The following is a 123047-nucleotide window of genomic DNA, read 5'->3' on the forward strand; positions in this document are numbered from 1 at the left end:
GTGATGTTATCATTGCCAACTCAGTAACATATGAAGTAAATGGGATATTTTTGTACAAATGGTGAGAAAGTGTATAGGTACAAGATCATGAATACTACCCTGCGCAGTGCCACTGATTTCTGAGAATTTCACATCAGAATATATAATGGCTATTAAAAAGGAGCAAATGCATTGCAAATGTGTGAACACTCGATGGGCAATCAATCCAATGAATAGATAACGCCAACAATTGGTCATTGTTATTTAAAAGTGCATATTACGTAAAATGATAGCAAGATCTAGCTTTATGGTGTATGGGAAAAAGTAACTGTTCACGAGTTTGTCCACAATAAGGAACAGAGGTTTGCAATAATTATATGTTCCCCTGACAGTGCTAGTCATAAGTTTGAGCACAGACAAACATAGACAGTCTATGTTTGTATGTGGTTTGAGGTACGTCAACGTTAAACTTTGACATTTGACTTTGGAATCGGATGTCACGTAATACATAATACTTTTCAAAAGACATTTACTATACAGAGTCGTATTTAGCAAGGCAGGTTACCCAAGCTGTCTTCTGATATAGCACACTCTTGTTTGATCACTATGTATTCCATGTTAACATTAGTCTTTTATGCAGCCCGCCTGGAAATACACAGTCCTTATCGGATAGTTTAATTCATAATTATGCAAATCACATTCATGCAAGTAACACCAGTCTCATAAAATGCGTACAGTTGTTGGTCTTTCCTGAAAATCGTGACATGTACTTAATCGGATATTCCTGTTGAATCGTCTGATTATCGGCGACATGAAGTATCTTTATTGATGACGACCTATACATGTATTTTCGACTTTCCGTACGGTACAGAAAGGCGCCATTAACTTGCGCTGCACGTGGCTTTGAAAGTTAGATGTAGAATATATCGCCCTCTATTGATCAAATTTTTCTAGCCATAGGGCTGTTGCAGTCATCGAAAGGGGTTGGTCACTGCTATACAGTGAAGGGTGTAAACGTATTGTTGCAGTTTTCTACCCTTTTTTCGTCTGATGTAGACTTTTAACCAAGAAAATGTTGGTGGAATGTAGACATTTGACCCCTGGTTTTGCTAAAAGCACAATTTACTCCAAATCAGCACTTTTGACCTATCATTTGGTTGACAATTTAGTTTAGTGTTTTTTTCAAAAATGAAGATTGTACCCCGAGCCATGTAAAAAATATTGAAGTGTTTGTACTCTGTAGTTTGAATTGCCCAGGGCGCAACTGTATACTTAGTTTAGGGATGAGTGCGCCCCAGTCATCACGACTAAAACTTTTGTCTTTCTAGGGGTTGCAACTCTTAAAATAAACACATACCCCTCCCCCCCCCCCACACAGCACACATAATATAAATATAAATATATATATATATATATATATATATATATATATAATATATATATATATATATATATATATATATATATATATATATATATATATATATATATATATATATATATATATATATATATATATATATATATATATAATTTTACGTAAGGAAGTCCAGTAAGGAAGGACGTCGTTGCTCGCTAATACGGGAGAAAAAGGGCGCCAACAAGTGATAGGCTCCAGCAAAAGCACATCACGAAAATCTACAAATCGTGACACATCGCCGCTGAAGATAGACTGAGAGGTATCTAACTAGGTTTAATAGATATCGTTGCACAACTACAACTGTGGAAGCGATCAAACGGGTGCCAAATCGCTGGCTGTAGGATTGATCCGTAGTAAATTGAGTGGTTTCTTTCTGTTGCATGTCGTTGTCGACATTGATGAAGCCTAAGGGTTTGTGGGATAGAGAAATTGAAAGCCACACCATGGTGATTGACCTTGGTGAACTGAACACCGAAGCGTTTTTTTATTCAGTAAGCTGAAAGAGGTACTATTGTTGAGTTCTGAAGTTGAAACAAGCCAGAAAATCAATACCTAATTGATCAACTAAGATATGATGTTCAAAAAACTTCCTCTCATGACAAGTCACAGTGTTCACCAAACTTGCCACTTCCTAAAAGCAGGTTGATGCGATTACTGATCCTCAGAATACTTAAATATCGAGTGGTCCCTTCTCGCGTATTAAAACTCAATTCTAGAGAATATCATGGTTTTCTGCGTAGGGTTAACTCTTGCCACACAAATCCCGGCTTTGTACTTGCCCACTGAGTTTCGTAACTATTGTTGGTATAATATAATCATTCTCAAGCTGTATATTTGTACAGGATACAGAAGCTGTCTCATCACAATCGTTGCTTACGACTAAAGCATAATCAGTAGTTGTCAATCTGAGGCCAAGCTTTGTGACATTTCTGAAAGGGATAACTAATTAACATTTTCATAATTCTTGTTCTAGAAAACGATACATTTCGCCGTCTGCTCCCTACAGCACAGGTGCTTGCAGCGTTAATTGCTTAAATAGTCGATCGAAGGCCCCGGATAGAAGTGTGAGGCCGAAGGCCGAACGTCGGTATTATTAAATGTAAAGAAATTCTTTAAACTAGGGGCCTACTACCGAGATATTCTTTACACTACTACCGAGATTCAGCCTTCGGCCTCACATTTTCGATCCCTGGCCTTCGATCAACTATCCATGCAACGCTGCAAGCACCTGTGCTCTACAATACATTGAAATACAATGGCTAAAGCCTTATTAACGTGATGCGATGAGTACAATGTGTAGTTTTAGTATTGACGAATGGAGTACGGTCAGGAATTAACTCACACGTCAACAATAACATTGGACATTATGGACACAGACTTTCGCCGTCAAGTTCAACACCAGGTATTTTGAAATGATTCAGAAGTAGAGCAAGGAAGTGAATGATACAAACACTGTAAACTGGAACAGCGTCAAAAGTTACATGAAGTTGCCCATTCCCCACTGTCTTTCTTATTTTCCTGATAACATAAAATACGTGTTCGTTCGTTGATTTGTCCTTTGAACACGATTGAACTAATTTGGGATAATTGGATGGTGAAGTAATGTCTTTAAAACCTGCAATGTAGGCTTATCTGCCTTTCTTTTTACGGTACACACTTGTTTTTATGAGTAATAAATTATTTGTAATATAATGAGACATTCAGCTGTAGGGCACCTAACATATTTGAGAAATTTGAAAATTATGAAGATGCAATTATCCCAAATTAGTTCCAATCGTGCTAATTATGTTAACGATGTTTTAGCCGAGTAAGAATATGTGAGCAAATTTAAAGATAAGCAGGAAAATCAACGGCGCAGGTGCCACACACGTGCTTGAGCTGACGGTTGGACTCACAGGTCCCCTTGTAGCGACAGGATCAGTAGCACTGGTTGGGGCAGGTTTCTTTGTTGTACCACCCGGACCAGTAGCGACGGGATCAGTCGTACTGGTTGAGACGTCGGAAGAAATTACGATCGTCGCTTTTCCCCTGCTGAACTCACAATCGTCGGTGACACCCAGTTTGTGTCGCTCACCGTTCGACTTGACCGTCACGAACATGCTTTCTCCTTCGTTGTCAATTTTGATCACGGTGATCTCCACGTTTTCGGCCGTTACTCTCATGTCGAAAACACATCCACGGTAATTCAAACCGTGAAAGGTGATGGCTTCGGACCCCTTCGGTACGTAGGGATCAATATCGAGTTTCGTTGCATGCAAACGCAGACCGCCGTAACCGAAGACAACTGACTGTAATAGTCCACCAGCACCAGTTATGAAATTCACACAGCGGACGCCGTCTTGGCCTTCCTCTGGTTTCTCGCTAAATATCTGCGTTTGAAATAGACACACGGAAGCAATCTGTCAATACTGCCCAAAAACCTTATTCTTAAAGGTGTAAACACACATTTTGAATTTATTACCACAGAGCATATTTTAACTTGCAAAAATCGTTCATGTTATGCATTGTTGCAATTATAACATTTTCAACGTATATGTAGATAGAATTTAGCTTCGTCAAAGTGCCCAGTGCTTTTATTCAATTGCACCCGGCGAAAACAAATTCTAAATTCTAAAATTTGATTCGCATTTTGTGAATTTATATCTATACAGGCAGACAGACAGACACCGACACAGACAAGTTTGAAAGTATTGTCAAAGAGAATCATGAAGACAATTATGGCGTTCTTACTTTGAATGGACCGTTCAAATTTCTGAACATCTTCTTAAACATGTCATCGGCTTTATCTTCCTCTCCAAATTCCAGCCATCCTACCGTGTGCATACTCCAAGTACCCGTATCAGGGCCATACTCGTCCGTCAACTGAGAGAGAGAGAGAGAGAGAGAGAGAGAGAGAGAGAGAGAGAGAGAGAGAGAGAGAGAGAGAGAGAGAGAGAGAGAGAGAGAGAGATGTCGGAATTAACATTTCGTCATTTTCTTTTAAATCCATCTTTATCCTCTTTGGGCCTGTGCAAGGATGGTCCAGTATGTCACCAGAGAGAGTTTAAGACCAGTAAAAGATAAGGTCGGTAGACCACTTTTCACTCTTATATTAGACCCATGGCATTCGATTTTCAGAATTTTGAGATTGTGAACACTCGGAGTCTTCGCTGCTGGGTTGGATATGACTCGGGACCCGGGGGTGTACTCCCGTAGAAAAGGTGTAAGGGTATGTGGTGTGGATCGATAACAACGCAAATGTCACATGCTTTAGGAAACCTTCGCATGCAACAGAACAAAGGTAAAATTCCCCAAATTTGTCAAGCAAAGCCCTTAAACAATGGGTCATAATTTTGGAATGTGCATGGGTAGATCTTTTCAACTTTGGCGTCACACCCTGTATGAAAAAGGGTAACCCTCCCCCGGATCAGGACGAGATCCCAGTGGCATACAGTACTGCGGAGACTGACGGGCAAGAATTTCATTTTCTTACTGAAAATCTGTCTCCATGGTAAAATGTGACCAAAAAAAACCACTCAAAGGCTCAATAGTGGAGAACATGGTTTCATAATGAGTCCCTTAAACACTGAGGTGCAGGAATTAATTATCTCCCGGTTATCACAAGAGGGCGTCGCAAATAAAAACTTGCATCAGTCCGGTTTTGGCGCCCTTCGCTCCACTCAAATGAAGAAAACGTCACTCAGCTTTGAACGTACAATGTGATTCTCTCACATTAGAGAAGTAGGTAGTGCGATAGACGTATTATTTGGTGTGAAGTGATGGACCATCAAATCATGGGAGGGTGGTCCCCAATTCAGCAGAAATCGTTCAAAACGTTCTCTGCAAACACTGTTCACATTGCTGGAAACAGAGAAAAATGGAGGAACGCTTGAAAAAAGATAAAGCGCATCTCACCTGTCTGCGAGTCAGAACAAAAACAAATACATGACTTTATTTCGAAAAAAACTACTCTTACCAGATAGTGCTGCATTACTGAAAACAGTTTATTTTCCTGCTGTGGTGGCTGTTCAAATCAATGCAGTTTATTTTGTGTTACACTTACATTTTCATAAATCGTGAGATCATTCCTTCGAACTTCCGGCGTCATGTTCATCATCAACGGGTAGCCTAGCAACACCACGTCTGATTGTTTGATTATTACGTCTGTTAGTCAAGAAACAACGTGAAAAAAATTCATCAGATTTTCCTGCTTTAACAAGGATAATGTAACAAACAATTCGGGCAGATGTAAGAACAATGTAACCTAAACAGATAGAGAAGCACTAGAGTTTTTTGAAGAAACAAATATTCACTACACTTTCTTTAAAGGGACAAAGTCGACCAATTTTTCATGAAGTTTGTTTGATATGAGATACTACTTACATTGTTACTTACATGTTGAAAGATACTGATTGAATAGGTGACCATGCATATATTCGACCCCGATTTTAGACAAATTTAATGAAACCAGGGTGAAAATGAATTAACGGTCATGACCATTAATTCATTTTCGCGATGGTTTCATGTATTGTGTCTAAAGGTGAGGTCGAATATATGCATGGTCACCCTTTCAATCTTTCAACATGTCAAACAATATAAGTTGTATCTCGTGTCAAACAAAAATCATGAAAAAATGGGCGACTTTGTCCCTTTAATCAATGCACATGTAATACTGGCGTAGCATATACACTATCAAATTTGCCTGTCAGTAAAAAGCCGTATCGAGCCAAAACCTCCACATATTTTCACCTACTTGGCACGATTTGTTATGTCGGCGTAAGTCTATAAAAATAAATTTTTACAGTATCTTTTTTCGGGGGTCTTCATATTCTTCTCAAGTCTGTTAAGTGGAATGTATGGGACATGCTATACTTCACTGGTTTTAACTACCTTGACTATTAGTGACAAATGAAATTTGCAGGATAAGGGTTAAAGAATAAACTAAATAATTCAGTGTCTGTTTTCCGATAATGCACTGTCATTGAGATAGACTAAGTTAACCAAAATTAAAGTATTGTCACTCCTATTGCAATTCCACACGTCAATGTCAGTAAACGAGACAAAGTATGAGGAAAACAGAAACAACATATTCATTCCAAATTACAAATTAGAAAGCAGAAACTTAATTCCGTAACTCGATTAGGACTTCTATATTGATGTGATGGATACAGACCCAGCTTTAAGGACATGATCATGTTTAATGGTCTTACTTTCTCCCTCTGGATCGAATCCCTCGAACTGAGGATGGTACTGTCTATCGTCGTCAAAAAGAATAAACATATTATCGCTTATCCCCTTCCATCTAGCGGCGTCTTCTTCCGTGATAAATCTGAAAACGTCGGGAAAAATTAATCCAGCTTTATTTTTGTGACAGAAACCCTTTACTCGGCTTTGTTCCAACGGTACGCTTTGTTGGCATGACAAAACAAATCAAAATATACTCACTGCGGGTCGTCTAAAATAGATAAGATATATTCAGGCAACTGAAGGCTAAGCTTGGCCTGGGCGTTGGTAAACACAGAGTTATTGACATTCTCATGGTACTCGTCTGGTCCCATCACGCCTTGGTGCGGAGAAGAACAAGGGAAACATTGGGTGCGGTTATTACCCAATATGTTAAAAATAATTGACCAAACATGTTGTAAAATGGAGCTAAAGGTGATATATATATATATATATATATATATATATATATATATATATATATATATATATATATATATATATATATATATACATACACATATATTACATACATACATACATACATATATACACATATACACACATACATATATATATACACAGATATATATATATATATATATATATATATATATATATATATATATATATATATATATTATATATATATATATATATATATATATATATATATATATATATATATATATATATATATATATATATATATATATATATATATATATATATATATATAATGCGTAATTGCTACCAAATATGTTATAATCGACCAAATACGTGAAAACACTTCAACAATAGTACGGGCCAAGTATGTTATGACACTTAACCTTGTAAGTTTCTGAAGGTTATATTATGAAGATGTCATGATAATTATGAGAATTTGAATTTTGAACTTATAACAATTTTTAAAAGTTCTCCCAAAGGGAATTCTTTTAGAATGCTGAACCGCTAGCGCCGCATGAGTGACAGTGAGCCCTAAAATTTGAAACCGGGCGGTATCCACACTGCAGTTCGCACACACTGAGCGGTAAAACAAAATAAATCGACGACAAAAGAAAAGTAAACTCCCTGAATGAAGAAAACGGAATTCTTATCAGCGGTATCAGTGTGATTAGCGGTGCATGCCGGTTAGGGTCTCAGACATTTCGAAACTTACGGTATATCTCGTAACCCTTGTCCTCGTCAATCAAATCTGATCTGGATTCCCAGAACCTGGCAATCTTCATGGCGAGTTCTTCTCCTCGCGAGTTCACCAATAAATCCTTATCCATGGTTGCATACATGTATTGCCTAATGGAATAGGACACATCTGCCGTGATGTGGATTTGATATTGTGTCGCCGGTGGCCACGGACAAGTCTCAACTCCTTGACAGAGCAAAGAAAACGAGAAGTCCAGCGGAAAGTTTTATACACTAACGACGATAATTGTCATCAGCAGAATTAAACAATCTTATAAGACAGCGCTCATTGCACATTTCATTAACCATATCAATCGCAACAACCACATAACATAATATGTGTCTTTCCCGTAACCCATCCTACCCTAGAAAACCGGGCGACCCTGGACATGTTTACGTATTTTAAAAACATTTCGAGTTAACTCTCTAAATGTTATTACCACATCAACAAAATTAACAGTAACAATTCTTCGATCTATCTATCCTAAGTTTAAGCAGCGTGCTACAGGAGGCCCTAGGGCCTCTCGAGATGAATACTTTGAAGCTAACATTTATGACCTTGCGGGATGTAATAATAGTTCACATTTTTATTATCAATATCAAGAAACTGAGTCCATAGCTAAAAACGTAGGCTATTTAAATGTTGTCTAAACCCCTATAATGGGACTCATTCGCAGAACGTCCGGTCCATGTCATGTCATCTATGTATTTCGTCTTTGTTAGTAGTTTGACGAATCGAACAGTGAAGTAACTTTTTTTGCGATGCAAAGGTATAGCTTAAAGTAGAACGCGCCTCGGGGACAGATATTCGGACTCTCAAACTTTTACCATTCTTTTCTTCTATACGACTTGTGGGGGTTCATTTTAAAGCTCTTGGTGTAAGAAAACTTTCTATCGGCTTAAACTTTCGAATTTCGATTTTTTTTTCTCCACAGGGTTAACACAGGGATGGCGGCCATTTTGAATTTTAAATATCGGTAAATCTTGGATTATTTGTTTCTCAAGTACCAAAATTTACACGGTGACCCCCGGATTTTTATTCTTGATTTTGAAAGAGAGTGGTTGAAAGATTCCTCAAGGAAAGTTTGAGCAAAAGCTTAAGTCTTTCACTTTCGAGGCGCATATATAAGAAACTACCTTCCCTCATCCTGGTATCAACTTTTGTAAAATGAAACAACGTAAGCTCATCATTTTGCAAATGATTGCGTCAGACTTACATCTGGCATATGCTCAGATGGTAAAGTACGCCCTCTATCAGCTATACCTGTATAACACTGTTCCCAAGGAAACCTGACGCCTTCATATCCTGTTTCATTAGCGTATTCCTCTACCACATCTAGAACACGTACACGAGACTCGATCATTCTAGTGGCCATCTTTGGAAAGAACATCATGATTGGTGGCATTATCCATGTGTCCATGTCCCAGAACACGTGACCTGCGTAATCATTGTACGGCCCTCCTTTGCTGTCCAGTTTCACTTTGCCGCCCCTAGGTAACCCTCCTAGAAAACAAATAAAATAAACAGAACACAAAATGATTTTGAACGTTTACGTGGATACTCGAGAGAAATTTCATTTTACAGTAAATAAAAAACGAAATAACGAATAAAATACAACACTTGCCCTTTTCCGCCGTGTTCGGTAATTTTTCTCATACCTTTACCCCAAGTATTCCACCGAAATTAACGAAAAGTGGGCGTACGATTGGAATACCCATATTCTTCCAAATGACTCACTCGACTCTTGTAGCATTCCTTTTTGGATATCTTTACGTTTGGGAACGGTCTGTTTTAAGCAACTGGTGGTGTGGTGTTTCTTTATCGTGTGGTTATCATGGGAAAGCGCGGTGACCAATTCTTGAAGCTACTATGAAGGATGAGGGACACTGAAAAATGGTAACGTTATCTTATCTTCGGTCATTAGCTTTAATTTGTAATTTTTTCTCTATTTTTGTTTTGAAAGTCAACTACAAGTTCTTTGTTTTATTCCCTAACGCATGTTGAGATACATAGTATTCTGTTTGTCGACTCAGCCTGTACACGTGTATACTATTTGTAACAAGAGAATTCTGGTCCGGACTATCATTCAAATGTCAACTTGGCCGTGCATTTTACAAGTATAGACGCTGTGTTGAGAGGCTAAATAGTTTGTGTTTCAACATGCTTTTTGGAGTACAACAAGAACTTGCTTGATATAGAAAACTAAACAGTAAGAAAATCATCAACGTTACAGCTACTGTCCTTTGAAGGTAACCTTACTCAATGTTTTAGCCCGCTACAAATTTGAACAGGTATGTGTAGCTCTTTTTCAGTTCTGCAATGTTTTGATCAAATACAGAGTTAAGGAAATGCCAGAGGAGAAGGAAGAATCAATTAACAAGCACTAAGAGTCCTTTAATTATTGGCATAATTTCTATGAACACCAGGTACAGTCATGAAGAGATATTTAGAGATATGTAGAATTATTTAGAAAGACTTACAGAAACACAAAATGTTGCCTGATACACAATTTTTTGAAAATTTGACATTAATTAGCGTGATTTGTTGATTAACGTGAATATTTTGCATGAACCCTCCCTTTTGTTTGTCATAGTTTGCTCAGCTCTCCTTCGTGTACATCAGTTTTGAATGATTCCCATTCTTCCGAATCCCCTGGCTGTAAATAATGACGCCCTCTAGACATACCTGGGCTCAATCCTATGAAGGGGTTAATTTCATCTTTTTCTGAAGGAGTAGATGATATAATGTAGTACATGGCGGCGTACAAGGTCTCTCCTAGGTCTCTGTTGCCGGCGATTTCGATTCTTCCGTCGCGCCACAGATCTTCCCAGGCTTCAGTATGGGAATTCAACAGTTGGTCCTCCTGTTGTGCTAAGTCAAGGCCCTCCTTGTAGGCTTCCAAGGCGTCTGTTCTGTCAGTGCTTATCGAAGAAATAAATGTCCATGTCTTCGAATCTTGGCCATTCTCGAGCGTGAGTGAGTCGGGGACCTCGGTCCAGTAGATGTGTATCCGGCGAATTTCACTGCTGTTTGTCTCAGGTTCTTTAGTAGAACCTGTCGTATACCTGACAGGAGAGGATGTTTTGTAAAAATTATTGCGGAGAAATAATGCATATGCCACTAATAAGATTAGTAAACTTACACTGCAGACGCTGATATAAAGACGATTGAATACAACCCACAGTTCTTGTGCACACACTGATCATGTTCCGCGTTGCTTGAGACCATTTGTAAATACGTACAAGTCTTAGAGGTAGACTTTTCCTTGCTTTATGATACTGTCAAAGTGTTAGCATTGTCAGGCAAAGTAGAAACCAGTGTGCGATCTCAGCAATAGTGAGTGTTTTGCATTACACAAAAACTATGATGTAGTATTGGCCGGTGACAGTGGTCAGGCTCCTTATCTAGCTGTCAAGTCATTACTTTTGATCATAAATGCGGGTTGCAACAGTGAGGATGGCATTGAAGAACAGAAATTGTAGAGTAAAAACATTATGATTTTTGCAACGCTCCAAAACTAGAAAGTAGATCCAGTAAGGTTCAACTTAAAAGCTCTACCGAGACTGCATGTAAAATCTCTTCGATATAAAAGCCCTGTGGCTATTTTATTGAATCCTGAAGCCATTTGAATGTTGTATCTTTCAGATATATGGATGTTTCAGCAGTCAAATTTTGTTGTCAACGTTGGAGCGAGCTTAGCCACGTATGGACCCCCGTGATACAACTAATTTGGGACTATTAGATAGTGAAGTAATCATGTTAACCTGCAAATGTAAGCTCATCTGCTTTTCTTTTTTAAGTTACACACTTGGTTTTATGATTAATTTGTTATATTGCAACATTCAGCTATATGTCACCTTACACTTTTGAGAAATTTAAAAAAATATGAAGATATAATTATCCCAAATTAGTTCCAATCGTGTTAACTGTATATTAAACTCAGACACCCTGGGCTTTTACTCCTTTCTTATTTAAAGCCATTTGAATTATGTGATAAAAATTATATATATATATATATATATATATATATATATATATATATATATATATATATATATATATATATATAATATGAGATATATATATATATATATATATATGAGAACAGATATCATTACTTTGTACTTGAAGTAATTTTGTGTGATTATATATAACGTTGTGCTTTAGCATCGAGCACAGAAACACAATTAAAGTGAGTTATAGCTGTACGAAAAATATGGCAAGTATAATCAAATCGCATAATAAGAGGTTAATCACCGGAGATCAGCGTAAGGACCGACCAGCTGATTGTAATTGCAGAGTTAAGTCGGCATGCCCCTTGGAGGGTAACTGTCAAGTCAAAAACGTGGTTTACAAGGCCAAAGTATCTACGGAGGACAATGCAAGGAGAGTACAGGTATACATCGGCCTCACTGATAACACCTTCAAGACGCGCTACACTAACTATATGAAATTGTTCCGGATCGAGAGATACAAAAACGATACCAAGTTGTCAAAATTTGTATGGAATTTAAGAAATAAGGGCCAAGTCTTTGACATTTCGTGGTCAATCTTGATAAAGCATTGAGCTACTCAAACAAGAACAAGCGATGTAATCTTTGTATATCAGAAAAGCTGCACAATCAATGCTGACAAATCTACACTCTTAAACAAACGCTCTGAGTTGGTTTCAAAATGTCGCCACCAAAAAAAATATTATTTATCGAATTTTAACACCACCTACAAAATGAATGGTTCGTCCCAATCATATATGTAAGAGTGTCGACCTTGTAATCCTTTCACTTCTATCTGAGGATTGCAGGATGCATGAAACTTAAGTAATAGATTTCATTACTTTGTACTTGAAGTAATCTGTATATATATATATATATATATATATATTATATATATATATATATATATATATATAAAAGTATATCTTATATATATCTATGTATCTTATATCTTTGCTCCAAGATATATATATATATCATATATCAAAACTTAATGAAACCCCTGATATATATATATATATATATTATATATATATATATATATATATATATATATATATATATATATATATATATATATATATATATATATATATATAATATCTTGGGTCCAGTAACAAACGTGCCGACATTGTAAATTAGTTACGTCAGAGAGGTGCGACGAAAGTATTTGCATTTAAGATTTTCTCTTCCATATATATGAATAATACGGTGTTATGTTTTACCAAGTATCTTCATCATGCTTTCATGTACATCCTGTTCCATGTCAAAATCAGGGCTTTCCTCGCCTTGGTTCAGCTCAACATCGATGGTTAAATTACCTTCTTTTCCATCATTGCGCGTCATTTCGATCTCTGCGACAAGCAGTCGAGTCTTGGAGCGATGAGCGTAGAACCTCTGTTCTACATCGAAGTCTTCATGGCTTATGAATTGCCTGAATACACCTTTCAAAGAAGATAGCACACACAAAATGACGTGCAAAATAAAATACACCATGCATGGTTACACTGAAAAGCAGTATTACTCGACTTTCCTAGCTCTCGGTATGCTAATTCATCCGAAGAGTATAGACCTGAACGTAGAATAATGGAAGACCCACATACATATACACCTGGTCCATTAATGTAAATTTTACTTGACCATTTACGGCACATTATGATCAATGCAAAGTGCTAATCTATCCCATACCTACGCAAAGGGCCCCTTCAACCCCGGAATCCTCCGCAGCAATCTTTGAAAACCAAATTTTACAGAAGTAAACATTACTGTCTGTTGAGACAATTTTTACCCTTTCATTTCAAAATCCCTCAAACAATCATGAGCCACTTCGCACCTTCGTACATGTTCAATTCGAAACTTCTTTCCTCAGTTCCATCGACTGTGACGTTGAGGGCGTTAGTCGACTGTATGCGAGCTCTATGGCTATCATCCAGGTATCCATTCATCACACCATTAACAAACACCGTATCCGTCAGAACAGAGGTTCCAATGTGGCCATTTCCTATATTCGGCTTGAATCGGTCATCATCGGGCAAACTACAAGATCAGCATCAAAACAAAACTGCCCTTCACTGTTCAAGTTATGTCGGCAATTTAAAGAATTATATAAAAACCAGTTATTCATTTCAGCCATGTGCGGACAGCCTCGGAAATGCCAGTCACAATTTTGCACGTCATTTACAAATCAAAAGTCGAGATCCGAGATAAAAGTACCGGTGTTAACAGAGAGAGATATGTCAAAGAACGAAAGAATGTTTTCAAAATAAGTCTGACAAAGTGTTTTAATAGTTTTCCGTAATCGTAAAAGAAAATCACGTGCATACAAACACATTATCCCGATGAGCTTGTTCACATCGGTCTTATGTGATCGGTAACACCAACAATGACGCAATGTGACCAGCTGGAGATCAACTTATGCACGAAAGATTTAAAAACAACGACGGCAATGAGTGAACGCACAAGCGAACAGACTAAGAAACAGATAAATGAATACATGAATAAATAAATTCATCGATTGATTGACTGATTGATTGCTTGATTGATTGATTTTGAAAAAAAAAACTTTTTCTGTCAGAAAACGAGTAAAAGACTATGCGCTGTAACTCGTAATTTGTTGAACCCAAAATTTATGAATTTTTACCGATACATTTTTTAAATTCTTATCATTATTTTATTTTTTGTCCAAATGATATTCCTTTGTGACCGATTTGGCAGGTTAAATTAACAATCATAATAATGTCAAATTTGAAAATATTTGTGGCATTCGTTCCAATGTACGAGTACATGGTACTTCTGTGAATATTCCACTTCAAATATGAAAATAGAATTTTCGATTTTTGAAAAACTAAGACGTGTGAAAAGTTTTCTTACACCAAGAACTTTAAAATGAACCCCAACAAGTGGTAGATCAGAAAAGAATTGTAAAAGTTTGAGAGTCCAAATATCTGTCTCCAAGGCGAGTTCTACCTTTAAATACATTGGCTTGAACTAATTTTGGTTTGAACACAAATAATGAAAATAATGCGGACAGATGCAGTGTATGGACCTTGCATACGAGTAAATGACTCACGTGTTACTTTTGATGACGTTTGTTGGATCTTCAGCTGCAGTATAAGCATTGATGGTAAAAATTATCAAAACGAGAAAAACATGGCTCCCCTTCATCGCTCCTTCTATCTGTGTGAAAAGAAGCAGAAAGACAATATTTATACTTCACAGTATACTTTATAAGTCAGATGAGCCGTCTATGTCCGGTAAGGGTACAGTTGTACCATTGACAGATGCAGTTCGAACCAGAAAATATAACATTTTCCGTCACGGTAAAATCGGCGGTCAAAATCTTCATTTCGGCCTAAATAGCAGCATCAAAATTCTACATTTCCCGCAAAATGATGGATCAAAATCGTGCTGGAGGCAAAACAAGGGATCAAAAGTCTATATCTTATCAATTCTCTCGGTCAAAAGTCTATATGATGCTAAGAAGAAGAAGTGGGGGGGGGGGGGTTCAAAACTACGGTAACACAACTCCCTTGGTAGTGTCCCCGGATCTAAGATTGTTCACTTCGCCACTTTCATGCTGTTCTTTTAAGTTACATCTCGCCTTGGAGACACTTGGACTCTAAAATTGTACAATACTCTTCTGTTCTACATCTTGTTTGAGCTCCTCTTAAATGTACATTTAAGGGTTTCTTGAAAATCGAACAAAAATAATCTAAAGCAATTTTTCTGTAATTCAAAAGTGTTTATGGTAACACTTAATTTTTATTTTTGAATCGGTATGAGGGCGATTGAAAATTTCATCGAAGAAAGTTTGAGCAAACGTTTGCGGCTGTCTATGTCACCCCTTTCCTCTGTATTGACCTGGAGAGATAACAATCTAAAGGACCCGAATCAGAAAATATGCCTTTTGTAGAAGTGTAAAACTAAAATAATCAAGGAATTTTTCGACATGGTTACACAGGAAAAAGTCTTCTGTCCGGTTATATTGCAAATAGCATTTATTTTGTGGAAATTAATGATTGTCTAAGTTTTCGATTGTAATTTATCATCAGCGAAGATAGAAAACCAGTATCCCGGCTTTATTTTCAACCTATACTGTAGATGGGTCATAGAATTTATGTAGAATTAGTGTCGCATGCGGCGTGAAGGGCAACATATTGGAGATTGAAAAGTACACATGAGAATAGAAAAGAGTATGAATCGGAATTATACCTCGATGTATGTGAACAATTCAACGAGTCTAATTTGCGCAGCTGGCGTTGCTCGTAATGGGAGACACGGTTTACTGTCAAAGGTAGTGAGAATTTATAGACACGATATCGAAAACACACCAACTCAAACTCATAAACACCTGTTGCGTACTCATTTGGTGAAGTCAAAATGAGCGTCGTTACAGCTAGCTGCTGTACACATAGTTAGACATACGACCACTATTATCATGATTGGAACTAATTTGGCATAATTAGATAGCGAAGTAATCATTTTAACCTGCAAATGTAAGGTCATCTGCTTTCCTTTTAAGTTACACACTTGGTTTTATGAATAATTTGTTATATTGCAACATTCAGCTATATGGCACCTTACACTGTTGAGAAATTTGAAAAATATGAAGATCCAATTATCCCAAATTAGTTCCAATCGTGTTTGTTGCTTCCTTCAACACTAATAGCATGAACAACAACACAAATGTACTGGGATGTAAATCAAATGTCCCCTAACCAAACCAACGTCTGTTCGACTATGTATGGCTAACTATAAAGACAGTGCTCTTCGGAGAATTATCTTGAAAGGTGTTCACCGACAAAATAACATTTGATAACTTTAAGGGGATGATGACAGCACTTTTATAACGAATAACAAAACAGTTGATGACTAGAACGCGGTTCTTCTACCTCAGACCAATAAATGAAATCGAGGGACCGTGTGGAGTGGTGGAAAATGACATATTTATTGAAGGTTGTCAATGAGCCATGTTTTGATGCATGAAGATATTTGCTATTTTTGTGTTTACGATAGACGACCATTAAGGGGTACTGCAGTGTCAGCCAATCACATTGAGTTATGTGGAAGTGAAAGAATACAAAATGAGTACTCTATAAGCGGAACCAGTTTTGGAGCAAAATGCGTTTGAAATGCGATATCTCCACGATAACGTTATTAAACGGAGGATAATGCTTTGACCAACTAACATGTTGCTGTGTTCTATGAAATAAACGATAGAAATGGTGAGGGCGTAGCTGATATGGCACATATATAGTTGTAAAGATGTTTACTAAACGATAATTTATCATATAGCAGTTTGGCCCTAGCTGGACCGTGTGACCTAGCACACTCGGAACGAAGTTGATAAAGTGATACATAAATTGTCGCCGACTAAGGACGATATAAGACAAGGTCGATATTGCAGCTCTTCAGGCGTAGTACACGATATCCCTTGGATACTTCTGCAAATTATGGTTTTAGTAAACAGCGTTCCTTTGACTATAGACTAAATATCAGTAGATTTCACAGATCATCCTGTCTATAATTATTAAGCGCCACGTAATATTTTAACTTTTCTTTTTTGCAGATGAACGATTCACCCCATCCCACCTCACACCCAGGAAAGACATGAGAGTTAAAGGCCTAAATGAGGTAAAAAGTACTGCATAGCAAAATTTGGCTCAAAAATGCGATACTGGATATTTTCGCCAGCGTTCGGTGTCGCTTATTGACATCACACGGAAAGAAATCAGAGGGAAAAAGTGTCACTCTTTCCGAAAGTTTTCAATTTCGTTTAACAACTTTACAAAATCAAGGCCATGATCAAACATATCCTACTTGGCCATGCATATGACTATGATTATCAAATAACCCTGACAGCTAAGCAGTAGTAGTTGCGATTTTGATACTTTTACCCCGGTGTCTTAACGTCTTTTATTACATATTATGAAAATATAATTGGCATGATGCGGCTCCAACTTGGAAAACCTCGCGAAACTGACACTTAAAACTTTTGCTCAAACTTTACTTACAACCATTCTTTTTTCAAAATCAAGAACAAAAATCAGGGGTCATCGTCCAAAATTTGGTACTAGAGAAACAAAATTAGCCAATATTTGCTGACTTTAAGTTCAAATATGGCCGTTATCCCTTTGCAGTTATTTCTATGGAGAAAGTTAAATTTTCAATTTTCAATAAGACGGCGAAAAGTTCGTTTGCTCCACTGGCTTGAAAATGAGCCTCAAAGAGCAAAATTCAACCAGAAGGATGTTGTAAAAAATTCAGGATCCAAATATCTGGCCTCGATGCAGAATCTAAAAGGCGCCTGGAGGTTAACCGGCAGACGTGCAAAATTCAAGGGATTGTTAATTAAGTTTTTTAGTGCTGCGTTTGCGCTGCTCGCCGTGGTTTGAGATTTATGGCAACTGTTGGTTTATCAGCATTTATGGTAGATATTATCTCAGTGTTTTCATCTTTTTTCTGCTGTGACTCTATAGGTGCAAGGTTCTTTTTTTCGGACGAGTCGTTAAGCACGTCTCAACGCTCAGGTCCGTCACGCTAGCTACTCAAATGATAAAAATAACCCCCCAAAAAGCAACTTGCAAACGGAATGTTTGTACCTTTCTCTGGCTGGAAAGAGACCAATGACTTTAAAACATTGAACTTTCTATGTGGTTCTGTTCTCCCGATTATGAGTCGGTTTTTCTTGTCGTCTGGGTGATGCTAAAAGAAGAGTCCCCACACCCAACAAAAATGGCAGATTTGGATGGATAAAGCGAAATACAAGTAAACGCAGTTCATGCAAGGGAATGCTGCGTATGTTTTGCGCGATTACATAAACTTGTCTTGGCTGAATTTTCTTACCTTTGAAGAGCGTGGGTCTTGTGAAGTCTTTCAATGTGCTTCCTCGCGAGAATGGAGGGAAACCCACGCGTCGAGGTTTGCTGGGTAAAAAGATAGGAGGCCCAGATATTTTGGCGCAACGCTTGGTATGAACAATTTATGCTGTCATGAGTGGCTTGAAATATGGCACGATATATAAAACAAAACAAACAGAAAACCGATAACTCAAAAAATACACATGAAAGTCGTATTTGTTTTGGAAAAATAATATATGACATATTATCTAATTTCGTATCTCACAACTCGCTACACGCTCAAGTCTCCCGGAGGAAACTTATAAAAATGTGTTCCAAAGTTCACAAGTGTACGACTTTATTTTTGTCCGTAGTTGCGAGTACATACCCATATGTACAGACTTTTATCTGGACTTCGAAACTCTCCGCCACCCGAAAATCATTGTCCTACAAATTCGGAAATAAAATTCAGCATGTTGATTGACATCATTGCAAAGTCTGCTGTACGTCAGACATTGAGGATATGTGTCGGATTTTTATGTGATTATCCTGTCCTGTGATTAGTTGGACAACACACTGAGCAGAACACATCAGTATTCTGACCATTTCACAACGTGCGGGATTCTCCACAGCATGTCCCGGCCATGTCAAGAGTTTCACGACACTGCATAAACAAATGACGCTAAACACATTTTGGGATTATGCCGGCGCTGCTCATGGTGTATATTCGTGACCACTAATTACCAACCGACTAAAGTAACTGTGGCATAGCGTATGTTTGGTAATTTATTCAAACATATCGCTGTCATTTGTACGGTCTACTTCACAATTTTTATTTGAGTATAGGGCTGTTTATCGCGATAAACATGACAAACAAGCGTGAGTTCCATGCTTGACACTTCACGAGATCCTAAGGTAAAGAATGGCTCAATAAGTTATATTTGCGGTACCTAGATATCCTCCCAAACGAGGCTCAATAAGTTACCAACCCAGTTTTATTCAAATACGGCCATCAACACATCTATGTTTACATAGTCTTGCAGAAACGATCGTGTACGCAAAAGAGCCAAACATTTTATAAGGTGTGACTTTATAAACTTTAATTTTCCATCATTTTTTCTTATTTTTAAATGTATTTTTGCCATTACTCCAAAATCGCGACGAAATGCTCAGTTTTCAAGTTGTCAAAAGAGCCAATACGTATGTACAAATCTTTGCACAGATTAGATGTCCTTGTAATGTCTTTAGCTGTCTTCCTTTTCATTCCGGAGAAAAGCCGAAACGCGAAAATATCAGTGCGATATTGCCGATATGGATGGAGACTCTGTCCGAATGACAAAACTGTGGTATAGGCTATTTTAACGCTGAATATGCCGGTCGTTATATTGGGGTAAGCTACTTTAACTATATCTGGTAAACTTAATCAATAAAATGTTTTTCGATTCATTTACTGAAGTTAAAAAATAAAATGAACAACAATGATTGCAGTAGTGAAAATGGCGCGAACAACATTTTGGTCAACGGTCATGTCGTCTGCAACTGCCGGTCACTCGTGTGAGGTCATCTGATGTCGGCAGAAACACCTGTGATTGAAATATTCACATACAAGGGTCATGCAAACTTTGTTTGAACTATCAGTCAAAGGTGGTAAGATTTGTCACGCCAAAATTTCAATAAATAGTATAGCATTAAACTCAACCCATCCCAGGGGTGGCTATTCGGTTACGAAGGCAACCCATTCTTGCACAAAGGTAGCGGGATCGCTATGCGGGTCAAAGGTCACCTTTGACCAGCATAGCGATCCCCGCTATCCCGCCAACAGATAGCTGCGTTTCCACAGCTACGACCGAGACTAACATCCATACACCCAAAGACATAGAAGAAGTTGTGTCTTGGTTGATGGCGTCTGGAAGCTTCTCTTGAGCATTGACATAAAGTGCGTAGTTGCAGTGGGCCTAATGTCTTTGTAACTAGATGTCCTTGTGAATTTTTATTGAGTAAGATCCCAGAGGTAGGCTTACCTCCTCTAAATCCGAGCTGACTATCCCAAGAATAGAAGGAACGAGACGAAATGACCCCCCCCCCCCAGCAAAACGAAACAAAAATCAATCATATACACGCACACAGACCAATATCCCTCGGTTGTCACTATTTCACAACAGTTTTTCTACGCATACGACGTGCTGTGACTCTGACCAAATGTCGCATTATACCATATATCCCGGGGTCCATGCTAGGGTTTATGATTATAGCATTGGAGTGGTTTATTAGTTAATAATCATTATTTAGGTTATCTTTTCTATCCGTTGGTGGGGTTGAAGTATGTTTTCATGCCGCGCCACTTAACCTGTTTAGAAGGCCTGAAAAATCAAAAAAATTTAGATGACATCATGTCGACAAAAACACGAGAGAAAAATAAATAACATCATGTCAAATGAAAAGATAAATGCTCAAATCTTGGTCTTTCAGGTCGGACCTGTTTAAACATAAATCAAATCTAGTAGAATGACTTGCGTTGCATGTTTTTATTTTTTTTCTGATTCTAATGGAAAGAAAATGCATCGATCAATGCAGTTTATTTATTTATTTATTTTTGTTTATTATTTCGTATATGTTTTAGTAAGTTAGTCAGCTAATTGGTTGTTATGTATAGTTCACTTCTTTCACTGAGAGCCTAAAAGATTTCAGATGATGTTCAATCTTCGCATGCTGAAAAGAGTTTTCAAATGATGTTCAATCTTCGCTGCTGAAAGGAAATTAAAGCCTTGAACTTTCCACATACATCTTACCTTTTCTTAAGTTTCTGTAACACAGTGACCTTTGATTTCAGATATCTGACCTTTTACCGGCATTTCATTACTTCTTTCACGTTGACAGCACATGAGGAACATCACATGAAACGAACGTATCTCACGTGAAACGATGAGCGTGTTATAATTTCAGCTCAGAAATGTGTAAAAGACAAAGATTTAGATACTTAGTTAATTAAGATCAGAGAAGTGGACCGAGGCGAAACTTTCTCCATTATCCTGTGCAACCCTTTATTGTAACCTTAGAGCCGCTCTTCATACAACTGTCTTGGTGTGCGCTCCAGTTATTGAAAGCATTACGATTCCCTAGTAAGATGATGCATCTCAGCTATCTAGACCTTGAACCCAAAGCGTGACATAATTACATAGCAGACCTGTATATGAATAACAAAATGATTGCCTCGTGAAGCTTTTCCAATGAACTTTTGACTCGCTCATTGGCATTGCTTAACAATCCAATTAATCACGGGAAAACTTTTCCCGGTAAAGCTCCGACCTGGCAGTACGTTGATAACAAAGCAGACACTGAGCATTGTAGCGTAAGTAGGGTTGGCTTATTACAATCTATAATGATTCACAAACGTTTCATGATAGCGCTGGAAAATGGTTACTCATACGTCACAAAATGATGATATGTATTTGCTTTTCTCAGATCCTCTTTTAAAAGTCTTTCGGTAGGATAGAGTTCGTCATCGAATTCACGTGCGACCAAGCGCCCTTTCTCCGAAACAAAGGTGAACAGATTAGATAAATGCTTCAGATAAGTATTATTGGCATCCTGTGTTCTGAGTTTGGCAGTATTCCTCTTCACTGTCCTCGTTAGAACTACCAGTATAGTTATTCCCCTCCGTTACAAAACCAGACATCTCGATAAGGTACCAGGCGTAGATGGGTCAACAGAGGTGCGCGTGTATACACTTACTTTTGCAACTGACAACGCTCAAATGTTCGGTTGCCATTGTCCAGAGTGATTCTGAGACGAAATTGTCAGTTAGTTTCGTAGTGGTCCTAGTCACGTCCGAATTCATAAACAAATCGATGATGACTATTCCAGGGGAACTATGCAACACATTGAATGTGCATTCAGAAAGTCATTAAGCAATACCATCGTCTAGATTAAAGGGACAATATACTGTGACAAACTTTCTAAATCTTTAACAACGCCAATTCTCCTGTTTTATATGTTTTTGCACCAATAAACACTGAAAGATGTAAACGCTACAAGTGTACAAAAGGGAGCAAATTGGGAACGACTTTCGATTGTATCTGTCGACGTCCCAAGACCTCTTTGGCTGAAAAGGCCAGTTAGGTTACAGATGACTGCAAAAGTTCGAACGCTGTACTCAGTCAGTGATTGACAACGAGATCTTGGCATGTACAGTTGAGCGTTTCACCTCCACTGTCGATGATCTTGGCAAGGGGTTGTCAGCGTGCCCAGATTCATGTTTTCACGTTTCAAGATTTGATAATTATGCATAGCAGGCATAGTTTTCCTTCCAACATTCCACAAGTTTTCTTCTGCGGACGGCCATGAGGATATTTTACTTCCAAAAGCAGCACGGCCAATCGTAACAAATTTCCCCTCATGCATGTATTTGACCACCCCTCAGAAGTCTTTTTACATTTAGGTCGATTCCCTACGGTTCACAGTAGCAGCCGTAAGAGACAATCATATGAGTAGTGTACATCCTTCTAATGGTATTGATGCTCTATGCCGCTCAAAGTATTGCTGAACATTTTTCTTCATCGCTTTTCGGTTTCTTATTTTTTTCCTGTGAAAACGCAGGTAAGAGAGCTATATGATGCAAATATATAGCTGTCATAGACACTAATTTTGTGCGCAGTGAATGGTTTAGTCAAGTGGTCATGCAAAGATAAATACATTACCTAGATTGAATATGCTTTCATTGCCGTAGCATTTTGAACAACAATACAAGAAAATGCTTCGTCCGAAATTGTTACCAATGAATGAATGGTTTGTTTATTCCGCTCGATCATCTGTAAAGTGATGGACAGCTGGAAAGCAGGCCCATAACATGTGATCTTCTTCATTGTCAGTCTATTATGCAGTTTTAAAAACTTGTTAAAAACTTGTCTGAGCAAGTGGACTACGCATAGCAATTTCTACAAAAATAGCCTGTTCAGAAACATTTCAAAACTCTTCTTGCCGAAACGAAATACAGCAGTGAAGAGATTCGGAAGTGTTGATGCTTTATAGATTTTACGGCCAGTAAGAACATCTTCCCATGATGTCATTATTTTCATCGCTGCATTATGTTGCTGATTGGAAGTTTTCACTGCCAAAGAGTTTTTGAAAATATAGTAAATGTCAATGCACATTCCCCCCCCCCCTCCCCCCAGTGATTGGTCGTATTTTCGTTTCAAGGAATGAGATATATACCCTCCAACGAATTTCTGGAGGACAATGTCGACATTACTGGGCATTATTATCATACATTACGTATGATACCATACAGCTGGCTGGTATAATACTTTATTCGATTGGCAAATGGGCACCCAACGAGTTTTCATCTTTACATTTAGACCTAAATAGAGTTCAGATTATGGATATGATCAATGGATGGTATGTTTTTTTCAATACTGAGCAAAAGACACAAATTGAACTTTAGAATATAATTTTTTCTTGAGGCCAGAGAGGTTGAACATTTGTGCTATGTGTCGGGTGAAGTTTCACCTGTAAAACCTCAGCTGAAAATGTTAAATTTTTGGAAAGGCATTTATCATATGCAAGGGGAAGTCTGAGTAATGAGGGGGTGAGGTGGGGGTGTTGGCAGGTACCGGTAATCCAGAAACAGTTGTGAATTTTAAACTTGAGAATCTGCAACAGACTGTCATGAATCAGTCTGTTCTGGCCAAGATGCACATTTCCTCATGAAAAGTTAGTTTGTTCTTCTTGCTTTGGATTCCCAGAGTAAAATGAACTTTGAATGACATACCATCACATGCAACTTGACACATTGACTTTGAGTTCATTTTAATCACGATCCCTCTATGTGATAGAGGGACGGTGTTTTAATACCTTCTGTTACATTCAATAACTCTACCCTGAGTGGCATAACTACTTCCCTGCCACTTTTGGCCATATTGACATCTGGCATTTAACATCTCATGATGATTTATTTCCTTAAGAAGAGAATGTCTCAGTGAAAAATGCAGCAATAGAAGGCAAGATATTTCAACATTTCAAGGTGAACATTTGAGTATGGCATAAATCCCATGAAATAAACTCTGTTTTAATGAATCCTCTACATATCTAAGCTTTACATTCGGGGCTGTGAGAAACAAGTGCACCAGTTACAACTTATATTTTAACAACATACGGGACAATGAAATCATTTCATGATCGAGCCTCAGTCAGAGGTACTGTCATGAAGGAATTACACTCAAATATATGATATTAAAGCAGTTCATTGACTTTCTGAAAAGCACTTTTTTCCACCCTGTAGTCTTCCATAACATGTAATACACTGAGAAACATGACACTTTTGAAGAATCCGACTATGAGAGCACTGATGAAATATAAGACTGACCATGAGGGCGCTGTTCAAAATGAGATCATTCACTATCTTATACTCTTTCTTACACCTCGTCAACAAGAATTGGACGTATATCACTTTTGTTCCTTCTTCTGGTGTAAGTATGAGTCTAACAGCATGGTTATGAAATCTGTTCGGGTAAAGCATCCTTTTGATGGCAAAAAGATGTTTTCTTCCACTGGGCTACTGCATCCTCTGTTGTACATCCATACATCACCAGACTTTGTGCGTCAGAACAAGATCACTTATCACTTGCATGTACTTCGGTGAAAAGTCTTTCAAAGCCAGCGATAACAGCAGTGGTTTACTCGTCGGTTCTGTGCAGATTTTGCTCGCGAGATTCTTTGCATAGATGTGGACTGCTGGCTGTGAAATAAACATAGCAAATGATGACACTGACTGTAACAGACTCATTGAATCAGAACAATCATATTAACAAGTCCTGTAAGAAGCAAAATAAATATTTTGGATGACTTCTGTTTAATTTCAAACACTGACATATCCATAAAAGAAATATTAACCCTTTCACTGCAATAGTTTAGTCCAAACCCATTATTATCAATGGTAATCGTGGACCTGTTCACTGGGAATTGGGGGTGAACAGGTTTAACAACTTAAAAGGGAAAACAACAGATTGTTGCACCATGAAGAATGCATGGTCTTCTCCGAGGAAATGTCTGTATGCTTCAACTAAATTTTGAAGTGAAAAGAGCCTATGGAGAATTGATTTCTTGATTTAAGCAAACACATCTTGCAAGTTTGCTGCTTACACTGTGGTGCATATTAACAGAACACCGCATATTGAAACAAGCCACATCACAATTGCTGGCTAGTAGTGCGTCCTGTAACTCACAACCACTTTAAGGCAATCTAGTAATTCTGGAAATTTCTGTGTCAGCCCTTTACCAGGCAGTGTAATAATCCCCTAATATGTGAATTTTCTTGCAATACAGAATTTTCTTGAGTTACTGGCATGTAAATTTAGCTTTTGAGCACAAACTGATGCCTACTGATTCCTTTTATTTTGCTGAAGACGATTGAATGGAGGAAGGACATGAGTATTTCACAAGCTGTCAGGTAGAGATGCACTTGCCATGATGATTGCTGTGTAACCACATACATGTACCTATATACAATACATGTACATCCCTGACGTTGCAATTCAAATTGGAAACAAGTGGTAGTCTCTTTGTAAAATAGAAGCTGATTTATAATTTAACTGCTGTCAAAAGATAGATCCTCACAATCTTCTTCTGTCACCATCCTATCAAATGACAGGGACACTGTCAGTGAATAAATGTTATACATTTTTTTATTCAGGAAACCTTTTCTGTAAAAATGAATTTCAAAACCAATGATACTTGCCTCATCTTTGCCAAGCAGGACCTTTGTTGTAAATGATGGCGATGACAAATCTACAAATCCTACCAGGTCCTTTGTCACATGAACCTGGTTAGATGAATGAAAATGTACATTTGATTCTCATGCATTCCCTATGTCTCCATTATAGTACAAGCAAGGATGCAAAACATGAAAGAAATCCTTTAAAAATACTTCTTACAGAAAGTATTTTTTCAAAGGATTTCTGTCATGTTCTAAATCCTCTCTTCCACCAATATTAGAGACGCGATGTGAAACGTGAAATAAATCCTTCAATAGAATACTTTCTGTAAGACATGCTGATTTCAATTGTATCTGTGTTGCTAAAAAGGGCGTCATGTGAACTACACATCCTAAAACTGACAGAAATTTTGTGGTCTTTCCTCAGCTTGTAGTGAGGCTCCTCAGTGAATTATTTCAGGTAAGGTTTGCACTGTAAAATTGATAGCTGCAAGGAACAATGTATGTCCCTTGGCCTTTGACGAATAATTGGGCCTTTGATGAATAATATTCTTGAGTCTAGAAACAACATTTCGGACAGACATTCATTTTCACATATCAATGAGAGAGCTGTGAAATCAACACTGCATCTCACGAAGGAGAGACTGTGGATGTACTACACAAACATGGGGATAACAGGAGCCCCATAATTCATGTCGTACATTGACTGCTTATGTCATCATACGCCATTAACAGACATCTACACCTGTTTCCCCTGAAACATTATACACTGACGACAAACTTCCTGAAAAATCTAACATCCGATAGATGTAACTACATTGTCATACAGAATTCAGCACAAGCAGATGTACAGGTTCCCTGGGCACTCCACTCTATACCACTATGAACCATTTCAAGAACATTCATACCTGGTATTTTCATGACAATGTGATGAACTTTAGCCTTTTTTAATCCTCAACTAGATTTTTATATCAATCCTCTACATGTTTTTCTGTTGAACGCCATCAAAGAGATATTTAGTGTCTGTAGGTAAATGTTTACATGAATCTTTGCAATGTCTTTGGTTCTCCTTTCAGGGGAATTTCTCGTCAATGAATGAAGTTGTACATGTAGAGAAAATACACCTTTCAATTCATGAGATGTACAACAGATGTACAAGGTGGGTGTTTAACCCTTAGAGCGCCAAAGTCATTTTTGTCACCTTTATATTAAAATGTACTACAGTAATTTTTTTCTGATTTTTACCAAAATTTTGATAAATATCTGTACATGTAGCCGATGAAATGTGATATCATTTGGTCCAAAATTATGAAAAAAATTGCAGAAAAGTTCAAAAATATTGGTAAAATATTGCATTAAAATTTTGGTGGGAAAAATTACAGAAGTCAAAGGGTTAATAATTGGTACAAAATAGTGCACTGAGCTTGGAAATATCTGACCGGCTTATAATTTGATGAAAGGCACTTGAAAACAGTTGAGTAAAAGTGTTGTTTTGCTGGAGAAGATAACTTACCAAGGTTCCTAATTTTTGAAATTGTGTCACTACGATGAACAATCTATCTGAAAAGGCAGTACAGATAACATCGGTGTGCACGCCGTCTATTGTAACAGCACCCTACAGAAGACGAGATGGAAAATGATTTTGTAAATACACTGCCTGTACATGCAAATGGACATGCAAAAGATAAATTGCAGTCACACTCTAATGATTTAATTTCCACTTACAATTACCACAAACTGTTACAAACAACCTTATAAAGTGGCATGTTCTTCTTGTGACGATTTTCGTATTTTTTGTTTCAATGCCAACAGCCAGCCAATATTGACCCAGTCAGGTCCCTGACGACGTGGGCAGATCGGGTGAAATTATGGAAACTGGATGCTTTCAGGGTATCCCATTTAGAATCTGACATTTAACGACTATTTCCAAATTTTTAGTGGCAGTGCACTGACAGGCCTGTTATCTTTCTAAGTAGTTCTATTCCAGGAAGTCAACACAAGCACTGTGTGCACCACAAGACTACTAACTTGGTTCAGAATGCATCAATACTCCCTAGCTCAGACTACAAGACCAGCTATGAATATTCAGTCTTTCTGAAGTTCAAATTCAGTAGGTCATCGAAATACAAGCTTCTCAAAATGTCATAAGTTTTCTTGCATTTGATGAGATCTGGATGTGAATGCACGGTCATATAATGACTATTGGTACTACATGTAAGAAACAAGTTTATAGAAGAATTTTATAACAGAAAATATTGTTTGTTAACATGTTTCCATGATACTGATACACATATGGCATTCAGTCATTTGGGAAATTCATGATTCTTATACTAGTAGGACTGATTGTCACAGCTGCCAGTGAGACGAAAACAGTAACTAGAGAAGACAGGGAATACTGCACAGAAGCCCCAGTGATAACGAAAGGAAATGACAAGTCCTCGACAGCTACTCATAAAAGCCCCTGTAGCTGTAACTCTTGAAATTTGCTTTCTATTTTCACTGGTTTTCTTTAAATTTTACAAGTTTAAAGAATATAATCTTCTACTCCTGAAAAATTGGACAAGTAAATTTAAATTTTAACTGTTATTTTGATTTCCTACCATTTTTAAAAACTGGTAATATTATGAAGAAAACTAAGCATATGATGTCCAAGTGGAAAACATTCAGCACTATGCATTATATTGGACTACTCTGTTTTTGTTTCTGTGAAAATTCCAATGCATATACTGGTATGCACGACGTACATTGTTTTTGCTTTATTTGCATGAGGCCGACATTTTACGTTTGGGCAAACATTTATTATTTATCTTGCTCAAAATAGCACATGCAGTCCCAGTGGACAGTTTATTATACTTGTCATCCCTCAATGAGTACATTCCCCCAAACTTGTTTTAGTTTGGAAGTAAAATCACAAAAATAATGCTAAAAGATACAGCTATTTGGCCTTTAATTACCAGTCCAATCACGATGTAGATTTGGTGACGAGACATGCAAATGTGATGAAAGCTGACCAATAGCATTCTTGGAAACATGACCAGCCCATTTGTTCTCTTTTGTTTTTCTCGTTCATTTAGTGAAAGATCGCTATTTTGGCTGCTAAATTTAGGCACTTGTGTAACAGCCCGCCGAGTAACTATGGAGTTCAGGAGTGCAATCTTTGCCAAAATGACACCTCACATTTTCTTTGAGATATAATGACTGCTGAGAGGAAGATACATTCTTTTTTTGAGTCATTTCACGGTTCAAATGATGATGTTGAATATTCAAAGTGCAGGCTTGAGAATATGATGCAATACAATGTGTTCTGTTTTCATTGACCTGTTTTACAGTCTTTTCATAAAATTTACAACATGGGCAGTGAGGTATAAAATGGAGAAAGTGTGGGACTGCAGTATTTCCAGCCTTGATTGGGCCAAGAAAAATAAAAGTTTGTTTCTCATCCTAGACATATTTCAAAAATGATGCGGGGACACGGGTTTTTTCCCTCTCAATTTTTTTATTCTTTACCAACCAACAAGAACGCGCAAAAAAAATGAAAACAACATAGGAATGCATGCAGAGATTAATGCACAGCAGTATTGCTTTAGCAGTATTTTTGTATACACTGTAGCAACATTTCTGCAGTTTGAATTTTAGTGCAGCGATGCACAGTTTTGAGAACTTAATATAACAATGACATATGTGTACAGTTCTGAATGGAATGTTATTGTCAATTATTTTGTTAACAGATCTGTTTTACACAGCACTGTGTTATCCATTATCGTCGCACATTTTTGCATTTATTTTTTCATTTTATTTCCTCATGAGCAGAAAAAAAAGGTTGACATGGCGGGCCTGAATTGACATGTGCGAGGATGAGAAACAAACCTTTTATTTTTCTTGGCCTCAATATAGATATTTTAATGTAATTTTGTGAAAGAACCACCGCAGTGAAACAAAACTCACAACTTGACAAGCATTTTGTGAAAATGGATGATGGAAAGATTTCCTGAAGCCCCCTCCCCACCGTCTCCTTTTTAGTTAGGACATTATGTTTTGAATTTGATGAACCGTAACTCTAAACCCCTTCAATGTGGGTTTGATTCATTTTCTCTGAAGAAAGAACCCCAAAACAAAATGATTTCAGGGGGGGGGGGGGAGGTAAAGGAAGTTCTACCTGGAAGAGTTTTAAAATATGGCCTCTGAAATTTGAGTAAAAATAGACACACCTCAAACAGAATCTATTGGAGTTCAATTTTAATCGGGTAACGCTCCACGTACATCTTGACTATCAACTGACAGAGATAGGAACTCTACAGATGCCGAAACCATGGAGCTAAAATCCTTTTTTGGCTCCATGCCGAAACTAAAAATAGAAAGACCCGACAAACTGGACACCCTATTTTTCAGTAAGAACTCCAACACACAGCGGAAATATTCAAATTCGTGCGACAACGCTCGGATATTTGTGTATATTAAACGGCCTAAATAAACGCCTTGCGGGAAGTGCATTTCAATGTACGAGTATATACTGCTGAGTGCCGCGCGGTTCAAAGCGAATGACCTGACTGGGTACACTGCACCTCATGACTACCCGCTGTTTGAATCGTGCGGGTCATTGACACTGCAGTGAGATGCGGAGTCTGTCACGGCAACGTGAGCCCGGGGAATGAACTTCACTGCAACAGGAATGGGTGCCCACGGACGGAGCGCACGTCACATGTAACGATGGTACAACATTCTGCTACATGATGTACCTTTGATGGCTTTCAAGTGTGTGTATAACGTCCTAGCTACCGTTGAGCTTCTTTCCTACCTGTTTCGTCTGTAAGACTTCGCCGGCCGCCATCTTTGGGAAATCCCTTTTACCCTCTAACTTACTGAGAATTTCAAGACACTTTGGAAGAGATAAAATGCCAATCTTTTCACAGATGCAACCCGTCTGCTTCAGAGAATTGGCAGTTCAATTGCCCTCAATGACAGCTTTATTTCTACTGTATGGCAGTAAGCGATAAGCTGTGTCATTTCGCGGGCTCTGAGAAGCAAAGTTTTCGAACGAAAACGAGGCCAGAGAATTCCCATGGAAGCTGGGTGGTCCACTTTGAAATGAATTACACACATCAAGGTAGCACGTCTATTATTATTAATACCCACCCAGATTAGGACACGACACGTAAACAGCAGCTCAGGCTGAACATGGCAGCTGCTACAAAAGCGCTTACTTTTGTGCTTATCCTGGCATGTTTTATCGAAGTTTCACAACTTCATGAAGAGCAGAGTCCCGCGGACAAGTACAAGGACCCCGACGGTGGTGACCAAGAAACATGTAGCAAAGATGGTCAAGTGGGCGGGGAATGCCAATTTGTAGAAGCCAAACTCACCAGACTAGATGGTGTCAAGGTAAGTCAAAATTCAAGACTATCTCAGTGTATTTATAGTCATATACCTGTAATCAACAATCAGCAAACTGAAAAAGTAAGGAAGAATTAGGCGAAGTTTTTGCTCTAAGTTTACCACGTAACACCGGATACCCACCCACCCGACATGGGACATGGACCAGCCAACCAGGTGACGCAATTACTGACTTGTAAAAATTGTATATTTTTTCATTATATGAGCACAGACACACATGGAATACCATGTTATATTATTTACCAAAATGGCTATAGTTTTGCAGAATTTTATCTTTCGTCACAATCATACAAATTATCTGACACTTGTTGATTTTTGTGCTATTTTAGAATAATTAAATTTTTCAGGGGGAAATTATTTCAATATGTAACATATTGAACGATGTAACCAAAGCTGTCTGCGAAACATACTTTAAATGAAAATAGATTTTTTCCCACTTCAGGATATGGCAAGAAAAAGGAATAAAATGCATATAGATTATATTGATTTTATGTGTATAATTCAAGTTGATTTTCTTGGAAAAATTTTCACAGTCGATCCTGGTTAGCGTGACAAATCTTTGGCTTTGATATAAAGCAACGTTTTCGCGATGGCTATTTCATTGGTGTGTCTGTTCAATGTCTCTTCTACTTGTTGAGTGATAAAGTGGTAACAGAGGCGAAAGAATTCGACCAGTTGGCTAGCATTACAGGATGTCTATCGACCTTTGACCCCATAACCAACTTGCCAGCCGCATCTATTAAGTTTTTACGACAAAGGTCTTATGTTACCAGAAACATTATATTTACAATTTAGAACAAACTGAATTGGCCTGCTTCAAGTTCATAAAAAAATATAAATAGGCTTTGTTGCTCAGATTTCACTCATGAAATTTCCACTTCCTATAATGAGGGAAAGTAAACCTTGTGTGAATGTTACTAGGACTATTTGGAGAGACTGTTTATTTCAATTGCAAAGTGTACAGCCAAAATGTGAACTTTTTTGAGGTAGAGTTTACAGTTCGCTCTAAATATCAAAACTTCACAACTTGAGGTACTGTGCAAATGTGTGAAGTTCCAGAAATCACTTGTATTCAATGACGAAACCCTGCGCAAGCCCGTGAAATAAAATATCTAGTGTTGGCTTTCATTTAGTGCAGTTCTGCTTATGAAGAATTTCCTTATTTTTGACGAAAGGTTGGTCCTCATCTCAGAATCTGAATCACTTGGTTTCATATATATTGAAAAAGCAGACATTACTCTTTGTTTTCCAGTGTTTGTATGGCCTCGTTTTTTTAATGTATTATTTAAATTAATATCTATAGTCAAAGGCATTAAATATGAATATGACTTTTCAATCACGTAATTTCTTTAAATATCTTTTTTCCAAAATGCACATTTGAAAGATTTAAATAAACAGGATGGATAGTTCATTCTGTGGTTGACTACGGAAGTACCGATATGTAATACTGTAACAGCGTTTGATTTGTCCTCAGATAAACAACATGAAAAGTCTTATTCTTGGTAGCAGCTGTGGTTAGATTTTCCAGATTTTTAATCACTGCAGATATTATTTTTTTATAAATTAAGCAGGCAAATAATCCTTTTTCTTTCATATATTCTAGATAAAGTTAATTAACCGTTTGAATGTTACAGTCAATTTTTGTTGCCTTTATTAAAAATATATTGCAGAAAATTTTTCAGTTGCTGATGATATTATTTTTCAGATTTTCCACCAAATTTTGATCAAGAAATCATGCCAATGAAAATTTACATCCATTTGATCCGAAATTATCAAAACAGTTGTTGAAAAATTCATTAAATTGGTAAAATGTTGCAAAAAATTTTGGTTGGAAAAATTACAGCACTCAAAGAGTTAAGATCTTAATAGATGGTGTTAGGGAAGATGAAAGAATTGCTTGTCAGAAAAAAAAAACATTTTGTAAAATTTAACATGTGCATATGGTGGGTGTTTCACTTGTTATGCATGGCACATCGAGACAAGTAGATTACCAACATAAGCTAAATTGCTGAAGCATTTGTCAGAAATATCAAATAAAGAAATCAATGTGTTGTAAATATACTATTTTGACAATTTTATTTCATTTTGCAAATATCGGCAGGTGGGTCACGAACAGACGGTGGAGCTGGTACCGGGTAAGACGCATTACCTGAAAACATTGAATATGAAGCCGCTGATATTTGGTAAGTGAACTTTTTGTCACCCCATACTGTACATTGCATGCATGTCCTTCAAAAGTGACTCTTCAATAATCTTGAAGGAGTTTTAAGGTTGCTTTAAGCAGCTCAAAAGACTACGACTCCAAACAAAATTGAATAAGTAATTTCTTTTTGATTGAGAGAAAAAATAACAGGTGATTAAAAGGGAAAGCTAATGATTATATGTAAATCATCATCTGGCAAAACAGAAAATACGTGAATTATGTGAATTAGTCAAGTGTTGAAGTCATGTATATTTGTGTACTTGGTAGTACATCTAAGAACATAGACAGGAACCACAAATGCTAATCTTGCCGCAAAAAAATTATCTTCTCATCTTATACCTGCCTTTTTTTTTAAAGCACATTTGTTTTTAACTGTAGCTCTGCAATACATCACAAAAAAATTCACAAAATTTCTCTCTAATAGTATATTAATAGAAGGGTCTAGATCATCTGATTGAGCTTAATGTGTCAGCAGCATCATCTTTATACGTTCATTTGGATAAAAAGATGGGTTTAGGTGTTCTACAAAGAAATTTTCATGACTGTAAATATAATTGTTATGTAAATGAGTTTCTTTTGTCTTCCCTCTATGCTTTGATGTCTCTGGGGAGAACACTTTTGTTTGCCCAGGTTGCGTGTGTAACATGACACAATTTGACAAAACAAACAATGAAATATTGAACGGGTAATTAGAGCCAAGACGGCATTGAAATATTGTATAATTAGAATCATCACATTGTCGCAATTATTTCTTCCACTAATGAGGTCATAACAATGATAATGGTGATTATGTAAAGAGTTGAAAGCTCTAACAAGACCGCCATCTTTGGGCAGTTGCACTTTAGTTTACTTACAATAACTACATATATTTATATTTTTTGAACTCCCATATAACAAAAATATCACTACGGTATATGTTCATTGAATCTTTTTCAATTTTCAACACTCTTGATACCAGGTAGTGCATGCCTATCTCTATTTGTCTACTAATGCTGACATGTTCTATCAGATCAATACAAATACAAACCCTGCCATATGTTAAAGTGTACAGTCCATATGGTAGTACGAGTATTCACAATTACAATACCAGTGATGAATGTGATTTTGCCAGTGCGGTGACAAGGCAACGTATTGCCGCAAATGCCAGTAGAAACATTAATTTGCTTTTCTCTAAAAACTCAAAATCTCCAGTGAGGATTTCCCTCAGTACCTCAGCCATTGCGAATTGCCTTAATACCAGTAAGTTTTATGCCAGCTGACCTGTGTCTTATTAAAGCCATTCACCCACACACTCAGTATTGCCAATTTAGTATCATATCTATGTCTGTTGTGACTGAACACAACCATATGTTTCTCTAATGAGTTTTTCTTTTCATCGGAGCACAGAAAATTGCCAAAGCTTAGATGAAAATGTCTATTTTGTAAATTAATATTTCTCTTATAGTCGAGTAATGGAACTGTATGTCAATCAATTACATAGTATTGGACCAGGGGTTTTGGACCTGCTGTTAAGGTCCAAAACCCGAGCTGCTTTCTAGGCCATACTAGTACTGAATTTGTTTGGAGTTTCTCTCCGGGTTATCAACACAAAGTTTTTTTATATATATTTGTTGCTGCCATGTTATCCATAAAAATTTAAACAAGAAGAAAAAAAAAAAAAATAGATAATAAAAAAAAACACCAAAAAACCATAAAACCATATATATATATATATATATATATATATATATATATATATATATATATATATATATATATATATATATATATATATATATAATATATAATATATATATATATATTATATATATATATATATATATATTATATATATAGTATATATATACATATATATATATATATATATATATATATATATATATGGTATGCCGGTATATATACAGTAAGTATATATATATATATATATATATATATATATATATATATATATATATATATATATATATATATATATATATATATATATGTATATATACACACACACACACATACATGTACATACATGCACACACACACACACACACACACACACACACATTCATACGGTATGTACATACACATACTTTTGCCCCATAAAAATGCAGATACATTACGCGTTTTACATGGGAGGACTTGTAAAAATTTATTTTTCTGTCTATATCCACCAAAGAAAAGGTGATCAATCGATGGTTGGTAGAAATTACAACACTGGGTTGAGAAAAGTCATTTGCAAAATAAATGCCATTGATTCTTTAGCAACTCCCATTGAAATTGAAGTTTTATACACAAATCAAGTTATGAGCGTAGGACATGTTTTAGTTTCGCCTAGTATTTGCACAATGACACTGTCTTCTCTACCAGCTTTACAGAAGGTTCCAAGTTTCATATGCTGTGCAAGTCTAAAGATAATTTTTTGTCAAATCTGTAAAAATCCTAATATCATGTTTGAAATGCTGAACTTTGATCCATACTGTAGCTTTGAAATCTATTCAAGTATAAGTGTTTGGCTATAAATATTGCGTCAAGCCCTGTAAAGCTAGGAGAATAAGATTTTCATTGCATAGTTTGCTGGTATGGGATTACAGTTTTTATTCAATATAATTTGATCTGGAATCTTCAAGGTTGCCTTGGAAAGAATATCAAATTGCAGTCTTTTCCCATTCAGCAGACTCTAGAGAGATATGTTTCCAAATCAACTACCCAGCGGGAGCCACTTGGCGATAATTGAACCCTGTAACATGATGAAGGGGTGTGACCTGGGGTCATGACCCTATGTGTGATGCAAATTAAGGGGGCAATAGCTGTAACCTTTGATAAACTTCTAATTTTTTTCTCTAGAAAATGTTTTTTTTTATTCTTCTTCTCATGTCAGTATATTAAGGTAGTATGCACCTTGAAAATGAAAGATTTAAACTTGTAACAAAACTTTTCCTCAATGAAACTTTCAATCATTCTCTTACCATATCAAAAGTTATATCAGGGGTACTAGTGAAACAAATTACCAAACATTTTCTGAATTATGAAATTCACAATGGCCAACATCCCTGTGTTAATGCTATGGTGGAAAATAAAATTTTCACTTTTCTTAAAAACTAAGACACAGAAAATTTTTCTTTCTCCAAGAGCTTTTAAATGACACGGCCCGTCGGCCCATAAGTGGTATACTAGAAAAGAACTTTGAAAAAAATTGAGAGTCTGAATGTTGGTTCCTGGGGCTAACTCTGCCTTAACTTTAAAGTATCCTATCCACAACACATATTGTACTGTATGCAATTTTACGGTTGACAAATAAAATTAAGTTTTCGTTGTCAACAATATTAACACTGGACATAATCCACGTGGAGGCTATCTTGTGTAGTTGAAAATTGTGACACGATTTTGAGAGTAGCAAAACACTATAATTTTGTTCAAACTTTCTTCAAGGAAACTTTAAACCATTCTTTCACAGTCAAGAATAAAAATCAGGGTCTCTGTGCAAAGATTGGGTTGGAGAAACAAATTCCCTAACATTTATTGGTATTTGAAATTCCATATGCCTCCTTACCCACTATTCAAATTATTGGCATATATTTTATTCCATTAGGCTTAAAAATGAATCTACACAGGCAGTATAAGTTTGGATATCCTATGTACTGTTCCCAAGACGCATTGTATTTTAATAAATCTACTATAATGCCTGCAGTTGATCGACAAACTTTATGTGCTGCCGACAGCATATGGACCATACGGTGGCTATAATCTGCAAGTAATCCGATAATCAGCTACCTCTATTGCATGCTGGGAAGTTCGGTAGGCAGGTTTTTAGAAAGACATCAGTGCAAACACTGTGAAGGAAATAAGTTCATGTTAATCTTCCATCTGTTGTTCAGAAATTGATGGTTTCCTAAGTGATGAGGAATGTGACCACATCATTGCGTTGGCGGAGAAACAGGGACTGAGAAGTAGTCTGACTAAGCCACAGGGCATCCAACATCACATCAAAATTTATGACTTTGACGGTGACAAACATCTGACCTACAATGAGGTGGGTATGATATTGGTTTAGGCAAAAAAAAATTGTGCTGTTCCGATAACATGGTTTTCAAAAATAGGATAGGTAGGTCGGCAGGGATTTTTTTTTCCCAAAATATTTTTATATTCAAGTATGCATTTTTCAGGGGTTCAGAGCAATCGAACACTGGCCACAACATTTCCAGAAAATGTATCATACATGTAAAATGAATAAAAATATAAAAGACATCCTCATTCAAGCAAAACTCAAATGCCAGGTAACGAATGTGTGATTTTCGGGTTTTTTCTTTCTTTTGTTTTCTTCTGTGTTTACGTAGCTTTAAAAAGTTTAGGGTTGTCAGGTAAAAAATAGGGTGGGTCGGGTTATCGGAACAGCACAATTTCTTTTTCTCGACCTTAGTTGAAGTGGCAAGTGATTATGTTTCATAAAACCATGATCATCTTTCTTTTCAGTGTCATTAACACCCACTTATCGAAAGTGGGAGAACTGTAAAGGTCACATTCCGGTACATGTATGCCAAGATCTTGATGCTATACGGTATATCCCTATAGTTCCTTGTCTTAGAGCACTGCCTTCCATTTCATTCCAGTATTAAACAATGCCACAGATGGACAAACACCAAGCAAAGTATTCAAACACAGCATAAAACAGGCAACTTTAAACCATTTTCATTTCTTTAGCACTATGATAAACAAACTTTTAGCAAAAAATTTCTTATGAAAAACACCAGACTCTACTGTATGATGTGATTGCAGACACATTTCAAGGCTGTTTGAAACCTAATTCCTCAACAGCAATATGTAAATGCTGTAGTTTGATATATGCTTGGCAAATATGGTCTTGAAAGAAGTCAATGTCCAAAGACTCTTTCAGACTGCTTGGTAGGAATATTTCAATGTTCTTTACTTTCATTCAAGTTTCCCAAGGGAGAAATCAGAAATGTGAATTGTTAATGTTTTTATAACATGCCTTTCTGACATAGTTTTCACTCCAAATATTTGGCTTCATTTGCAAATGACAACCATAAATATGCTTTATTTCCATGTTACTTTTAGATGGAAATTTATTTAAAAAAGAGAATGAATTTCATCATTGAATGGCACATTGATATACATGGTATGTAATTCACTGTTATGCGATGTAGCGATTTTTCATGCGTAAGCCTCTAAAAACTTGATTTTCTGTGTAAAAATTTAATTCACACATTTTTGAAATCCCAAAGTTGTTAAGTTGAAAATAATTTGATTCATTTTCAGTAAAATTGTGACTATGGGCCATGCAACCTCGTGATCATCAACAAGTTACCTATTGAACCTAGAGCACAACATACATGTACCTGGTACATGTACGATATACAAAGCATGTAATTTCAACAAAGATTTGACTCTAATTCTGTTACTTCATACATCACTCCCAAAGCATTCCAGTCACGCATGTCCATATTGTTAAATATTGATGTACCAATAAGTAGTGTTCGGAAACATTTTTCTATTCATAAGTGCGTAGGCTGTCTTACATTTGAGTAACAGCCTATTCATACATGTATTTTAATTGTCAAAGGGTAGCTATCTATTCAAGTTTTGGGAAATATGCTACATACATGTAAGTACCGCATGTGTATGCACAGACATTTGTAGTCATGACAACAGATGTGTAGAATTACATGTGCAATCATACAAAAATCTACCAGCCATGGTCGGTCATACTTGTAGAAGTTAAGGTAAACCAGTTCAGAATTACCAAAATAGATTTCAATCATGCATTTTTTGTCACATTCAAAATCAGTATGCGTGTTACCTTCACACACTGACAACTGTCTTCAGGTCATATTATTCAAACATGTGTAATTCAGTGTAAACTACCTATAGAATAGATCACCTTTCCCTTTTATGCCTGTATACAGCAACAGCTCTATGCTCCCTCCAATGTTTTAGGAGGAAGCATAGCGTACACCCTAACCAAAGAGAGGTCCTCAACTACTCAATATTATTTTTAAGATGCCCATTTTCAAAATTTCATTATCATGTAATAATATGACTTTTCAATTTATTGTGCTGTCACTTTCATATTCTTGCACACTAAAACTTCAAGTATATCATCCTCATTTGTACACATGGAACAAAGCAGAATCAGCCGGTGTCATATTTTTTCCAACCTAACAAGCTTATTCTAGGATTTAGTAATACTGTGTTTGCTAGCAGGTGTCCTGCATTCGGTGGAGTATTGAATCCACACAGTAACTAAATATGATACTTAAGATTTTTTAACACTCAGATTGTTATTTCACATCTTTGAATCAAAATTTTCTTCCTTTTTCTGCAGATGAGGATTACGATAGAATCAGCGTTTGACATTTACATGGTGGAGGATGAACTAAAGGAAGTGTAAGTTTCAGGATTATTGTCGTCATTGTTTTTGATGACCATATCGTTTCATTCATTTAAGGTAGTGTGCGCCTCGAAAGTGAAAGACTTAAACATTTGCTCAAACTTTCCTCAATGAATCTTTCAACCGTTGTCTTTCAAAATCAAGATTTACCTATATTTGACATTCAAAATGGCCGCCATCCCAGTGTAAATTTTTGAAAAACTAAGCCGGTTACAAGTTTTCTTACACCAAGAGCTTTACAGTAAAATGAACCTCCACAAGTGGTAGATCGGAAAAGAATTGAAAAAGTTTGAGAGTCTAAATATCTGTGCCCGAGGCGCGTTCTACCTAAAAGACAGTGAAGTAACTTGAACATTTCTTATTTCAATAATATGCACAAAGGTTATTCATTAAGAACCCAGATGTGCTGATGATACCATCAGGGTCTGTATGTCAATTTATGTGTACATGTGTTTATGTGTAGAATGCAGGAGAAGTCTCCTTCAGACTGTCTGCAGATTTACCTTATTTGTCTATGTACATGTACTATTTCTGTAAGGATTAATTCATATTATGCTCATAAATCACTTTGGTGATTTTTACAAAAATTCTACTGAAGATAATTAGAATAGATTTTCTCCCCACGTTTTGTCACATTTAGAACTTGCATTGAATAATATCCTGTTAATAATGATCAGAAACTAATTCTTCGAGTTACTCTTAAAATTTCTCTGGCATTTATTTGCATCTGTCCATATACCGGTATGGTAAAAAAGACATGGCAGCCATATTTAATCTAATTTCCACCACTATGGTTTGCCCAAACCCATTGATATTGATAGTGAACAGGTGAAACTAGAGGAACAACTGACAGTTTCCAGTACTGGCACACTTCTCTGTGTATTGGCACCTGAATTAAAATCACAACTATCCACTATAAATGAAGTTGACTGAATTTTGTAAATGTGTACAAGTTAAGATTTAAAGGACAGTATCTGTATCTTGTGATGAATTTTCACAATTTTTGTCATTAATGTCAACAAAAGTTTCTTGCTCTACTCTCAAAGGCATGGTTAGTTATAAAGTATTTGGTTTGTCAACTCAGCCTGTACATGTGCGATCTGTACTGTTTGGCAAGTGAATTCCGGTGTGGACTAGAATAAAAATGTAAACCATGAATTCCAGTTTGGATCAGTATTCACATGTCAATGATAATGGTGCATTTTACACATACATGTATATAGAAGCTGTGTTGACGAGTTAAATATAACATACTTCATATTGCAAAGGGAGTAGAACAAGAACTGGCAATGGAGATACAAAACAAATATATGGTAGTGAGAAAATCATCAAAATTTACAGCCACTGGCCCTTTAAAATGTAAATTTCCCTTTTGTCATCAGCATGACAAGTCCAATCTAGAAGGCATAAACCCTAGAACTTTATCAATACCGGTAATTAACACTTGTCTTGTCTACACTCAATTAACACCTGCATGTTGTTAACTTTTGCTCTCTTTCTAATGACAGTTACGCTGAGCTCAAACTTGATAAAAATGAAGATGGTAAGGATTTTCATGGTTTTTTCCCAATTGATGGCTCTCATCTTATATGTTTGTATCATTTGTGACACATCATTAAAATGCAACTTCTGTGTAATTTTTCAGTATATAAATGGTTGGTGAATCTGTGGGACAGTTAGCAATGGGTTTTGAATATTTAGTAATATTGCAAATTAACTTCATAATTCATTACATCTCATTAAAGCTGTTTATCATCTTCATATTTTCACAAATGTAACCTGTGTACATTTGCCTCTATCATGCTGTGTTCACAATATTGAACACCTGCAAGTCTTTCGCTCTCCACGGGTGAAAAAAATTAAAGTTAAGGAAGAGCGAAAAAAAGAAGAAGAAAAAATCAAAAATCAAATTGAGAAAAGTTGTCCATGGAAATGCTTACCGATACCACTGATCAAAACAGCTTTAAAATGATTAATGAATGATAAACAAAGATGCCATATGGTGCTTTTCTCAGAAAAATTTTTTTTTATAACATGGCATAGAGAATTTTTTCTCTGTAATGCGTTGTGCAGTTAAGGTGGCTTGCTGGTAAGAAAAAATGAAATCAGGATTTTTCTGAAACTTTGTACAGATGTCAAGCTGGGGTAGATATGTTAAATAGTAAAATAAGAAAATATGGTCCCCATGCAAATTTTGGAGATATGGCGCCCTCTATGTTGTCCCGCAAAAACATTTAGCTGAAATTGGTTAAAATGTTGTATTATTCGATTAACTAGTGTTATTGAATAATAACACTGAAATAAAGTAAAAACAATTTGACAGATTTTATACAACACAAGTCCCTGTATTGTAATATATTAGTTTTGTGATCTACTTTTGAAAATATCAGAAAATATAGCGACGTTTCCATGAAAAGTGGTTTTATAAAAAGAGCAAAGTTTGGCCAAATTTTGACATTTTCATCACAAATGTCATGATCTGAAATCTACATTTTCTTTAAACTCTCATACATTAAGCCCAGCAATATACAGATTTCGAATCAAACGAAAAAAATGGGGGTCACCGCCCAATTTTTTAAGATATGGGCATTTTTAATACAAAAATGCTACACTGAAGCGCCCTCTAGCGACAGATCCCTGTTTTGTTTGATATATTCGAAACTTTTTCTATTAGGTATTAAATAAAGTTTAGTTCAGTTAAATACTGCAAATAATCCCACATTTGTCACACTTAAAACGGGCCTGTTACACAAACTTTGCTATCTTGATGTCAACTGTTTTGACAAACCAGATTTGAAAGTCGCACCTCAAAGTAATTGTATGCTATATTGCGACAAAAAGACCACTTCCAGAAAGAACGCTCGCAGAAAGAACGTTCTTACGCGTTTGCAGATACGATGCGCAGTACGAAAATTTGCATTACCCGCAACCTACGTTAAATGGCTTGCACCAACCATATGCTACAAAAGAAGAACTTATAAAGAATGTGCTTATTTAGTGGCCTTGTTATGAGTGAAGCTGTGTCTCAGTCATACAGTATTCGTCTGATTATAAGACCCCGGGGTAAGCAACATGAAATGGATGTAATTGTCGGGGTAGGGGGGATCTTATAATCTATCAGAGCCTAGTCGACTGTAAGCCTTATAAAATTATTTGAAAAAATTGTAAAATATTAAATAACAATAAGCCTGGCCTGGTTGTAAGCCTGTGAAAGAGTAAGCTGTGTGTTATCTTTTATAGTAGACCATATTATAATGCATGCCCATTTATCAACTATCTTTTTTTGTAGCTGACTTATAATTTTAGTTTAGTGGACACTTTACTACGGCATTCTAAATATATACTGGTTTATTAAGATGCCATGATTTCCGCTGTCAATGTGGTGCAAATCACAAAAGACCCTCATAATTATAGACGTACATGTTTCTCCAAGCGGTAAAGCTAGCTCAAGTACTAAAGTACAGCCCTTCCTTTGCTTTATACAGTTGGTACAGACTTGCAATCTATTGTTGATAATGTTTCTGTGTGGTCATAAGAAAGTGTCAAGTTTATTCAGAAACCACTGCATAACATGGAGTTCAGTCACAACTTTTATACATGAAATCATGTTTCTAATGTACACATGGTAAAAATGTATGTATCTTTTATCATCAAATGCCTGAAAACTTTAAAAGAGATGCACATTTTAATGTGTTAATGAAAATATGGAGAACAGTTGATCTTATTGGTTGAAATTCAGTGCTTCATGCATTGTACAGTCAGATGGGTCTTTGTTATTTATATACACAAACAGCGGCAAGAAAAATAAGTAACTTTGCTTGTTTGTTATTAATGGATTATTTATTTTGGAATTGATTTTTCTTTCCAGGTTTAATCAGTCAAGAAGAGCTGAGCGGAATCAGCTCTCAAAAGTTTGCAGAATTTTTGATAAACTGGGTTAATGAGAATCCAGAGCTGAGGTCCAGATACAGTGAGCAGGCATGGATTTATCCAAATGATGTCAAGGATGATATTGTTGATGAGTTTCAGAAAAGGTGATGTCATTAAACCAGTGTCACAAATTGATTGTCACAGTGCCTTACTGAAATTCAGAAATAATACAAATTTTCACATTTTGCCACCATACACCATACTGACCAGTTTTTAGCAAACAGTGGAGCAGAGATTCACTTCTGCAGAGAAATGAAAGTTAGTCAAACTTTACCTGCCCCAATACCATGTAGTGTGTAGAGTTGCTTTGGCAGGAAATTTTCAGGTTGTTGATGGTATGAGTACAAATTTTTAGAGTTCCCTGTTTAGTCAGCTACTTTGTTGAGTGCAATGGTACCCAAATTTTGCAGCATTAATAGAGAGTAAACAAAATATGTTTACCCATTCCGTTTCTCGGTGTATGGAGTTTTGAAGTCCTTGTGACATCCTTACTAATGTGTAGTTTCAAGTCACCAGTTACTCAAAAAATTACGAAGGCAGTACTATACAATATCTTTAGTTTAACAGTAGATCATGTATTGCCCTAAACTGTCATGATTTGTAAAAAGTACACTCAGTTAGATTGTTAGGAGTTGCTAGCAGTTAACCAGTACCTACAATAGAAGTACCTTTAAGGTAGAATGCGCCTCGGGGACAGATATTCGGACTCTCAAACTTTTACTGATCAGGTTTTATATGATCTAGGGTCACTAAATTTTGATGCTAGCACGACATGTTGTGAAAATACTTTCTGATATTTTTATTTCAAAATGGCCACTGTCCCTGTGTTTAATACTGGTTTGGGGGGAAATCAAATTTCAGATTTTCACAAAATAAGACATGAAAAAATTCTTTTTCTCAACAACCTTCAAAATGAGTTCAAACTAGTAAAAGATCAACAAGTTTTGTATGCATTTGAGAATCTAAATATCATTTGTTTACCTTTTTTCTTTGTTTTTTTAATTCTCACAGGATATACCACCTGCTGGAGTTGCCAAGACCATTGATTGACAAGTTCAATACCTTTCAAGTGGTGAAGTATGGCATAAAAGGTCACTACAATGCACACATAGACTCTGGTGACAACTTGGAACTACCATGCTGTCATCTCACAGATTCTGAGCGTTGTCGGAGTTGCAGGTGAGGCATATAGACCTGAGCAATAAAGCCCTATCTGTACATAACTGCAAATTTGCATACCCAGTATATCCATATATGGTAAAAGAGGTGTGTCAGCCATGTTTACTCTTGGCTTGTCAATAGGACTACATGTGTGCAGTTTTAGCAGTACTTTCTTTTAGCTTGGCCTACTGTGATAATTGGTGAATAGCTTCTATAAATGCAGGTGGTAGGGATCAAAATTATGAGAGCACCAGAAAGTGCAGATTAATTAAATTAAACAGATTGGATTGATGTTCTGATTATTGATATTGATCAGATTCAAATGATTTTGTACAGTACAATGTGTACTCAGTAATTACAGGTATGACACTTAAAACATAGATACTGTATCACTTGTCAGTTTGCATCCATGATAGGTGTTTGGTAGATAATGTTGTCAATATCTGAAAGATGTAAGTTTTTTGGAAGCATTGTAGAAAGATATGCACAGAATCGTTCAAAATCAAAAACTAAAATGATAAATAAGGAATTGTGTGTTGCTTACAAAATATAATTTACGAGTTAATTATGAACCACTGCTGCAGGCTGGTTATATGACTTTGCAGAGGGTGTCTCTTATGTTGGCATTGCCTGTACTACAGTTACACAGTTGTAAGCATCGATAAACTGATGTATAAAACTGCATCTAACTTTGGTGAAAATGTCTTTAAAAGGTACATACTGTAAAAGCATTAATTATTTGTTTGGATTTTCACTATTTTCACTGGAAAAGAAAATCAACTAAATTAAATCCCAGTGAAAATGTTAAATTACAATAGAATTTATTGTTCTGCTGGTAACAATAGTGAACTTAAATCCCAGTGAAATTATGTTTCAAGCATCAAAAAATTAAAAAATTAAAGATTTTACAGTACAGTGTATTGACAACCTGTAACAGGGACTGTTAAGAGATTTGACTGTCTGCAGCAGCTTGAGTGTTCTCAACTCAGTGAGTGTAAACAGGTCATACTGTCTATGGTGAAGTCCATGTATGAATGACAGTATGGCAAACAGTGCATTATTGCTCGACTGTTTCAAGTGTTTTAAAATCTGTTGATGAATGGAAATCATTTCACTATATTGTGCTCCATCTTTGTTGTGTTATACAGGTACGTGACTGTGATGGTTTATCTGAATGATGTTGAGGAGGGAGGGGAGACTGCCTTCCCTGTCGCTAACAATGAAACTGTAAGCGCTGATGTAAGTGTTCTGTAATGATTTCTTTTCAGTACATGAAAATCTCTTGAGACAGGAACCTTAATTTGCAATTTGTAATGAATCAGATCAGAATTCGAATTCACTCATTAGAATCACGGTCCCTCCATCACGTGTTAGAATCTTTCTTGGTTTAGTATGTGTTGTCTCCAAGAAAGCTTAGGAGAACTTCAAGATTACATTTGCAATTAAAGTGCACAACTCTATTTCTGTAGTTTACTTGGTGGCCAACTTTGTTATGTCATTGGCTAAACAAATCTTGGCAAATGTACTTGAGTTGTGTTTTAACATAAATCAACAGTGCTACCTCTACATTCTGCCCGAACAGAAGCCTGTTTGGAGCCATATTAGATATCACTGTTTGCTTCAAGATTATGTTCCATTCTCATATCAGCTTCATGTTCTGGTGGTCTGAAGATGAGATAATTGAGATATTGATTGAAACTTTCTCTGAATGAGAATGATCACCCACACTTGATATTTCAGGGCCATGGGATTAAAGTAAATGAAAGAGTGGAATTTACTATTATAGTTCATGAGCAACACATTTCTGGAGACTGAATGAGTCAACTTACAGCATGCAATATTGCTAAATCATGAGCAATATGCCAAGAAAATGATGCAAAAGACACAAATGCAATTTAACATGAGAAAAAAAGAGAAAATAATGCAAAAAATGATACAAATACAATATTATCATCAGAGCAATGAAAATAATAATAAAACTAGAAAGCATTTGCAAGCAAAGCGAAGTTCCAGAGACCAGAGCAGCGGAAGAAACAAGAGAATGTGTGACAAAGATAGGTGCAGAATGAAAGAGTGCTTTGGATTTTAATATTCAGGGCCGATAGCAGTAAACACCATAATACAACTAAAAGCAAGGCAGTCCGGGGAATTACAGTACACAGATTACAAATGCCTACATGTACGGTAAAAACGCAACAGATACATACGGGGGCGACGACGCACGGAAATGTTTATCAGACGACATTCTCGCGAGCCAGAGCAATAATTTTCGCTCCGCCGACCTACGCAAAAATCAATCGCTTGACAGGTAGCGCTGAGTTGTTGCCGTAAAGAGGGGTGTCATTTACGACGATGATCAGACGAGAGGAAACATCGGACCTAGGCCGTTGAAATTGAGCCACATGCATTTTCATTTGATTAAAAGCACAGACTAAAACAATTTTCATTGCTATGTCGCTGTTTTCACAAGATACTGACCATTTGATCTTGGAAAGTTGAGTTGCTTTTACGTGCAGCCAACGCATGCCGGTGCATGACAGACAGTACGTTCACTATGAATGCCTAGCTCTGCATGGCAGGGCTGTGTGTTACCGGCATTGATCATCGTTTTCGAGCACACCCACCTCGCCTAGGTACACGATGTGCCCAGCCGCGCTTGTAAACTTATGGAAAGGCTTCTTTTCCGTCTCTGTGCGAGCGAGGCGATCGATACGCGGCCATGTTGTTTCATGAGCATTCGGGCGAAACAGTATAGCGCCACGTACGGCGAGTATTTAGAGAAAAATAAAATCAAAAAGCAACAAAAAACAAAGCGAAATAAAGCTAGAATTATTAATAACTGAACGCAATATGATAGTTGAGCAATGCCAAATAAAAAATAAATAAATAAACAACAAGAAATGCCCGTAAAACCCGTCCGAGCTGAGCGATGAGGTCATAAGCGTGTCGCAATGCATTCTGGGTAATTAAGGTAAAATTTGTGTGTAGCATGTTCTATGATAGTAATACCGGAAATAGAGAAAGAAAGAAAGAAAGAAAGAAGGAAAGTGAGCAAAAACTAACAGTTCCAGTTGGTCTCTGGAACTAAAAATCACACACACACACAATCTGGTGAGGACCATGAAGGTAGTGACAAGAACTGATCCAGTCCTTGGCCCGGACAACAAATTTGCATCACAAATAGAGTGAAACGGTTGCATGAATGATGCTTTATTAAAACACTGCTATTTTGTTTAATTTCAGGCGCTGCATAAAGGTCCATTACTCAACTTGAATCGACATTGTAAAGACGCAAATTTATTGGTGAAACCTGAGAAGGGAAAAGCAGTGGTATGGTATAGCCACTTCATCGATGAAGAGACCGGCTGGCTTGGACCCATTGATGAGTTCACCTGGCACGGAGGTTGCCCTGTCACCAAGGGAACCAAATGGATCGCAAACCGATGGATTAATGTCAGTAAAAATAAGGAGGTTGATCTGAAATCCAGTCAGGTGTGACACAAAGGGCCAATAACAATTTTTGGAGCTTCATATCTGTCTATATAGCACACATTGTGAATACAACAGCTATGTGCCTGCCTGTCTGTGTGTCTGCCTGTCTCTTCAGTCAGACTGTCTGTGTCTATCTGTGTGTTTTACTGTCAGCTTTGTAGTTTCCATTGCATCGCAATATTCGTCTGCTTGAGTATTGAGAGAGCTAGTTAGTCATTGAATCTTTAAAGAGAACCATTTGTCCAATGTAAAGGGACATGTAGTTGTGCTTTCTGTAGGTTGTACATGCATAGCCATGCACATACAGTGATCTGATATACCTTAATTGAGCTAGCGTTGACAATAAATTGTCCATCCAATGGAATGTTGAATGCTAAATGCACTTGCATGGAAAAGAATACAGTAGTTCATTAGCAGACTATATTGCAAGCCCATTGGATTAATGTCGGTTTTGGTAAACGGCCAAGTAGCTGCCAAATGGTGAGCAATTTTTGCTCACCTTCGTGTGCCTATACAGTAATTAAAAGCTATTCTGTGTGGGACCTCCAGTGCATACATGTACTAATAGCAGAGGAAAGTTATAGGTTGCTCAAATATCTCAAAACAGTTCCAATCACACTATTTTTAATGAATATACATTTTCAGTTTATAAAGCCTTGAAACTTTTGATGTACTTTGCCAGATGTAGCAATTGTTGTACAGTTGGCCTTTCGATGTGTAATATTGTATCCTTTTATGCGTGTTTAAAAACTCAACATAACAAAAAGCAATACGAAAATGTAAAACGTCTTTCAGGTCCTTATAGGACACAGACATCATATTTCGCTATTCCTAATGCAGGTTTTCTCTTGAAGTGCTATTACTTGTGACTATTGATGTATATAGCTCTTTTACTTGATCAATGATGCAATGCGCGCTAGGGTATACAAAGTGTGCGTTACTCAGAACCTTTTAGCCGATGCAGGCTGTGTTACTCGTAGAACATTATGGCAGGTTACACCCTGACCTATATTTTCATCGGCGATGGATGAAAAATGCAGGAGACATTTTTTGCATCGCAAATTTGTGCCATTCTTGTATATATAACAAACCATTGTACAACACCAAAGCAGTATGCTTTTGTTGTTTTGAGTGTGTACACGATGTTTGATACTGCAGCCACAGCGATGAATTTAGGGATAACCGGCAAAAGGTCTATTTTTCAGTACTTTGCCTGTGTCTGTTCAAAAAGTTTCTTGTTCTACTCCCAGAACCACGTTGGAATACCTTGTCTTCACCTTGTCAACAGCGCCCCAATACGTGCAGTGTTCGATGTTATCTTTGACATAACTGAATATTGATCCAGAGTAGAATTCATTTTCCAACGTCAACGACAACATTGAATTGTGAACAAAATGCAACATATCGGCTAATCTACTGCAAGTATTTTACATTTCAATATACATGTACATGTACTCTTGAGTGGAGAAAAACTGTATTCCAAAACCAAAAACAGTGTACTACTACACTTCGTTAACATACCAGAACAAAGTATTCATTTTCAAATGCATATTTAAAATGATATCAAATCATGAGACAATCTTATATCAAATAAATCATATCTGTGTATATTTTGCAAACAAAAAGCATATATTTAGGACAAATGGGTCATTGGTTTTATCAATTCTTAATAAGTATGAAATTATTGTTAAATGTTATGTGCAATATGAGAGTTATTGAAACTTGTATTGAAAGTGAGTATATAAATTTAGAAATCGAGAAATAATGACATTCACCTTGAATTTATCTTTTTTTCATGATTCATCGTACCTTACAAACTTATCTGTTCAATGTATCTTGCTACAGCTTTGTGGAAAACTTCGTGATTTCAACAATTACATGTGTATGTCCAAGTATGCATTTTAATTTGTTCCACCAGAACAACTGGTGCAAATTATATGAATAAAACAAGTCAAACTTAGATTGGCCTGAATGAGTATTCATTAAAATCAAACAAGGAAACAGATAAACAATACATGTATGTAAGTGTCTTTTGTGCCAGAATTTCTGTTATGTACGTTTCTTTACGCGTAGATGCAAACCATCCACAGTTTGGAGGACTAAGCCCAAAAACGGTTTTACAGGTTTTTGATCATCAAGCGAAAATTCAAAGTGGTGCAGCAGTACGGAGAGAACTATCTTCATCTCGCTCAAGGCAAAATTCTGGCCGATGCAGTTCCTGTTGGGAAAACAGCACAAAAATTGTGTATTCTACGACTTTTGACTTATGATAGTTGATAACAGATTGGTGTGAGTGCTATAATACAATCAGTAGTGCTGGTAGCAAACTTCAAATACGTCCTATGCTTTTCATGAGAAATTATTTTTATGCATAAACATGAAAAGCATTGTTGGCCCACAGTCGTTTGGAGAGCTATTCAGCGCTGGGTCCATTCGCCCCATAGACGAGTGTGCAGAAGCGAGAAAGCGGGGTATTTCTCGCTTCTGCACACTCGTCTATGGGCGAATAGTCCCAGCGCTGAATAGCTCTCCAAACGACTGTTGTTGGCCTTATATGATAGGGTGATGTTTGGTGTCATCCGTCGTGTGTCATCCGGAATCTGTCGTCCGGCATCCGTCAACTAATTACATTCCAAGCTTCTTCTTCCAATCAGCTGGTTCGATTCCTGTCATATTTGGAGTACAGGTCTCCAGGGATGACCTTAATCAGATTTGATCAAATTGTGAAGAAATATGCAAAAATTGTATTTTTGAGGCAAAAATCTTCTCGTTAACGGCTGGTCCAACAGCTTTAATATTTGGTTAGACTCTCTCACAGCCCCTTCGTTCGCTACGCAGTTATGCGCCCTCAACGGTCATTCTGACAAGCGACGCTCACTGAGCCAGCCATGTTCATGATGTTATAGCGGCTTCGCCGGCTCGCTGAGCCGAGCTTCGCTCGGCTCACCCTCTCAGGGCGGTATTATGGTCAGAGGTGAAGCCGGCGAGGGGCTGTGAGAGAGTCTAATATTTGGTATACATGTACCTAGGGATGACCTTAATGGATTTGTTCAAATTGTGATGAAATATGCAAAGTTTAATTCCAAAGGCAATTTTTGTCATTTCTGGTCAAAAAATCTTTTAAAATCTCCTTCGAAACTGGTCAGCCAGCTTTGATATTTGAGATATAGGTCCCTAGGGTGGACATACCATATTTAATATGTTGAAATTATGTAGAAAGTTGCAAATTTGTATTTTTAAGGTAATTTTTGTTATTTTTGGTCAATTTTTTTTACCAAGCCTCTTCCAATAGCTTTGATATTTGGCATACTGGTTCATAGAGATGATCAAAATATGAAATATTCAAATTATAGTGAAATCTACAACTTTGCATTTTTGGCACAATTTTTGCCATTCTTGGTCAAAAAAATTGTTTCTCAAAGACTATTTGTCTGATAGCTTTGATATTTGTTATTCAGGTTCCTAGGGATTATGTTAATGTGATATATTGAAATCTGCAATTTTGTATTTTTAGGGCAATTTTTGCCATTTTGGTCAAACATCGTTTCTTGAAACTACTCATCAGATAGGTTTGATATTTGGCAGACATTTTCTTAGGGATGATCATGATGTTACGTTGTGTTTTTTGCAGCTATTTTTGTCAAATTTATTCAGGCCATCCTGAATTGAGTTATCAAAGATTTCTACCTTCATCAACACATTTGTCACAAAATAGTTATACCTTACATCACACAGTGGAGCTCTATCAACCGTTAGATCGCTTGCCATCAAGTGAGATTACAGGTTATTCAACAACCTCAAAGGAGCAGTGGGCCTTTCCCTGTAACAGTGGTCTATGAAATCATGAAGGGGTAAAGCTTTGAAACTTTGATATGGAAACCCCTGGGGTGTGGTTTTACTGAAGTGAAGACTTTCATCGTAACTTTGCCTCAGCATTTCCTGCATCTTATCCGACAAGCTATGGGTCATCGGAATGCTTATTTGTTTGAAAAAAATGCAAAACTTAGCCCGGGAATACTTAATCACAAATATCTTGATACCCGCACTCAAAATATAATGTTAAATTTCCCATATAATGAATTTGATTTTATCGATATCACTCTTTTCCCATTCAATCTTCTGAAAATATTCCATGTCCCAAAAACTTCCAGTGAATCCCTGAACTAACCCATAGCAACCCTGGGAATAATGAAAAAGTAATCATTTTTCACCAAGTTGAATTTTATAGATTTATTCTGTTCAGCTCATAAAATAACATCTTCAAAAATGTTGGCATCTTTGTACATCAACAATAAAGATCCACAATCACGTTATTGAAGGGATCGTTTAATGAGCAAGTTCGTCTCTCTTGTACATCTATGGTCAAAAAAGTGACATATCTTTCATTGAATTCGACCTGGCCGTTGAAAATATAACCTCCATCCAACCATCGGAAAAGAGGGCACTAACATACCAATCAGCATCAACCCACCTTGGTCCGGCAGAGAACGGCACATAGGCGAAGGGTGACCTTTGTTCTGCGTTCTCTTGACGAAATCTAAACGGATGTAAAGCGTAAATGTTTATCCAGATCGGCATGCCTATTTAAACAGACAGACAAAACTATGCGCAATGGTTCGTGGTATTGAGAAAATACTATATGGAATATGACCAAAGTGAATAAGAAAGTATGAACAATATCTTGAATACATATGTATTTTCAAACTCAACAGTGTTCATGTTATGTTAAGTATTTCTGCTTTAAATGCTTGTCACCAGAGTTTCAAGCACTAAAAGCAATCATCAGACAAACAATCTGTAAAGACCGTCAGTTTCTTGATCTCTTGCATCCATAAAACTCTAGTAACAGACACCCTTAGTACGTAATGTGTGCAAACGTATTTTTTCCATTTTTGTAATGCATGAAGATTCTGCATAGTGCAGATGCACTTCTCCAGTAAAAGCATGCAAGTGTGGTGTTTGTTCTCTCTCTCTCTCTCTCTCTCTCTCTCTCTCTCTCTCTCTCTCTCATGTGCGGATATAATACTAACCGACTTGAAACACTCTTCCATCTGGCAACTCCAGTGGTTTTGTTAGTTTCCGACAAATTTCTGGTACCGGTGGTGCTATGCGCAGACTTTCTTTAAGGCACATTGTAAGGTACGATAAACTGTTCAGGTCCTCCCTTACAGAAAAATAACGAAATCATAAATAGCAAAAACTGAAAGAAGGGACAGGGGAGTAGGTGAAGGACGAACAGAAAATCTAAATAATACGGTGTTTTCAATCAAGATCAAACTCACAATCTACGGTATCTAGTCACCTAGCGGAGAAGCAAATGGTGAAATATAAGCTTTTTTTTGATGTACATATTTATGCAAAGGACAGTATTTTCAGCTCAGGTTCAGATGTGGAGCAGTATTATCACCCTATTATTCTGTTATGAAAATATTGTCATTCACCATATTTTACAAAGAGCAAGAGTTGGATGTCATATAGCAAGTAAAATAATCAAGGACTTGTTGTATACCGATGATCTGGTATTGATTTGTCCGTCGATTAAGTCACCTAGAAAACTGATCAAGATCCGTGAGTTTTATGGAGAGAATCATGTTATATTTTATTCCATACTTTCAAAACCGAGTCTATGTTCTTTTTGACAAAATCATGGAAGTTAAAAAATACAAACAGTGTATTCTATGGAAAACCTACTTCAATTTGTCACAGTGAAAAGTATTTGGGATATATTATATCGTCATCTAGTGACGATGATGTTGACATTCAGAGGCAATAGGGCTGTTCACAGTTTACGTCACTGTTCTCTCATTAATATGCAAAAATAAATATTTGTCCGCATTTTTAGATTACGCTTTTGAAAATTACGCATGCAAAAACGACAAAAACACATCTTAGTAGGCGACTGCTAGTGTAACAATGAATACTAAATGGCATATTCACGACTCAGAGTACAAACTGCAAAAACAGCCATGTATGCAACATTGATAACATTTGTCCGCATTTCGAGCTTCTGTCCGATGTCGCGCGCGTACAGCTATATTTAGTAACAAACCTGTAACCGTGAACAGCGCTATACAAACAGTGTATTCTATGGAAAACCTACTTCAATTTGTCACAGTGAAAAGTATTTGGGATATATTATATCGTCATCTAGTGACGATGATGTTGACATTCAGAGGCAACTGACACAAAGGACAGAACTTAGTGTTTATCATTGACATAATGTTGAAACACGGTTCCTCTATCACCTATCTAGGGACAGTGGTTGAAACTTTGAATACTGGTGTAAAGGTTGAAAAATCCACACTTCAATATTTTGTTCTCACGGCAGTGTGACGCAAAACTGACGTGAAAAACCGCAAGTTCCCGGATGTCCGCGGTCACAAGGGTATGCTCACACTCCAAACAGTGGCGGCGCTCTCATTTCACAGAAGTGAAACGGAAGTGAGAGCGCCGCCACTGTTTGGAGTGTGGGGTATGCTCATATGAACACCTTTATGAACAGGGAACCTGACGATGTGCGTTACAAAAAAGGGAGGGGGGACAGGGGGGACAGATACTATTACCCTTGACCTGCCAGGCTTGTTCACGTTCAGTACGAAAAAAACAGAGTAGCCTAAATAAGAAATGCACATTTGAAAACTCTTTCGGGTTCTATTGAAAGGCTTTCACTAAAACTGAAAAAAAAAAAATTACTGTTATTCTTTGGAATATTATATTGAAGGTTTTTACTACGAAGAGAAATAAAACATTAAAAAATATGTCCTTTCTTCTGCGCATGACGAAACCACAGAACGGCATTTGCTATATTAGCGTATTTTGCGACGTTCGAACATCCAAAGTCGCTATCGCACAACGCATAGTCAGGATTAGCGACGCATTTATTCTCGGTCATATTTCGAATATCTACTACATGTCTGTCATTTTCATAACTTGATCTGTGCAATGATGCCATTTCAAATTTCATAGGTCGTTTTCGCGACGGAATTCGACTCACTTCATCGGTAAACAATATCGTCCAGAAATTATGTGAAACAACACAGTGCAGGTCGCGAGAGCGTATGCGTCGTTCCGCCGCGGCGTTCAGCATCGAAAGAATGCGGTCGATGTGGTCGCTTGTGACGTTCACGTAGACATGGTCCGACCTTGATCTGGTATTGTAGCTAAGTCGGCATTTCAATCTGAACGGTATTCTTTTATAAATTTCTTACACAGTTATCATCAAAATTATCATCAAAGTTCGTATTAACATAAAAGCAGTTTAAAGCTGCTTTAGTTTATTCAGACTATAGGCCTAGACGTTAGACACAGTCCGACCTTGATCATCTGGTATTGTAAAGTCGGCATTTCAATCTGAACGGCATTCTGTTATAAATTTCTTACACATATTCATCGTAAGCTGCTTAGTTTATGCAGACTATCTGCAATTCAGAACAACACTGAAAGTGCCCGTGGTTGTGGTAAGATACTTGTCCGGAATCCAGTGGGCGCGAAAGGGCTCATGGGAGGAGCGTGCGTGACGTCATCGGCGATACACGAAGGTATGTTGCAGCTAGCAGCTTACTATATAGCATTGGAGTCTATTACTCTAGTGGTGCAAAGTGTTTTCAAGTGTTCATCTCTGCACGTTACAATTTTTTTAATCGAATACTCAGGAGCATGCGAAATGATTTACTGTTGTGCAGTTGGTTACAAAATTACTCGAGGAAGAACAAAAACGGTGTTAGTTTTCACCGTTTTCCCGCAGAACAACTTTTTTTTAGACTCGAGACAATGGCTCAAGAAAGTCGGGCGAGTTAATAAAATGTTAAAACCTATCAAAGATGCAAAGTTATGCTCTGCACATTTCAAGGATGATTGTTTTACAAGGGATTTCGGGACTCTAATATCGATACTCGACGATACTACACAACGCGGTTTTTATCTGGACTCGCTCGCCTCAAATCGTCAGTCTTAACCAGATAAACATCGGCGATTTCGGGACCCTAATATCGACTTCACAAAGCGTCTCTTATCTCGATATACACCCGACATATATAGGCAATTTTTGGATTATAATATCGATACTATACGATACTAGAATGACTTATATTATTGCTTACTGTGTCTCGACACGCCGGGTGTGAGACTGAATCGCCGATATTTACCCGATATCGGCAATTGCGGGACTCTAATATCGATACTAGACGATACTAGATTGCATTGTGTGTCGGCATGCCGGGTCTGCGAAATCGCCAATTTCGGACGTTAACTCTGATAAGAGAAGATACTAAACTTGTCAAATCGCGGGTAAATATCCGAGATTTCCCCACCTAACAGATCTGACCACCCGACTTCCTCTGTCCGACCACTGTCCCCTGTGATATATTCCGCTTTTGGACTATGCGCCCCATAGATGTGTGTACATATGCTTGAGAAAAACCAATATTGGGGTTTTTCTCAAGCATATGTACACACGTCTATGGATGGGGCGCATAGTCCAAGAGCGGAATAGATCACAGGGGACTGTGGTCCGACTCTTAGTTTGGAAAATGGCATTAGGCCTAATGGTCTGTATAGTAGTCAAGAATTCTTCATGATATACATTATTACATATCAATTCGTGCGCGAAATGCATTTTTTACATTTATTACATTTTTTTATTTAAATGTGGGCACGAAATACACTTTACTATCGGGACTTCTTCGGGAGGACCGATCGGACATCATCGGGGGGCCGGAGTTTTGGCTGGTCTTGCACGAAATTCATTTCTTTACAAAAATAGACGATACTAGATTTTCAAATCGTGAGTAAATATCCGATAAATATAAGAGATTTCATAATCTCTCAAATCTAGTGTAAGCTTGAATTCTTGACACTGTATCGTGATCCTAGCCTGTAGGCCTACTTGCCCAAGATACGATCGCAACTAGGTCTTCTATAGGTGTTTATCGTATAAGCTGCAGTCCCTCATGTCTTCGGTTGTTTTTTTTTTCACTATACACAAAGATGTCGTTCCTGCTCATGAAGAGTCACATAACATAAGCGCATGAAGGTTTATGTCAGTTTGTAATTTTAGTATGTCAACGAAAAGGCTTCAGAGATAGAGCAAACGTGCAGGTTATAACCCACAGGGATCTGCTGCAAGCTAAGTTGTATCGCTATACGGCTTCTAATATATGATGCGCTTGTAGCCTAATGCGTCAGCAAGCAAGGGTAGGTTACTAATCTGTTGACGCTGTCATCGGATTACTATCAGCGGTAGCTTCGAAAAGTCAACAACGAACGCACCTGCAAGTGTCATTTGGCAATTAGGCCTACATATCACGCGATGTGGGGACAAAAAGAAGAAATATTACATATCACGTGACCAAGACACCAAAGGTTAGTGGTGTAAATCTTAATTAGGAATATCACAGTCAAAATTGTTACAAAAGATTATATAAATAACAATAGTCCTACAACGAAAAATTCCTACTGAAGCCAAGCCGTTAAGACGCCCACCTCCCCTCACGTACTGGCTCGGACCTGTTCGCTAGTCCCTTCGGGAAATTTGACCGGAACTCGAACACCGCGACTTCGGCGCTTGTGGCGCACTTCGAGATTTAAATGTGGACGAGACGAGACTGGGCAAGTGCCACGCTATTCAGTTTCGCGCCATCGTAAAATTTATCTGGACTGTTTATCCGCTGATTTCCGAAACTTTGTGCAGCGTACTTTCCGGACAGTGTTGCTTTGTGATTTCTGATTTGTATTTACCTTTAAGTAATGCATTTTGAGATATGGATGGATACTACACGCCTTTCGTCCGGCGCCAGAAGCGTGAACTTGGACTGGAGTGGATTTTCTCGGTAGGTATTGCGTCACACCACAGTCGTTTGGAGAGCTATTCAGCGCTGGGACTATTCGCCCCATAGACGAGTGTACAGAAGCGAGAAATACCCCAAGTCTGGAAACAGAATGGCTATAAAAACCACGCCATGTCACATTCCGTGTCCGATTTCACTGTGAAAATTAGCAAGTTCATCTATCATGCAACCGTCGATCGTTCCCTATCATTCTAAAATTTCATACCTGATACTTTATCTGATTCAAAAACGCTCGTTTCGTGTGATTTTCGGCCGAATTCGACGGACACCTCGCCAAAACCTCCATGGTCCCAGCGCTGAATAGCTCTCCAAACGACTGTGGTCACACTTTTAATTTTGATAACGGAGCCACCGGATATAGTATTGAAAATTGCGTTTGTCACACAAGCACGTAAGCTATTGTTTATAAGTTATGATGAAAATGAATAACTAGAAACTATTAGTTGTACTACATGTAGTAATGTGAGGATAGCCAGCCAGCACGTAAACTTTTAGGAGAGGATGGCTGTTACCTGTCGGCTTTATAGCAGCTGTAGTGTAGCACTGTCCCTCAGATCGCTGTATTTGCGCCATCAATATACTGCTATGATATATTTATTGATACACCATACAGTTAAGCGATGTATTCAATACTTTCATAAAGCGTGTGTATGATGTGTGTTACGAGTATGTGAGTGCATTTCTACAGTGTGTGGAGGGGTTGCAGTCAGACAAATAGTAACAACTTTTATCTCGTTTAGTGAACCACTGTCGTTTGGTGGGTATGTGGCCGAGTGGTTTTGACTATGGTATCTTCGCTAGGTGACTGGGTGCCTACATTGTGTGTTTGAAGTGGATCGAAAACTTACTGTATTTTTTCAGAGATGTCTATAAAAATTAAAAGGACTTGTTGTAACCCTTCTTGATTCATAATATGCACAGTTGATTTGCTGTGCCAGATAAGGCAGCCATGGCATTTCATTGTGAAATTATCAAGTCCAGTGCTTCACCTGTTACAACTTCCAGAACCAAGTTTTTTCAAAGTTGATACAAGGACATCATTACCTAGGACATCATAAGTTTATGTCATACCTATGCATCAGCATGTTTATTTATTTTGCCTTAAAAATAATTATGGGGTCATTTTTTATTGAATTGTGAATGTCTGGAGCTGCACTAAAGACATGCCAAAACCGATTTGTTTCTAAGTTTGTACAACGTTGGTACATATCGATATGTTTCACAGTATCATCTAATATGGCCACAAGCAGCCATTTTGTATTGATTTATTTAAGTCTAGAGCTGCAACAGAGACAACTGATTTCTTTCAAAATTTGTACCAGGACATGACCCCTATGTCAGTACATATGCACGTCGGCCACCAGGCGACCATTATGTATTGAATTTTTTCGTCTCTTGAACTGCAACTAAGATTTGCCAGCACAAATTTGTTATAAAGTTGGGACAGAGACATAACCATAGCTAGTACAAACACATTTAGGCGGTCATTTGTATTCATTTTTTCATGTCTGGTGCTGCAACTGAGATATACCAGGACTGATTTCTTTCAAAGTTAGTACAAGGACATAACCCTATACCGCACATATGCACTGTAATTGTTGACAGTTAGTTGTCAGATATTACCCAAATAAGTGGAATGAAATCATGAACTTTCAAGTAATATTTATTTTACTTTTCCTTTCAGGGATACTATGCATAACATCAGCAAGGTCCTGGCACCATCTAAGGACGTAAGGTTAGTGTTAATTGTGGCTTCACTTACCAAGCTATGACGGATGCTGAAATAAAGCACCAAATTATCCAAGGGGGAAGAAACAAGAAGGTTCGCAGAAAAGCTCTACAACAAGACATGACTCTAAACCAAATTATATCACTGGCAAGGTCATTGGAAATCTCTGAACGGGAAGCACATGGTATAGAACATTTGCAGTTGCCGGACACTGTGAACAAAACTGCCCACACTCCATCCAGCCGACAACGTCAGACACAACGTGGTGGTTATAAGAAAAATCGACAAGCTCAAGATTTAAAAAAAATCTCTTCAAGTTGTTACTTTTGTGGCGGTAAATATCCACATCAAGGTGTCTGCCCAGCAAAGGGTAAGCAATGCCACTATTGTCATAAGAGTGGACATTTCAAATCTTGTTGCCGTAAACTGAAAAACATTAATGAAAAGAAAAGTAGTAAGCTTCCATACAAGCGAAATGTTGTCGATACAGTGTGTGTTAAAGATGTCAAAGATGATAGTTCAGACACCAGTAGTGATTTCTTGTTTATATCCAAGTTTATGAAAGATATGGTGGCAAGCTTCCATTTGCAAATCTTTCCATAAATGGTAAATGTGTAGATTTGATGTTAGATTCAGGTGCTACTTGTAATGTTTTGAATAAGAGTGATTTTCAAGCATTAAGTAATTCTGTAACTCTTGAACCAATCAATAAGAATTTATTCACCTATGGCAAACAACAAAAGGTTAATGTAATGGGTCTTGTAAAAGCCAAGATTGACATGGGGAATCGTTTCGAAACTTTAGATTTCATTGTTGCCGATACTAAAGACTCCTCAATTTTAGGATATCCTTCCGCAAGTCTTTTTGGTTTTATACAAATTAACTCCCATCGGTCAAATAGTGTTTCAGTATCTGAGAGGGTTCCAAACACAAGTCACATACAACCACACATACAAACCAATTTATCAGACGCAGACCAGTCAGCTGTTACGAAAGATTCAAAATCGGCTGCTCTAGAAATGCCAAATTGTCCAGAAACTGTACAAAGAAAAATACGTGATCACGCCTGGTTTTCACAGGTATGGGAAAATATAATAGCAAACAAATTAAACTTCATATTGATGAAAATGTCAAACCTATACCCAGAATCATAGACGTGTTCCATACCATTTGCGCAAAAAAGTTGAGGCAGAGATAAAATCATTGGAAGATGCTGATATTTTGAAAAAAATTGATGGCCCAACACCCTGGGTGAGTCCAATTGTCATTGTTTCATAATCTGGTACTGATAAAGTAAGAATATGCGGTGATTATCGAGCTCCAAATATGGCTATCCAAAGGGAACGCCATGTTACTCCAACTGTACAAGAAATTTGTACAAAACTTCATGGTTCCACTGTATTCAGTAAATTGGATGCCGATTTGTTTCTAAGTTTGTACAACGTTGGTACATATCCGTATGTTTCACAGTATCATCTAATATAGCCACAAGCAGCCATTTTGTATTGATTTATTTAGGTCTAGAGCTGCAACAGAGACAGCTGATTTCTTTCAAAATTTGTACCAGGACATGACCCCTATGTCAGTACATATGCACATCGGCCACCAGGCGACCATTATGTATTGAATTTTTCGTCTCTTGAACTGCAACTAAGATTTGCCAGCACAAATTTGTTATAAAGTTGGGACAGAGACATAACCATATAGTACACACACATTTAGGCGGTCATTTGAATTCATTTTTTCATGTCTAGTGCTGCAACTGAGATATACCAGGACTGATTGCTTTCAAAGTTAGCAAGGCTCGAAATACTGTTTTCAACCGCCTGTCCACTGGACAAGTCAAAATAAAAAGTGCTTGTCCCAGTGAGAAAAGTACCTGTCCAAAATGACATAATTTATTCCAAGAAACTACACTAATTTCAATTCAATTCAACAAACTCATGACTGTATCGTATGCCAACTGGCGTAACAGCGCCCTCGGTGTCGAGATAGTTCTGAGAATCTCCCAATTTGAGACGTGACCTTAGATAAATCAATATGGCTGCCTCCTGTAAACAGTGATTAGATATTATCGAACTTTCTTTTACTTTTTTCTGACAGGTAAATATCCAAATAATGATTTTCAAAATTTTAAAAGGTACATAAATTTAAACATGAATATTTGCTGTAGTCAATAGGTTGAAATACTGGTTGCAGGCTGAAAAAACCTACCTGTCCACTTGGACAAGTACTTTTCAAAACTGCTTGTCCCAAGCCAAATTTCACTTGTCCGGGACAGGCAGACAGGTATTATTTCAAGCCGTGGTTAGTACAAGGACATAACCCTATACCGCACATACCGATATGCACTGTAATAGTTGACAGTTAGTCGTCTGATATTACCCAAGTAAGTGGAATGAAATCATGAACTTTCAAGTAATATTTATTTTACTTTTCCTTTCGGGGATACTATGCATAACATCAGCAAGGTCCTGGCACCATCTAAGGACGTAAGGTTAGTGTGGGAAGGGGATGTTGCCACAGGCTCTGGGATCAAGGTTGGTTGGCACCCAGGTTTGGAATCCATGGGATTGGAATAAAATTGTTTACATTTGTAATGGACATGTATGGTATATATGGGGCCTTGGAAGTGATATTTTGAGGGATGGGGTAAGATTGGGAGGGGATTGTGGGGCTGATGTTTGTGAAACTTTCTCGAAGTATGACTGTATTTCCCGTGTATGGTTTCTCTATTATTTCAAATCCATTCGCTTTTTTTGTAACGTGACACAAGATGCCATATCCCAGTTTTCATCTCAATAATCATGGCCTGTAATTAAACAAATGAAAAATTAATATTATAAACTCAAGTACCATTTGGACAATGTTTGTAGACTTTTACTTTTTATGAATGTTTACATTAGGGGACGTTTCCATCTAAAAACAGTGCATATTCAATGCACATTCACCCCTTGAAATAGGGGTTTCAAGGGGTATGGAGCTCCTAATTAAAGTTATTTGCCATCTGGTAAGCTGTTTGCAATATGTGATAAGAGATAGCGATTAAGTAGGTGTACAGGGAAGACATCTCTGCCTTACACACTTCACTCATACAGATAATCGTTCGCCTTGAACTTCTTTGAACATTGTACCCTAATTTTCACAGAATAGGACCTATAAATATACTACAAGCCATATGTTAGTTCAACTTAAAAAGTAGAAACAAATTCTGATGTCCTAAAATGATAAAACTGTTGTCAAGGTTTACACGAGATTGAGTTTGTGCCGCTTCACTGTACAATACCTTGGCATAAAGTAGTACCGGCCAAGCTATTGGTATCTGAAGTTGTTGACTAAGCGTTATGTAATGTCTGATTATATCTGATATAACTACGTTAGATTGCATATTATCAGTGCAGAAAGAGCCCAAAAAAGTGTACTGTTTTTTAGATGCGAGCGTCCCGTCATGATTTATTGTTTGGCATTACTGAAAAACAAATTCTATTGAAAGTGCCACATTATACCTTCAATTTTATTATTTCTCATAAATTTTACCACATTTTGATATTTATACCAAATTACTGTTGTATTCAAAACTTTACAAATTACTGATTCTGTGACCAAATTTGGAGAATCTCCCTTACACCAAAGTTTTTCCCTCTCAATTTCTCTCTGATTTGACCAAATTCCCTGTATTACTAGGGGTGTCGCACGTCCGTTCAACTGCTCACACTGAGTCATAACTAGTTGATTACGGGTCAAATAAAATGTAAAAAACATACGGTAAAACCGCATATTATATCTTATCAAAACTCAATTTTTTTGGTAGTCTTCTTTGTTTTAAACCCGAAAAATGAAAGGTCAAAATGTCTGTGTTGCGGTACCGGCCGCCGCAGTACGCGTAGGCGGTCACTGGTACCCGGAAGGCAAGTCGTGCGTAAACAGAATTCCGGGAATTCCCCAACCTCATTTAATATTAATGTATGCAAAAATTGAAAGACCACGATTCGAGCTACATGGAACTTGTTTCCGATTGTCAATCGAAATATTTTTTGGCGGAGATATGATCGGCCAAACATTTTGAAATGTTTTTAAAACCCAACAAACTCAGAATATATGAAATCGGAATTCAAAATTTAATTCTAGAGCATTAGAGCTTTCAAAGGATGCATAATTCATAGTGTCACGTGAGACACTGTAACCCCGATGAAAGGTTAAAGTTCCCGCCACTGTTGTTTCCAGTCAAAACAAACTACAAAATGGCCGCGACCTTTGAGCCTGGCCATGGCGTACGCGTAAGCTTTGCCGATAATGAGGACTTCGCCGCCCGAACCACTGAAGGCGCAACGCTCAGTGATAAAATGACAGGTAAGTCAGAACTTCAAAGATGTTTTTGGTTAGAGGAATACTGAATGAATTTTTTATCAGATTTTAGTCTCGCGAACTTTGTATGTGTTCTAGAGAAAGCGTCATTGTTGCTATGAATACCGTCGAGTCGAGTCGCCGGCTGGCCGGCGGCCGTTACCAATGCATCATTGTCATTCCGTTTTTGAATCAATGCCGAGTTCGCCTGCGAAAACTTTACGGTTTTTCGCTGGCAAGTGCTGGTTTTTGCCAACTTATCATTGGAAAATAAATATTAGTTTGGAAATTCAGGACGATAGTTACTGCAGGTCATGAGGTCAACAACGCGACCAAATCACATGACACCCTCGATCAGCTGTTCCAATCCTTCGCCATCTAATTCTTCAGTTCCAACGATGATTTTTTGACAGGGTCATGACAACAGTTGTTTTTAAAATGTGAGATCACATTAACTCATATATTTGAGATTTTACCTTATGAAATTGACATACATAAGGCATAAACATATTTATTTTGTTGCTCAACTAGTTTTTGTCATGTTGGCTTCTAAAAATAATGAATAAATACTATTATTTTATCATTATTTTTTAATATTATATTAATATAAATATTATTGTTATCATTATCAATTACAGATAATGTATAATTTCTTTGCATGTACAAGGTAATCATTTATTTTATTTATTTTTAGACTTTGAGTTATACAATTATGTTGTGACGAATTTGTATTGCACTTGAAATGCAATGTAATTAATTTTAAGTTCATTGTTACTGTTGATACTGAATTTTGTAGTGGATTACCCCCATGCAGGGCTCGAAATTAACTTTTAGTGATGGTGGTCGACATGATAAACATTTTCAAAAGTTGGAAGTCAACAGGTAAAATCTTGATAGAATAACTTGCTCAGAAATAAAGTTGGAAAATCCCTGGGGCCCCTTGTGAATTTTTCAACTGTTAAACATCTTTTTATTTCAACAGGTACAATTAAAACTGACCGATAAGACTGACTGTTACTTGTCCTGTATATGTATAGTGCTGTATATACAAATACATACGTACAAATCATTATGAAATGTTTGCTGACGGGTGATATATACATGCAACAGTTTAAAACACATAGTAAAGTCCACCGATTGATCACCTGTAAACATAATACGGTACTCATTTAGGGTGAGGTAAACAAACTTCAAAGGACTGTGACATTTGACCTCCACATTGACAATTTTCTAAATGTTTGATCTTGGATTATTACTTTGTTCAATGATCATCCTTTCAAATGCCACTTTTTAATTGTGCACACTACTAGTTTACTATATAATATCAACTCTCAAGTTCAATCATGAAAACCTTTGTAAAAGCAAGGTCATTTTGTGGGTAGTACACAACATTAAGTGTTGCTGATCATGGTATTTCTATCAAGTCTTGCTGGAAGCAATGACCTCTGAAAGTTTTGAGTCATCTTTAATTTTGTAGTCAGGATGGCAAAGTTAGATGTCAACTGCCGCAAGACTACCAGGGTTCTCCCTAGGATTTTTTCATAGAGTAGCGGCTAATTTGCATAATATTTGCATAATTAGTTTTTCAAATATTTGCATAAAATTTGCATATAGTTCGTGTTCACCAAAAATTGACAAAACAGGGTACTTATGGAGTAGAGCCCCTCGACTGACTTTTTTTCAAAATTTAGTACATCCTTACTAAGTTGCATAACTCCCATCAGCTACCTCCATGCTCCAATAAAGAAAGGGTAGCAGAGTAAAATATACCGTTACAGTTGGTAAAACTGCTCAGATCAAAGAAACTATTAAAAGATGTAAAACAATGAGGCATAGAAGTTCCCGTGACAGCATCGCAAGGAAAATGCTACGTTTTTTCAGTACGTTTATCAGGGTTCTCTGATCCTGCGCACCCCGGTACCAAAATAGAAGAGTCCCACTCTGATGTCACATCCGCCATTGTTTACAGTATTTTCACTCACGCACGCGATGTGGGTTTTCATTCTCTTCATATGCATTTTCATTTGTTTAAAGCAATTAACACTCCATCTGTTAAGAGTTTTTACCTCTGACTATAACAATTTTCATTGCTATGTGGCTGTTTTCACAAGATACTGACCGTTTGATCTTGGAAAGTTGAGTTGCTTGTACGTGTAGCCAACCCATGCCGGTGCGGTGACAGACAGTTCACTATGCTAGGCTATGCTGTTGATCGGCAGCATACATGATCAGATCATGGAGGTATAGACCCTTTTCATAAAGAGGGCGTCCTTTAATTATGACGTCATTTACCGAACGAAAGCGTAATGAAAGCGAGGTCAGTAGGTCCTGTCAGCTGGAGAAGGTAAACAAAGCGCACGAAGTTACCAACTATTGACGGTGTTACAGCAGAACTACCTGAGAAATTTCAGAAATTTGTGTAGAAAGGTAAGGTATTCAACATTTCTCTACCATAGCATTCCAAGATAGGTCTGTCATGCTGGTTTAACCGCACTTTTGCCACTGTGTGCAGAAAATGTTTGTCATTTCTCTCGCGACCGGTCGCGAGACGTTGTCGTCTGCAGCTGAAATGGTTGACGTTGTACCACTGTCGGAGCTCGTGAATGCATGCGTTGGATCACGACATATCAGGTTGACAACAACATGTGAGCACGCTTATAGAAAGTGAAACACCATAAATATTTCTAGTGTAATTAAATCCCCTGTATACCCGGTTTTGTAAACTTAAATCGGATAAATCTGAACATCGTTGAGGCATCGTTGATGGTGGTGCCTCGATCATCCTCACAGTCAATGGTTGAGGACACGAAAGTACGGAATTAAACTGTACAATAAGTTGCTGACTTTCTCGACTGCAGTTCTTGATACATTTGAAGAGATGGATTTGTTCATACTACGTAAATCAGGTAAATACAGACTCAGGCCTAACAATGACATGAATATGCTGTTAGAAACAGCCGGGATTAAGCCACACTGTCACGTTTATGTTCATTTATGCTCAGATCATTTTGACGTTGTTTCTTGATGTCCATCAAGCGACAGTGGATAGAGGGACTGTGGTGGTATGTAATCGCTGTGAAAACATGCTAACTCGGAATTTTTTTCCACAGGGAGGTTTGAAACATGCCCCTTAATTGCTGTGTTCCTGGTTGTACTGGTAAGGGTTACCGGAGAGTGTCTGGTCACAAGGTATCTTTCTTTAATTTCCCACGCGATACAGACCTCGTGAAGAAATGGCGTCATGCAATAAGGCGAGATCCCAATGCAGCTGTTTCAAGTACCAAGGTCTGTTCCCTGCATTTCAAGGAAGATGACTTCCGATACACACTAACAAGAAAGAGACTCTTGTGTAACAGTGCGGTGCCATCACAATTTGCGTGGACCAATCTGATTCAGAATAGGAAAACGCCTGTAGAATGGAGAGCTGAATCCACAAACTCAACTGTTAAAGACACAGTGACAACAAAAACAGTCCTAGGGGAGTGTCAAAATACCTGTGACACAGTAAATGCTGAGGAACTGATCATGCAACATAAACTGAACATAGATAAGTTGAAACAAGATAATCTACAGAAAGACATAGACATAGAAAAATTGAAGAGTGAAATTGAAATTCTCAAAGACAGTTATGAAAAGGAATTAATGAAGGTCAGAAATGAAATAACTGAACTAAAAAATGAAATAATAGCTGTGGATGAAAAGCACTGTCAGATTGCTTTTAGTGTACACAGATTTTTAGATTCCGACAATGATATAGCTTTCTATACTGGTTTTCCTGATACCAAGACTTTCCTAGATGTTTTTGAATTTTTAGATACAGGAGAAAATGGAGAGAATGTCAGATACTGGAATACTGGAAATGAGAAATGTAACATGGATAATTCAGGTACCAGGAATAATTTCCACAGAAATAAGTTAGGTCGACCAAGGTCTCTGGAACCTCTTGATGAATTTTTTTTAATACTTTGCAGATTACGGCAAGGTTTTCCTGAACATCATTTGGCCAACCTGTTTAATATTTCATCGTCAACAGTAAGCAGAATCGTTGTAACTTGGGTAAACTATATGTATTTGAAACTAGGCAGTCTTGACATATGGCCTTCAAGAGATGTTATCTCAGCAACAATGCCACTCTCAATGAAAGAAAAATATCCATCAACCAGGGTTATAATTGATTGCACTGAAATAAATGTGAGGTTCCATCATCTCTTATTTTACATAATGAATTGTTTTCACATTACAAAAATCACGTGACCATGAAAGGATTAATAGGAATTTCTCCATCGGGTGGTATCACATTTGTGAGCCAGTTATATACGGGTTCAATAAGCGACCGTGAAATGGTGAAAAGAAGCGGTTTTCTGGATATGTATTTTGATGTTGGAGACTCTGTGATGGCAGACAAGGGATTCACCATATCAGACCTTCTAAAGCCTAAAGGTGTTTCTTTAAACACTCCCCCATTTCTTGAGAAGAGAAATCAATTTGATGCAGGTGAAGTTGTTAAAACTCAAGAAATAGCTGCAGAACGAATACATGTTGAGAGAGCCATCAATAAAATAAAAAAATTTCATATTTGGGACAAAGTATTCCCTTTGTCTATGTTTGGCAGCATCAACCAAATGTGGACAGTATGTGCACTTCTTTGCAATTTTCACGATCCAATTATAAGTATGTAGAAAGAGAAATGTACACAAGCAGTCTACTCACTTTTCTAGTTCATTGCAAAAAAGTAGTTTTATTAAATGTTCAGTCAAGTGCGTTTCATAACATTATTTCTTTCAAAATATTTAACATTTGAGAACATAGTGAACTCTGTAAATAAATAGAAATACATTAATTTTAAACAGAGTTGGCCTATGTAAATGTTATCTTATAGTCACACGTCATCATAAATATATGTATATCAACATTGATTTTTAAAAGTGGCAAAGCCTTTCAATTATATATTCTGTGAAATTACACATATAAATAGTTAAAAGTGTTTAAAAGACAAAATGTATATTCTGATACTGTAATCATAAAACTGGTATTTTAAATATTTATACAACCTGTGGATTATTTACACCAAGAGATCATATATTCTCAGTAAATTATTTACAAAAGAATAACTGAGACTTTAGTTTACAATAATATTTACATGTTTTATCAATTATTTATTTCAGCAATAAAAATACTTTTAGAATGTAGAATTTTCAGTGCTCTATAATTAAATTTGATCAGTCAATATAAATATAAATAAAAGCTATGGTTCTGATATAATATTTTAATAAATGTTGAATAAATCTATATTGGATGATGTATTTTCTGTCTTTTGAGTGTATTTTAAAGCAAACTTCACTCTAGTGTAAAAACTTGGCTTAACGTTTTTGTCTCACAAAGATTAGACATACAGGATCTAAGAATATTTCAAAGTCTGACAATATGAAATTGATAATTCACTGTGGTGTTGCATTGTGAGATGCAATAACACATGGTCCATAAAAATTTACAAAGAAATCATTCAATTTTAGAAACATCATTCTCCAAAATGCATAGTTAAAATCTATTCTTTCAACACTTAAACCCCTGTGGGTGTAGATGATGAAATCACACCACTGTGCACCTGTGATGGCCATCTGGCCTTGTACTTGATAATAATATCTGTGAGTTTGTTTCAAAACTGGTTTATTATCAATATTTTCACTGCAGAAATTTGGGTCAAAACATGCATCTAATGGTGTAATGTTTTTTTTGGATTCAGGGCATTTTACTTCACAGATACCAAAGTGTGAATCAGCACTCATGTCTATAACCTTACCATCAGGGGAACATGCAAGGAAACCTTGTGTTGTGTCAATAACTAAACCACATTTATATACTGTTATACTGTAACCACCATTTTGCATAAATTTGATGTAAGCCTCCAAAGCTTTCTTTTCAAACATCCTTCCGTGTTCTGTGCTCACTGACCTAAATGGCTTTTCATTAGTAATCGCTCAGCAAGAGTATTAAAAGTTGCACTTTCTTGTGCAAACTTCAAAAAATGTTGAGGCACTTATCCTCAGTTTGCAGTATCCCAACATCTGTCACAAACTGCCTGGGCCCTGGTAATCAACCTCAATACTTGAAGCAGTGTTTTCATCAATTCTAAGTTGATCGAGTTATTAAAGCTTTGAGACTGTCAGGTTTTTGTTTATCTGTAGATTCAATTGGCACTAAAGATAGTGGATATGTAGGGTAACTAATCAACGGTAATTTACTGGAACTCTTGCAGAAGGGTTAGTTGAAATATAAACAGCAAAGTTGGATTCACTTGGTGCTAACTGATAACTTAACACTGAACCTCTTGGCATTTCACCAGCTTTAGTATCAATCATATTTGTAGTATCATTCAAAGGAGTGATCAACATTGCACAACTTTTGGGGTTTCTGTCAACACAATTCTTTTTTAATGTTACTTCATTGTCAACATTAATCACATCACCTCTTACAGCTTGATACAAAGTACAGCACACTGCTTCCCCCTGATTTTTCTGGCCCACTTTAAGCTTTTTAACAGCTACATCCATAGCTGCTGTGGGTTCAATTCCATCAGTCCGTCTTTGATTCCACTTTTGTAATTTTGATGTCACAGGAATATTACCATTCAAATCTTTCTGTAGATTTTCATCATTTACATCTTTGTATCCATATAGCGAAAATTCACAAATTCGGAACATAAGCCCAATCATGTGGTTACAAAAACCAGATTTACCTGCAACACATGTACACTGGCCATACAACACCTCACCACTTACTAAATGCAGAGCTAATTTTAGAGAATGAGGATCTTTGGTTTTACTGTAGCTGTGAAAACATTTTGATTTACCAAAGAAGAAGGATTCTGAAACTGCTGTCTGTAGGTTAAAAATATAGTTCTCATGATGAAATACAGAACCACGCTGAAATGAAGTTGCTTCTCCTCTTTTATGTCTGTGCAAGGCCTTACCACCCTGTGTTGCATAGTGGTCCATCTGGGCTCGGGAAAACAATGGCAGTTTCTCAAGTGATGTGCCCCATCCTGTCACTGGGAAACAGCTTTGAATAGATGTAGATGGTTGAGTAGTTGCTAATTTATTATTTCTTGTTAACCCCAGGCTTCTCCTTTTCAGCTCTGTATATATGTTGTTTGGATCTGGATCAACAATGGTATCTATTTTGTTGGCAATAAAGTGATGCACTCTGAAAAATATAAATATAGTATAATCCATTTAGTATACCTTTGAACATGGGACCTAGTGAATTGTTTTGTCTTAAGAAAATTGAGATTTAGTCACCATGACAATGGGTTTCCATTTTTATAAAAAAATGTACATGTGTTTGGTAGACATCATCTTAAATCAAGTCCTATTCAATCATGGCTTTGAAAACAAGAATAAAACAAGATCCCTTCCCTTGAAGATTACCAGATTGATGTTTGTTGAAATTCAGTAATATTGCATACAACTTAATAACAAGATAACATACATGCAGACAATTAACAGTTACTTGTACTTCATCATGTGAATAACAAGTAGTGTATCAACATACAGAGTTTGTATTTCATTGAAAACTGAACAAGAAACTGCATTGCTGGAATACCTTGCCACAAGTTCTGCTTTAGTCATACTCTGCCTGGGTTTGTCTCCTCTACACTTCAACCAGAATCTCAGCTCGTCATTGGTTAACCTTGCTGGCTCCCTTCCATTCAATGCTGCCCCTGGTATGTCATCTTCTGTCAGGGATATACTGGTTTCACTCACAGAGTTCGTGTCTACCGCCATTATTAGATCTACAATGTACACATCAACATATTGAACTAAATAAATAATAAAATCAACTCAGACTCAATCACGAGTCACAGAGAAATATAGCTCAGCGTGGCAGAGCTGTGTGTTACCGGCGTTATATATAGCCTGGTGGGAGACCCTATACTGCCGGTAACACACAGCCATAGGCTGCCACGCAGAGCCATCGTCCGCTCGCACGGCTCGTTTGCCAGACATCGTCCGCTCGCACGGCTCGTTAGCCAGACAGTCTTCTTCCACTACCCTGATTTCGGGAAGCATCCAGCTGCTCGAACAGCAGGCCTTGGCAAGCGAAGATGCACAGAGCTAATACAAATACAATTAGATGCACTACTTGAATGCTATTCCGGTTAAAACTATGGCATCATTTGTCGTATGCCATGAAATCCAAGTTCATTTAAGCAACTATTTGATATTGCAAGCTAAGTTTCATCTCAAGTTACAAGCTTCACAATGCTCTACGATTATGATGACATGGTTGGCAATCAATAGTTCGAAGCACGGAAGTCAGAAGTGTCACCTGCGGAGTATCTCCGATGTTATGTGTATTACACACACCTACAACGTCAATGCAGGGGTGTTTAAAGAAATTTGCCGACCCAACAACTTCACATCGATGCATACGTCTATTGAACTCTACGACACATTTATAGATGTAGGGTATCGGTATCAGCACAAATCAAGAGCGACTGTTCAGCGCACTTTTTGCAGACGACAACGTCTCGCGACCGGTCGCGAGAGAGATGACAAACATTTTCTGCACACAGTGGCAAAAGTGCGGTTAAACCAGCATAACAGCCCTATCTTGGAATGTTAAGGTAGAGAAATGTTGAATACCTTACCTTTCTAGAAAAATTTCTCAGGTAGTTCTGCTGTAACACCGTCTATCGTTCGTAACTGCGCGCTTTGTTTACCCTCTGACAGGACCTACTGACCTCGCTTTCATTACGCTTTCGTTCGGTAAATGACGTCATAATTAAAGGACGCCCTCTTTATGAAAAGGGTCTATAGTGATGATGTCTTCGTTCCAGTTTACTTTTTATTTCAAGATGTGAGACTAACAGAAATTTCATCAAATCGCCACTTCTGTAGCTAGGGATTGTGTAATCAGTTTGATTTTGATTTGAAAATATTTCGTCAATTAAGAGCGGAAATCGTCGCTGACTTTTGCTGTCAATTTTTTCTGTCCTTTAGCTTTACAATTTCTTTGGATGAGTCGGTGCCGGTACCGTCAAGGGTGGGACGTGTGAACTTGTTCTGTTGTTAACACTATTCATACAAATTGAAAGGAGTAATAACTGGAGGACATTGTAAAACAAAGAAGCTACAAATAATCTGTCTTCCTTTTGTGTGATCGTACGGACGTCGACCAGTAGGTGCCATTGTGAACATTTTGCCGCTGAATCTCATAGCGTTGCGGGTAACAATGATAGCGTCACTGTGAGATCGAAAGCGTCGCGGGCTTGAACGATAGCGTCGCGGGCCGCGACGCTGTTTTTGGCTGGGGAGAACCCTGAATACCACTAATTTCGAGCCCTGTCAAGTATTTATAATAAAGATTCTGAATGAAAATTATGGAATTTAGAATCAGCATATACTCAGTATTTGATCTTTATTTTCCAGATCCTGGTGATTTCATTGGAGTGGAGTGTGAAAAACTTGGTGTAAATGTGCATAGTTTGCACACTGTGTCATCATCCCCTGTATGCCTAACCCACATGGCAGTAAGTGAACTTGACAAATTCAGACAAAATACCAATGCAACATGGAGAGATGCCTTGATATGGATGCAAAATCTCCTTGGAAAAGAAGCAGTGCCAATTGATGAAAAGAAATTGAGAGACTCTTGGTTATCTATCAGAAACAAACGAAATAAGGCTGTTAGAAATCAAGATGAAAAAGCAATAACTTGTCTGAAAGAAACAAAATATGTTGTAATTAAGCCACGAAATGTCACCTGCAGGAAAGAGGATACTGGTATTAAAGAGAGAGAGTTAGCCAGGTTTGACAGAATGGTGTCAGCTGAAAAGGAGAGAAACAAAGAGCTTGAAAAACAGTTACATGATGCATACAAAGAAAATAGTAAAGTAAAATCAGTTCTACAAGATTATGAACAAATGGAGAAAGAGATTAAGTTAGAGGAAACCAAGTTGGCTAAAAGGAAAACAAACATGGATGAACTAGAAAGTCACTACAAGCCACATAATGTTGATAGGAGAGAAAAACGAAAACAAATGAGAATAGAAGAGCTGGAGAAACAAATTGAGGAAAGGGATGAAAAAATATCATCTTTGGAGAAAAGACTGGAAAAACAAGCATCTTGTGAAATTCAAGGAACTATTACAAACGAAAGGATAAATCACAGACATTTTCACAACAACTCACAGAAAAATGCACAGAAATTAAAGATCTGAATAAAAATGTGAAGATTTGAAGAAAGAAGTGGACAGACTTGAGTCAGATGTACACGAATTAAGAGAGGGAAAGAAACTCACTCTGAAGAATGGCACTCATTCCAACAGTTTATACACTAATGATGTGCGGCGGTGTTATATGACTCTAGGGAGTGTAGGTGTCAGCACAAAAAATATGAGCAAAGTTGCTGCTGCTGTCCTACAGATGATAGGCAAATTCAGTGTAAGTGAAACTGATTTGCCTGGAGAGACATTTTGCAGACTGATTCCTGTTGAAGCAAACCTGGTTTCATCAATACAGGTTGCAGAAGAATTGTCTAATTGCACACATGCAACCCAGCATAGTGATGGTACCTCCAGAGATGGACAAAAAGTTGTTGACTTTGAAGTGACGTTGGGCAAAGGGAAAACCTGAACATCCGGTTTAATAGAAGTACATTCAGGCAATGCAGATACACAACTTGAAGCCTTTAATTTCATCATGGCAAAAATGGCTGAGCTGATAGATGATGATGATAGTAAAACAACTGCAAAAGTCCTGTGTTCAAAAATCAAGAATACAATGGGGGACCAAGCAGCTACTCAAAAGCTTTTCAATGAGAAGTTAGAAGAGTACCGGTCAAACATTGTACCTGAAATTACAGAAAACTGGGACCATTTAGATGACAGGACGAAGGCCAAAATGTGTGAAATGAATCACTTTTTCTGTAATCTGCATGTGTTGATTGGAGCGGCAACGTATTGCGATAAAGCCATGAAGCAATTAGAGGAAGTATGGAGGGAAAAATATGGAAAGCTAGGAGTAGAGGGCTTGCGAGAATTTCAAGATAAAACAGGTCAATACTCATGGAAGCATACTGACTCGGCTACTCAGAGACTGATCAGGACTGTGTCTGATGCAGTAGCTCCTGGTGGAGACCAGAGAAGTGGTTGCATTGGCCACTTTGCGACATATAGATCCATGCATTCTGTCAGCAGCTATAAAGTTGTGCCCTTCCGAGCCAACCGCTTCAATGTGATGTTTAAATGTGCCGCAGGTACCTACTATCATCATCGGCATATTTCACAGATGTTTTCAGATGGATATGTCAAAGCTGGAAACAAACTGCTTCGAGCAGTTCAAGCAGATGTTGCATGTCGCCCACTGTTGGCTGGTGCTAGAGCCCTTGGAATCCTGCACAAACACATCACTGAGCCCTACTGGGAGTGGATCGAGAATGATAAGCTGCATATCATAGAGGGTGTAACTCCTCAAGTACAACAGTTGCAGAGTTTGTTAACTGAATGGAGTGATGATGCTACTCCACTGTTGTCCAGGGACATACCAGCACTCTTTAAACTGGATGACAATACCTATGTACCAGTCAAGAAAGACAGTGTATTTGATGCACTCTATCAAGATGTTGACTCTGAACAAAGAAGGCTCTGGAAGAGTGATGTAGTGCCTTGACTGTTCTTCTTGAAAGAAGATTCATAGACCAACTTCATGGCAAGTACAGCATCCCTGACAATGTTTCTGACCAAACGAAGGAAGAAACCAGTGGAATGCCAAAATCTAACAAGAGAGGTGAGAACCTTTGGCTATTGGGCCTATGTGAAACAAATCAAACCCTCTATTGGCCCAATGGCCAATGAAGGACCAGTCATGTACAGATGTACTGATACAGCCCAGTGGCTTGATGGCCTGAGTGATGACCGCCTTAACAAAGTCATGAGAAAAGCAAGAACAGAAAGAAGAAACTGGATGAATAGATATAAGGAGAGACAGATGGCAACCGAAAAGCAGAAAGAGGAACTCATGAAGCAGCAAGCCAAGGAACAAGAAAACAAGAGCAAAAGAAAGTCTGATCAACTGAGAGAGTGGCTTGAGAAAATTAATGAGCATGGAGGTGAAAGCAAGTCAGCTGAAGATGTAGATGTCTTTGTCCAAAACCTGAAAACAAAAACAAAGCAGTTAAGTGGACTCAAGGCACACATCAACTTCTGTCGTGAAACCTACAGGTTTGACAGTGAGATTGCTCCGCTGATGAAATTCTCCAGAATGGGTAAACAGTTGACAGTTGAAGAGCTGACATCAAACCTCAAGCTAATCATCGAGACTATAGAAGCTGGAGGTCTGAAACCTGTAAACGAGAAAGATCAGGATGTTAGCATTGCATCATCATCATTGCCAGAACTCACAGAAGAACAACAGGAAGAAATGACAGACATGATCAGTAGAATCAAGGCAAATTTCTCAAAAGAAGCCATTGGCGCCTCCCAGAGAGCTGTTAAAATAGTTGACAGGGAAAAGGAGATGATAACAGAGGAAAATAAACGTGACAGTGAGGAAAGTTCTTCTGAAAGTGGCAGTGACATTGAGTCTGATGGAGAGGATGACACATACCATTCTGCCCCTGATGACAAGGTCTACAATCCAGGAGACATTGTGATAACTGCTTATGAAGACCACTGGTACCCAGGAAGTGTCATGTCTGTAAATCCTGACAGCACACTCAACGTCACTTATATGCAGAGACAGGGAACAGGATTTTCATGGCCATTTGCACCAGATGTACAAGTTACACACCCTCAATTTGTAATCAGTTCGGCAGTAGTTCTTACCCCACAGAATTACAGTGGCAGATTATTCAGAATTGAAAATTGTGATAAAATTGAAAAAGAATACAATCAATATTATAATAAGTACTTTGTACATCACCGGCCTCCAAAAAAACGAAGTCGGAGGAAATAAAAACCAAAGAGAACTTCATCAGGTATAAGAGAACTTTTATTCATTGGATGATAAGCGGTTTTACCAAAATGATAATTCACTGACAGCTGAAAACAAAGAACTGCTTTACTTGTATCATATATGGTTACCATAGCAACATGTAAATACAATATGTAACATTTAACCGGATGAAGTACTATATACTTTTCAGATTTCATTCCATGCAACTTTTCCCAGACTGTCTAATTTGTATATGTACTTCATGTGTAAGTCTGCGGATTACCAGTAACGTTGTTTTAGGGAGACTTTATGCTGTTGCCATGGAAACTAATACTTACCCTGTCAAACTGGAACTTGTATGTGAGACCCAGAAAAGATTGAAATGTAGTTATTTGCTACATTCAATGTCATCATCAATTATTCATATTTAATATTATGCTTATTTTTAAAATTTTGGGATGGTTGCCATGGAAACTTGTATTTCTGTACCGTTTAGCCCAAAAATGATATCATCATTGGAAAGATCATCAAAAATTACCTAGTAGATAATGCAGCCAATCCTTTTTGAGGGTTTTATAAGGAGATATCTGTAAATTCCTGTTTTTGTGCTCAACTTAGAATTTTTCAGGTATTGCAAAATTTGACCACCAGTAAATTTTGGCCTTTTGGCCAACTTTGTGACCCTACTGTTTCACAAATTTGCAAAATTTACGCTCAATTAGTTGTTTATTTATTACAAATGGACTTTTACTGTTACTATCTATTCAAATAGAGGGGTCCTCATTTTATTTATTTAAAATACACTCAGTTAAATTTGTCATTTTATCAAAAAGTCACATTTTTGGCATTTTTCCGTGAAAAACTTTGAAAAATCCAGAACTTCAAAGTGCTGTAAATTTTTTACGGATTGTCCGATACTGAAAATGTAAAAAGTTAAATGTTTTTCAGAGAAATCTCTCTTAGATAATAATGGAAACTGGTTTGTTTCTTAATTATAATATTTTTGTGTGACACCCCTGTATTACGTCTTTGATTACTGTTTGCCACCAAAATCCTCCAGACTTTGAAAATGCCACATAATCATAATCGTCAAATAATCATAATCATAATTTTCAAAAATTCTGCTCTATGTAATCATTTGCCACAAGAACTGCCCATACTTTATTCAAAACTGTAACACATTAATGTTTAACTGATAAAATTTGGAAGAATCTCCCATATACCAAAATTTTCTAACTTATCTAAGTCATCTACTTCTTGAAAACCAAATTATGAAATGAAAATGCCACAACATACCCTATTTAATGCAGCAAATTTGGCCATACTTTTTTGTAAGTGTTAAATATAATTTTCCATTGATTAAATTGCATGATTCTCAATTGCATGATTCTCCTGGATACCAAATTTCCCCACTAATTTTTTGACGTACTATATGACTAATTTCCTCAATTTAGAAAATGCCGCATTATGCCCTAATTTTTGCAAATATTTCATCATGAAATATTAATTTTTCTTGCTCAATATTTTGTTGATTTGACCCACTGTCTGCAAGTTTGACTGATTGAAATTGATGATTCATGCTTGGTAAAATTGAAATCTTGTTTACTCTTAAAAATCCGTTATTTTTAAAAATTTGGCTGCAATTGTTCAATTTGTACCATAAAAAACTGAAAAATAAAAATATGATTTCAAAATTTCAAACAAAAAAAAAATATCAAAAATGTTTCTCTCAATAAAATTTATAACTATTGAAACAAAATATCAATCATTTTATATTAATGCACGATAGTTTCCAACATCTACATCTGTTATTTATTTTGGTAATACAAAAACCAAATTTTGGTGAGATTCTGCATCATACCCTGTGTTACTATTTACTTCATCTTGATCACATTACAAAACAATAATTGAAGAAATTTCTCTGTAAAACAACTTGCAAAAATTAATGTGTCATGGAAAAACTTGGTAGATTCCTTTAAATATGCTCAAAATTTCGAATATTCTAGCAATATACCTCTCAACAATTGATGGTTAATGTTTTGCAAAATTATAATTATTCTCACCAAAATTGGCCCTTCTGATAAACTTCATTCACTTTGGTATAAACAATCTGAAAAATTTGATCATATATTCTAAATTTTGTTCCCATGAAACAAAATTTCCATGTAAATTCTTTAATATTGTAAAGACTATTCTTTGAAATTTTTGTTTGTATGACTGCTGAAATTTGTGTTTTCTAATTTTGGCCCTGTTGAAAACGTGATGTATAAAATGCCTCACAATGCCCTGTGAGGTTTTCATTGTTACAAATTTGATATTTCTACAATCTGTAATAATGACAAACATTCTGGCAAATTTCCCTGTGCATGTGGGCCTCATTTATGACAAAAAATGTCGCACAATGTGTGGATGCATGGCTAAAGTTTTGTGATTGGTGTGACTGTACAGTATAGTGGATTTCTTGCGATATTTTAGGATGTAATCAGTCAGTCATTACAAGGAAAACATTGAGACAAGTGACTTTTTTAGTGGATATCCTGCCAGCCTACAATGATATATCATTGTAAGGTATTCAATAAAGAAGTTAAGGGTCTCTTTTGATCATGTTGTTATTATTTCTTTGACTTTCTTTGTGTATCTCCTCACATTGTTTTTAAAATTGCCCTTGTAAAGTGGTTGGCTGTTGCACCCTCAGACATCGCCTGATTTCCTTTTGCTGTACATGTGATACCTTTTGCAGAACTTTAAGCATTCATCCAGCATTGGCGACATATCCATGTCAATTTGTCCATTGTTTTGGCATGTTTCCCATGCTAATTTTTTCAATGTTCAATTTTTCCAATTCACATGCACTTTGATAAATTTATCTGCAAAATTCATCATGAACATAATTTTTTTAAGTGTGCATCATCTGGTTTACGTGTAATTATTGATTTCCAAATTTTCAAATTTACATTAACCATCAATTGACAAATGTACTTGTAAAAATTTTTAATATTTTCCATAACCCATCACAAAATCATCCCAAGTTTCCCCATGACATCATTGTGTAATTTACATTTTCTTACAATTCTTGTTTATGTTTTATCTGCCCGATTTATTTACCGTAAACTTTGACCCTGACCCTTATATAAAAACCCCAAATGAGATGATGCAGGATCTTCCCTCTGTCCAGTCATCAAATTAAACTTTCAAAATTCAAATTTGATTGAACATTTTATCTGAAGAATTTTTGTCATTTTGCTAATTGGCTTATTTCCTTTTACAGTGTACTCTAAATTTTAACCAGTCATCAAATTTAAATTGACACATTCACTGTATTATAACTGCATTCATAAAATGATGTCAATTGGCCCTTTTCCCAACCTGTTAATACCTACAAATTTCTAAAAGTATTTTGTCCTCCATTCATCACAAAGTTATGTATGTGGCATTTTCACGTGTCCCAACCTCAAACAAATTTTAACATAATTCAACATTTTGGTTTTCTCCTGCTCATATGTGCAATGTTCAAATTAAATTAATTTTCAATTTTTTATGTGCAATGTCAAATTAAATTAATTGTCAATTGTTTATATATCTCAGGGTTATGTGGCATTTTCATGTTCTCCACAATTGAAATTTGCAAAGTCAATTTTAATTACAAATGAATGACATCATTTGACCCATTACCACTTCCACCTACTGTTATATGAACTGTTCTTACAAAAATGATGTCCATTAATATACAATGCCCCTAGTTAATGTGGCATTTTCACCAGTCTCATCATTCTGTAAACTCTACAAATTCCCTTTGAATTTCAAATAACGTTGTTTGGCCTACATCAAGTTCACATCTTCTGATATGTGAACTTTTCAAATTTGATTGCTTGTCCATTTACATTTACATTGCTCAAGGTGATGTGGCATTTTCATTCCCATTTATTCAAAAATTGTTTTCAAAAATTAAAAAACTTTTGATACTTTTGCAATATGACTTTATGACACCTCACCAACTGCTGTTTGAAAGCAAACACCCAAACTTGATCCCCGAATAAAAAACCTGTCCATACATTTTGTCCATTTTCGCCATATTAAAACGAGTTCTCATTTATTTTGTCACACTTACAGAAAGTTTCACTCACATCTGGGGATAAATTGCATTGGGGTAAAAAGAAAGGAAACGGGAAATTATTTGGCACTTATGGGATGAGGGATGGGTTTTGGGTTGGGAAAGGGTTGGGTTTCATCTTACAGGAAGAAGACATTGGAAACTGGTAAGAAGATTGAAGATAATGCCAAAGATTTGACTTAGAATGCTGCACCACCAATGAAGATGTCGGAACTTTTGATTTTTGATTTGTTGATTTTTTTATGACAGTGTATTTGTAAATTTGCCACCAATGAATAATAAAGGCAACTTTGCCCATCTGTTTCTGTCATTCTCTTCCAATGAATAATAAAGGCGACTCTGCCCATCTGTTTCTTCCATTCTCTTCCGTAGAAGTTTTGGCCATTCTGGAGGTAAATTATTCAAAAAAGTCAGGGCCCCCTAAAAATTACCAAATTGGATCACAGAAAACGAAACCATGTTATTTTGTGTTCCAGAGCTGCCTGCAGAATATCATTTTTTTCTCCATCTCAAAAACGAGATGGTTTTTTATGATTTTCTGGAGGGCTCAAACCTGTTTCGTTTGGACATTTATGTAGTTTAGTTGCCATTTGATACATTCAGGCCCCAAAAGTGACAACCAAAATTACACTAAAATAAATTTCTCAGATTTTATAGACTTTGGACTTGATAACAACGCTGATTGTTGGACTAATGCATGTTATGGCGCCACCGCATGTTTATAGCATTGCACGTTAATTTCACAACACATAGTTTCCTAGGCACAATAATGATAATAGCATTCAGCGTTCTTATTGAGTCAGAGACTAGAAAAGTCTGTCTGAAAATTTTGTACACTGAGGTCAAGCTGCAGTTCGGGTTATAAATTAATAATAGTTTGGCAATTTATGGACATTTTTCAATGATGCATACAGTCAGCTTGATACGGGAATTATCTGGTTATTAGCCTTCAGGCTAGGTGGTTCAAATCCACTGGTTCCCCAGGAAAAGACTGTTGTTTATCATTGGCAAATGTTGATTTTTCAGAAAAACATGACTGCAACTGAAAACTGGCAATTTGAAAATTCAAATATAGCTGAAAGCAGCAATGACCAAGTTTCGAGACATCTCGTTGCACAGGGGCATTAATAGAAATAAATATGCTCATTTCAATGAGCTAAGGCATATTTCTATAGGAAAGGTCAAAGTCACTAGTTACATGACCTTTTGTCAAAAAACCTCCCATAGTTATCCCAGTGTACCAAAAACTAGACCTCTGGCTCTACTGGCTAGCCCAGAATTCGAAATATGCATAATTAATGAGGTACAGGATGCTGGTACCATAAGGTCCCTATCATACCAAATATGACAGCACTTGTCGCTGATTTCTAGGCACATATGCATGTTTTAGGTCCATGGTCATTGAGGTCTATGACATTTTGTCAAAAAACTTTGCTCCACTGGTTATCCTTTTGAACCCAAAACCAGACCTCCAGCTCTATTGGCTAGCCCAGAATTAGATATATGCATAAGTAATGAGGTCTCAGTGATGCCAGTGTCAAAAGTCGGGGGGCTGCCCCAAAATTTTGGTATGTAGTTTGCTCCAATACTGGTCATTATTCAATAGACACTGGCTGTCTCGGACTCTAACAAAGGCCAGAATAAGACATTGGAGAAACTTACGTGCATAGCTGTGTGAAAGGTCAAGTGTCATTGAAAATTCAGAAAAATAACTCTCTAAAAATCTTTGCAAAATTGACAGGGTCTATGACCTTTATATTTGACATGGAGCCTGGCCCTATGGTTTATAAAATGACTTTAACAGAACTTTGATCGATCAATTTTTATGCAAATTAGGTCAATTTTAAACTTTAAATCAGAAATGGCAGCCAGGTCCAGTGACCTATTGTTATGGTCATGTGATCAAAAATTTACTTTTGCGAAGTTTTACCTATGTGCCAAATTTGGTGTCTATAGGTGCAATGGTGTTCATGTGGTAGTTGCATTTATACTGCAGAAGAAGAATTAACTAGAAAACAGAACAATTTCAACAGGGTTTTCAAACTCATGGCCTCAAAACCCTTATGAACATTTTGGCTGCAAATTGATACAAAAGTAGTCTAATTCAGAAAAAAATGGATAAATTGATATCAGAATTGTTATTCATAGACATTGGCTGTACTGGTAGTAGGTGTAATCAGAATATGTAGGATGGTGAACCTTCTGTGGAGAAGTCCCACAAAACTGCATAAATTGCTGTTGACCTTGCTGAATAGGTCATTACCGGTGTGTTGATAGTTTGAAAGTTTGCCTTGCAAGGTGACATTAATCCTTGCACATAGGAGATTGGAACGACATGGAACGCTACATTTGTTTGATATGAAAGTTTGAAAACAATTTCGAGTTATCAATTTCAGTTCTATAACCCATTCCTTACTTGGTAAAATGGACTAAAAGCTTAAAGGCATGAAATTAAAAATATTGTCAGAATCTGATTTAGAATTTCGTATGATTTGTTAGTCCCCACAGACACCGTCCAGGGGGACTTATAGGTTTGGTTATGCCCATGCATACATGCGTCCGTCCGTTCACGCAGATATCTCAGGTCAAATCCAAATATAGTGGAGATTTTTTACCTGCGCTCAGTATAGGGGCCAAGAACATGCGATTGAAAAAATAAAAAAGACACCACTTCAAAACCCTAACAAAATGAGACCTCTAAGCCCCTGTTGTTGCTAAGATACATCAATATCACATAATTTCCTTCAATATCTCCTTCTCAATAACAATACAGTCAATAACCTTGAATCTTTATTTTGTATATTGACGCTTTGGTCAAAAAGTTGATTGGTGAAGTTTTATGTAAATTAGGTGGAATACCAAGAAGTCATGTGACCAAGCAAAATTTAATGGAGTAGGTGCAAGACTACTAAAATAGCACTTATCAGCTCTGTAGCTTCGAAATGGCTACATGCAACAGTGTCTGAGATCTAGGTTGGCAAAAATGTTAGGGAGGAACAAGAAGAAGCTGCAGAAAGCTAAACTCCAGTAAAAACAATAGATCCCCAAGCTAAGTTGCCCTTTGCCCTAATAAACGACTTTCTTGCAAAAATTTTGATAGATGTGTTTTAACAAGTGACTGAGATGCACATCTCACATTCAACACATTTTGAATGCATATCCCAGTCAATGGCCAGTTTGCAATTCAACACACTGACCCTATGAAAATGAACACAGATATCATCGTACGTTTTAAATACACATACATTATAGAATTCACATCATTGTTGTCATTTCATAGTTTGGTTTACGCAAGCTGGTATGACAGACTTTGCCCCCTCCTCTCAGCTTTTTCCTTACAAAGGTATTCCAAAAATTTCCTGTCTATATAAGCCAAGCACACCTAGATGTATACTCAAACAAATGCATTGATTGATGATTTGCAATGCTATGGAGTCACTGAATCTGTTTGAAAGTTATCATTAACTCAAAATTCACAGGTTGAGAGTCAAAGTCATGATTTTCACCGATGGAACTGTTTAAGTTTGGTGTGCTGTAGAAGCTCAGATTACAACACAGAGTCTATATGTTTGGTCAATTTTGTTTTGCAGCATGATAAATCATGAAAGGGAAGATGTAACAATCTGCATTGCAGCATTAGTTCAAACAGTTTTACTCATACTTGGGGTACAATTCAATTCCTTGTAGTGTGGGGTCAATATGATAAAGTCATTATCCTGTTTTCCAGATCACAGCTGATAATGTTGGTTGATATTATGTAATGCCAAAATGTTGACTGACAATTTGATAGACTGTCAAGCACTGGTAAGACATCTCATAAGGGTCCTCTCTATCGAGTCATATTGACATATCAACTGTATCATTTGATTATATCCACATAATTGTCCACTGTGAGCTGTCTTGTGACACCAGTACCAAACCACATCTTGATGGTGTTAAGATGGCACCCACAGACACTGTAGTATCTTCAACAAGCTCAATGTGTGTGTTATGATGTAGCACTAATTTGCCGGTCGATTAACCAAGAGTACACACTTCCACTCAATGTGATGAGTATTTTACATTCTAACAACTGATTTCCCATCAAGAAATGGCTCTCCTTGGCAGTCACATGTTTGTTCCTCTTAAAACAAGACACAGCTGGTGCTCCTCTCCCTTTTCCCTAAGTTTCAGTATCAATCCTCTCCTCTGGTACTTTTTCTTTCCACTGGATGCAGAAAGGTGTCAGGATTTGGTTTCAGTTTAGGCAACTGGTCAAGACGACGCTGTCACCAGAGTAGACTTAAACCTGAAAAGTATCAAGGCAATGATAATTACTGATTGCATGAGAAATTGTTCAAAACTTTTCTGTGTACGTGTCACACTATAGTTCTATAGTATGTGGTTCTGTTTTAGATATCTAACTAAAAATTACTAGACTAAGTATTATCAAATTATCCATGATGCAATATCATTATTACTATAAGAACAAAATTCACAAAATGTTACTCAGATTTGTGCTACTACAGCAATGATACACTGATCTCTGGTGGAATACCTGGTATTTTTGGTGAACTTTTCAAGTATCACATATTATTGGAGAAAACAGTAGAAGGGATCTCTTGTAAGAGTCTGGTGAAATATTTTACAGAAAAAGTTCATTTACAGGTTGCATGGACAGTAAACTGCAGTAAACTATAGAGAAAAATGAAATACAGAGATGAACAAGACATTGGTGTGTTAAAACTTAATGAGTACATTTCACAAATATTCATGGAGCTCTGACAGTAAATGAATACAGAGGTCACATATATGAACATATATGAGACTGTTTCCATAATCCCTTTTCTGATATGATTTAGCCAAAACCTGTCAATTTTAAAGGGAGGGTGTCGTCAGAACTGCCCGCATGCAACTTTCTTGTAACTAACAATGTAGTGCATGCATGATATCTACATGCATTACATCAATTGTACCGGTATGTATCTGCAACATTTAAATCGTACGATATTCATTGTTAACAAATATGTTAAACTTTTATCAATCACCAACATACCCTGGATACAGTGTTTACATCAATTGTAGGGGTCCCTGGCAACCTTTGAGCAGAGTTCTGATGACACATTCCCTTTAATATTAAGAGTTGATCTGATACATGGGTGTACAGCATTTTTTCAAATACTTTGAAAGAAGTTAAAGGGGCTTACACGTGAGCAGGGTGGTAGTACTTACCATAGGAACATGGCCAATATTACAAAAAGAAACTTCTATTTTTGTTGTGAAATAAAATATTCATTCAAGCAATCAGAACAATTCCTGAGTAATTGTCAATTTAGATGTGTGCTTTACCAGCATCACAAAAATAAACACCCTGTTGGTGGCATTAGTATATATCCAAGTACATAAACAGACAATTCTCAGAAAATCACGTGTCACACAGTTTTTTTCCAGTCCAGCAACCTGAACATGAACACGAATGGTGTACTGTGAACCAGCACCACTGGTTGGTAGAAATCTCCACTCAAATATGGATGGTAAGGTACTGATCAGATCTCTGTCAAAGACAGTACAAAACAACTTCATACTTCAAACATTTGCAAACTTGCACTTCAAAAGTGAACAGAGGTGTGGTCAGACAGAAATAAAATAAAAGGCAGCTCAGATGGTGAAAGCTGATTAAGATTGAAGATTTAAATTATTGATAGCACCTGGAGAAATCTGAAACTATGGCTATTGTGACGCTGATTTGCTGTTTTAAAATGATTAATACATATCAATGATATTCTCTACAAACCAATTGACTATTATTAAATCTTCGAAGTGGCTGTACATTGCCAGGAAAATACTATCCCTTGGATTTCCTCAGTATGACAATTGAGGTAATCACTAAATGTTTCAAAAGTTTTTATAAATCGATAAATATCCTCAATAATTTTAAGAAAGTCAATGCCTACATCACTACAAGTACTGGTATACATAATGCCATGCACCGAAACACATTCAATTTTTTGCTGACAAATAAAGTTAGCAACATAATTACACAACTTGAACTTGATCACCCAATTGCTGAGAAAATTTTTTGCATAATGCATAATAACTATAGTGTGGTTACCATATTATCTGTTTGAGTAAAAATCTTGTACAGATAATAGTGAACAAATTACATCCATGCTTTGAAGTACAAATAATTTCACAGGGGTGTCTTTGAGTTATATTTTGTTTAGGAAGACATCATCTGATTTTATTCTAATCAACTCAAAATTTCACCTGTTTGGCTATGTAAGCTGTATTTGTGGTGACATGTCAGCCCCTGGATGACCCTAGGACACACACAAAATCATTATTAAAGCATTTTCCAATCCTAGGAGTAACTTTAATTGTGTTCCGATCAAAACTACTACCCAGTTGCTACACAGTTGAGTTCCAAAACAATTGACATTTTAATTGTAGTGACTAAGAAAGGCATTTCATTCAAAATGCTGACTGACTTCTTGATGGGAGTATGTACAGCAATACCCTGGTAAACATTGATGAATAGAGAACATGATTAACAAATCTAAATATTCATTTTGAAAGTTTTGCTTTTCAGTATTGATGACATGAAGTTGTTCTTGCCATAATTTGCATCTCGAAAACACTTACAGAAATGGTCACAATATGAGACAAAAACTTGACTATTGTGCATTAAATGCCCATGGATTTCAAGCATGCTTGAAGAACTATGGACATGCACACATACCGGTCAATGAATATGTAAACACACGCACGCACAATGTTGAAAGTTTGTAACCAATGTGAGAATAGTCAAAAGAAAAGAGGCATGCATGTTTTTTGCAGTGTCTCCCAGTGGAGCTGTCTGAGCATGTGTACACATAACAAACTCTGTAAAAGAGCCAGGAATAGTCAAAATCTCTCCACTAAGGCTGCGTTCAAAAAAGTGGTGAGGGGGGGGGGGCTGGAGGAATTCAGGGGGGGGATTCGAAAATTTTTGGGGTAGTCGAGGGGGGGGGACTTGAAAGTTTTGCTCTGCCTATAGGGGGGGACCTGAAAATATTGTGACTCCCAACATTTTGATGTCGTCCAATGGTTCTAATGTTAGTAATAATTAAACAAAATCTAGAACCGTTTTGTCATATTTTATGTCTTTAATCTCAAAAAAGTCTAAAACTGTATGAATGCCATTAAATTTTCGTAGAACAAGTTTGCCTTGTAATGGGGCAGGAGCTACAACTGTTTATAATTTTTCAATATTTCTATGCAATGTATCAAACACAGTTTCTTGGTGTCTCTCTACAGCATGCTGAAAACACAATATTCAGTTTGTCAACAAAGCCCGTTTGTCTAAATATTGGTGATAATTGAATGATGCAAATGCACGGTACACGTAGGCTGTGTTGGCAAGCTGAATACTGGATAGCTCAACATTCTGTAGGGAATAGAACAAGAACACAATTGTATAAACTGAACAAAAATGTTGTCAAAATAAAAAGTTAATACAACTACTGCCCTGCTACTACATACTGGCAGTGAGAGTGATACATGTAGCTCTGACTCTGATATAGTTTAAAAAGAGTTTCGGTCATAGGACACTCAATTGACAGTGAAACATACATCTACTTGTACACAAGATCCAGCCAGAGAGCAACGCATAAAAGACTAGGGGACTAACAGTTACCATGGATTTTTGAATTCTGGCATATGAGAACAATAAAATATTAGAGAAAAAAGATGGGGTCACCATAATTGATCTTATACAAATATACGATGAAAAGTCAGTTTTTCTAAAATCACTTAAAATCAATATATAAAACCATTCATTTCAAGTTTATGCAGTGAATGAAATGTTCACATCTCATTGTACCAATAACACAAAAGTAAAACTTTGAATAGTAAAGACTCTAATTTAAATGGAAAAATGTGTGACTAAATGGAATCTTTTATTTTTTATCAAATTTGTCATTATTACACCCAAAATTTCTGAGATTAAAACATTAATTTCATGGAATATTTTAACCGTCCAATCCAGTATTGTCAATTTTGTAAAACATTTTATAAGTGGCATCTAAGTTGTATATGTCTTGTACTTTTGAAAAAAAAATTTTGGTAGGTCACTGTGCTCATTTTTTCACAATTTGGTTAAACGTAGCTAGGAATACATAATTTTCATACTCTCTCATGATTGTCATTTTGTGTGCTTTTCAGCTGGTGCCATTGAACTGGCCAGAGTTGGATAAACTCAAGTAGGCTTAGACTGAGAAATCCAAAAAGTTCACTGATGCATTTAAAAATGAATCAATTTAAGAACTTGCCCTAGGTATATGGCTCTACAACCTGCTGATAAGAGATAGTGTTGAACATTTGCGTGCAGAACGACACATTACATTTTTTTTTTACTCTGCGTGCATTCCTAATAAATATGCGGCTATATGGTAATTTGGGGGGGGGGGACTTGAAAATTTTTGAGGGTATTGAGGGGGGGGACTTGAAAATTTTGAGGGTATTGAGGGGGGGATCTGAAAAAAAATAAGATTTCAATCGCGATTCCTCCAGCCCCCCCCCCCCCCCACCATTTTTTTGAACGTGGCCTAATCAGATAATGGTTTTGTTGACATATTGCATCAATGACTTTGGTGAAAAAAGGTAGAAACATAGGGCTATGTTAATCATTACTAATATGTAGTCAATGAAAAACACTTTGCACACCCACAACCCAAGGCAAAACCTTGAGCTAGTGCAAGTGTAGTACACATACTGCCATAGTACATTTGCAGTCAATTGCAAGTCTACTGTTACTTAGACCTGCGTACGATGCTATGTGTTTCCGCGTTATGCGGCCTTATGTGGTTGGACTTGTAAGCTGTATAACACTGGGAACACACAGTACATAGTACGCAGGGCTACGCTAATTTACTGGCAGTGGTACCGGTACTGTGTATGTGTATAATGCGGCAAATTAAACATATCCACGGTCACAGGCTCTAGAGTCAATGCAGGCAAACCGCTAGCCGCCACTGATACAATAAAAATCAATCAGTGGCGGCTAGCGGTTCGCCTGCATTGAGTCTAGAGCCTGTGTCCACGGCCCGGGGGGGTCACTTCCATTACTTGCCTATATGTATACGTGCCGCCCAATGGGGTGGGTATTTCAGCAACTTGGTCTAAAATGGGGGTATCAATTCCACTGTAAACCAAGGTCTAAAATGGGGTTGATTTTTGAGTGCCACACAAGAACAAATTTCAACCGTCTGTTCCCGTCTCGCTAGCAGGGTTCTGAGCTGCACTCTATAAGCATCGATATCTTTTTCTGTGGCAGGGGAACCATTAAAGAGACCCCCCTGGCTTACGCCAAAGTAAATATCGACTTGGTTGTAAAACACCGTCACTGATTGGTCAGAACTCCATATATGGAAGATTTTTGCCCAATAGAAAATACCCAAACAAAGTGGCTCCTAGTATTGATCATGACAGACAGGTCAACCATGGCTACATGAAGAAGTGTTGCTTTAAGTTTACAGATGAACAGCGAGGTTTGTTGTGAATTGCAATTTCAAAAAAAACCCACCAGTCAGACTGTAACTGCAGATAATTGATAATTTGTAGAAGCTGGACCAAAATTCGGTGAGGGTGAAAGACAAAATTTTCTTTAATCAAATTTTTTTGGTATTTCCTTTTGGAAATCATGGCTTGGCCAGCAACAACATAGCCCTAAACGCGGTACAGTGGTAGACTTTACCGGGGCAAATACTTGCTTTTTCCGTTTTAAAAATTTTGACGCTTTGACTTTTGACCTGGGTCAAAGGTCATAAAGGTCTAAAATGGGGTCCTAAAATAACGGGATTTTAGGTCTAAAATGGGCCCTGGGTTTTATACCTGCGGCCGCACACCCCTACCACTTCTCTGAACAGGTACCCCCCCCGGGTCCACGGTTACTTCACAATATACGTAGAGTAACCGTGACATATCTGACTACCTAGCGACTCAGCTTGGCCCAAGTACTGACTGTTACGATCTTATTATTACCACTCACCTTCGCCTCCTGTTCGAATCTTCGATCACGCTAATTTTAATACAAAAAAGCTGCATCTGATGATTGACGTTTTATGTGCCGCCATCTTGACCCCCATTAAGGTGCGGAATTGTGTTTTTATCGTTTTTAGAAAGTTTAGCTGAAGTTTAGAAAGCTAAATTAGAATTGTCTAAATCTAAATCTAAACTTAGAAAGTTTAGCCAGAAACGATAATTATCGCTTTCTAAATGGCGTTCTAAATTTAGAAATCAGCTGAAGTTTAGAAAGTCGGGCCTCGGGTGAAAACATTTTTCCAAGGATATATCGGATAAAAACGATAATTATCACTTTCTAAATAGCGTTCTAAGTTAAGAAATTAGCTGAAGTTTAGAAAGTCGGGCCTTGGGTGAAAAATTTCTTCCAAGGATATATCGGATAAAAACGATAATTATCACTTTCTAAATAGCGTTCTGAGTTTAGAAATTAGCTGAAGTTTAGAAAATCGGGCCTTGGGTGAAAAAATTTGTTCTAGGATATATCGGATAAAAACGATAATTATCACTTTCTAAATAGCGTTCTAAGTTTAGAAATTAGCTAAAGTTTAGAAAATCGGGCCTTGGGTGAAAAATTTCTTCCAAGGATATATCGGATAAAAACGATAATTATCACTTTCTAAATAGCGTTCTAAGTTTAGAAATTAGCTGAAGTTTAGAAAATCGGGCCTTGGGTGAAAAAATTTGTTCGAGGATATATCGGATAAAAACGATAATTATCACTTTCTAAATAGCGTTCTAAGTTTAGAAATTAGCTGAAGTTTAGAAAGTCGGGCCTTGGGTGAAAAATGTCTTCCAAGGATATATCGGATAAAAACGATAATTATCACTTTCTAAATAGCGTTCTAAGTTTAGAAATTAGCTGAAGTTTAGAAAATCGGGCCTTGGGTGAAAAAAATTGTTCGAGGATATGTCGGATAGAATCAGGAAAATACTGTATCAGTTTTGCCAAGCGGCAAATCCAAAGCTCAAATGTGATTTTTTCAATAAACCCGTGAGAAAAGCACCCTCTTATTGAATTGACCATTGCAACGGCAAGAATTGAATGTCAAGAATTGAATGTCATGAAGTAGAGAAATGTGGCTCTGAGTGAGCGATGACGAAAAATTGTGAATGTTTATTCTTTGACCGTCAAAAACAAAGACGTCAAATAGCCACCGCTAGTGTTAATGACAAATAAACCAGATGTGTGACGTGAAGACGAATGTAAATAACCATACTGCCACAATTCGCAGACCAAGGTGTGTTCAGACACAGACAAGAAGAGGGTCAGATAGTTCCACGACAATCGTGTCCATTGTGGTGCAAATTAATGCTAATAGCCTTATCAATGCCTCATTAGCATTAACTTGAAGCACAAATTGACGCGCGCGATCGTAATTGAACACACCTTGGTCATTAGAACTGTGGTAGTATTGTTCCATTTTTGGTTTATTGGACAAGCTCATTTGAGCTTTGGATTTTAAAACTTACTTCTGGGGGAAACTGGTAGTATTTTCCGGGTTCTACAAGAAAACTCCTACATACTCACACTTTTTACTTTAATAAAAACACTTGGGAATATACAGATGACAACAGAAACGTTGTATCAGCCTTTTTTCCTACATATTCTTGGAAAAGTTTGCGGGACTTCATCTCACGCACTCCACATTTCACTGTCAGCACGCAGCCTGGAGATGGCAGCCTGGCCGGCAACACTTTTGACAGGGCCAATGCATTAATTTGGAGGTACTATCTCGTCGGTCTATTGGACAAGTCACATTTCAGCTTTGGCTTTTAGAACTTGCTTCTGGGGAAAACTGATAGTATTTTCCAGGTTCTACAAGACTGCTCCTACAAGCTCACACTTTTCCCCTTGAAACACTAGGGAATATACAGATGACAACAGAAATGGTGTACCAACGTTTTTATCCGATATATCCTTGGAAAATTCTTTCCACTGACTCCGACTTTCTAAACTACAGCTAATTTCTAAACTTAGAACGCTATTTAGAAAGCGATAATTATCGTTTTTATCCGATATATCCTTGGAAAACTTTTTCCACTCCAACCCCGACTCTCTAAACTACAGCTATTTTCTAAACTTAGAACGCTATTTAGAAAGCGATAATTATCGTTTTTATCCGATATATCAAGGAAAAATTGTTTTCACTTCAGGCCCCATCTTTTACTGTGAGCACGCAGCTGGAAGGTGGCGGCCTGGCCGACAACACATTTGATAAGATCATTAGCATAAATTTGCATTAATCAGCACAAATGGACGCGATCGTTGTGGACAAATCTCAACACACCTTGGCAACCACATGGGCGACACGTTTAATAAGGCCCTTAGCATTAATTTGCACCATTACTTAATCTGCACAAATGGACGCGATCAAGATAATCTCAACACACATTGTCATTTGAACTGTGGCAGTATGGTTACTTTATGTACATTCGTCTCCACGTCAAATATCTGGTTTATTTTTCATAACACGCAGTCTAGCCGGGTGGTTATTTGACAGACTTTGTTTTTGACGGACAAACAAATATTTACAATTTCTCTTCAAAAATTGTGTTTATGCTGATTCACTGTCACATTTCTCTACTTCGTAACATTCAACTTCTTGCCAAACGCAATGGTCAATTTTATAGGAAGTATGCTCTCTCGGGGTCTATTGGACAAGTCATATTTGAGCTTGGATTTTAAAACTTACTTCTTGGGAAACTAATAGTATTTTCCTGGTTCTACAAGACTACTCCTACAAACTCACACATTTTCCCTTGAAACACTGGAAAACATACAATAGAATGAGTAACAAAGTTATGATCCGACATATCCGGGAGTTGTTTTCCACGTAATCTCAACTTTCTAACTACAGCTATTTTCTAAACTTAGAACGCTATTTAGAAAGTGATAATTATCGTTTTTATCCGATATATCCTTGGAAAAAAATTTTCAACCTAAGGCCCGACTTTCTAACTTTCTAAACTTCAGCTATTTTCTAAACTTAGAACGCTATTTAGAAAGTGATAATTATCGTTTTTATCCGATATATCCTTGGAAAAATTTTTCAACCTAAGCCCGACTTTCTAAACTTCTAAACTTCAGCTATTTTCTAAACTTAGAAAGCTATTTAGAAAGTGATAATTATCGTTTTTATCCGATATATCCTTGGAAAAAATTATTCACCTAAGTCCCGACTTTCTAAACTTCTAAACTTCAGCTATTTTCTAAACTTAGAAAGCTATTTAGAAAGTGATAATTATCGTTTTTATCCGATATATCCTTGGAAAACTTTTTCCACTCCAAGCCCGACTTTCTAAACTACAGCTAATTTCTAAACTTAGAACGCTATTTAGAAAGTGATAATTATCGTTTTTATCCGATATATCCTTGAAAAAAATTTTCAACCTAAGTCCCGACTTTCTAAACTTCGCTAAACTTCAGCTAATTTCTAAACTTAGAACGCTATTTAGAAAGTGATAATTATCGTTTTTATCCGATATATCCTTGGAAACATTTTTCACTCCAAGCCCGACTTTCTAAACTACAGCTAATTTCTAAACTTAGAACGCTATTTAGAAAGTGATAATTATCGTTTTTATCCGATATATCCTTGGAAAAAATTTTTCAACCTAAGGCCCGACTTTCTAAACTTTCTAAACTTCAGCTAATTTCTAAACTTAGAACGCTATTTAGAAAGTGATAATTATCGTTTTTATCCGATATATCCTTGGAAAAATTTTTCACCTAAGCCCGACTTTCTAAACTACAGCTAATTTCTAAACTTAGAACGCTATTTAGAAAGTGATAATTATCGTTTTTATCCGATATATCCTTGGAAAAATTTTTCCACTCCAAGCCCGACTTTCTAAACTACAGCTAATTTCTAAACTTAGAACGCTATTTAGAAAGTGATAATTATCGTTTTTATCCGATATATCCTTGGAAAACATTTTTCACTCCTAAGCCCGACTTTCTAAACTACAGCTAATTTCTAAACTTAGAACGCTATTTAGAAAGTGATAATTATCGTTTTTATCCGATATATCCTTGGAAAAAAATTTCAACCTAAGGCCCGACTTTCTAAACTTTCTAAACTACAGCTATTTTCTAAACTTAGAAAGCTATTTAGAAAGTGATAATTATCGTTTTTATCCGATATATCCTTGGGAAACATTTTTCACTCCAAGCCCGACTTTCTAAACTACAGCTAATTTCTAAACTTAGAACGCTATTTAGAAAGTGATAATTATCGTTTTTATCCGATATATCCTTGGAAAAAATTTTTCACTCCAAGCCCGACTTTCTAAACTACAGCTAATTTCTAAACTTAGAACGCTATTTAGAAAGTGATAATTATCGTTTTTATCCGATATATCCTTGGAAAAAAATTTTCAACCTAAGCCCGACTTTCTAAACTACAGCTAATTTCTAAACTTAGAACGCTATTTAGAAAGTGATAATTATCGTTTTTATCCGATATATCCTTGGAAAAATTTTCAACCTAAGGCCCGACTTTCTAAACTTTCTAAACTTCAGCTATTTTCTAAACTTAGAAACGCTATTTAGAAAGTGATAATTATCGTTTTTATCCGATATATCCTTGGAAAAAAATTTCAACCTAAGTCCCGACTTTCTAAACTTCTAAACTTCAGCTATTTTCTAAACTTAGAACGCTATTTAGAAAGTGATAATTATCGTTTTTATCGATATATCCTTGGAAAAATTTTTCACTCCAAGCCCGACTTTCTAAACTACAGCTAATTTCTAAACTTAGAACGCTATTTAGAAAGTGATAATTATCGTTTTTATCCGATATATCCTTGGGAAAAATTTTCAACCTCAAGCCCGACTTTCTAAACTACAGCTAATTTTCTAAACTTAGAACGCTATTTAGAAAGTGATAATTATCGTTTTTATCCGATATATCCTTGGAAAAAATTTTCACTCTAAGCCCGACTTTCTAAACTACAGCTAATTTCTAAACTTAGAACGCTATTTAGAAAGTGATAATTATCGTTTTTATCCGATATATCCTTGAAAAAATTTCAACCTAAGGCCCGACTTTCTAAACTTCAGCTAAACTTCAGCTATTTTCTAAACTTAGAACGATATTTAGAAAGTGATAATTATCGTTTTTATCCGATATATCTTGGGAAACTTTTTTCACTCCAAGCCCGACTTTCTAAACTACAGCTAATTTCTAAACTTAGAACGCTATTTAGAAAGTGATAATTATCGTTTTTATCCGATATATCCTTGGAAAAAAATTTCAACCTAAGGCCCGACTTTCTAAACTTTCTAAACTTCAGCTATTTTCTAAACTTAGAAACGCTATTTAGAAAGTGATAATTATCGTTTTTATCCGATATATCCTTGGGAAACTTTTTCACTCCAAGCCCGACTTTCTAAACTACAGCTATTTCTAAACTTAGAACGCTATTTAGAAAGTGATAATTATCGTTTTTATCCGATATATCCTTGGAAAAAATTTTCAACCTAAGCCCGACTTTCTAAACTTACTAAACTTCAGCTAATTTCTAAACTTAGAACGCTATTTAGAAAGTGATAATTATCGTTTTTATCCGATATATCCTTGGAAAAAAATTTCACCCAAGGCCCGACTTTCTAAACTACAGCTAATTTCTAAACTTAGAACGCTATTTAGAAAGTGATAATTATCGTTTTTATCCGATATATCCTTGGAAAAAATTTTCAACTAAGGCCCGATTTCTAAACTTTCTAAACTTCAGCTATTTTCTAAACTTAGAACGCTATTTAGAAAGTGATAATTATCGTTTTTATCCGATATATCCTTGGAAAAAAATTTTTCAACCTAAGGCCCGACTTTCTAAACTTTCTAAACTTCAGCTATTTTCTAAACTTAGAAAGCTATTTAGAAAGTGATAATTATCGTTTTTATCCGATATATCCTTGGAAAAAAAATTTCAACCTAAGGCCCGACTTTCTAAACTTTCTAAACTTCAGCTATTTTCTAAACTTAGAACGCTATTTAGAAAGTGATAATTATCGTTTTTATCCGATATATCCTTGGAAACTTTTTTCACTCCAAGCCGACTTTCTAAACTACAGCTATTTCTAAACTTAGAACGCTATTTAGAAAGTGATAATTATCGTTTTTATCCGATATATCCTTGGAAAAAAATTTTCACCTAAGCCCGACTTTCATAAACTACAGCTAATTTCTAAACTTAGAACGCTATTTAGAAAGTGATAATTATCGTTTTTATCCGATATATCCTTGGAAAAAAATTTCAACCTAAGGCCCGACTTTCTAAACTTTCTAAACTTCAGCTATTTTCTAAACTTAGAAAGCTATTTAGAAAGTGATAATTATCGTTTTTATCCGATATATCCTTGGAAAATTTTTTCACTCCAAGCCCGACTTTCTAAACTACAGCTAATTTCTAAACTTAGAACGCTATTTAGAAAGTGATAATTATCGTTTTTATCCGATATATCCTGGAAAAAAATTTTCAACCTAAGTCCCGACTTTCTAAACTTTCTAAACTTCAGCTATTTTCTAAACTTAGAACGCTATTTAGAAAGTGATAATTATCGTTTTTATCCGATATATCCTTGGAAAAAAATTTCAACCTAAGGCCCGACTTTCTAAACTTTCTAAACTTCAGCTATTTTCTAAACTTAGAAAGCTATTTAGAAAGTGATAATTATCGTTTTTATCCGATATATCCTTGGGAAAACTTTTTTCACTCCAAGCCCGACTTTCTAAACTACAGCTAATTTCTAAACTTAGAACGCTATTTAGAAAGTGATAATTATCGTTTTATCCGATATATCCTTGGAGAAACTTTTTTCAACCTAAGCCCGACTTTCTAAACTACAGCTAATTTCTAAACTTAGAACGCTATTTAGAAAGTGATAATTATCGTTTTTATCCGATATATCCTTGGAAAAAATTTTCAACCTAAGCCCGACTTTCTAAACTACAGCTAATTTTCTAAACTTAGAACGCTATTTAGAAAGTGATAATTATCGTTTTTATCCGATATATCCTTGGAAAAAATTTTCAACCTAAGTCCCGACTTTCTAAACTTAGCTAAACTTCAGCTATTTTCTAAACTTAGAACGCTATTTAGAAAGTGATAATTATCGTTTTTATCCGATATATCCTTGGGAAACTTTTTTCACTCCAAGCCCGACTTTCTAAACTACAGCTAATTTTCTAAACTTAGAACGCTATTTAGAAAGTGATAATTATCGTTTTTATCCGATATATCCTTGGAAAAAAATTTCAACCTAAGGCCCGACTTTCTAAACTACAGCTAATTTCTAAACTTAGAACGCTATTTAGAAAGTGATAATTATCGTTTTTATCCGATATATCCTTGGAAAAAAATTTTCAACCTAAGGCCCGACTTTCTAAACTTTCTAAACTTCAGCTATTTTCTAAACTTAGAACGCTATTTAGAAAGTGATAATTATCGTTTTTATCCGATATATCCTTGGAAAACTTTTTTCATCCAAGCCCGACTTTCTAAACTACAGCTAATTTCTAAACTTAGAACGCTATTTAGAAAGTGATAATTATCGTTTTTATCCGATATATCCTTGGAAAAAAATTTTCAACCTAAGGCCCGACTTTCTAAACTTTCTAAACTTCAGCTATTTTCTAAACTTAGAACGCTATTTAGAAAGTGATAATTATCGTTTTTATCCGATATATCCTTGGAAAAAAATTTCAACCTAAGGCCCGACTTTCTAAACTTTCTAAACTTCAGCTATTTTCTAAACTTAGAACGCTATTTAGAAAGTGATAATTATCGTTTTTATCCGATATATCCTTGGAAAAATTTTTCCACCTAAGCCCGACTTTCTAAACTACAGCTAATTTCTAAACTTAGAACGCTATTTAGAAAGTGATAATTATCGTTTTTATCCGATATATCCTTGGAAAACATTTTCAACTAAGGCCCGACTTTCTAAACTACAGCTAATTTCTAAACTTAGAACGCTATTTAGAAAGTGATAATTATCGTTTTTATCCGATATATCCTTGGAAAAAATTTTCAACCTAAGCCCGACTTTCTAAACTACAGCTATTTCTAAACTTAGAACGCTATTTAGAAAGTGATAATTATCGTTTTTATCCGATATATCCTTGGAAAAAAATTTTCAACCTAAGCCCGACTTTCTAAACTACAGCTAATTTCTAAACTTAGAACGCTATTTAGAAAGTGATAATTATCGTTTTTATCCGATATATCCTTGGAAAAAAATTTTCAACCTAAGCCCGACTTTCTAAACTACAGCTAATTTCTAAACTTAGAACGCTATTTAGAAAGTGATAATTATCGTTTTTATCCGATATATCCTTGGAAAAAAATTTTCAACCTAAGCCCGACTTTCTAAACTACAGCTAATTTTCTAAACTTAGAACGCTATTAGAAAGTGATAATTATCGTTTTTATCCGATATATCCTTGGAAAAATTTTTCAACCTAAGCCCGACTTTCTAAACTTGCTAAACTTCAGCTATTTCTAAACTTAGAACGCTATTTAGAAAGTGATAATTATCGTTTTATCCGATATATCCTTGGAAAAATTTTTTCACTCCAAGCCCGACTTTCTAAACTACAGCTAATTTCTAAACTTAGAACGCTATTTAGAAAGTGATAATTATCGTTTTTATCCGATATATCCTTGGAAGAAACCTAAGGCCCGACTTTCTAAACTTTCTAAACTTCAGCTATTTTCTAAACTTAGAAAGCTATTTAGAAAGTGATAATTATCGTTTTTATCCGATATATCCTTGGAAAAAATTTTTCAACCTAAGGCCCGACTTTCTAAACTACAGCTAATTTCTAAACTTAGAACGCTATTTAGAAAGTGATAATTATCGTTTTTATCCGATATATCCTTGGAAAAATTTTTCCACTCCAAGCCCGACTTTCTAAACTACAGCTAATTTCTAAACTTAGAACGCTATTTAGAAAGTGATAATTATCGTTTTTATCCGATATATCCTTGGAAAAAAATTTCAACCTAAGGCCCGACTTTCTAAACTTTCTAAACTTCAGCTATTTTCTAAACTTAGAACGCTATTTAGAAAGTGATAATTATCGTTTTTATCCGATATATCCTTGGAAACATTTTTCACTCCAAGCCCGACTTTCTAAACTACAGCTAATTTCTAAACTTAGAACGCTATTAGAAAGTGATAATTATCGTTTTATCCGATATATCCTTGGAAAAAATTTTCAACCTAAGGCCCGACTTTCTAAACTTTCTAAACTTCAGCTATTTTCTAAACTTAGAAAGCTATTTAGAAAGTGATAATTATCGTTTTATCCGATATATCCTTGGAAACATTTTTCACTCCAAGCCCGACTTTCTAAACTACAGCTAATTTCTAAACTTAGAACGCTATTTAGAAAGTGATAATTATCGTTTTTATCCGATATATCCTTGGAAAAAAATTTCAACCTAAGGCCCGACTTTCTAAACTTTCTAACTTCAGCTATTTCTAAACTTAGAAAGCTATTTAGAAAGTGATAATTATCGTTTTTATCCGATATATCCTTGGAAAAAAATTTCAACCTAAGGCCCGACTTTCTAAACTACAGCTAATTTCTAAACTTAGAACGCTATTTAGAAAGTGATAATTATCGTTTTTATCCGATATATCCTTGGAAAAAATTTTTCAACTAAGGCCCGACTTTCTAAACTTTCTAAACTTCAGCTAATTTCTAAACTTAGAACGCTATTTAGAAAGTGATAATTATCGTTTTTATCCGATATATCCTTGGAAAAAAATTTTCAACCTAAGCCCGACTTTCTAAACTTCTAAACTTCAGCTATTTTCTAAACTTAGAACGCTATTTAGAAAGTGATAATTATCGTTTTTATCCGATATATCCTTGGAAAAAAATTTTCAACCTTAGTCCCGACTTTCCAAACTTCCTAAACTTCAGCTATTTTCTAAACTTAGAACGCTATTTAGAAAGTGATAATTATCGTTTTTATCCGATATATCCTTGGGAAACTTTTTTCACTCCAAGCCCGACTTTCTAAACTACAGCTAATTTCTAAACTTAGAACGCTATTTAGAAAGTGATAATTATCGTTTTTATCCGATATATCCTTGGAAAAAATTTTCAACCTAAGCCCGACTTTCTAAACTACAGCTAATTTCTAAACTTAGAACGCTATTTAGAAAGTGATAATTATCGTTTTATCCGATATATCCTTGGAAAAAATTTTCAACCTAAGCCCGACTTTCTAAACTTTCTAAACTTCAGCTATTTTCTAAACTTAGAACGCTATTTAGAAAGTGATAATTATCGTTTTTATCCGATATATCCTTGGAAAACTTTTTCACTCCAAGCCCGACTTTCTAAACTACAGCTAATTTCTAAACTTAGAACGCTATTTAGAAAGTGATAATTATCGTTTTTTATCCGATATATCCTTGGAAAAAAATTTTCAACCTAAGTCCCGACTTTCTAAACTTGCTAAACTTCAGCTATTTTCTAAACTTAGAACGCTATTTAGAAAGTGATAATTATCGTTTTTATCCGATATATCCTTGGAAAAAAATTTCAACCTAAGTCCCGACTTTCTAAACTTTCTAAACTTCAGCTAATTTCTAAACTTAGAACGCTATTTAGAAAGTGATAATTATCGTTTTTATCCGATATATCCTTGGAAAAAAATTTCAACCTAAGGCCCGACTTTCTAAACTTCATCTAAACTTCAGCTATTTTCTAAACTTAGAACGCTATTTAGAAAGTGATAATTATCGTTTTTATCCGATATATCCTGGGAAAACTTTTTCCACTCCAAGCCCGACTTTCTAAACTACAGCTAATTTCTAAACTTAGAACGCTATTTAGAAAGTGATAATTATCGTTTTATCCGATATATCCTTGGAAAAAAAATTTCAACCTAAGGCCCGACTTTCTAAACTTTCTAAACTTCAGCTATTTTCTAAACTTAGAAAGCTATTTAGAAAGTGATAATTATCGTTTTTATCCGATATATCCTTGGAAAAAAAATTTCAACCTAAGTCCCGACTTTCTAAACTTTCTAAACTTCAGCTATTTTCTAAACTTAGAAGCTATTTAGAAAGTGATAATTATCGTTTTATCCGATATATCCTTGGAAAACTTTTTTCACTTCAAGCCCGACTTTCTAAACTTCAGCTAATTATAAATTTAGAACGCTATATACAACGTGATATTTATCGTTTTTATCCGATATATCCTTGGAAAAAACTTTTCAACCTAAGCCCGACTTTCTAAACTACAGCTAATTTCTAAACTTAGAACGCTATTTAGAAAGTGATAATTATCGTTTTTATCCGATATATCCTTGGAAAAAAATTTTCAACCTAAGGCCCGACTTTCTAAACTTCTAAACTTCAGCTATTTTCTAAACTTAGAAACGCTATTTAGAAAGTGATAATTATCGTTTTTATCCGATATATCCTGGGAAACTTTTTTCACTCCAAGCCCGACTTTCTAAACTACAGCTAATTTCTAAACTTAGAACGCTATTTAGAAAGTGATAATTATCGTTTTTATCCGATATATCCTTGGAAAAAAATTTTCAACCTAAGGCCCGACTTTCTAAACTTTCTAAACTTCAGCTATTTTCTAAACTTAGAACGCTATTTAGAAAGTGATAATTATCGTTTTTATCCGATATATCCTGGGAAAAATTTTTCAACCTAAGGCCCGACTTTCTAAACTACAGCTATTTTCTAACTTAGAACGCTATTTAGAAAGTGATAATTATCGTTTTTATCCGATATATCCTTGGGAAACTATTTTTCACTCTCAAGCCCGACTTTCTAAACTACAGCTAATTTCTAAACTTAGAACGCTATTTAGAAAGTGATAATTATCGTTTTTATCCGATATATCCTTGGAAAAATTTTTCAACCTAAGCCCGACTTTCTAAACTACAGCTAATTTCTAAACTTAGAACGCTATTTAGAAAGTGATAATTATCGTTTTATCCGATATATCCTTGGAAAAAATTTTCAACTAAGCCCGACTTTCTAAACTACAGCTAATTTCTAAACTTAGAACGCTATTTAGAAAGTGATAATTATCGTTTTTATCCGATATATCCTTGGAAAAAATTTTCAACCTAAGGCCCGACTTTCTAAACTACAGCTAATTTTCTAAACTTAGAACGCTATTTAGAAAGTGATAATTATCGTTTTTATCCGATATATCCTTGGAAAAAATTTTCAACCTAAGGCCCGACTTTCTAAACTACAGCTAATTTCTAAACTTAGAACGCTATTTAGAAAGTGATAATTATCGTTTTTATCCGATATATCCTTGGAAAAAAATTTTAAACCTAAGGCCCGACTTTCTAAACTACAGCTAATTTCTAAACTTAGAACGCTATTTAGAAAGTGATAATTATCGTTTTTATCCGATATATCCTTGGAAAAAAATTTCAACCTAAGGCCCGACTTTCTAAACTTCTAAACTTCAGCTATTTTCTAAACTTAGAACGCTATTTAGAAAGTGATAATTATCGTTTTTATCCGATATATCCTTGGAAACTTTTTCCACTCCAAGCCCGACTTTCTACACTACAGCTAATTTCTAAACTTAGAACGCTATTTAGAAAGTGATAATTATCGTTTTTATAAAATTTTCAACCTAAGGCCCGACTTTCTAAACTTTCTAAACTTCAGCTATTTTCTAAACTTAGAAAGCTATTTAGAAAGTGATAATTATCGTTTTTATCCGATATATCCTTGGAAATCTTTTTTCACTCCAAGCCCGACTTTCTAAACTACAGCTAATTTCTAAACTTAGAACGCTATTTAGAAAGTGATAATTATCGTTTTTATCCGATATATCCTTGGAAAAAAATTTTCAACCTAAGGCCCGACTTTCTAAACTTCAGCTAAACTTCAGCTAATTTCTAAACTTAGAACGCTATTTAGAAAGTGATAATTATCGTTTTTATCCGATATATCCTTGGAAAAAAATTTCAACCTAAGGCCCGACTTTCTAAACTACAGCTAATTTCTAAACTTAGAACGCTATTTAGAAAGTGATAATTATCGTTTTTATCCGATATATCCTTGGAAAAAAATTTTCAACCTAAGGCCCGACTTTCTAAACTTTCTAAACTTCAGCTATTTCTAAACTTAGAACGCTATTTAGAAAGTGATAATTATCGTTTTTATCCGATATATCCTTGGAAAAAAAATTTCAACCTAAGGCCCGACTTTCTAAACTTTCTAAACTTCAGCTATTTCTAAACTTAGAAAGCTATTTAGAAAGTGATAATTATCGTTTTTATCCGATATATCCTTGAAAAAAAATTTCAACCTAAGTCCCGACTTTCTAAACTTTCTAAACTTCAGCTATTTTCTAAACTTAGAACGCTATTTAGAAAGTGATAATTATCGTTTTTATCCGATATATCCTTGGAAAAACTTTTTTCACTCCAAGCCCGACTTTCTAAACTACAGCTAATTTCTAAACTTAGAACGCTATTTAGAAAGTGATAATTATCGTTTTTATCCGATATATCCTTGGAAAAAAATTTTCAACCTAAGCCCGACTTTCTAAACTACAGCTAATTTCTAAACTTAGAACGCTATTTAGAAAGTGATAATTATCGTTTTTATCCGATATATCCTTGGAAAAATATTTCAACCTAAGGCCCGACTTTCTAAACTTCTAAACTTCAGCTAATTTCTAAACTTAGAAAGCTATTTAGAAAGTGATAATTATCGTTTTTATCCGATATATCCTTGGAAAAAATTTTTTCAACCCAAGCCCGACTTTCTAAACTACAGCTATTTTCTAAACTTAGAACGCTATTTAGAAAGTGATAATTATCGTTTTTATCCGATATATCCTTGGAAAAAAAATTTCAACCTAAGGCCCGACTTTCTAAACTTTCTAAACTTCAGCTATTTTCTAAACTTAGAACGCTATTTAGAAAGTGATAATTATCGTTTTTATCCGATATATCCTTGGGAAACTTTTTTCACTTCAAGCCCGACTTTCTAAACTACAGCTAATTTCTAAACTTAGAACGCTATTTAGAAAGTGATAATTATCGTTTTTATCCGATATATCCTTGGAAAAAATTTTCAACCTAAGGCCCGACTTTCTAAACTACAGCTATTTTCTAAACTTAGAACGCTATTTAGAAAGTGATAATTATCGTTTTTATCCGATATATCCTTGGAAAAAAATTTCAACCTAAGGCCCGACTTTCTAAACTTCTAAACTTCAGCTATTTTCTAAACTTAGAAAGCTATTTAGAAAGTGATAATTATCGTTTTTATCCGATATATCCTTGGAAAAAATTTTTCAACTCTAAGCCCGACTTTCTAAACTACAGCTAATTTCTAAACTTAGAACGCTATTTAGAAAGTGATAATTATCGTTTTTATCCGATATATCCTTGGAAAAAATTTTCAACCTAAGGCCCGACTTTCTAAACTTTCTAAACTTCAGCTATTTCTAAACTTAGAACGCTATTTAGAAAGTGATAATTATCGTTTTTATCCGATATATCCTTGGAAAAATTTTCAACTAAGGCCCGACTTTCTAAACTACAGCTAATTTCTAAACTTAGAACGCTATTTAGAAAGTGATAATTATCGTTTTTATCCGATATATCCTTGGAAAAAAATTTTCAACCTAAGTCCCGACTTTCTAAACTTTCTAAACTTCAGCTATTTTCTAAACTTAGAAACGCTATTTAGAAAGTGATAATTATCGTTTTTATCCGATATATCCTTGGGAAAACTTTTTCACTCCAAGCCCGACTTTCTAAACTACAGCTAATTTTCTAAACTTAGAACGCTATTTAGAAAGTGATAATTATCGTTTTTATCCGATATATCCTTGGAAAAAAATTTCAACCTAAGGCCCGACTTTCTAAACTTTCTAAACTTCAGCTATTTTCTAAACTTAGAAAGCTATTTAGAAAGTGATAATTATCGTTTTTATCCGATATATCCTTGGAAAAAATTTTTCAACCTAAGCCCGACTTTCTAAACTACAGCTAATTTCTAAACTTAGAACGCTATTTAGAAAGTGATAATTATCGTTTTATCCGATATATCCTTGGAAAAAATTTTTCAACCTAAGGCCCGACTTTCTAAACTACAGCTATTTTCTAAACTTAGAACGCTATTTAGAAAGTGATAATTATCGTTTTTATCCGATATATCCTTGGAAAAAATTTTCAACCTAAGGCCCGACTTTCTAAACTTCAGCTAATTTCTAAACTTAGAACGCTATTTAGAAAGTGATAATTATCGTTTTTATCCGATATATCCTTGGAAAAAAATTTTCAACCTAAGTCCCGACTTTCTAAACTTTCTAAACTTCAGCTAATTTCTAAACTTAGAACGCTATTTAGAAAGTGATAATTATCGTTTTTATCCGATATATCCTTGGAAAAAAATTTTCAACCTAAGGCCCGACTTTCTAAACTTCAGCTAATTTCTAAACTTAGAACGCTATTTAGAAAGTGATAATTATCGTTTTTATCCGATATATCCTTGGAAAAAATTTTCAACCTAAGCCCGACTTTCTAAACTACAGCTAATTTCTAAACTTAGAACGCTATTTAGAAAGTGATAATTATCGTTTTTATCCGATATATCCTGGGAAAAACTTTTCAACCCAAGGCCCGACTTTCTAAACTACAGCTAATTTCTAAACTTAGAACGCTATTTAGAAAGTGATAATTATCGTTTTATCCGATATATCCTTGGAAAAAATATTTCAACCTAAGGCCCGACTTTCTAAACTTTCTAAACTTCAGCTAATTTCTAAACTTAGAACGATATTTAGAAAGTGATAATTATCGTTTTTATCCGATATATCCTTGGGAAAAAATTTTTCACTCCAAGCCCGACTTTCTAAACTACAGCTAATTTCTAAACTTAGAACGCTATTTAGAAAGTGATAATTATCGTTTTTATCCGATATATCCTTGGAAAAAATTTTTCACCTAAGGCCCGACTTTCTAAACTACAGCTAATTTCTAAACTTAGAACGCTATTTAGAAAGTGATAATTATCGTTTTTATCCGATATATCCTTGGAAAAAAATTTTCAACCTAAGTCCCGACTTTCTAAACTTCAGCTAAACTTCAGCTATTTTCTAAACTTAGAACGATATTTAGAAAGTGATAATTATCGTTTTTATCCGATATATCCTTGGAAAACTTTTTTCACTCCAAGCCCGACTTTCTAAACTACAGCTAATTTCTAAACTTAGAACGCTATTTAGAAAGTGATAATTATCGTTTTTATCCGATATATCCTTGGAAAAAAATTTTCAACCTAAGGCCCGACTTTCTAAACTTTCTAAACTTCAGCTATTTTCTAAACTTAGAACGCTATTTAGAAAGTGATAATTATCGTTTTTATCCGATATATCCTTGGAAAACTTTTTCCACTCCAAGCCCGACTTTCTAAACTACAGCTATTTCTAAACTTAGAACGCTATTTAGAAAGTGATAATTATCGTTTTTATCCGATATATCCTTGGAAAAAATTTTCAACCTAAGGCCCGACTTTCTAAACTTTCTAAACTTCAGCTATTTTCTAAACTTAGAACGCTATTTAGAAAGTGATAATTATCGTTTTTATCCGATATATCCTTGGAAAAAAATTTCATTCACTCCAAGCCCGACTTTCTAAACTACAGCTAATTTCTAAACTTAGAACGCTATTTAGAAAGTGATAATTATCGTTTTTATCCGATATATCCTTGGAAAAAAATTTTCAACCTAAGGCCCGACTTTCTAAACTTCACTAAACTTCAGCTAATTTCTAAACTTAGAACGCTATTTAGAAAGTGATAATTATCGTTTTTATCCGATATATCCTTGGAAAAAAATTTCAACCTAAGGCCCGACTTTCTAAACTTTCTAAACTTCAGCTATTTTCTAAACTTAGAACGATATTTAGAAAGTGATAATTATCGTTTTTATCCGATATATCCTTGGAAAAAAATTTCAACCTAAGGCCCGACTTTCTAAACTTCAGCTAAACTTCAGCTATTTTCTAAACTTAGAACGCTATTTAGAAAGTGATAATTATCGTTTTTATCCGATATATCCTTGGGAAACTTTTTTCACTCCAAGCCCGACTTTCTAAACTACAGCTATTTTCTAAACTTAGAACGCTATTTAGAAAGTGATAATTATCGTTTTTATCCGATATATCCTTGGAAAAAAATTTCAACCTAAGGCCCGACTTTCTAAACTTCTAAACTTCAGCTAATTTCTAAACTTAGAACGCTATTTAGAAAGTGATAATTATCGTTTTATCCGATATATCCTTGGAAAAAAATTTCAACCTAAGGCCCGACTTTCTAAACTACAGCTAATTTCTAAACTTAGAACGCTATTTAGAAAGTGATAATTATCGTTTTTATCCGATATATCCTTGGAAAAAATTTTCAACCTAAGCCCGACTTTCTAAACTTTCTAAACTTCAGCTAATTTCTAAACTTAGAACGCTATTTAGAAAGTGATAATTATCGTTTTTATCCGATATATCCTTGGGCCCGACTTTCTAAACTACAGCTAATTTCTAAACTTAGAACGCTATTTAGAAAGTGATAATTATCGTTTTTATCCGATATATCCTTGGAAAACTTTTTTCACTCCAAGCCCGACTTTCTAAACTACAGCTAATTTCTAAACTTAGAACGCTATTTAGAAAGTGATAATTATCGTTTTTATCCGATATATCCTTGGAAAAATTTTTCAACCCAAGCCCGACTTTCTAAACTACAGCTAATTTCTAAACTTAGAACGCTATTTAGAAAGTGATAATTATCGTTTTTATCCGATATATCCTTGGAAAAAAATTTTCACCTAAGCCCGACTTTCTAAACTACAGCTAATTTCTAACTTAGAACGCTATTTAGAAAGTGATAATTATCGTTTTTATCCGATATATCCTTGGAAAAAAATTTTCAACCTAAGGCCCGACTTTCTAAACTTTCTAAACTTCAGCTATTTTCTAAACTTAGAACGTATTTAGAAAGTGATAATTATCGTTTTTATCCGATATATCCTTGGGAAACTTTTTTCACTCCAAGCCCGACTTTCTAAACTACAGCTAATTTCTAAACTTAGAACGCTATTTAGAAAGTGATAATTATCGTTTTATCCGATATATCCTTGGAAAAAAATTTTCAACTAAGCCCGACTTTCTAAACTTTCTAAACTTCAGCTATTTTCTAAACTTAGAACGCTATTTAGAAAGTGATAATTATCGTTTTTATCCGATATATCCTTGGAAAACTTTTTTCACTCCAAGCCCGACTTTCTAAACTACAGCTATTTCTAAACTTAGAACGCTATTTAGAAAGTGATAATTATCGTTTTTATCCGATATATCCTTGGAAAAAAATTTTCAACCTAAGTCCCGACTTTCTAAACTTCAGCTAAACTTCAGCTAATTTCTAAACTTAGAACGTATTTAGAAAGTGATAATTATCGTTTTTATCCGATATATCCTTGGAAAAAAATTTTCAACCTAAGCCCGACTTTCTAAACTACAGCTATTTCTAAACTTAGAACGCTATTTAGAAAGTGATAATTATCGTTTTTATCCGATATATCCTTGGAAAAAAATTTTCAACCCAAGGCCCGACTTCTAATTTCTAAACTTCAGCTAATTTTCTAAACTTAGAACGCTATTTAGAAAGTGATAATTATCGTTTTTATCCGATATATCCTTGAAAAAAATTTCAACCTAAGTCCCGACTTTCTAAACTTTCTAAACTTCAGCTATTTTCTAAACTTAGAAACGCTATTTAGAAAGTGATAATTATCGTTTTTATCCGATATATCCTTGGAAAAAAAATTTCAACCTAAGGCCCGACTTTCTAAACTTGCTAAACTTCAGCTATTTTCTAAACTTAGAACGATATTTAGAAAGTGATAATTATCGTTTTTATCCGATATATCCTTGGGAAACTTTTTTCACTCCAAGCCCGACTTTCTAAACTACAGCTAATTTCTAAACTTAGAACGCTATTTAGAAAGTGATAATTATCGTTTTTATCCGATATATCCTTGGAAAAATTTTTCCACTCCAAGCCCGACTTTCTAAACTACAGCTAATTTCTAAACTTAGAACGCTATTTAGAAAGTGATAATTATCGTTTTTATCCGATATATCCTTGGAAAAAATTTTCAACCTAAGGCCCGACTTTCTAAACTTTCTAAACTTCAGCTATTTTCTAAACTTAGAACGCTATTAGAAAGTGATAATTATCGTTTTTATCCGATATATCCTTGGGAAAAAATTTTCAACTCCAAGCCCGACTTTCTAAACTACAGCTAATTTCTAAACTTAGAACGCTATTTAGAAAGTGATAATTATCGTTTTTATCCGATATATCCTTGGAAAAAAATTTCAACTTAAGTCCCGACTTTCTAAACTTTCTAAACTTCAGCTATTTTCTAAACTTAGAACGCTATTTAGAAAGTGATAATTATCGTTTTTATCCGATATATCCTTGGAAAAAAATTTTCAACCTAAGGCCCGACTTTCTAAACTTTCTAAACTTCAGCTATTTTCTAAACTTAGAAACGCTATTTAGAAAGTGATAATTATCGTTTTTATCCGATATATCCTTGGAAACTTTTTCACTCCAAGCCCGACTTTCTAAACTACAGCTATTTCTAAACTTAGAACGCTATTTAGAAAGTGATAATTATCGTTTTTATCCGATATACCTTGGAAAACTATTTTCAACTCCAAGCCCGACTTTCTAAACTACAGCTAATTTCTAAACTTAGAACGCTATTTAGAAAGTGATAATTATCGTTTTTATCCGATATATCCTTGGAAAAATTTTTCACTCCAAGCCCGACTTTCTAAACTACAGCTAATTTCTAAACTTAGAACGCTATTTAGAAAGTGATAATTATCGTTTTTATCCGATATATCCTTGGAAAAAAATTTTCAACCTAAGGCCCGACTTTCTAAACTTTCTAAACTTCAGCTATTTTCTAAACTTAGAACGTATTTAGAAAGTGATAATTATCGTTTTTATCCGATATATCCTTGGGAAACTTTTTCACTCCAGCCCGACTTTCTAAACTACAGCTAATTTCTAAACTTAGAACGCTATTTAGAAAGTGATAATTATCGTTTTTATCCGATATATCCTTGGAAAAAAATTTCAACCTAAACCCGACTTTCTAAACTACAGCTAATTTCTAAACTTAGAACGCTATTTAGAAAGTGATAATTATCGTTTTTATCCGATATATCCTTGGAAAAAAATTTTCAACCTAAGTCCCGACTTTCTAAACTTTCTAAACTTCAGCTATTTTCTAAACTTAGAACGCTATTTAGAAAGTGATAATTATCGTTTTTATCCGATATATCCTTGGGAAACTTTTTTCACTCCAAGCCCGACTTTCTAAACTACAGCTAATTTCTAAACTTAGAACGCTATTTAGAAAGTGATAATTATCGTTTTTATCCGATATATCCTTGGAAAAAAATTTTCAACCAAACGCCCGACTTTCTAAACTTTCTAAACTTCAGCTATTTTCTAAACTTAGAAAGCTATATAGAAAGTGATAATTATCGTTTTTATCCGATATATCCTTGGAAAAATTTTTCACCTAAGCCCGACTTTCTAAACTACAGCTAATTTCTAAACTTAGAACGCTATTTAGAAAGTGATAATTATCGTTTTTATCCGATATATCCTTGGAAAAAATTTTTCACTCAAGCCCGACTTTCTAAACTACAGCTAATTTCTAAACTTAGAACGCTATTTAGAAAGTGATAATTATCGTTTTTATCCGATATATCCTTGGAAAACTTTTTCCACTCCAAGCCCGACTTTCTAAACTACAGCTAATTTCTAAACTTAGAACGCTATTTAGAAAGTGATAATTATCGTTTTTATCCGATATATCCTTGGAAAAAATTTTCAACCCAAGCCCGACTTTCTAAACTACAGCTAATTTCTAAACTTAGAACGCTATTTAGAAAGTGATAATTATCGTTTTTATCCGATATATCCTTGGACAACTTTTTCAACTCAAAGCCCGACTTTCTAAACTACAGCTAATTTCTAAACTTAGAACGCTATTTAGAAAGTGATAATTATCGTTTTTATCAGATATATCCTTGGAAAAATTTTTCAACCTAAGCCCGACTTTCTAAACTACAGCTAATTTCTAAACTTAGAACGCTATTAGAAAGTGATAATTATCGTTTTTATCCGATATATCCTGGAAAAAATTTTCAACTCCAAGCCCGACTTTCTAAACTACAGCTATTTCTAAACTTAGAACGCTATTTAGAAAGTGATAATTATCGTTTTTATCCGATATATCCTTGGAAAAAAATTTTCAACCTAAGTCCCGACTTTCTAAACTTGCTAAACTTCAGCTATTTTCTAAACTTAGAACGCTATTTAGAAAGTGATAATTATCGTTTTATCCGATATATCCTTGGAAACTTTTTTCACTCCAAGCCCGACTTTCTAAACTACAGCTAATTTCTAAACTTAGAACGCTATTTAGAAAGTGATAATTATCGTTTTTATCCGATATATCCTTGGAAAAAAATTTTCAACCTAAGCCCGACTTTCTAAACTTTCTAAACTTCAGCTAATTTCTAAACTTAGAACGCTATTTAGAAAGTGATAATTATCGTTTTTATCCGATATATCCTTGGAAAAATTTTTCACTCCAAGCCCGACTTTCTAAACTACAGCTATTTTCTAAACTTAGAACGCTATTTAGAAAGTGATAATTATCGTTTTTATCCGATATATCCTTGGAAAAAATTTTCAACCTAAGGCCCGACTTTCTAAACTTTCTAAACTTCAGCTAATTTCTAAACTTAGAACGATATTTAGAAAGTGATAATTATCGTTTTTATCCGATATATCCTTGGAGAAAATTTTTCAACCTAAGCCCGACTTTCTAAACTACAGCTAATTTCTAAACTTAGAACGCTATTTAGAAAGTGATAATTATCGTTTTTATCCGATATATCCTTGGAAAAAAATTTCAACCTAAGTCCCGACTTTCTAAACTTTCTAAACTTCAGCTATTTCTAAACTTAGAACGCTATTTAGAAAGTGATAATTATCGTTTTTATCCGATATATCCTTGGAAAAAAATTTCAACCTAAGTCCCGACTTTCTAAACTTCTAAACTTCAGCTATTTCTAAACTTAGAAACGCTATTAGAAAGTGATAATTATCGTTTTATCCGATATATCCTTGGAAAAAAATTTCAACCTAAGTCCCGACTTTCTAAACTTCAGCTAAACTTCAGCTATTTTCTAAACTTAGAACGCTATTTAGAAAGTGATAATTATCGTTTTTATCCGATATATCCTTGGAAACTTTTTTCACTCCAAGCCCGACTTTCTAAACTACAGCTAATTTCTAAACTTAGAACGCTATTTAGAAAGTGATAATTATCGTTTTTATCCGATATATCCTTGGAAAAAAATTTTCAACCTAAGGCCCGACTTTCTAAACTACAGCTAATTTCTAAACTTAGAACGCTATTTAGAAAGTGATAATTATCGTTTTTATCCGATATATCCTTGGAAAAAATTTTTCACCTAAGCCCGACTTTCTAAACTTTCTAAACTTCAGCTATTTTCTAAACTTAGAACGCTATTTAGAAAGTGATAATTATCGTTTTTATCCGATATATCCTTGGAAAAATTTTCAACCCAAGCCCGACTTTCTAAACTACAGCTAATTTCTAAACTTAGAACGCTATTTAGAAAGTGATAATTATCGTTTTTATCCGATATATCCTTGGAAAAAAATTTTCAACCTAAGTCCCGACTTTCTAAACTTCAGCTAAACTTCAGCTATTTTCTAAACTTAGAACGATATTTAGAAAGTGATAATTATCGTTTTTATCCGATATATCCTGGGAAACTTTTTTCACTCCAAGCCCGACTTTCTAAACTACAGCTAATTTCTAAACTTAGAACGCTATTTAGAAAGTGATAATTATCGTTTTTATCCGATATATCCTTGGAAAAAATTTTTCACTCCAAGCCCGACTTTCTAAACTACAGCTAATTTCTAAACTTAGAACGCTATTTAGAAAGTGATAATTATCGTTTTTATCCGATATATCCTTGGAAAAAAATTTCAACCTAAGTCCCGACTGTCTAAACTTTCTAAACTTCAGCTATTTTCTAAACTTAGAACGCTATTTAGAAAGTGATAATTATCGTTTTTATCCGATATATCCTTGGGAAACTTTTTCACTCCAAGCCCGACTTTCTAAACTACAGCTAATTTCTAAACTTAGAACGCTATTTAGAAAGTGATAATTATCGTTTTTATCCGATATATCCTTGGAAAAAATTTTCAACCTAAGTCCCGACTTTCTAAACTTCGCTAAACTTCAGCTATTTTCTAAACTTAGAACGCTATTTAGAAAGTGATAATTATCGTTTTTATCCGATATATCCTTGGAAAAATTTTTCAACCTAAGCCCGACTTTCTAAACTACAGCTAATTTCTAAACTTAGAACGCTATTTAGAAAGTGATAATTATCGTTTTTATCCGATATATCCTTGGAAAAAAATTTTCAACCTAAGTCCCGACTTTCTAAACTTTCTAAACTTCAGCTATTTTCTAAACTTAGAACGCTATTTAGAAAGTGATAATTATCGTTTTTATCCGATATATCCTTGGAAAAATTTTTCAACTCCAAGCCCGACTTTCTAAACTACAGCTAATTTTCTAAACTTAGAACGCTATTTAGAAAGTGATAATTATCGTTTTTATCCGATATATCCTTGGAAAAAATTTTCAACCTAAGGCCCGACTTTCTAAACTTTCTAAACTTCAGCTAATTTCTAAACTTAGAACGCTATTTAGAAAGTGATAATTATCGTTTTTATCCGATATATCCTTGGAGAAAATTTTTCAACCCAAGCCCGACTTTCTAAACTACAGCTAATTTCTAAACTTAGAACGCTATTTAGAAAGTGATAATTATCGTTTTTATCCGATATATCCTTGGAAAAAATTTTTCAACCCAAGCCCGACTTTCTAAACTACAGCTAATTTCTAAACTTAGAACGCTATTTAGAAAGTGATAATTATCGTTTTTATCCGATATATCCTTGGAAAAAATTTTTTCACCCAAGCCCGACTTCTAAACTACAGCTAATTTCTAAACTTAGAACGCTATTTAGAAAGTGATAATTATCGTTTTTATCCGATATATCCTTGGAAAAAAATTTCAACCTAAGTCCCGACTTTCTAAACTTTCTAAACTTCAGCTATTTTCTAAACTTAGAACGCTATTTAGAAAGTGATAATTATCGTTTTTATCCGATATATCCTTGGAAAAATTTTCCACCTAAGCCCGACTTTCTAAACTACAGCTAATTTCTAAACTTAGAACGCTATTTAGAAAGTGATAATTATCGTTTTTATCCGATATATCCTTGGAAAAAATTTTCAACTCCAAGCCCGACTTTCTAAACTACAGCTAATTTCTAAACTTAGAACGCTATTTAGAAAGTGATAATTATCGTTTTTATCCGATATATCCTTGGAAAAAATTTTCAACCTAAGGCCCGACTTTCTAAACTACAGCTAATTTCTAAACTTAGAACGCTATTAGAAAGTGATAATTATCGTTTTTATCCGATATATCCTTGAAAAAAATTTTCAACCTAAGTCCCGACTTTCTAAACTTATCTAACTTCAGCTATTTTCTAAACTTAGAACGCTATTTAGAAAGTGATAATTATCGTTTTTATCCGATATATCCTTGGAAAAAAATTTTCAACCTAAGGCCCGACTTTCTAAACTACAGCTAATTTCTAAACTTAGAACGCTATTTAGAAAGTGATAATTATCGTTTTTATCCGATATATCCTTGGAAAAAAATTTTCAACCAAGCCCGACTTTCTAAACTACAGCTAATTTCTAAACTTAGAACGCTATTTAGAAAGTGATAATTATCGTTTTTATCCGATATATCCTTGGAAAAAAAATTTCAACCTAAGGCCCGACTTTCTAAACTTCTAAACTTCAGCTATTTTCTAAACTTAGAACGCTATTTAGAAAGTGATAATTATCGTTTTTATCCGATATATCCTTGGAAACTTTTTCCACTCCAAGCCCGACTTTCTAAACTACAGCTAATTTCTAAACTTAGAACGCTATTTAGAAAGTGATAATTATCGTTTATCCGAAAAAAATTTCAACCTAAGGCCCGACTTTCTAAACTTTCTAAACTTCAGCTATTTTCTAAACTTAGAACGCTATTTAAAAGTGATAATTATCGTTTTTATCCGATATATCCTTGGAAAACTTTTTCACTCCAAGCCCGACTTTCTAAACTACAGCTAATTTCTAAACTTAGAACGCTATTTAGAAAGTGATAATTATCGTTTTTATCCGATATATCCTTGGAAAAAAATTTTCAACCTAAGCCCGACTTTCTAAACTTTCTAAACTTCAGCTATTTCTAAACTTAGAACGCTATTTAGAAAGTGATAATTATCGTTTTTATCCGATATATCCTTGGAAAAATTTTTCAACCTAACGCCCGACTTTCTAAACTACAGCTAATTTCTAAACTTAGAACGCTATTTAGAAAGTGATAATTATCGTTTTTATCCGATATATCCTTGGAAAAAAATTTTCAACCTAAGGCCCGACTTTCTAAACTTCTAAACTTCAGCTATTTTCTAAACTTAGAACGCTATTTAGAAAGTGATAATTATCGTTTTTATCCGATATATCCTTGGAAAAAAATTTCAACCTAAGTCCCGACTTTCTAAACTTTCTAAACTTCAGCTATTTCTAAACTTAGAACGCTATTTAGAAAGTGATAATTATCGTTTTTATCCGATATATCCTTGGAAAAAAATTTTCAACCTAAGGCCCGACTTTCTAAACTTCAGCTAAACTTCAGCTATTTTCTAAACTTAGAACGCTATTTAGAAAGTGATAATTATCGTTTTTATCCGATATATCCTTGGAAAAATTTTTCACTCCAAGCCCGACTTTCTAAACTACAGCTATTTCTAAACTTAGAACGCTATTAACAAAGTGATAATTTTCGTTTTTATCCGATATATCCTTGGAAGAAATTTTTCAACCTCAGGCCCGCCTTTCTAAACTACAGCTAATTTCTAAACTTATAACACTATTTAGAAAGCGATAATTATCGTTTTTATCCGATATATCCTTGGGAAAATTTTTCCACTCGAAGCCAAAACTTTCTGAACTACAGCTATTTCCTAAACTTTGAAAGATATTTAGAAAGTGATAATTATCGTTTTTATGCGATATATCATTGGAAAAAAATTTCAACCTAAGTCCCGACTTTCTAAACTTTCTAAACTTCAGCTATTTCTAAACTTAGAACGCATATTTAGAAAGTGATAATTATCGTTTTTATCCGATATATCCTTGGAAAACGTTTTCCACAACAAGCCCGACTTTCTAAACTACATTTAATTTATAAACTTAGAACGCTATTTAGAAAGTGATAATTATCGTTTTTATCCGATATATCCTTGGAAAAAAATTTCAACCTAAGGCCCGACTTTCTAAACTTTCTAAACTTCAGCTAATTTCTAAACTTAGAACGCTATTTAGAAAGTGATAATTATCGTTTTTATCCGATATATCCTTGGAAAAAAATTTTCAACCTAAGGCCCGACTTTCTAAACTACAGCTAATTTCTAAACTTAGAACGCTATTTAGAAAGTGATAATTATCGTTTTTATCCGATATATCCTTGGAAAAAAATTTTCAACCTAAGGCCCGACTTTCTAAACTTTCTAAACTTCAGCTATTTTCTAAACTTAGAACGCTATTTAGAAAGTGATAATTATCGTTTTTATCCGATATATCCTTGGGAAAAATTTTTCACTCCAAGCCCGACTTTCTAAACTACAGCTAATTTCTAAACTTAGAACGCTATTTAGAAAGTGATAATTATCGTTTTTATCCGATATATCCTTGGAAAAAAATTTCAACCTAAGGCCCGACTTTCTAAACTTTCTAAACTTCAGCTATTTTCTAAACTTAGAACGCTATTTAGAAAGTGATAATTATCGTTTTTATCCGATATATCCTTGGAAAAAATTTTTCACTCCAAGCCCGACTTTCTAAACTACAGCTATTTTCTAAACTTAGAACGCTATTTAGAAAGTGATAATTATCGTTTTTATCCGATATATCCTTGGGAAAACTTTTTTCACTCCAAGCCCGACTTTCTAAACTACAGCTAATTTCTAAACTTAGAACGCTATTTAGAAAGTGATAATTATCGTTTTTATCCGATATATCCTTGGAAAAAAAATTTTCAACCTAAGCCCGACTTTCTAAACTACAGCTATTTTCTAAACTTAGAACGCTATTTAGAAAGTGATAATTATCGTTTTTATCCGATATATCCTTGGAAAAAAATTTTCAACCTAAGTCCCGACTTCTAAACTTTCTAAACTTCAGCTATTTTCTAAACTTAGAACGCTATTTAGAAAGTGATAATTATCGTTTTTATCCGATATATCCTTGGGAAAACTTTTTCCACCAAGCCCGACTTTCTAAACTACAGCTAATTTCTAAACTTAGAACGCTATTAGAAAGTGATAATTATCGTTTTTATCCGATATATCCTTGGAAAAAAATTTTCAACCTAAGGCCCGACTTTCTAAAACTACAGCTATTTCTAAACTTAGAACGCTATTTAGAAAGTGATAATTATCGTTTTTATCCGATATATCCTTGGAAAAAAATTTTCAACCTAAGGCCCGACTTTCTAAACTACAGCTAATTTCTAAACTTAGAACGCTATTTAGAAAGTGATAATTATCGTTTTTATCCGATATATCCTTGGAAAAAAATTTTCAACCTAAGGCCCGACTTTCTAAACTTTCTAAACTTCAGCTAATTTCTAAACTTAGAACGCTATTTAGAAAGTGATAATTATCGTTTTTATCCGATATATCCTTGGAAAAAAATTTCAACTCCAAGCCCGACTTTCTAAACTACAGCTATTTTCTAAACTTAGAACGCTATTTAGAAAGTGATAATTATCGTTTTTATCCGATATATCCTTGGAAAAAAATTTCAACTCCAAGCCCGACTTTCTAAACTACAGCTAATTTCTAAACTTAGAACGCTATTTAGAAAGTGATAATTATCGTTTTTATCCGATATATCCTTGGAAAAAAATTTCAACCTAAGTCCCGACTTTCTAAACTTCAGCTAAACTTCAGCTATTTTCTAAACTTAGAACGATATTTAGAAAGTGATAATTATCGTTTTTATCCGATATATCCTTGGAAACTTTTTTCACTCCAAGCCCGACTTTCTAAACTACAGCTAATTTCTAAACTTAGAACGCTATTTAGAAAGTGATAATTATCGTTTTATCCGATATATCCTTGGAAAAAAATTTCAACCTAAGTCCCGACTTTCTAAACTTTCTAAACTTCAGCTATTTTCTAAACTTAGAACGCTATTTAGAAAGTGATAATTATCGTTTTTATCCGATATATCCTTGGGAAACTTTTTCACTCCAAGCCCGACTTTCTAAACTACAGCTAATTTCTAAACTTAGAACGCTATTTAGAAAGTGATAATTATCGTTTTTATCCGATATATCCTTGGAAAAAAATTTTCAACCTAAGGCCCGACTTTCTAAACTTCAGCTAAACTTCAGCTATTTTCTAAACTTAGAACGCTATTTAGAAAGTGATAATTATCGTTTTTATCCGATATATCCTTGGAGAAAATTTTCAACCTAAGCCCGACTTTCTAAACTACAGCTATTTCTAAACTTAGAACGCTATTTAGAAAGTGATAATTATCGTTTTTATCCGATATATCCTTGGAAAAAAATTTTCAACCTAAGGCCCGACTTTCTAAACTTTCTAAACTTCAGCTATTTTCTAAACTTAGAACGCTATTTAGAAAGTGATAATTATCGTTTTTATCCGATATATCCTTGGAAAAAATTTTCAACCTAAGCCCGACTTTCTAAACTTCTAAACTTCAGCTATTTTCTAAACTTAGAACGATATTTAGAAAGTGATAATTATCGTTTTTATCCGATATATCCTTGGAAAAAAATTTTCAACCTAAGTCCCGACTTTCTAAACTTGCTAAACTTCAGCTATTTTCTAAACTTAGAACGATATTTAGAAAGTGATAATTATCGTTTTTATCCGATATATCCTTGGAAACTTTTTCACTCCAAGCCCGACTTTCTAAACTACAGCTAATTTCTAAACTTAGAACGCTATTTAGAAAGTGATAATTATCGTTTTTATCCGATATATCCTTGGAAAAAATTTTTCACTCCAAGCCCGACTTTCTAAACTACAGCTAATTTCTAAACTTAGAACGCTATTTAGAAAGTGATAATTATCGTTTTTATCCGATATATCCTTGGAAAAAATTTTCAACCTAAGGCCCGACTTTCTAAACTTTCTAAACTTCAGCTATTTTCTAAACTTAGAACGCTATTTAGAAAGTGATAATTATCGTTTTTATCCGATATATCCTTGGAAAAAATTTTCAACCTAAGGCCCGACTTTCTAAACTTCAGCTATATTTCTAAACTTAGAACGATATTTAGAAAGTGATAATTATCGTTTTTATCCGATATATCCTGGGAAACTTTTTCACTCCAAGCCCGACTTTCTAAACTACAGCTAATTTCTAAACTTAGAACGCTATTTAGAAAGTGATAATTATCGTTTTTATCCGATATATCCTTGGGAAACTTTTTCCACTCCAAGCCCGACTTTCTAAACTACAGCTAATTTCTAAACTTAGAACGCTATTTAGAAAGTGATAATTATCGTTTTTATCCGATATATCCTTGGAAAAAAATTTTCAACCTAAGGCCCGACTTTCTAAACTTCAGCTAATTTCTAAACTTAGAACGCTATTTAGAAAGTGATAATTATCGTTTTTATCCGATATATCCTTGGAAAAAAATTTCAACCTAAGCCCGACTTTCTAAACTTTCTAAACTTCAGCTATTTTCTAAACTTAGAACGCTATTTAGAAAGTGATAATTATCGTTTTTATCCGATATATCCTTGGAAAAAATTTTCACCCAAGCCCGACTTTCTAAACTACAGCTAATTTCTAAACTTAGAACGCTATTTAGAAAGTGATAATTATCGTTTTTATCCGATATATCCTTGGAAAAAATTTTCAACCTAAGGCCCGACTTTCTAAACTTTCTAAACTTCAGCTATTTTCTAAACTTAGAACGATATTTAGAAAGTGATAATTATCGTTTTTATCCGATATATCCTTGGAAAACAATTTCCACTCCAAGCCCGACTTTCTAAACTACAGCTAATTTCTAAACTTAGAACGCTATTTAGAAAGTGATAATTATCGTTTTTATCCGATATATCCTTGGAAAAAATATTTCAACCTAAGCCCGACTTTCTAAACTTTCTAAACTTCAGCTATTTTCTAAACTTAGAACGTATTTAGAAAGTGATAATTATCGTTTTTATCCGATATATCCTTGGAAAACTTTTTCACCCAAGCCCGACTTTCTAAACTACAGCTAATTTCTAAACTTAGAACGCTATTTAGAAAGTGATAATTATCGTTTTTATCCGATATATCCTTGGAAGAAAATTATCAACCTAAGGCCCGACTTTTTAATCTTTCTAAACTACAGCTAATCTCTAAACTTAGAACGCTATTTAGAAAGTGATAATTATCGTTTTTATCCGATATATCCTTGGAAAAAATTTCAACCTAAGGCCCGACTTTCTAAACTTTCTAAACTTCAGCTATTTTCTAAACTTAGAACGCTATTTAGAAAGTGATAATTATCGTTTTTATCCGATATATCCTTGGAAAAAAATTTCAACCTAAGGCCCGACTTTCTAAACTTCAGCTAAACTTCAGCTAATTTCTAAACTTAGAACGCTATTTAGAAAGTGATAATTATCGTTTTTATCCGATATATCCTTGGAAACTTTTTTCACTCCAAGCCCGACTTTCTAAACTACAGCTAATTTCTAAACTTAGAACGCTATTTAGAAAGTGATAATTATCGTTTTTATCCGATATATCCTTGGAAAAAATTTTCAACCTAAGGCCCGACTTTCTAAACTACA

General features: G+C 35.6%; 5 protein-coding genes and 1 long non-coding RNA gene across 9 annotated transcripts; 4 read left to right on the forward strand and 2 right to left on the reverse strand.

Moving 5' to 3' along the window:
* Nucleotides 1–3097: 3097 nt before the first annotated feature.
* LOC139139063 (protein-glucosylgalactosylhydroxylysine glucosidase-like) lies at nucleotides 3098–18715 on the reverse strand. Its single transcript, XM_070707796.1, is given in 13 exon segments — nucleotides 3098–3768; nucleotides 4130–4261; nucleotides 5442–5542; nucleotides 6589–6707; nucleotides 6824–6941; nucleotides 7761–7970; nucleotides 9048–9287; nucleotides 10470–10849; nucleotides 13003–13024; nucleotides 13027–13221; nucleotides 13611–13813; nucleotides 14847–14953; nucleotides 18623–18715. Coding segments are annotated over 12 exon segments (2385 nt in total). The 5' UTR covers nucleotides 14942–14953; nucleotides 18623–18715; the 3' UTR covers nucleotides 3098–3198.
* Nucleotides 18716–24391: 5676 nt separating this feature from the next.
* On the reverse strand, nucleotides 24392–48288 carry LOC139139066 (proteasome assembly chaperone 3-like). Of its 4 annotated transcripts, XM_070707799.1 has the most exons (6): nucleotides 48033–48288; nucleotides 46970–47073; nucleotides 37586–37741; nucleotides 27837–27938; nucleotides 26348–26431; nucleotides 24392–25348 (listed from the first exon to the last, which is right to left on the reverse strand). In XM_070707799.1, the coding sequence occupies exons 3-6, from the start codon at nucleotides 37640–37642 to the stop codon at nucleotides 25196–25198; spliced, it is 396 nt and encodes a 131-aa protein (XP_070563900.1). In that variant the 5' UTR covers nucleotides 37643–37741; nucleotides 46970–47073; nucleotides 48033–48288; the 3' UTR covers nucleotides 24392–25195. The 4 variants fall into 4 exon arrangements, with proteins under 4 accessions (XP_070563900.1, XP_070563899.1, XP_070563901.1 ...); XM_070707798.1 differs by lacking the exon at nucleotides 46970–47073; XM_070707800.1 differs by lacking the exon at nucleotides 37586–37741.
* LOC139139065 (transmembrane prolyl 4-hydroxylase-like) lies at nucleotides 31340–50860 on the forward strand. The gene is made up of 9 exons (XM_070707797.1): nucleotides 31340–31702; nucleotides 33816–33897; nucleotides 37787–37941; nucleotides 40252–40313; nucleotides 41826–41860; nucleotides 44186–44351; nucleotides 45259–45426; nucleotides 46557–46647; nucleotides 48652–50860. Exons 1-9 carry the CDS (start codon nucleotides 31499–31501, stop codon nucleotides 48904–48906), a joined length of 1218 nt encoding a protein of 405 aa, XP_070563898.1. The 5' UTR covers nucleotides 31340–31498; the 3' UTR covers nucleotides 48907–50860.
* Nucleotides 50861–58492: 7632 nt separating this feature from the next.
* On the forward strand, nucleotides 58493–60570 carry LOC139139069 (uncharacterized). Its single transcript, XR_011553719.1, has 2 exons — nucleotides 58493–58727; nucleotides 60430–60570. It is a non-coding gene; the product is annotated as an uncharacterized lncRNA (long non-coding RNA).
* Nucleotides 60571–64255: 3685 nt separating this feature from the next.
* On the forward strand, nucleotides 64256–75419 carry LOC139139068 (golgin subfamily A member 6-like protein 25). The gene is made up of 2 exons (XM_070707803.1): nucleotides 64256–64824; nucleotides 74250–75419. Exons 1-2 carry the CDS (start codon nucleotides 64716–64718, stop codon nucleotides 75038–75040), a joined length of 900 nt encoding a protein of 299 aa, XP_070563904.1. The 5' UTR covers nucleotides 64256–64715; the 3' UTR covers nucleotides 75041–75419.
* Nucleotides 65507–70030, forward strand: LOC139139067 (uncharacterized). Its single transcript, XM_070707802.1, has 2 exons — nucleotides 65507–67245; nucleotides 67929–70030. The coding sequence occupies exon 2, from the start codon at nucleotides 67942–67944 to the stop codon at nucleotides 69070–69072; it is 1131 nt and encodes a 376-aa protein (XP_070563903.1). The 5' UTR covers nucleotides 65507–67245; nucleotides 67929–67941; the 3' UTR covers nucleotides 69073–70030.
* Nucleotides 75420–123047: the final 47628 nt, after the last annotated feature.

Source organism: Ptychodera flava, chromosome 8, assembly GCF_041260155.1.
Source record: "Ptychodera flava strain L36383 chromosome 8, AS_Pfla_20210202, whole genome shotgun sequence".
Taxonomy (NCBI): Eukaryota; Metazoa; Hemichordata; class Enteropneusta; family Ptychoderidae; genus Ptychodera; species Ptychodera flava.

Bases quoted from the DNA above. Each gene is read 5' to 3' on its own strand.
- LOC139139068 (XM_070707803.1), top strand. From the start codon at position 64,716: ATGGCCGCGACCTTTGAGCCTGGCCATGGCGTACGCGTAAGCTTTGCC. The intron at 64,825-74,249 runs GTAAGTCAGAAC...TTTATTTTCCAG, and splicing joins GCTCAGTGATAAAATGACAG to ATCCTGGTGATTTCATTGGA.
- LOC139139067 (XM_070707802.1), top strand. From the start codon at position 67,942: ATGCCCCTTAATTGCTGTGTTCCTGGTTGTACTGGTAAGGGTTACCGG.
- LOC139139066 (XM_070707798.1), bottom strand. From the start codon at position 37,642: ATGGTCCATATGCTGTCGGCAGCACATAAAGTTTGTCGATCAACTGCA. The intron at 27,939-37,585 runs GTAGATTTATTA...CGTCTTCTGTAG, and splicing joins GATCAACTGCAGGCATTATA to GGTGCTGTTACAATAGACGG. The intron at 25,349-26,347 runs GCAAGTATCATT...TTTATTTCACAG, and splicing joins TCCTGCTTGGCAAAGATGAG to CCAGCAGTCCACATCTATGC.
- LOC139139065 (XM_070707797.1), top strand. From the start codon at position 31,499: ATGGCAGCTGCTACAAAAGCGCTTACTTTTGTGCTTATCCTGGCATGT. The intron at 44,352-45,258 runs GTGATGTCATTA...TAATTCTCACAG, and splicing joins GTTGATGAGTTTCAGAAAAG to GATATACCACCTGCTGGAGT. The intron at 46,648-48,651 runs GTAAGTGTTCTG...GTTTAATTTCAG, and splicing joins ATGAAACTGTAAGCGCTGAT to GCGCTGCATAAAGGTCCATT.